The following is a 130,596-nucleotide window of genomic DNA, read 5'->3' as shown; positions in this document are numbered from 1 at the left end:
GCTGGGATAGACTCCAGCCCCCCATGACCCTAGTGAGGATTAAGTGGTGTATAGATAATGGATGGATTCTCTTCTGCTTCATCTTCAAGTATTCATCGTGCTGCAGGTTATGGTGTTTTACAGACTTGCCTTGACTTCAAAATGCTAAACACAGGGAGTAGCTCTAAATCTTCTTCTCCAGATGTTAGATTTTCCTTTTTGCTCATGTGCTCTCTCAATAACATGTACTTTATCTCACCTATGACCTGAACCGAACTGAGAAAAAGTTTTTCAAACATGTTCACCCTTGTTGTGATCTTGGTTTCTGTGTGGAGCTAGCATGCCAATTCAAGGGTAACTGGCAGCTTTACATTCCCTAGCGGCAGGAATTTGAGTCTAGGTCCAGTCCAGTCCAGAATGCACCCAATTCAATGGATCAATCTCTTACCTACATAATCTCTCTTCAGTCAGAGTTATTTTTTCCTCTTTCATCTTACATTTAAACTCTGCTGATATTTTTAGCGACCACATAGCTACACATGTCTGAGTGACATGCTGTGCCTTTATCACTGCGAGGTGTGTGTGTGCCAGATGCAAGTGTCAACACATCCAATTATGCAGACAACCAATGCAGACAGAAGCTACTGTTCGCATCTATTTTGGATTATATCAGAGCCTTCAGGATACTAAGGTCACCAGCAGCATCTAAACAAACCATAATATCAAACGGAGGAAAGTCCTCAGGTGAAAGAGCTCGTCCTTCACTCGTATTTATATGTTTCAGCGTTACAAATGAAGTAAACTGGAATGCCTCTATGTGCACAGTGTAAACACGAGTAAATCTGAAGTTGTCAAAGAAAATACCGCTGACAAAAAGGTGCATTCAGCCCTGATCAAACCTTAATTGATTCGCACAATAGTGGGAAAATTGTGTTGCAACCTCCTCCTTTGTTTGTGCAAATCTGTTGATGGCATTAGTTAAAAATCAGATATGTTTGCAGGAGGACTGAAAAAACTAAAAAGTCTCCTACCACTGCAGCTTTAATGGACTATGAATGGCTGATGTTGCTCGTTTGTTGTCCTATCAAATATATTTTTAGCCAGAAGCTTAAAATATCGATGACCAAAATTGTGAAAATAGAGTCTAATCTGTAATGAACTGCTATGTGGGGGCAGCACAACAAGCTTTAAACACAACACTGACCAACTGATGGAGCTGATGTTTTAGCTAGTCCATTATGCATTCTTCTTCTGGATCTTTAGCTAATAAATGCTCAACTATTTCCACTACTCTCATTGTGTTTTCCTGCTGTTTGGTGCTGAGCAGCTACAGTGGACAAACGGTAAATGTGTCATAAAGTCAGCACAATACACCGAACAACAGTGAAGAGTTGGGGTATAATTCTCTGTAGGTACTGCTAGCAACGCTTTCCACACATGCATTTGACCCATAGGTAATATGAGTATCAATTAGTGTGTGTTTAATATATCTAAATATCTTAAACAACTCAATAAAGACGACACCACAGAACAGAGGATCAAACCCAGCATGCAGGCTCCACACTCATGTCAAACATCCTCAGGAGAAAACTTCACACAATGCAACTCTTGTTTAGACACAAACTTTTTCTTGTTTTTCTTTAAAGTAGACAACTTAGTCGGCGGAGATGAGAAAAAGAATGGGTTGGGGGGGAAGGGGGGAGCGATGGCGAGGGATGTGGAAGGATGAGAAAAAACAGAGGGAGGGAAAAGCGGTGCTGAAACACAACGGGAGCATCCATCCTTTAACCGGTGGGGAGTTATCGCCTAACGACAGAGCTTTTCCAAACGCTTTAAAAAGCACATTTGAAGATGTATTAGTGCATCCCTGGATCCACTTGCTGCCAATAGGGGGCTGCTCGCTGGGCTTTGTGCATGTCTGTGTGTATATGTTTTTTTTTTTTTTTTTGTAGCTCCCTTCAAATTCCCTTAGCGAGCGTTGCTAAGGTGCTTTAGGGATGGGATTAGCTGGAGGCTCATCACACATTCCATAACAGAAAAAAAAAAAAAAAGTATGGAGAGAAAGAGGGAGAGATAGAGAGGAGGAATTAAAGGAAGAACGCAAGGAAGAAAAACGAGGGAAGGACAGTGACAAGACAAAAAAAAATGAAAGAGAAAACTGGAAAAAGGAAGGGAAAGATGTTCGTAAAAAAAGGGACCAAGAAAAGATGAAAAAGTGATGAAATAAATGAAAGAAGGAAGAAAAGTCGAAAGAGAGAATTTAGAAGAAGATGTGGACAACGAAGACGCAAGGAGAGACAGAAGAAGTAAAAAGAAAGGATGCAAGAGTATAAAAAAAGAGCAACATATTAATTTACAGAAAAAAATTATGGAGAGAAAAATGGCTAAAAGAGTAAAATGCTGAGAAAGTAAAGAAGAGAAAGAACGGCGTAGGTTCAAGAGAAGGCAGAGGAAGGGATGAAGAAGGGAAGGAGGTCACTGAGGAGGAAGAAGAGGAAAGAGTAGGAAGAACGAAGGAAGAGGAGGGGAGAAAAGGAGTAAGCTTGCTGACTGTTGCATCAGCCTGTTAACCGAGGGCAATATGAGGAGAATAAGCTGCATAATGAAGCGTGGAGGCAGCTGTAGGAATGTGTCCACGAAGCCACCTTGCTGTAATGTTTGAAATCCATCAGAGAAGCAGTCTGGCAGGTTTGCCATCCTGGTTTACACAACACCGAGATTAAACACATGCAGGCAGATGAAACTGCTAATCTTCAGGATCCTGGTTTCTATTTGGTGTAATGCTTATGCACTGCATTTCCAAGAGATCACCGGTTAATCACGTCTTTATAGCCGCTACCGCTCGCACTAACCAGTTCTTCCAAAAAGGCCTCCGAATTATACAACAAAGTGTGTTATGTGCAGTTGTTTTCTGAGCCGACGGTGGAATCTGCAGGACAAATCAAAATGCTGTTTTAAAGGGTCCATCATCATCTAGCTCATGGTCAGGAACAATCATGGACATGGTTAAAAAAAAACCAACACAGACTGGAAAAGGAGAAGCAAACTACTCCACAGACATACTCCTTCACTCCCAAACAATCACAACACTAACAATTATCTCTAATTTTACAAAACAGGGCAATCGGTACAGCAAATTGGTTTAAAAATTAATGATAGAAACTGTTTAAAAGCATTTATTTGTGCCATTATGAGCAGATCTTTTGGGTGTATGTCTGAGATGAGAGAGAAGAGTATCTGTAAACTTTCTCCTTACGTGCAGCCTGATTTAAAAATCTGTTAGGAACCTTAACTCCTACAATCACCTCTTTTGTAGAGGAAAACCAAAATAAACTGAGAACAAGCTTCGTCAGTACTGGGATAGGTAAAACAGGTAATTGCTAAGATGACGGTGTTGCAGAAATGCACTCTGCATTCCTTCTCTGGGCTAAATAACAAGCATGTTGCCATGTGTTGACCTTCGATTGCAGCTAATCAGTGTTACAGGTGAACACTGCTGAGTGAAGATGCATCATCTCAAATGGTGGAGCGAAAACGAGAAATCTTTTCTGTGCATCCCTGCAACCTCCACCCCATCATCTGTTCTCAAAAGAGAGCAAGCCTTTCTGCAGCACATATAGAAATGCTAACTTTCTGGCTATGAACAAGAGCCTTGTGTAGATTGGGATTATACAGAGTCAGAGTGGAGTAAAGTTCAATGAAGTTGTGAGCAATGAGCAAAAAAATGCACTTTTGTTATATTTGAGTGAGACCAAAACTTAATTTTTGTGGATAATGTCTTAGCTTCAGGTGCTGACCTCATTTGATTTTGTAGCTATGTTTCATGCCAGAAACAAATGAAGCAAAGAAAAACCTAAAAAAACCTGAGTATTTTTTGTGTGTTCTTTAGGCCAGTGCCTTGTCCTTATTTTGCTCAGCTGCACTTTATGCTACATTTAAAGAATTGTTTGTTGCTACAAGCTGCAAAGTTCATTAAAAGTTGAATGAACTATTGTTGTAATTGTGTTTACTTTTAGTTAGCACATACTTTAAACACTTCAAGCTGGAAGCAAATGATGGTTATATAAGAGCAGCTGCATGCTGGTGCAATAAGCTGCAATTTACATATGATCCGACGAATCAACTAATCACAAAAATAATCAGTGACTAGTCGACTATTAAAATAATCGTTTGTGGCAGCCCTACCTTCAAAAAGTTTCTGAGTTTTTAATCATAGTCGATATTAATACTAATGCATTCTGACCAATACACCTGACAGAGAATGATAAGAAATACTATATTAATCAACGGCTTGGAGCCATTTAATCCAAGGCCTGCACATCATGCAGAGCAGCTGCCACACGCCTTTCATGGCCTAATGTACATGTCAAGTCTCACGTTTTACCCGTAAGACTCACATTTCAGTGCCTCTGATCACCACCTGTGATATAAAAACATCACATTTCCACATAGAAATAAAAGTGCGTAAAAAATACGGAGAATGTGTCTGATGGCAGTCAAACTCAGGAGCCACAGTGGGACAGGGCAGACAGAATGACCTAACCATCTCTACATGCATCAAACTGAACAGTTTACTTCACTGGACCACTGGGCCATTCACTGAATATGATGGCAGAAGAGTTTACTTTGGCCTTTTGCCAGTAAAAATACATCTTCAACAATGAAACAAAGCTCATAAACCTGTTTTCTGGTTTCACATATCCTGCTGTTTTAACTTTGTTATTGCTGCACATGGCATTCTGACAAGGGCCTGAGAATAAAAGTACAAAGACAACACCTTTAATATCCAACGTTAAATGTTTCACCTAAAAATATTTAGTTTTTCTCACACGCACATAAAAATGTTTTGATTTCTCTAAAATCCATGGATTTGTCTATTTAGATAAACATGAGTGGGTCACCTGCTTCAGAAAACCGGCCGCTGTACATACAGTCAATATATTTGCAAGTGTGTGCATGTGAACTGGGCGATAGGCTAATACCTGCTGCATAGGTGTGGTCTGTTAGATCTCCTGTTACCCGGCCTTCTACTGCAACCTGAGCCTCCTCTGTTTGGACAAATTGACACAGTGAACTGAGCTGACAGGCAGCCAGATTTCCCTCTCCGTTTATCTCCACCTGTTTGTGTTTACCTGTACTTTCTATCTAATGGTGACGCATACAAATAAAAAAAAAGCTAAGTAGAATTGTAATGATTCTTAATAAATTAAAGCACTGTAGATGCTGGAAAAATATCCAAATTTTAGAATTTTACATTTGTTTTTAATTTCTTTCTTTCCAGGAAAATAAACCTAAACTTTCCATATTTGTTCTGTCATTTCTCCCTCTTTCGCTCACTGTGTTTCTCTTTGCCGTTCTGTCTTTCGTTCTCCCTCCATCCATCCGTTTAGGGTTTCCATGATCTCATTATGTGCCTATGAAAAGGGACAGGTAATGCAATCTGGCATGGCGTGGCATGACTTGTGTGTGTGTGTGTTGATTACCTGAACAGCAGTCAACAGAGTCTCTATTTCACCCACTTATCTCGTCTAGAAATAATCATCTAATCAGACGTGCACACACACACACACACACACCCACACACACAAATATACAATACGTGCATGAGAGCACGGCTTCTCTGCATACAGTGCATGCACATAGCACATGTTGGCATGCAGCTGGATGCATGCACGTGTGTTTATTCCCTGGAGACTAATCACAACCAAGACACGCTGAACCACAGCTTCAAACTTAAAGAACAAGGCTGCTCATGTTGTATATTTCTCTTGCTGTTAAAATCCAATTGAAAGACCAAAAACAACTTGTGATTAATCTTTCTTAGAAGTATTTTTGTTTTTAACTCATCATCTGTGGGTCTGTGTAGGGCCACTGTGTTTATTTCTGAGTTGAGACTAGTGTTGGGAAGTTTTAAGTTTTAAACTGCACATGGACTTCTAAATATATTTGCTTGTTTATGTCACATTAAAAATAAGTTTCTAATAAACAGATTTTCACCACTTATTCTACTGTCACTCCTTTCTCCTCGTATATTAGATGGCGTGGGACATGTGGTAACCCAGAAAATGTAAGAGAAGCTTTAAACGTGCTGTGAAAGGGTCATACTTTAACCCAACTGTGATATTTTCTAGAACCTAACCAAACAACAACTGAAAACAAGTCCTATTGCTCACTTAGGCCTCCTGTTTCCTTATGCAGGTTTTGTGGTTCTTTTCAAAGTGGCAGCCTTCCTAACAACATCACTGGTGAGAAGATTGCTTCAACACTACATAATTCAGAATTCAGCACTGAACAGAAGCATATTTTTTTATCAGACAGGGTTTTTCAGTATCCTCCCAACATAGTCGGGCTACATGCGTGCATCACAGTATGTTTCCAGTATATGAACAAAATACGATAAAATGCTTCCTACTGTACATTGCATGGAAAAAATCACTCAGCGTTTTTTTTGTACATCTGCAGTGAGACCTTGAAGCTTTAACTCACAGACAGAATGGAGACAGATGAACACAATGTTGGGTTTGCTCTTCTTATAGGACTGACTGGCAATAAAAGACAAACCCAACCTCAACCAGAGTCTTAACACGAGACTGTACCGGGCTTAAAGTGAGAGAATCAGCTTTTTAAGGAACCCCATGTGACTGTGTAAGATGGATTACATCTTCACAATAATCTACGATCAACGTGATGTATTTCAGCTGATTGTTGTGTTGAAAGCCTCACATAAAATCACATCCCTCCTTCTTTCTCTTCATTAAAGCACAAAAAAACAGCAAATGATTCATATAGTGTCATTTCCAGCAACTTAAAGACGTGTGTGTTTGTATCTCTCCAGCTCTCTGCTCATGCTTAATTGGCAGGTGCCTATAATATTAAAAATCACATATTGAACTCCGCGACAGCAAGAGAACTGAAAAATAGATCAATCGTGCCGATGGGTGAGAGGGGGGAAAAAAAGCGATGAAAAGAAAAGCAGAGAGAGGGAGGGAGGCTGATCTACTGTAGCTCTGACCGATCTTCTCACACAAAACTCGCCGCACCAAAAAAAAAAAAAAAAAAAAAAAAAAAGCCTCCAAGCCCTCCACGGCCAGGGCATTTTACTGTATCAATCGCCCCCCCACTCCCACGCCCTCTTAGCCACCCACCCCACATGGTTGGACAGCCGATAAGTTGGAGCCGAGGACTAAAAGCTCCCGCAGGGCGAGCGACAATAGGACTCCTACAGTCATGGAAAGGAAAGTGCTCTCTCTCCTCTCTCTCACTTTCTTCCTCGGCAACTCTCTCTCACTCTCCTTCGCTGTAGGGAGACATTATGGAAGTCATTATTCTGGCCCTCCAAGGTGCCACAGAAGCTTCGGGGCTTTGACCTGGCCGTGTGTGTTGTGTCGTGTGTGTGTGAATGTGTGCGTATACATAAGCCCTGCAGGATGTCCTCCAGCCCCACAGAGTGTGAGATGAGGAGAATTAAGAATAATTTTTCCTTAGAGTCCAGACTTTTTTATTTTTTTCCCTACAGAAGAGCAATGTCGTGCATTTAACATTTCCACTGGGTAAATTTTGATATGCACATACACACATATGTACATAACTGCCATGAGGTAGAGTAAAAAGAACAAATAAAGCAAATCTGCACTGTGTAAATCCTTGCTTTAGCTTACAAGAGGTACTATATTGTAAGTGTAAAATAGTCTACCTGCTGAGGGTTTTTTAAATTTCTTATTTTGAAATAATTAGGCATCAAGATTGATCAACGTAACACTGCAGAGTATATAGATCTGGAAATTAATTTACAATGCACTATTAAGAATCATTAGCTTCCTCCTGTGTTTTCAGAGATGCTTCTACGGTACTTGAAGCAGGTTTAAAATATAGTCTCTTCAAATCTGTCTTTTTAAATCAAATGCCAACCCCCATTTAGGTTTGAAAGGTTGGCTCAAAGAAGTTTGTACTTTCTTGGAAGATTATTGTCAGCTTCGACTCAAGGCCCTCTATTGCTGACCCAAAATCATTGGAAGAGGTGTCCAAACGTATTTAAATGTTCATTAGGAATGCATATTTCATAAATACATGCTTTAAGAATGTAATTTAGTGATCTACTCGCAAAGCAAACATCAGAGTCCAACAGCAATGATGCAGAGAGCAGTGAACAGTTTCAACATCCTATATGGTATGTTTAGTCCATCAGGAGGCAAAACCATCAGAGGTTCATTCAGGCGAGGCAGCTGCAGCTCTACGGAAAGCCTTTCCAGATTCATTTCCAGTATAAAGCAGTGTGAAATTAACAGGCAGTATTCACCATTAATCATTCCCTAATACACAGAATTTGATCACGGTGCCATAATTAAAAGGTGAGCAGTTGTACAGAAGACCAACAGATGCCAAGACGAACGATGCACTAACTCTGCACCGGACTGGCTTTGGGTGTAATAAATTTCTCGACAGCACCAATTACAGCCACCTAATCTAAATGTTACAGCCAGATGAGGTTGGCGTCTACTATAGCTACCAAAACGAAGCTGCGTAGCGGGGTGTCTGCGGGGTTTCTGTTTATATGTTTGCCAGAGAGACAGACGCATCCACACGCTGATTTTCACATCTCACCATAAATCACATGGATGGTGGAGGCCTTTCTGTGTTTTTATTATAACCAGGCTAAACCCTAGAAGAACTAATTCATGGAGATGCATATTCTCAGGTCTTGCGATGCAGTACAGCCTAGTTTGCTACTTTCATTCACTATTACGGAAACTCAATTTAAGCCCTTTGGTCGGGATGCCTGCAAAGTCCAGTGGACAGAAACGAACCCTGTTTAAATAAATCAGTCCCTGATGCAGCATATTCCAAAAAAATGTCATCTAATTAACATTTTTCTTGATGTTCCTATTAGAAAATGCTCATCATAAAGTCTTCCTGGTCTAATACACGAGTGATCTTCAGTGCGACTAGACTGCTTAAGTCACGGTCATCATCACTTTTGATCTTTATATTATTGCCGCATTTGTCATGTTAAAGATCATCATCAGAGGTTTCTTTCTGCCTCGATCGGCTCTGCCATTGTCATGATCACCGGCACCTTTATTTTCACCCTCATCATCATCACTGCTGTTGTCGTCACTTTCCTCTTTAAGGCCTTTGATTGTTCTGGACCTCTTGTATCTTTTTATCCAGTGTCTAGAGAGGGCCTTTAGCTTTTAGGCTGAGCGACTGATGGTTAGAGAGAAAAGGGGATAAAAAAAAGAAAAAAAAAGAGAAGGGGGGACGGAAGAAAGAGGGGAATCAGGATGGAGGCTGTAATAGGAGACACGCAGCAGGAGAGCTGTTTACTGTCACTGAAGGAGGAGAAAAGAGAGATGGGGGAGTGAGATGGGGGGAGGCGGACAATGAGAGGGAAAGAGGGAAGATTAGAGGAAGATGAATAGATGAGGGGAAAAGACAGACAGCACAGGTTCTATACAGTGACAGAAAATGTTTCTTTAGGCTTGTACCATCACAGAATCCTACAAAGTCTTCCACGGTACCTCTGTATAGTAACAAAGGACCTTTATGCAATTTCTTTGAAATTGTCCGATTTGGCAGTTTTGTATTCTAACAAAAAAGGAGCGTTTTCAAGCGAGCTGCGAGTCGGCAGTGACCATACTTGATGGAAGATCAGGAAACAGTATTACTGTAAAACATCAACTACTGCGAGTAATCTACTGTACTTTAAGTTGTATACTAAACCACACAAAGTTAAAACTGTGAAGAATGTTAGTCAAAGCATTCAAGGACTGGTTGCACTGTGTATTAATAGTACTGAATATCAACAGGAACACACTGTACACGGATATAGTTATACATTTATTGATGAATGGCCCAAAAATGTATCTGTCAGAATGGTTCTCTTTTTCTGGACCCAAACAGCTCAACTTGTAAATACTAAAAAGAAGTTAATGTGCATGACACTCTCGAAACTTACTGCTGTTGTCAGCAGGCTAACCAAAATAGCTTAGACATCTTGTCCTTTCCTACATCTTTGATCTTCTTCTCAGGGGTCTCAAAGTGTTTCCCAGGCAGAAGAGATACAACCTCTTCATTAAGTTCTGGGCCCCACCTGGTCTATTTGAATATATTCATATAAAGTTGCCCAATTAGCCTCAACTAGTACACAAGGATAAAAATAAGATTGTTCATTTCAGGCTGGGAGTAAATCCTCAGCTGTTGTCTTCAATTACTGATAGAACCAAAAGAACTACACTGTGAACATGTCAAGCCAAAATGTAATTTTTTATGAGCCAAAGTGTCTCATGTGACATACAATTCTGATTGTGACTGCTAAGCCAAATTTAACAAACTAACCTGGTGCTTTTGCTTTATATTTCCAGCACAGTTCAATCGATATGCATTAGACTTACTATAGAAGCATTTTCCTCTGAAAGGCTTACATTTTTATGAAGTGTATCAAGTGTGAGTTTAACGTTCCAGATGTGGGCTTTCTTTGTGGTCTGAAAATGTCCTGTACTGTGAACGGTTCACCTCTAAAGGAGCCGGCAGTAACGGGAAAAGGTAATTCAAAGTTTTAGCTCAATGACAAGTGAGTTTCTATGTAGAAACTGAATAAAGTCTGACTGGCTTGCAGAGCTTGGAGGCTATCTAGCTGGGGGCAGCTACAGGAATAGCAGCGGTAAGTGTCTTCATATTCTTACAGTTTTTATTTTTACACCAAGTTCTGAACTCATTCAAAACACAGAAAAATGGATTTTCACTACAAGGGATCTTATAGTTGCAGCGTAATAGTTTTGAAGTTGAGAGCTCAAGTGAAGATGGTCTATTATTTTTGAGCACAAACTCTTTTCCATGTCCTCCCCTATTTTTAATAACTTCCTCAGGCTTCTTCCAACACCACTGGTGCCACAGCCAGCAAGTTGACAACTGCCAGGAACCAGTCCATTGCTCGACACTGTTCATGATTCGGGACATGAACTGGCACCTGGCTTGTTCGAAGCAGGATATCAGAGGACTGTGTGAGGGTTCTGTAAAGATCCATGACTAACCAAAATCAAAAGTCTTGCTTTGAGAGCCACTGCTCTGACATATACTGTCAAATTTCCATTACATCGAGAGACACACATGTATTCTGCACTATGAGGACACATGGCCAGAAGCCATCTGGCGGGCATCACGCCAATGTGTTAGGCATGATAGGAATGGCATAAAGCATGGCTTACTGTAATCATGTTTTGATGTTTTCAGGTTTGCCCAGACTGCAATAAATACCTGTCACCTGCACCTCTTCCCATATCTACCAACTTGCGGACACATATTTTTGCCCTCTGTTTCTCTGTTGATAATATTTGAAATTAAAATGTTGACCAGTTTCTATTTAGCGTGCCATTAAAATTACATAAGTAATGATGCAGGTGTTCCAAAATAAGCAACCGATGACGAGGTGGACGGAAGACCATTACATGGTTCTTTTCTCCACCAAGTTTGTTTTTATGTCGGGCTAATTATGAGAATACTACAGCTTAAAATAAACACACTTGTTGACTGTGAACTCACTGCAGGCATGACATGATGAATAAATACACTGTGCCTTCTTTTAAGACCTGAGAGAAAAGCTAAAACAAAACAACACTTAGCGCTGATATGCTGATGAACACATTTCCAGTTGTGTATCTGGGATGGGATCATTTGTGTACCAACTCCAAGGAAATGTCTTGTTGCTTCATCTCTCTCTCTCACACACACACACACACACACACACACACACACACACACACACACCGACTGTTTCATCCAGTCGCTGTTGGGAACATTCATAGACTGACACTAATGTATGCTGCTGCTCTGAAGATAGCTGAGCAACAGGGTAGGAGGAAGGAGGGACAGACAGAAAAAGAAAGGGAATTGGAGAGGGTTTTACTGTGCTTTCTAGCAATCAATAACAACACATCCTCCAACAGCAACAGGAGTAGTTACATGTTTAGCACATAGCTGTAGCTGTCTCAGTTAAAATTACTTAAGCTGTGTACATTCAAAGCAGAAAATGCAGCCATTACTGTCAGCATCTTCGTGGTGTATTTGTAGGATCAGCCTCCAGCTAAAAGGATTCCTAAATCACAAGCAAATGCACAGGTCTCAGGAGTTCAGTTTTTCTAATTTTGCACATACAAGTGACACTTACGGTGTCTTTTGGCCATGAATTTCTAAGCAACTGCTGAAGAAGTGTTGCTTTCCTGTAGTTGTAGCAGCAAGGTTAGGATCAGCTTTGATCTTAATCATGTGTTTAATGAGACAGGAAGAACAACAGCACCTGAGAGGGATACAGATTACATATGAGTCTCTGAGAGAATAATTTACAACTTTTCTGAATTGCATCAGGGAGACATTTACGCTTGACTTTTAGATAGGGGTGAGAATTGTTAAAAATTGGGAAAGCTTTGCAATGGGTACATTTTTAAGGAACACATAAAATAATCAATAACCAAACGTGTATTGCTGAAAAGGAATTTATAATGAAGAAAACACGTACACTTGGTCATGATGTCATAAAACTGGGCATGACATCATGCACAATGACTCTGATTCTGACAATGAAATTGTTAAGCTTATATTAAAAAAAAAATCACCATTTGATTCTAATTTATTTTGTAATAGGATGTAAATATGCATAAAAAAACCAACTAAGAATCAATTCTATACTCCTTTTGCCCTTTAAAAAAATGCAAATTTTTTTCGTGTCTCGTTTGGCCAATTTTGTTTAAATGCTCTGAATCCTTTTGACAAAAATACATACAACAAGACACATGTTTTGTTAAAAGAAATTACATTTTCTCCATTTGGTCAAACTTAATCTGTCTTAAATATCCTATCAGACAGGTTGCTAGAACTAAGCTATGAAGAGTGAGCATAGCCATGTTTAACTACTTAGAGCCTTTATCAGTATGATAATACTTTCTAGGTAACCACTTATCCCATTATTATTTATTTAACTAACATGTATATAATAATTGAAATAAATATTACATATATGAAGGTTTTTAAGGGAATGATTAAGGCCTATGTGGTGTACATGGTCAGAATACTTTTATTTTTAATCTTTTATTTTTAAATTACATGGCGTCACACTTGAAGGTGTCCTATTTTGCCAGTAGCAGCTGTCAAAAGTTGTCTCAGGACATTTTGTAATTGGGATGAATAATTAATTCTATGTTTTTGATTATTCTTATATTTGTCTTCTGTATATAGTAGTAAGGGGGTTGGTATTTCTAGAATTGTATCACATTGGGAGCTGACGATGATTCTGTAAATTGTCCCAGAATTTTCAGATGGTGTCCTATTTTACCAATATTTACTAAATGGGGTAATTATTCGTTCCACTAAGAGGCACAAAGCAACGACAAAAAGCACGCAGAAAGATAAATAAAGCTTTGGATGTTGAATGACGTATTGCCAGTGTGTCGATTTATAAGGCTGCAGGTATATGCCAAAATAAGGTATCAGTCAAAGCAGAACTAACATTTGAAAATGATTCATATTAGAAATTAACCTGAACACCCAACCCAAGCTGAAATCTACCAGCAGGTTTCAGCAAGTTCTCATCTATGCCTTTTTCTGCTGCTTTGACTTACGATATGTTTCTCTTTCCAAGACTGACTGCCGGTAGCTGGCTCTTGCTTTTTAGAGTGCAGATATGAGAGTGGTGTTCCCATCTCAGTGGTAACAAGAAAGCAAACAGGCATAACTCCCAAAATGTTTATGAAAAGAAACTCTTGGAAAACTCTGCAGATGCTCTTAAAAAAATTGACAGTGCTGTAGATTAATTAGTGCTTCCTACTCATTCATAGAAACGCCCCTAAAAACACTCCTAACCTCCAAGATCGATTGTTATCAGCAGCCCTGTACTGTACCCAGACCTCACTTGTCCACACAAACACACCCACTGGAGCTCTCGCCTGTCGAGCTCTTCCAGCATTCTTTACCTGCCAGTGGGATCGGCTCCAGCGACTGTCAATTATCCGTAAGCCAATCCCACAAGCGATTGACAAGTCAGTAGAGCCAGGGATCGAGTTCAGTCTCTCGGGGATCTGTGTGTGTGTATGTGTGTGTGAGTCAGTGTGTGTGTTAGTGACTCAGTGTGTGTGTGTGTGTGTGTGGGATCAACCAGTGACACTACTAAGCTCTGACTTCAAGCAGCTCAGGTTGACTAGAAGTCGATGGGGCTGATAAACCGCAAAGTGTGTGTGTGTGTGTGTGTGTGTGTGTGTGTGTGTGTGTGTGACAGAGACCATGGGAACAAATGGACACCGTTAATCCATAAACGACCATCGACACAAACCAACACACAGAAACACACACAGACATGCTGTTAGCCGACATTTAGCATGTGTTTGTTTAATTTTCAGTAATGTCTCTCGCTCATGCTGATTGAACATAATGATTTAAACAATCATACAGCAGCTTAGTGAAAGCTGCAACTGCACTGAGAAATCTGATTACAAACCTGCTGCTTGTATTACAGCATTTTACAGTACGTACAGTCCAACAGCACACTGTGCAAATATTAAACTAAACAAAAAAAATCACTGGTGTCTGTAAAATAAAGAGGATGTCTTGTCAGCTTTACATACTGTCAGTCAAATTAGTGTTTAGCACCAAAACTTGAACAAAGCTTTTCTTACGCTTTATGTGAAGCATCTTAAACTACAACTCTGCTCTCTCTCATGTATTAATTACACCCTCAATCTGTAAGTCAGGTGGATGCACTTCCATTAAAAGTTTGACCCTACCCAGACAGAGGTACAACCAGCTATGGTGTCCTTTTTTCTGTTGAAAACTGTGAAAACAACTAATTAAAATTAAAATTAAATTATATTTGCATTCCAAATGTTATTGGTGGCTTGCAACAATTTTCTCACTAAAATGATGCCAAAACTAAGACAATGTGAACCTGAGGAAAGGTTCGAGGCCGGGTCTTAACCTCATCTTGTGCCTGTGTGCAGGGCGTGGGGTGGTATTAGTGTTCTCAGTTTAAGACTGTAATTATTCCCCCTTTATTGTCCCCATAATACAGAGCCATCCATCAGAAGCCGACTGTGTTCGTGTGTCTTTGACAAAGAACCTGACTGAATGCCGAATCAAAGAGGCAACTTTCAACTCCTATCAGATATCTGCCGGGAGAAGAGGAGGGAGTAAAGCGGAGGGACAGGGAAGGGGGGGATGTCTTTTTTTCTTTTAAGTGAATTTAGTTGCGGATGAGAAGCAGGGTGAGTAACTCTCAGTAACTCTATTGTCGGGGGGAATTTGAAACATGTCATTGTGATTAAAGCAACTCTGCTACCAAAATCTGACTGGAACAGCTGGCACTTGGTCATGTGTAATGGTTTTATACTGGGTACAGAATATTAGTGACATCATCTAACAGAATGTATTTTGAATCTTCGCTTTATTCAGCTGAGGTCTGAGGTTGTATAAAAGGCTTAGCTAACTATTTTACACCGTTACACAACACAGCTTCAATGCATTTTTCATACACACCAGTTTTCAGTTTAACTTTCTCACATGTGGCTCTTTACTCTGCACTCGCGCCTATATTATCGTCAGTTTAGCTTTACATCACATGCATATATGTTCGGTGAACGTTTCTACTGCCGTGGTCAGGGAAAGAGCTCTGCAATAAAGAAGCGGATGACACCAATTGGCTCCATCAGCCCAGCCTGTGCTGATATGTATTCAGAGCCACAATCCTTGAAAACTCCCCGAAGGTTAGAAAACTTCACCAAGTACCACGCTTCCCAGACATGTCCTATTGTCAACAGCTCCACCTTGAGAATAGCAGCTCTCAGAGGCATCCAAGGTTGGAGAGAGAAAAAAAAAAAAAACTGAGCTAGAGAGGCAGAGAGTGGAGAAAAAGAGAGAGATGAGGAATAAAGACCGGAATGAATGCTAACAAAACTGAATACAGTTTTCCAAGGCTGTTCAGATTGGATCAATTCAGCAGTGACTGAGGACTGTGAAGAGAGGTAAACATGCTGGATGATGTGTGTACGTGTGGATGGAGTTTAGCTGTATATATGAGTGTAGGAGTTTGAATTCAGTCAGTGAGGTCTTTGTCTTCAAGTGAATCCAGTTAAATGGAAAGGCGAAGAGAAATATGAATCCTTCGTCCAAACCAATTGATTACATGCAAGGTTAGGTACTGTAACAGTGAAATATTACCTAAGATAGCCAGACTGATGGGCAAACAAGACAAACAATCATATCAAGATTCTCTATTTGTGCGCCCTTGCTCCTTTGCGTCTTTGCTATCTCTTGCACTGGAGTATTTTTATTTTTCTCTCTTGGATCATTGTGGATAACTGAGTGAAATTCCAGTGGTATTCACTGGATGATCTTCTCCTTTGAAGTACCTTAAAAGGAATTCATCAACCCAATTTTATTGATCAGTTGGGTGCTTTTGCAGCACAAAAAAGTCTACAAACCTGAATTTGTTGCCCTTGACTCTACCCTTTATGGCTGCACAAAGCTGTAGCCAAATAAAGGCGGTTACATAGAAAGATTTGAGATATGACTTCTCTTCTTAAAGGCTCTGAATACCAGAGCAGCCTACACCTTTGGCTTGAAGTTCTTACAAATGTCACAGATTCAACTTCCGACAGAAGTTACTCGGTATGTCCCATTTCAGGAACTTGCAGCTGGAGGTTCAGATGTCAAGAGCATGTACAGTACAGCATAAAAGTCTCAATCTTCAGGCTGTTCTAAATGTGTCAAAGAAAATCCTTCTTGTTCAGTTCAGGTTCAATTACATGAACTGGAACTGTCAAAAAGCCAGAAAGCCCTTTTTGTTCACCGCATCTTGTGCACTGTTCACAACTACGTATGCACTTATCAGGCTGGGTGACAGAACGACAGCGATATGTACCAGCGATAGACACTTCATCAATAGCAGGAAGAGAATCGCTGGATGGAACGGTTGCACTTAACCACATGAGAAACAAACCGCCGCGAAAACACATAATGAAAGATGCAAAGTTGAACAAATCTGCAGAGTGCTCCCTTCCTGCCTCATTCTATCCTTGTAATGGAGCCCCTTTGCCCTCCATTGCTCTCCCTGTGGCTTTCATGCAGGTCCGTCGAGGTGCACTAGCATATAACTGCCTGGGTGTCTTGTCACCCTGTCTGTGCCTGCAGACCTCCCCTGGTGGAGGCTGTGGCCGGTGGGGACCAGTGACCATGTCTCATCGTCTAAAAGCACCCACGACCCTGCATCCCACAACACTTTTGCCTAAGTGACCCGGCAGCATGCAAGGCCGAGGGACCTGACGTCAGGGTGCTCGTGAAGCTGGATGCGATCCCAGCGAGCCGATCTGAACCTTAACCTCAGGGCAGTCTGGCAGCTTCACGCTGGTCCCAAGTTTTACGACTCCTATGCTATTTTGTGGCCTACCGCTCCTGGAATTAAACAATATCTTTACACCAAACAATATGCACCAATGTTGTTCCTACAACTGTACGACTTCCAGCAATCCTTTGATAAAGAAATACATCGTAAATAAAATGAATAAATCCTCATAATAATAGGTCGCCGTCATCACCCTCTAATTACCGATACAATGTTCGTTCATTACCAGGCTACTGTAAATGTCTCGTTCTCAAACAACATTTTGAGCATTCACAACCTTGACTCCAACACTGTATGCCAATTATCCAGCATGTAAAATGACACACTTTTTTTTCCCTGTTTGGTGCACTTTGCATTAAGTTAATTGGAAAATAAAAACTATGCATGGTGTTCTCTCTGAAGCACCCTCACTATAATTTTAGGGCTTAGAAGTGCACCGTATGTTAAGTGATTTCAATTCTGATCTTGCAGGAGGAATGCAAAGGAGACTGAAATCTATCTAAAAGGCAATCATCCTCTTGGAAGATGACTTAGTGACATAGAGTTTGGGATCTTTGTCCTGAAAGTTTTAACTATATTTAGCTCAGAAGATGTTTCTTGGCAAACTGTATTCAGTGAACAACTTGCCACAGTGACCTTTAAGACTGTTAAATTCTGTGAAAACCAAAAATCCCGAACAAAGCAAAACATTTCTTCTCCTTATTTTGTGTGTATTTACAAAAAGGAAACTTTTCAAAACCACCAGGTCCTCTTGAACATACTGGAATTGCCGTCTTGCTTTCTTCTTTCTCTGGTTGACCTGGCCTAATTATCCGTGTAATGATATAACCCTGGGGGAAAGGAGATCTGCCTCTGTCTCCCACACACACACACACACACACACACACAAATAAACTACCCCCCTTCCCATTCCCACAGAAGACCAGAAAGCCTTCTGCTGAAAGAAGCGATGGCAGGCAACGAATTTCACCCGCTAATTGGACTCGACCCTGCCTCGTATTCAAAGCGTGGAAACAACCTGGCCATGAGAACAAAGCAGAATATCGTGGAAAAGAAAAGGTACACTCTTTCCAAAACAGAAGTTCATGTGTGCATAACTCTTTTTATATGCCAAGAACCATTTCAAGGGCTGACAATGAAACAACCATATAATTGGGTTGATTCCTTGAAATCAGCATCACAGCAGAGTGTGATAGAATAAACAAAAGTGCTGTTCCTGCCTGCATTCATGCACAACTTGCACTTCTTTGGATGTACAAGCTAATTATTTCCATGACTGCTACCCGCCGGGGGCAAAAAAAAAAAAAGCCTTCCTTTATTTCAGGGTCCTGGGTTTTGTTCTTATTGTTTTTATTCCTATTTTGTAATATTTCTCAATGTCAAACATTGAATTTCTGTCTCCATCTTGAGGTTGGTGGACTGTGCAAACACCAGAGACAGCAATGAGTCCAGGCCTGTTCTATCCCCGACAAACAGTGACAAAAGTTAAATAAACCAAACTAAAGATGAGGAGATTCTGGCTCAGCCTGCTGCTTGTCTCTGTATTCCTAAATTTGAGAAGCTCTCGGTGAAAGTCAAGGCTGCCAGAGGTAGTTACTAAGAAGCCACTTTAAATAAATAAAAGGATGTGCATGCTCTGTCTTTTTTACAACTGTCTGTCTCACTCCAACTTTTGGCCAGAGTGCTTTGAAACCTGCTTTGGACATTCATAGTGACTTTATGATGCTGCACACTCATCCAACGACCCTCGACCTTTCCTGTAGCACCACCTTTATGGAAAACCATCAGCTCTCAACAATATGCAGTATCTTTATCTCTATCATCTAAAAAGCAAACCAAATTTTAACAGCACACTCATGGAAATGAGCCTGTTAATGTGAATAAAGACTGTTTTCCTGTAGCACCATCTCCTGACCAGAGATTCTGATTTTTACCTCCAATAAAAGTAAACTTTAAAGAACATCTAAAACGTCACACTGCTTTAGTTGTACGTAAAACTTTTTTCACTGCCACCTGAAAGATGGACTTGCAACCAGAATTTTAGAACTTTACTTTTGTTTAGAGCTGAAGCTAGTGGTTAAATAATCAACTAACAGGAAAAAAAGGCAACTATTTGAGAATTTATATTTAATGCATAACTGCAATTATAAAAACTATATTGTAAGAGGAAAAAAATGGTAAACTTCTGAGACACAAGGATACCTACTTTATATATTAATATTACTATATACACTGCTACCATCAGGCAAACGTTTCCGGAGCATTAAAGGAAGAACCTCCAGAATGATCAACAGCTTCATCCCACAAGCTGTCAGAATGCTGCTGCTCCAGATATGCAAACACTTCTTTATTTTAATTGCTTAAGTTATTGGATCCTGGAGAAACGCTCTCTCATATTGCCTGTACTACTGTGTATGTACAGCAAAATAACAATAAACTTGATTTGATTTGATAGAAATACCTTTTGATATTAATAATCGAATACTTTGTAACTCAAATACTTTTGTAGTTTTTGTTCAAGCTCATGCAAGATCCTGTACGTAATGCCACATATTTGCAAAAGTCAATATTGTTTTAAAGAATTAGACATTGTGCGACATAGCCATGTAATTAGTCTCACTTTGAAAGCTCATTCTATAGTACAGAATGGTCTGAGTGCACCTCCCTATCATTCTTTATCACTTTGGCGAGGCTAAGAGAAGGATGTGGCTTCAGTGTTTGCTTATAACAGCTATGGGTGGAATTATTTTGGAGAAACATTTGCATGCAGGACGACAAGCACCTAAATCCAAAGCAAAACTTGAAATTCGAACAAGGTAACATGCAGACAGCGGAGGGCAAAGACAAGGCTTTCTGAAATGAGCGGCCAATGGTAGGCTTGTATCCACAGTCTGCATGTTGTGAGACAGACCACAGAATAATTAGCAGCAGAAGTACAGCGTCTTGTCAAAAGAACACACATACATCACAGAAAGCCTGACAGTGCCCATGAATAGAGAAACTCTCATGTGTCTTGGTCCATTTATCTCTGGTATGTTTGACAGTAACTATGGTGACACTATAGCTACGGTTAGCAAATTAAGTTAGTTAAGTAGCTGTGGTTAAAAAAAAAAAAGTCAAGTTCAAGTTACAAGTAAATACTTCTTTGAAAATGTGTGTGGGACCCAATTTAACAGTGAAATGATGTCCTATATTTTAAATGTATAAAACAACTCCCCTGGAGAGAAAAAAGGGCACATTTTCACAAACAAGTGAGTTCTTTGTTTATTTTCTGCACCTTGGTGGTTACTCTCAGCGTGCTGCTGTTTCTCTTTGTGATATGCTTTGAAAATGCTGTTTTTCCCTTTTGAAAGGCTACCACCAGGAAAGCAATCCACACAAACTGAATGATGTATTTTCCGTCCGCGGCCAAGTGAAATTGAGGAAAATACACAGATGTGGCACATTTGTCAAACGGTGACACACGAGAAGCCATTTCAATGACAGTTAAGCAGACACGGAGCCCAAATGATCGTAACTGGTTCTCTAAATATGTGCCGAGCTGCGATTCTCCTCAGATAAAGCGAGGCTACGTCCTGTGTTTATAATTTAACTTTAGTTTCTGACTAGGATACATTGAGAGCAAGATAACTGATCAGCGTTTGCTCCTTTGAGTAAAAGGAAAATTCAAGGCACCACATTCATGAGCACACAAATCTGCATGAATCAAAGCGTTGCAGGCGTCAGACAAACTGTTGCTATCTAATAATGACCCAAATTAATAAAAATGCTGATGCTTTGACTACATATAGTTTCACTTGTTAGATATCTTGTACAAAATTATGTTTGAAGAGTTGGTGACAGCGGCTGCATGGCGGAGCGTCACCGAACTACTGCCTCGGGGAATTTACAATATGTTTAAGGACCACAGCTGTACGACTATTCAAGATCTTATAGCTTTAAAAGGTTTTTTCTACCCAAATCGTACTCGCTAACTAAAAAGTTATGGGTTTAAAGGATTATTACACTCAAAAGTGCACATAGTCCATTTTTTGCCAGTGTCTGTGGACTAGAAAAGCTCGCTTAAGTTGAGTTAATTAAAAACGCTGTCCTAGACACACATTACGCTGAGCTTAAGACATAAACTCCCTTGAACGCACAACTTTTTCTGTATCTTGAAGGTGGGCTATCATAGGGGGGGGAAAAAACTTACTGCCAATGTAATTTAAAGAAAAAAAAAAAGTTGTCCTTAAACAATTTACTATTATTTTACAGATCTAAAAATGAAAAAAAATCGAAATCAATTAGTTCATATCAGCTAAGACAAAAGATTCAGGTTGTTTAAATGTGCAACATAGATAGCTTTTGAAATACAACTACACAATACAAATACAACACAATAAAAAATACACGAATGCTTACAAGTTTCTGAAGAACGGTTAAACGGATATTTAAAAGAAATCCCACACACACCACTGTTGTGAACACTACAATACTGTAGCAAGCTTAATGTTCCCGAGACCATAAGTATTATTCAAACCTAACACTGTTTAGATTAACTTACGTATAGACCAAGGTTGTTGATAGAAATGTAAAATATCCATACAAAAAATAGCTTAGAAATAAAGTTCCTGACACTCCGTTTTGGTTTAGTTTTGGAAAAAGGTTTCAGCATATGTGTCTAAATTTTAATAACAATATTAATGTTACATAATACTTAAATAGCACTTTTTAAGAGTCTCAAAATACTTCATTTTTTGTTAAAAATAAAACATTCAAATGTGACTGGACAGCAACAGCAGGTATGTTCCTGTAAGCTCCCTTAAAAGCACTTGTTACATGTGACTGTTTGACTGACAGAGTAGAATTATTCCACCTAACCGCTGCTCAGCTACGACTGGTTAGATATCACAGGTCAGGAGTAATAAAGGGAGAAAAGGCAACAGAGAGACAACATGTGGACGCCAGAGTGAAATTCGAAAAAACAGAATTTGACTGCTCTCCCTGCCGTGTGAGTGTCTGAGCAGGGACAGAGGACAGGCGATATTTATTGACAACGGCTGCTCCGCTCGATAAGAAGAGGCATAAAATCAATCAACACAAGGGGCTGGAGAGGAAGGAAGGTGGAGAGCAGAAAAAGAGAAGTGGATATGAAAAATAAAGGAGGAGATGGGAAGCTGATGGAGGGATGGAGGGAAGAGACTGAGGAAGATGAAGGGGAAGAAAAAGGAAAAGCAGACTGTGTTCCTCTGTGTTTCAAAACCTCAAAATATAATTCACTTTCAGCTTTGTGATTTAGTTATTGGTGAGAAAAAAAGAAATGTGATGAGTTTGTAGCAGAAAACAGCAGAAAAATGTCAGCTTTTTTGCCGTTGGGCACTTGGACTGCGTTCAGCATTGAAGAGGGGGATGCACGCTAATCAGATTAGTTTGTTTCTGCACTTGTAAGAGACAGTCAGCAGCGTGATGCAGACTGTGTCCCATATTTAGCCTCCGCCAACATGAAACAGGCTATCACCTCTGTTTAGTGGTGGTTCTGGTCTGTTTAAACCACAGGGGCCAGACTGAGGCCAGCTACAATAACTTTCACATTTAAATGCCAGTGTGTACATTGCACTTGTGGCTCCAAAGGGCCCGTAGAGCACTGCTGTGAAGCCGCACAGGAAAAATAGGGAACATAGAACATCAACAACAGTTCCTACTTAATAATAGAGCCTGATCGATACAGACTCTCAGTGGCTAATGCCCATGCAGATATTTTGGGAATTAAAAAATTCTGATAGAGTTATTAACCTATTCTTTACATATACACACACATCCTGCATTTTAGAGTTCTACGAAAAGGGTGAAATGATGGGGTCTCTGTTTAGTAACTTCTCAGCTGTGCTCCACCATCGGAGCCACACTGCTGGACAAACTATGTGATGACAAACAATTTTTAAACTAACCCATGTTGGGTAAATTCTGGAAGAGGTTGATATAGGATGAGTAACCCGACACAGAGAGAAATAAGGTTGTCTGATATCAGGAGAAGTGACACTAACAGAACAGCAGTTCTTGTATGCAATGCCAGCATCAGCAACACCTTCAGTTCTGTGCCCTCCTTCTGTGGGAGCCACATCCAGATTTATGGATGAAAGGGAAACAAAGGTAGTTCGGTGCCTTGGTGCAATCTGGCCTTGAGAGGTTCAGGGAGTGCTGGCCTGTCCTCAGATCTACACGAGGTCAATAATCTATAGAAGATTTGCAGAGTGCACATCTGCTACAAACTTTTACATAAAGGGATCAATCAGAGGAGCAAAAGGGAAAAGTTCAATATCATGTCTAGTATCTTAACTCCAAGAGAGGAAGGCAGTTTTTCCTTCATACACCAAGCACATTTTTCTGTTAAGAAATAAGAAAACTTTTATACCTGTGCACATCAAATAACATATATGCTAATACAGATATAACTGTGATAGGCCAATATCTGGGCCGCATCTTATCAGAGAGCTACAGTATCGAACACCAAAACGGGATAAAACAAGCCTTCGACAAACTCTGACAAAAGGTCTTTCAAAACACGACTTCCCACATGCACACCAAAGACCAGCTGGAAACATTACAAAGCTTCAGTAGAAATCAGCTGGGCTTCTCTTTTTGGGGCTTGAAGATGTTTCACCTCTCATCCAAGAGGCTTCTTCTAAATTCAATAAGCATCTTGGATGAGAGGTGAAGCATCTTCAGGAAGCAACAACAGAAATCCAGTTGATTTTTCCTGAAGCTCTTACCTGGATCACAGGTAATTCTCCAACATACCATGATAAACAAAGCACTGTGATGCTCCAAACAAGCACCAACCTACACATCTCATCCTCCAGATTAACATGCTTGTTTGGTACAGACAACAGGAGAAATAACTCTCAAATATTTTCACACATCTGTCAAAAACTATCCCAATGTGATTTCTTTAGGACACTATTACACACCTTCCCTCTAAAACAAAACCAGAGGGCCTTCTGCAGACCAATCTCACATCACAGACAGTCAACACAACAGGTGACAGAACAACCGCAAACAAACCACTAAATAACCAGCAAACAGAGAGATCTGTTTCAAAGGCTTCGTTTCTGAGTAAACAAACAGCTTTAGTGTTTAACAAGCAGCATAAAAAAAAGAGCTCCGGACATATTAAAGCACAGCAAGGAGTAAAACACCAACAAACAAACAAAAAAACAAACAAACAGATAGCTGATATAAAGACAGAAAGAGTTTTTTTTGACTCACATTTGATGTTCAAGTCCAGTCTTTTCTTTCATGTTGTTGTTGTTGTTGTTGTTGACAGAGGTCCTCGCTGCCAGCTCCAGCCCTGAGCTAATATTGTTAGCAACGCTGGAAACAGCTGAGCGCTCCTGGTAAACAACAACAATTCATTTTTTTAGTATATTTCTTAACTTTCTATTATTTGTTCTGTGGTAAAAAAGTTGAACTGGCTTCAAAATTCACCTCCAAGTTTCCTTCTTCGTCGACGCGTCCGTCCACGGTTTCTTCGTAAAATGTGTTTTTTGGTAAAGTTATACTAATTAAGGTGTGCTACCACCTGGTGCTGCAGTACCCCTTACGGCCGCTATGACTTGGGTTACATTAGGCAGCCGTTACAAGCCAGAGGGGCGCTGTTTCACTCATTTGAGAAAAAGCTGCAAAAATAAATAAACAAATATATCAATAAGAATTAAATACATTTCAAAAATGGTAGAAGGAAAAAAAGGCTGCTAGAAAATTAATTGTTGCATTTTTATTTTTTTATTGCTGGGTTAAATTAACAAGAGCTTGCCTCAATCCAAATATCTGCAACTGTTAACATAAAAAGACATTAATAGCAACACTCTATAGGCAACAATATACCCTATAGGTTCTTACTTACACTGAAATCTGAATAATGTAGAGTGTTTAAATATGTCTCATTTATGTATATATCGCACAGTAAAAGATTTTTTTTTTTTTTTTTACTGAATACCAGTTATCATATATGTCAAGAGTACAATCATGTGGCTTTAAGCATACTTTTGTCATAAAGTGTTGCTTTAAATCAGAAGTTCTTGTTGTATTAATCCTCCTAATCTATAACCCATGAAATCATTTGCAGCAGCGATGGGAGACGAAGAATTCAGCCGTGACCTCGACAGAAAAAAATGTGTGTGCATTCGCGTTATTGTTCATGTGTACTTCAGATGACGCCTACAGCCCCCTCAGCCTTCAGCTAACTAGAAGTCTTTAAAGCTCAGATTGTATTGTATTTGATTGTATTGTGTGTCAGGACATTGACGAGAGCGTGACAAAGACATGACAAGACAAGAGGACAGATGGAATAAAGTTTCTGCACAATTTCCCTTGTTTAGACAAGATGCAGAAAGCTGAAGGTGATGGAGATGTTGAAAGAAGGAGCTAATCACAGTTTCATTTTCTCAAACATCAGGAAAATATAGTTAAAATGTTAAAACCTTCCTCGCTTCCCCTGTTAGCGGGTGTGCGTGTGCGTGTGTGTGTGTGTGTGTGTGCTGGTGTGCACCCATCCTGAAAATATCTCCCTTTAAAAGCCAGGCCGTAATAATGAGAAAGCCCTTTTGTATGGACAAAAGAGAAGCCTACAAAAAAAAGAAAAAAAAAAACACAAAACAATGTGTACTGAGTCATAAACAATCAGTGGCAAATAACAGCAATTTCACAGCTAATTCGTAGATTTCACGTGTGGATGCCTGCATCACCTCCCTCCATTTAATGCTGTGAATAGAGACACACGCTGACATTACAACAAGACCAAACTCTGTGTGGATGTGTGTGTCGGTGTGTGTGTGGTGGGTGGAGGTCTCAGGTCTAATGATTTAAGCCCAGTCTGACTGTCAGACCGACTGCTGAGCGCAGAGATGTGCAGCAACACACACTCTCCTGCTACTACAGGTGTCAAAATGACTTTAGTTCGGAGCTGGTTATTAATTAAGGGGTCGACTGATGTGTCTCTCTCAGGGAAGATATCAATTATTACTGATCAAGGAGATCAGTAGCTGATATTTGTAGCTGAAGCACATGTGCAGTAAAAATGAAAATATGTGCACATGTTTAATTAAAAGAGAAATTTATTCTTCTGTGTTGATTGGATGTTACCTGTGATGCATAACCAATCAGATGCTGCTGTGGACAATACATCACAGAGTGACCACATCAGAGCCAAAGTGGCACATTTTTTAAATCAATTAATTTTTGTAGCAAATCAGTTTTTAAAAAAAGACAAATTGGTAATCAAAATGATGGTGCCTTTCAGTTCTTTAGCTGGTCAACTTAATCAGAGTGCGTAATCAAAAATGTGTTCTCCCTCATTTTAATTGTGTTTTATTAGAATCATCTGTAGCTTTAATTATTGTCTCCAAATGACAGAACTGTTTAGCAGCTGAGTCTGGGTTTAATGGTAGTAACATAAAATATTGTGCAGTCTCTCCAGATAAAGTTGCATCGCCAGGTAGGATAAAACGACAGACTGTAGCCTCTGGATCTGAAAAGTCAACCCCACCCCAATTGTTGGTTTCAAGTCTCCTTCAACACAAAATTCCACACTCAAGGCTTCAAAACGGTTGCTTTTGTAAAGAGAGACAATACAAACAGACCTGAAAATCTATGCAGGCCTCTACACAATCCACTGGTAAAGCAGATAGACTAAAATCCCTAAAAGTGGAGAAAAAAATCATGCACGTGGCGCCTCTGAAACCTCAGAAGAACACGTAAGCTGCAACATCAGGAAGTGAGTCCTTCATCCACAGCAATGATTCTAAAGTTGCAGCTGCAAAAACACACTTGTTCACTTTCTTGTTGATGCTGATGATACCACTGTAATCCGTCTACTAAACTTAACTGAGCACAAAGAGCAAAAACAGCTAGTCTGCCTTGATCTAAAGGTACAAAAAATTGGCGTACCAGCTCCTCCAAAGTTTACTAATTGACACGGTGCATCTCATTTGCTTAATACCCACAAAATCCAAAGTGTAAAAATAATAATTTGGTGTCTTATGGGAGGTTAAACTGTTTCCTGAATGGGACCAGTAACCTCCCAGAGTGTCCCGGTTCCGCATGGATTTGTGCAAGGATTAAACAAATGAGATGAAGCTTGTTAATCGATGAGCATTAGCAGCACTTGTAGGAGGATTTTTTTTAACCTTTGGACAGCTAGTAGTTTCCGCCTGTTTCCAGCCTTTGTGCTCAGGTAAGTTAGTCATCTAGATTAACCCTCAGCAAGAGAGCGGATAAGTGAATTTCCAAAAACTTTTACTTTAATCCTCAATGAAAAAAAAAGAGGACTATGTGCGTAACCACTTTACAGGATTACTGACTATTGAAATATTTTTAACAGTCACCTGTTGCTGAGGAGTTGCTCAGTGCAGGTTCAGACAGATAAGTGTGGTCCCATACATGATGGAAAATTAACTGATATAGCGTCTTTGATTCGAGTTGCATCCGTATTCCCCTGCCAGTCCTAATTCTGTCTTTCATAATGTGGATCTACTCAACAGAGTTGGTATTTTCATACGCTTGGGGGTGTGAATTTGTCTCCGGTCTTTGTCGCAATCTCCGTAAGCACACACCAATGCGCTTCAAGCAATTCAGCCTGGAGCAGTTCAGGATGAAGGAACAGGTGATGGAGAGGTTGTAAAGAACTCGGTCACACCTTAAATTCCACCTCCCACCTTTCTATATATTTTAGAAATCTGCACCAAGTAACACGCCATATAAAAATAAATTTAAAGGTAAGACTTGCGCTGCTTATTTATAGGTGAAGTTTTCGTGGTGTTAGAGTTGACGAAATAGGTGGTAAAACATTAAGACTTTGATCGTTCTGCTCTCATTCTGCAAATGACTGAATGAGTCATTACACTTCAACTTGTGATAAAAGCACTGAAAAAAAGCCAGCTCGGGGAAGGTGGACTATACAATGAAAACGCACTGCCACTTTTCACCATCTACTTTTCTTATGTGCAATTTTTTTTCTCCCCCTCTTCTTCCTCAGATTTCACCTCTGACAGTCTTGCCCTAGATATTTCTCCATCCTTGTCAGACACACAAGCAGGTCTCATCGGCTGCCAGCTGTGGAGGAGAGGACGTGGAGATCAGCGCAGATGAGAAGTGAAAAGGATGAAGGGAAACCAATCGATCCAGAACCTCTATCCTAATCTTGTTGACGTCCTCAGATGGTGCAGACAGCAGCCCTCAAGCAACTTTGGGGAACATATTAAATTTAAAAAATGGCTTTTTTTCTTTTTTTTTTCTTCTCCTTCCTCCTCTAACCATTTCCCAAGTGTCATTCCCAACACAGCTGGTAGTTTAAGACAACACAACATGTGCATGTACAGGTCGGTTCCACACACCAGCTCTGCTCGTGAAACATCCTTTTGATTGCATTTCATCAGCTTCACGTATTCAAAACTCTTCAGGTGCATTTTATTTGTCAACTCAGATCTTTCAAGGCTCCAGACAGGTGTGACACATCAGAAATACTCTACTGCGACCTTGTGGCCAACGCAAGAAGTGCAGCTGCAAATGATTGATTAATAGATGTGAAAAGAAATTGCAGTTTTTTTTAAATATTTCCACTTCTGGCTTTTATTTTCAAGCAAATTTACAGTTGTTTGCCAGTATAGCTACAGAAAGATTGGCAAAAATCCACAAGTAAATCTTGATATGACTCTGTTAAAAACTGTATACAAAAAGACCCCAAAACTGTACATTAATTAACATAACTACATTTATATAGTGTTCCTATATATATATATATTTATATACTGTATCTGAGTGTACAGTGACTTATAGATACCATTGGTTATGAGAAGTATAGATCACTATACAGTAACACATTGTAAAAGAGACAAGATAACATTCTGTTTGAAGGCTGTCAGTTTAGGTGGTTTTGAAAGATCAGGACAGTGAGGACAAGAGTGACCAGTACAGTAAGACTGTAAAATCCACCATTAATGGCTTTGAAAGTTTCTACAGCAGAGTGTCAAATCTCAGACAAGACAAGGTTCAGTGCAGGGGGTGTATCAGAGCATGAGCTAACACCACAGAAATCTCTTTTGTTTCATGTAAAGCTATGCATACATACATGTCCAGTGTTTGTTTTGTCACAATCCAGTTTGGTTTTTTGAAATATTCTTCTACATAAATAAGACACACATCAAATACTGTCTCCAAAAAGTAAAAAAAAAAAAGTAACAAAGCCTCTCATGATGTCTAACATACAGAAAATCACTACAGGTGTTTCTGTGTAATTTATTGATTGATTTCTTCTTTTTTTTCAATTTTAGATCCAAGAGTTTTCTGATAACTTAAAAACTTCTAAGTGCAAATATTCACCTGGTTGTTGATTAAATTCCTGTTTGACATCCAAAGATCTTTGAAATCTCTTAACTCAGAACGAACTGCTAAAGCGATTACGAGGAACATTAATTTACGTTCTGTTGGATCGTCTCAAACACCAGACGGTTCCAACAATAGATTCTTCCCTGTAATGGATGACGTTTGAACGCAACATTAGTACAACTGTAATACTTACTCACTACCACTTGGCGAGTGCTTATAGGCCACATTTGTTGCAGTGGGTCATTCACATGCAAGGCAATATTCCAACTTCACTTTGATTATACTCATTGCATCTCTGAGCCAGTTAGCCCTGTGGTTACGGTATGAATTCACATATACTGGCTTGTTAAAAATTTAAGGACTATCAGCCACCTCTGACATGACAGGTTCCTTGCTGCCCTCAGATAACGTAATATTTTTTTATTTGGGAGGACATTAGTCAACAATAAATTTTGTCTAATTCCTTGAAGGTAGAGTGAGCCATTCTGTTCCAATACAGGTAAATTAAAACGATATCTGCAAGTGGTATTTTCTGCAGTGGATGTTCTTGTGCTTGAAGAGCAGGTGTGAGAAACAGCAGCAACCACTCCTCTCCTCCNCTCTCTCATATTGCCTGTACTACTGTGTATGTACAGCAAAATAACAATAAACTTGATTTGATTTGATAGAAATACCTTTTGATATTAATAATCGAATACTTTGTAACTCAAATACTTTTGTAGTTTTTGTTCAAGCTCATGCAAGATCCTGTACGTAATGCCACATATTTGCAAAAGTCAATATTGTTTTAAAGAATTAGACATTGTGCGACATAGCCATGTAATTAGTCTCACTTTGAAAGCTCATTCTATAGTACAGAATGGTCTGAGTGCACCTCCCTATCATTCTTTATCACTTTGGCGAGGCTAAGAGAAGGATGTGGCTTCAGTGTTTGCTCATAACAGCTATGGGTGGAATTATTTTGGAGAAACATTTGCATGCAGGACGACAAGCATCTAAATCCAAAGCAAAACTTGAAATTCGAACAAGGTAACATGCAGACAGCGGAGGGCAAAGACAAGGCTTTCTGAAATGAGCGGCCAATGGTAGGCTTGTATCCACAGTCTGCATGTTGTGAGACAGACCACAGAATAATTAGCAGCAGAAGTACAGCGTCTTGTCAAAAGAACACACATACATCACAGAAAGCCTGACAGTGCCCATGAATAGAGAAACTCTCATGTGTCTTGGTCCATTTATCTCTGGTATGTTTGACAGTAACTATGGTGACACTATAGCTACGGTTAGCAAATTAAGTTAGTTAAGTAGCTGTGGTTAAAAAAAAAAAAGTCAAGTTCAAGTTACAAGTAAATACTTCTTTGAAAATGTGTGTGGGACCCAATTTAACAGTGAAATGATGTCCTATATTTTAAATGTATAAAACAACTCCCCTGGAGAGAAAAAAGGGCACATTTTCACAAACAAGTGAGTTCTTTGTTTATTTTCTGCACCTTGGTGGTTACTCTCAGCGTGCTGCTGTTTCTCTTTGTGATATGCTTTGAAAATGCTGTTTTTCCCTTTTGAAAGGCTACCACCAGGAAAGCAATCCACACAAACTGAATGATGTATTTTCCATCCGCGGCCAAGTGAAATTGAGGAAAATACACAGATGTGGCACATTTGTCAAACGGTGACACACGAGAAGCCATTTCAATGACAGTTAAGCAGACACGGAGCCCAAATGATCGTAACTGGTTCTCTAAATATGTGCCGAGCTGCGATTCTCCTCAGATAAAGCGAGGCTACGTCCTGTGTTTATAATTTAACATTAGTTTCTGACTAGGTTACATTGAGAGCAAGATAATTGATCAGCGTTTGCTCCTTTGAGTAAAAGGAAAATTCAAGGCACCACATTCATGAGCACACAAATCTGCATAAATCAAAGCGTTGCAGGCGTCAGACAAACTGTTGCTATCTAATAATGACCCAAATTAATAAAAATGCTGATGCTTTGACTACATATAGTTTCACTTGTTAGATATCTTGTACAAAATTATGTTTGAAGAGTTGGTGACAGCGGCTGCATGGCGGAGCGTCACCGAACTACTGCCTCGGGGAATTTACAATATGTTTAAGGACCACAGCTGTACGACTATTCAAGATCTTATAGCTTTAAAAGGTTTTTTCTACCCAAATCGTACTCGCTAACTAAAAAGTTATGGGTTTAAAGGATTATTACACTCAAAAGTGCACATAGTCCATTTTTTGCCAGTGTCTGTGGACTAGAAAAGCTCGCTTAAGTTGAGTTCATTAAAAACGCTGTCCTAGACACACATTACGCTGAGCTTAAGACATAAACTCCCTTGAACGCACAACTTTTTCTGTATCTTGAAGGTGGGCTATCATAGGGGGGGGAAAAAACTTACTGCCAATGTAATTTAAAGAAAAAAAAAAAGTTGTCCTTAAACAATTTACTATTATTTTACAGATCTAAAAATGAAAAAAAATCGAAATCAATTAGTTCATATCAGCTAAGACAAAAGATTCAGGTTGTTTAAATGTGCAACATAGATAGCTTTTGAAATACAACTACACAATACAAATACAACACAATAAAAAATACACGAATGCTTACAAGTTTCTGAAGAACGGTTAAACGGATATTTAAAAGAAATCCCACACACACCACTGTTGTGAACACTACAATACTGTAGCAAGCTTAATGTTCCCGAGACCATAAGTATTATTCAAACCTAACACTGTTTAGATTAACTTACGTATAGACCAAGGTTGTTGATAGAAATGTAAAATATCCATACAAAAAATAGCTTAGAAATAAAGTTCCTGACACTCCGTTTTGGTTTAGTTTTGGAAAAAGGTTTCAGCATATGTGTCTAAATTTTAATAACAATATTAATGTTACATAATACTTAAATAGCACTTTTTAAGAGTCTCAAAATACTTCATTTTTTGTTAAAAATAAAACATTCAAATGTGACTGGACAGCAACAGCAGGTATGTTCCTGTAAGCTCCCTTAAAAGCACTTGTTACATGTGACTGTTTGACTGACAGAGTAGAATTATTCCACCTAACCGCTGCTCAGCTACGACTGGTTAGATATCACAGGTCAGGAGTAATAAAGGGAGAAAAGGCAACAGAGAGACAACATGTGGACGCCAGAGTGAAATTCGAAAAAACAGAATTTGACTGCTCTCCCTGCCGTGTGAGTGTCTGAGCAGGGACAGAGGACAGGCGATATTTATTGACAACGGCTGCTCCGCTCGATAAGAAGAGGCATAAAATCAATCAACACAAGGGGCTGGAGAGGAAGGAAGGTGGAGAGCAGAAAAAGAGAAGTGGATATGAAAAATAAAGGAGGAGATGGGAAGCTGATGGAGGGATGGAGGGAAGAGACTGAGGAAGATGAAGGGGAAGAAAAAGGAAAAGCAGACTGTGTTCCTCTGTGTTTCAAAACCTCAAAATATAATTCACTTTCAGCTTTGTGATTTAGTTATTGGTGAGAAAAAAAGAAATGTGATGAGTTTGTAGCAGAAAACAGCAGAAAAATGTCAGCTTTTTTGCCGTTGGGCACTTGGACTGCGTTCAGCATTGAAGAGGGGGATGCACGCTAATCAGATTAGTTTGTTTCTGCACTTGTAAGAGACAGTCAGCAGCGTGATGCAGACTGTGTCCCATATTTAGCCTCCGCCAACATGAAACAGGCTATCACCTCTGTTTAGTGGTGGTTCTGGTCTGTTTAAACCACAGGGGCCAGACTGAGGCCAGCTACAATAACTTTCACATTTAAATGCCAGTGTGTACATTGCACTTGTGGCTCCAAAGGGCCCGTAGAGCACTGCTGTGAAGCCGCACAGGAAAAATAGGGAACATAGAACATCAACAACAGTTCCTACTTAATAATAGAGCCTGATCGATACAGACTCTCAGTGGCTAATGCCCATGCAGATATTTTGGGAATTAAAAAATTCTGATAGAGTTATTAACCTATTCTTTACATATACACACACATCCTGCATTTTAGAGTTCTACGAAAAGGGTGAAATGATGGGGTCTCTGTTTAGTAACTTCTCAGCTGTGCTCCACCATCGGAGCCACACTGCTGGACAAACTATGTGATGACAAACAATTTTTAAACTAACCCATGTTGGGTAAATTCTGGAAGAGGTTGATATAGGATGAGTAACCCGACACAGAGAGAAATAAGGTTGTCTGATATCAGGAGAAGTGACACTAACAGAACAGCAGTTCTTGTATGCAATGCCAGCATCAGCAACACCTTCAGTTCTGTGCCCTCCTTCTGTGGGAGCCACATCCAGATTTATGGATGAAAGGGAAACAAAGGTAGTTCGGTGCCTTGGTGCAATCTGGCCTTGAGAGGTTCAGGGAGTGCTGGCCTGTCCTCAGATCTACACGAGGTCAATAATCTATAGAAGATTTGCAGAGTGCACATCTGCTACAAACTTTTACATAAAGGGATCAATCAGAGGAGCAAAAGGGAAAAGTTCAATATCATGTCTAGTATCTTAACTCCAAGAGAGGAAGGCAGTTTTTCCTTCATACACCAAGCACATTTTTCTGTTAAGAAATAAGAAAACTTTTATACCTGTGCACATCAAATAACATATATGCTAATACAGATATAACTGTGATAGGCCAATATCTGGGCCGCATCTTATCAGAGAGCTACAGTATCGAACACCAAAACGGGATAAAACAAGCCTTCGACAAACTCTGACAAAAGGTCTTTCAAAACACGACTTCCCACATGCACACCAAAGACCAGCTGGAAACATTACAAAGCTTCAGTAGAAATCAGCTGGGCTTCTCTTTTTGGGGCTTGAAGATGTTTCACCTCTCATCCAAGAGGCTTCTTCTAAATTCAATAAGCATCTTGGATGAGAGGTGAAGCATCTTCAGGAAGCAACAACAGAAATCCAGTTGATTTTTCCTGAAGCTCTTACCTGGATCACAGGTAATTCTCCAACATACCATGATAAACAAAGCACTGTGATGCTCCAAACAAGCACCAACCTACACATCTCATCCTCCAGATTAACATGCTTGTTTGGTACAGACAACAGGAGAAATAACTCTCAAATATTTTCACACATCTGTCAAAAACTATCCCAATGTGATTTCTTTAGGACACTATTACACACCTTCCCTCTAAAACAAAACCAGAGGGCCTTCTGCAGACCAATCTCACATCACAGACAGTCAACACAACAGGTGACAGAACAACCGCAAACAAACCACTAAATAACCAGCAAACAGAGAGATCTGTTTCAAAGGCTTCGTTTCTGAGTAAACAAACAGCTTTAGTGTTTAACAAGCAGCATAAAAAAAAGAGCTCCGGACATATTAAAGCACAGCAAGGAGTAAAACACCAACAAACAAACAAAAAAACAAACAAACAGATAGCTGATATAAAGACAGAAAGAGTTTTTTTTGACTCACATTTGATGTTCAAGTCCAGTCTTTTCTTTCATGTTGTTGTTGTTGTTGTTGTTGACAGAGGTCCTCGCTGCCAGCTCCAGCCCTGAGCTAATATTGTTAGCAACGCTGGAAACAGCTGAGCGCTCCTGGTAAACAACAACAATTCATTTTTTTAGTATATTTCTTAACTTTCTATTATTTGTTCTGTGGTAAAAAAGTTGAACTGGCTTCAAAATTCACCTCCAAGTTTCCTTCTTCGTCGACGCGTCCGTCCACGGTTTCTTCGTAAAATGTGTTTTTTGGTAAAGTTATACTAATTAAGGTGTGCTACCACCTGGTGCTGCAGTACCCCTTACGGCCGCTATGACTTGGGTTACATTAGGCAGCCGTTACAAGCCAGAGGGGCGCTGTTTCACTCATTTGAGAAAAAGCTGCAAAAATAAATAAACAAATATATCAATAAGAATTAAATACATTTCAAAAATGGTAGAAGGAAAAAAAGGCTGCTAGAAAATTAATTGTTGCATTTTTATTTTTTTATTGCTGGGTTAAATTAACAAGAGCTTGCCTCAATCCAAATATCTGCAACTGTTAACATAAAAAGACATTAATAGCAACACTCTATAGGCAACAATATACCCTATAGGTTCTTACTTACACTGAAATCTGAATAATGTAGAGTGTTTAAATATGTCTCATTTATGTATATATCGCACAGTAAAAGATTTTTTTTTTTTTTTTTACTGAATACCAGTTATCATATATGTCAAGAGTACAATCATGTGGCTTTAAGCATACTTTTGTCATAAAGTGTTGCTTTAAATCAGAAGTTCTTGTTGTATTAATCCTCCTAATCTATAACCCATGAAATCATTTGCAGCAGCGATGGGAGACGAAGAATTCAGCCGTGACCTCGACAGAAAAAAATGTGTGTGCATTCGCGTTATTGTTCATGTGTACTTCAGATGACGCCTACAGCCCCCTCAGCCTTCAGCTAACTAGAAGTCTTTAAAGCTCAGATTGTATTGTATTTGATTGTATTGTGTGTCAGGACATTGACGAGAGCGTGACAAAGACATGACAAGACAAGAGGACAGATGGAATAAAGTTTCTGCACAATTTCCCTTGTTTAGACAAGATGCAGAAAGCTGAAGGTGATGGAGATGTTGAAAGAAGGAGCTAATCACAGTTTCATTTTCTCAAACATCAGGAAAATATAGTTAAAATGTTAAAACCTTCCTCGCTTCCCCTGTTAGCGGGTGTGCGTGTGCGTGTGTGTGTGTGTGTGTGTGCTGGTGTGCACCCATCCTGAAAATATCTCCCTTTAAAAGCCAGGCCGTAATAATGAGAAAGCCCTTTTGTATGGACAAAAGAGAAGCCTACAAAAAAAAGAAAAAAAAAAACACAAAACAATGTGTACTGAGTCATAAACAATCAGTGGCAAATAACAGCAATTTCACAGCTAATTCGTAGATTTCACGTGTGGATGCCTGCATCACCTCCCTCCATTTAATGCTGTGAATAGAGACACACGCTGACATTACAACAAGACCAAACTCTGTGTGGATGTGTGTGTCGGTGTGTGTGTGGTGGGTGGAGGTCTCAGGTCTAATGATTTAAGCCCAGTCTGACTGTCAGACCGACTGCTGAGCGCAGAGATGTGCAGCAACACACACTCTCCTGCTACTACAGGTGTCAAAATGACTTTAGTTCGGAGCTGGTTATTAATTAAGGGGTCGACTGATGTGTCTCTCTCAGGGAAGATATCAATTATTACTGATCAAGGAGATCAGTAGCTGATATTTGTAGCTGAAGCACATGTGCAGTAAAAATGAAAATATGTGCACATGTTTAATTAAAAGAGAAATTTATTCTTCTGTGTTGATTGGATGTTACCTGTGATGCATAACCAATCAGATGCTGCTGTGGACAATACATCACAGAGTGACCACATCAGAGCCAAAGTGGCACATTTTTTAAATCAATTAATTTTTGTAGCAAATCAGTTTTTAAAAAAAGACAAATTGGTAATCAAAATGATGGTGCCTTTCAGTTCTTTAGCTGGTCAACTTAATCAGAGTGCGTAATCAAAAATGTGTTCTCCCTCATTTTAATTGTGTTTTATTAGAATCATCTGTAGCTTTAATTATTGTCTCCAAATGACAGAACTGTTTAGCAGCTGAGTCTGGGTTTAATGGTAGTAACATAAAATATTGTGCAGTCTCTCCAGATAAAGTTGCATCGCCAGGTAGGATAAAACGACAGACTGTAGCCTCTGGATCTGAAAAGTCAACCCCACCCCAATTGTTGGTTTCAAGTCTCCTTCAACACAAAATTCCACACTCAAGGCTTCAAAACGGTTGCTTTTGTAAAGAGAGACAATACAAACAGACCTGAAAATCTATGCAGGCCTCTACACAATCCACTGGTAAAGCAGATAGACTAAAATCCCTAAAAGTGGAGAAAAAAATCATGCACGTGGCGCCTCTGAAACCTCAGAAGAACACGTAAGCTGCAACATCAGGAAGTGAGTCCTTCATCCACAGCAATGATTCTAAAGTTGCAGCTGCAAAAACACACTTGTTCACTTTCTTGTTGATGCTGATGATACCACTGTAATCCGTCTACTAAACTTAACTGAGCACAAAGAGCAAAAACAGCTAGTCTGCCTTGATCTAAAGGTACAAAAAATTGGCGTACCAGCTCCTCCAAAGTTTACTAATTGACACGGTGCATCTCATTTGCTTAATACCCACAAAATCCAAAGTGTAAAAATAATAATTTGGTGTCTTATGGGAGGTTAAACTGTTTCCTGAATGGGACCAGTAACCTCCCAGAGTGTCCCGGTTCCGCATGGATTTGTGCAAGGATTAAACAAATGAGATGAAGCTTGTTAATCGATGAGCATTAGCAGCACTTGTAGGAGGATTTTTTTTAACCTTTGGACAGCTAGTAGTTTCCGCCTGTTTCCAGCCTTTGTGCTCAGGTAAGTTAGTCATCTAGATTAACCCTCAGCAAGAGAGCGGATAAGTGAATTTCCAAAAACTTTTACTTTAATCCTCAATGAAAAAAAAAGAGGACTATGTGCGTAACCACTTTACAGGATTACTGACTATTGAAATATTTTTAACAGTCACCTGTTGCTGAGGAGTTGCTCAGTGCAGGTTCAGACAGATAAGTGTGGTCCCATACATGATGGAAAATTAACTGATATAGCGTCTTTGATTCGAGTTGCATCCGTATTCCCCTGCCAGTCCTAATTCTGTCTTTCATAATGTGGATCTACTCAACAGAGTTGGTATTTTCATACGCTTGGGGGTGTGAATTTGTCTCCGGTCTTTGTCGCAATCTCCGTAAGCACACACCAATGCGCTTCAAGCAATTCAGCCTGGAGCAGTTCAGGATGAAGGAACAGGTGATGGAGAGGTTGTAAAGAACTCGGTCACACCTTAAATTCCACCTCCCACCTTTCTATATATTTTAGAAATCTGCACCAAGTAACACGCCATATAAAAATAAATTTAAAGGTAAGACTTGCGCTGCTTATTTATAGGTGAAGTTTTCGTGGTGTTAGAGTTGACGAAATAGGTGGTAAAACATTAAGACTTTGATCGTTCTGCTCTCATTCTGCAAATGACTGAATGAGTCATTACACTTCAACTTGTGATAAAAGCACTGAAAAAAAGCCAGCTCGGGGAAGGTGGACTATACAATGAAAACGCACTGCCACTTTTCACCATCTACTTTTCTTATGTGCAATTTTTTTTCTCCCCCTCTTCTTCCTCAGATTTCACCTCTGACAGTCTTGCCCTAGATATTTCTCCATCCTTGTCAGACACACTAGCAGGTCTCATCGGCTGCCAGCTGTGGAGGAGAGGACGTGGAGATCAGCGCAGATGAGAAGTGAAAAGGATGAAGGGAAACCAATCGATCCAGAACCTCTATCCTAATCTTGTTGACGTCCTCAGATGGTGCAGACAGCAGCCCTCAAGCAACTTTGGGGAACATATTAAATTTAAAAAATGGCTTTTTTTCTTTTTTTTTTCTTCTCCTTCCTCCTCTAACCATTTCCCAAGTGTCATTCCCAACACAGCTGGTAGTTTAAGACAACACAACATGTGCATGTACAGGTCGGTTCCACACACCAGCTCTGCTCGTGAAACATCCTTTTGATTGCATTTCATCAGCTTCACGTATTCAAAACTCTTCAGGTGCATTTTATTTGTCAACTCAGATCTTTCAAGGCTCCAGACAGGTGTGACACATCAGAAATACTCTACTGCGACCTTGTGGCCAACGCAAGAAGTGCAGCTGCAAATGATTGATTAATAGATGTGAAAAGAAATTGCAGTTTTTTTTAAATATTTCCACTTCTGGCTTTTATTTTCAAGCAAATTTACAGTTGTTTGCCAGTATAGCTACAGAAAGATTGGCAAAAATCCACAAGTAAATCTTGATATGACTCTGTTAAAAACTGTATACAAAAAGACCCCAAAACTGTACATTAATTAACATAACTACATTTATATAGTGTTCCTATATATATATATATTTATATACTGTATCTGAGTGTACAGTGACTTATAGATACCATTGGTTATGAGAAGTATAGATCACTATACAGTAACACATTGTAAAAGAGACAAGATAACATTCTGTTTGAAGGCTGTCAGTTTAGGTGGTTTTGAAAGATCAGGACAGTGAGGACAAGAGTGACCAGTACAGTAAGACTGTAAAATCCACCATTAATGGCTTTGAAAGTTTCTACAGCAGAGTGTCAAATCTCAGACAAGACAAGGTTCAGTGCAGGGGGTGTATCAGAGCATGAGCTAACACCACAGAAATCTCTTTTGTTTCATGTAAAGCTATGCATACATACATGTCCAGTGTTTGTTTTGTCACAATCCAGTTTGGTTTTTTGAAATATTCTTCTACATAAATAAGACACACATCAAATACTGTCTCCAAAAAGTAAAAAAAAAAAGTAACAAAGCCTCTCATGATGTCTAACATACAGAAAATCACTACAGGTGTTTCTGTGTAATTTATTGATTGATTTCTTCTTTTTTTTCAATTTTAGATCCAAGAGTTTTCTGATAACTTAAAAACTTCTAAGTGCAAATATTCACCTGGTTGTTGATTAAATTCCTGTTTGACATCCAAAGATCTTTGAAATCTCTTAACTCAGAACGAACTGCTAAAGCGATTACGAGGAACATGTTTACGTTCTGTTGGATCGTCTCAAACACCAGACGGTTCCAACAATAGATTCTTCCCTGTGATGGATGACGTTTGAACGTAACATTAGTACAACTGTAATACTTACTCACTACCACTTGGCGAGTGCTTATAGGCCACATTTGTTGCAGTGGGTCATTCACATGCAAGGCAATATTCCAACTTCACTTTGATTATACTCATTGCATCTCTGAGCCAGTTAGCCCTGTGGTTACGGTATGAATTCACATATACTGGCTTGTTAAAAATTTAAGGACTATCAGCCACCTCTGACATGACAGGTTCCTTGCTGCCCTCAGATAACGTAATATTTTTTTATTTGGGAGGACATTAGTCAACAATAAATTTTGTCTAATTCCTTGAAGGTAGAGTGAGCCATTCTGTTCCAATACAGGTAAATTAAAACGATATCTGCAAGTGGTATTTTCTGCAGTGGATGTTCTTGTGCTTGAAGAGCAGGTGTGAGAAACAGCAGCAACCACTCCTCTCCTCCGTGTTTTCAAGGGGAAATATCAAGCGAGAAAGTCTGTGAAGATTCTCAGTCATCCAGGTCATGATTATTCTGGTAGATTAATCGTAGCAACTGGACTTGCTTGAGTTTGCTAAAGATGTTTCACCTCTCATCTCACCTCTCAAGTCCAGTTGCTACGATTAATCTATCAGAATCAAGCGAGAAACTGATATCAGCATGTCAACATGTAGCATGTCAACAGGTTGCTGCAGGTGCTGATGATTTCTAACTTTTGTTTTGCTTTAGCTATGATAATGAAATGTCCACTTCCACGCCTATGAGGCTCTTTTGGTCCAAGTTCGTGTTGTCGCCTTGGCAATGCTCATTCATGAATTTAAGTGACGACACCTCTGAAGGAGCACTAAAGAAGGGCGTGTTTGAATGGCTAACTCCACCTTCAATGTACTGAATACTGGCACACAGCTTTGGTTGAAAAACATCTCCCTTCAAGAACCTCTATCTGTCAAATCCCAAATTCAGACACAACAGAAGCAGGAACTGAGTCACTGATTACATGTTTTGTAATCTGGTTCACCCAAACAAACAAAAACAAAATGGAAGTAGAAAACCAAGATCTGGAAAAGCAAGTTAAAATGAAAGAAACACACAGAATACATTTTTTAAAAATCCCAGTTTGTGACAACGATCGACTGCAGTTGGTCGATCAAGCAGTGCTGGAGCTCTTCAAGTCTTCTTTGTCTTTAAAATAAAGAGTAACAACAACATCGTACTGTTGTCTTTCCAGTGAGTAAATAGGGATTTTTACACATTGTACCTAAATAAAAACAGTAAAAATAACATTTCAGAGACAGATGCCCTCGGGGGCATATATAAAACATCTGGAATAAAAACAATAAAAAATTATATTAAACATAAGTCATTGAATGTTTTGGTGCAAGTGGTAATTAATTTGTTCATCGACTGTGTATCACTCTTTCTGGACCATATAACCTGTATAAAAGCTAACTTTTACATTCACCTCATCACTAACTCGTCACTCCTCAGTTGTGCATCCATACATCCATCATCTGCAGAGCCTTTGTACCATCAAAGTGTATATTGATAGTCGTAAATTCACCATAAAGCAAGCACAGACAGTTCAGGAGAAACAAAGGTAGATTTCATCAACTAGCACAAGGCACCTAATGTAAAGCAGCTAAAAGTATCTCTAGCAGCAACAAGGCTTTGGTTCATAGAAGTACTATTAGAGGAGTACAAAACGTCACTTCTGCTCTGTCTCACAAAGGATGGATCGATGGATGAATGGAGGGATGGCCGAGAAGATGCAGGAGGGACAGACGAGAGGATGGTGGTGATGATGATGATGATGATGATGAGACAGGTGGAGAGGACTGTCACAGAGGTAGGAAAACTTCCACATCGCTTCAGCAGAGGGAGAAAGAAAGAGAGAGACGGCTAGAAAGGAAGAGAGAGGATAAGTGTTGAAACAGACAAAAGCGAGACACACTTGCACTGTGAAGGCCCTTTTCAAGGTAGCGAATCCCATTAGGCTGTTGCACCGCCATCGTAAGGCTTTTAGGAGCGCGAAGCTATGAGATGCTAAAATCAATCGGATTTGTAAAGTAAAACACCCAATACTCTGCTGCCGTTAAGTGAAAAACAGCTATCTTACTCAGAATGTTCACACTTTCATTTCGATTTTTTAAAATACATCTGTCACTTTTTGAGCATATAATATAAATACATTTGCATTTAAAGAGCCCCGTGCATGTATGTAGTGTTTTCTTCAGGGATATGGGCCCTCCTTTTACTGTAAACAACTTTTTACGGGTCTTTAAAAAGTCTCTCTAAGGTGCGGACTTTAAGGCGAGCTTTAATTCAGTAAAATAATTAAAATGAAAAGAAACTGTTTTGGGGATTTTCCTTTCCTGTTGAAACTTTTGTATCTGTTTATGTATGTAGTTTGTTTTCTTTCTACATATTTGGGTCTTCGTGTCTAGGTCCAATGTGGGATTGAATTAATGCCTTCTGTTTTTGTTTTGTGGATCTCTTAAAAACTGTTTATGTACCTTTAAGACAGAATAACCTTCAGTGTATACTACAGTGATAATTTCTTACTATTCAGGTTAAGCTAATCTCAAAAATTTAAGGCATCAAGTCATTTGGGGCACTTAAAAAAAAAAAGAGATAAATATTGTTGTGTTATGATTATCTCAATAAAATTTCTGTGTTTATTTTTAAAGTGCTTTGATGAACGTGAACACAAGTAAGCTAAAAGAGTCCACAACTGTAAATAAAAGCTGCATTTTCCTGTCTTACCTACTTTAAGATGATAAATACATTCTATATTTTGTTTGTTGTGAACACTCTCCATTTACAGGCCATACATTTTCTCCAACTGGACCCATCAGTTATAACATATTTCCTCTTCTTTGGTAAATGTGGTAAATTCAAGGTGACGTTAAGGCATCAAGAAACAGCTAGGAAGTCTTCACATTGCTATTTCTACTAGATTCTATCGCAAAATAATCAGATAAATAGTTCCAATTCAACAGGTAAAGATGATGAGACAGAAGGAGATGCTGCAAAGATGACAACACACACGCTAACACAACCTTCTAGCTATCAGCGCACAAACACACACATCTATGCCAGCAAACACGCTAGACTACCTTTGATTTTAAAAGTCTAAGTGTCCATGTGCAGCCAAAGTTGGACTTTTTTTCCTTTCTTTTCTGTGATAAAATGAAAAAAAAAAAAAAAGACCAACTCCGACTCACGACACTTAGGCTTTTCTATTCTACTCCACCACTCCTTACAATGTTGTAGGATCTGACCCCAGAGTCCTACGGAGTATTTCTGGACAATATGTTTGCACACAGGCAACACCAGTTAGTCCTACAAAGAGGCAGAACAGACAGAGAAAAAGAAGGAAAAGAAAGATGGAGGGATGGTAGGAGTTGAGGACAAGAAAAAATGCTTGGTCAGAGAAAGCTTGAGCTGGCTTAAGCACTGTTACAGTCTTCATCATCATCAGCATCACACTTCCAGTCACAGCGCATCATGATTATCACCATTACAAAAAATCCTAACATTTAAAGTACACTTCAGCTGCCATCGGAGGCAGACACATGTAAAGGGCCAGTGCACGTATTTTGTTCTAGTTTGAAATCAAAGTTCTTGAGTCTTGTTTGCTTGTTGTGACATCAATACACTGAGCCCTTTGCATGTTGTGGTGGCGAACGAGGACGTGGATCGGAGTGCTTTCCAGAAGCGTCCCACAGAGCCGTACGCCACACTTGGCTGCTGACTTGGGAGCAGTTATAAAGGTCACTTTCAATGTAATCCATTCAACTGAATTCCAAATAGCTGCTATTAGCAACATAGTCCGTTATTTGAATCCAGTTACTTTTGGGCAATTTTACCTTCCACCAATTTATCCAAATCACTTCTTTGTTCAGTTCAACTCCAAATGGATGCCACTGTATGTGGTATCAGAATACAAGGATAGAAAAACTCCAGACCAAAAGGAATACATTAGACTGAGGTCTCAGGCCCCGCCCCGCTGTAAGCGTGTCCCTGCTTTGGCTGGCGGGAGCCATCTGCGAATCGGAGGAGGGGGGTGAAGGTGCAGTAATCTGGCGCTCTTTGCCAGCGTGTGAACATGATTTTCTTGGTAAAGGTTTCAGACCTTCGAGGGTTCGGGATGTTCCTTTGGTTTTCCGAGCCTCGCCGGTGGCTGCTGGCCTTGGGTGGGGCGTGGAGAGACGCCAAGGGGGTGAACTCCGACAGCTGGCCCTTGTAGAGTTTATCAGCATTCTGTATAAGTGTAAAAAAAAGAGGAAAAGAAGACAGAGTGGGAGAGAAGTTAAGAAAGGGAGAAGCAAGAAGTAAAAACAGAGAGGAAAACATGGTACTTGTGGAGTTCTGCAAAAAGGCCCTCAGAAAGCAGGTGGAGGTGACACTGTTGTCCCAACTGGCCAGAATTCAAACATTAGTCACAAACTTTAGATGACTTTTAGTCTTTTAGGTAGGCCCTGTAGCTCTACAAAAAAAAGGGAAATCTTAATGTTTGATCACACTTTGCACACTATTGTGTTTCCAATAGTTGGGGAGAGCACTGTAAAAAGATAATATGAAAACTCTAGTGTGGAGTCAAGTGGAGTTTGTAAAGTATGATGCCAGGAAGTTGATAAGCAATGACATAAACATATAAATATAAAAATATTGGCTGATATATCAACATTTTTTGACTATAAATAAATTGGTATTGGCCCCAAAAATCCAGTACTGATTGGGCTCTATTACAGTATATGGTACAGAGTCATGCTCTTGGAGGTTGGAGGTTCTATGGCAACAATTGGAATCAGAGTTATCATCTCATACTTCTGATTAAGCTGACTGACTTTATGCTAAGATACTAAATAAGTCCTCTGGCTGCTCCACAAGCTAACAAAACCAAATTCCATTTTACAGGGTGACTGACTCTTCTTCAGCTACAGATCAGATGTTTTGGAGTTGACTTGAGATTCTGCTGAAGACAAAACAATTTCCTCTGGCAGTGGCCTGAACCTGGACAAAAGTCTACATTAGCAGATGTGAGTTGTTTTGTATTTCAATACTATCTTTGAATCTAATTGGCCAGCTGTGACAATCATGTCTCATCCATTCTGCTGAGTGACAAGCAACGCAACATAAAACACGAAATAAATCCTTAATACCAGAAGCTTGCTTTAAAGAAACCATGCAAATGTAAACATGAACACAAAACATGCATGAATACCAGTCCCACTGTGAGTAAACAGTCGAAGGTGCCACTAGATGGCACCAAAGCTCCATGTAAGGATTCACCCTCCTGGCAGCAGGTGCCACTTACAAGACAATACCTGGAGAAATCTTGGATCCTCAAACCTTTAAGACCTTCACACGGACACATACACACACTGCAACCCATGTGTTAGTCAAATACAACGTCCCAACGTCGAAACCACACACCGCAGCAAAGTAAACCCGTCATCACACACAGCAGCAGCAGCAGCAGGGTGTTCATTTTACCGTGCTGGAGCCCTCTAGGCTTCTGTGACAGCGACTCCATCTAGTAAGGAGTCAGAACTCTGGAAGGTCAGGGCTCTCTCAAACCCTGTCTTATCCCTAACAGGCTGTGGACACACACGCAAACACACATACACATTAAGGGTCGATCACATAAAATACACACAATCTGACCTTAAAGGGACACAGAAACAAAATGTCATCAAGGCCACACTTCACAATAAATCGAGAAGCACAAGCATGCACTCAGACAAGAAGGTAACTTCATGCAAAAAAAGAAAAGAAAAGAGAAAGAAGGGATCTACACAAAGAGACAGGAGGAAAGGCAGAGGATCACCTCCAGGAGGGCTTGGTTAGAAACTCATTCTGCTGGAGGTCTGAGACAGCATAAAGATGGTGGAAGGCTCGGAGGCAAGGCATCTGCGCTTAGTCTGCCAAGGGGGAGGACCAGAGGTAGGAGCGAGGAAGGAGAGGAGAAGGGAGGAGGAATGAGGAGGTCAAAAGGAGAGTTAAAGCTCTGGAAATCAGTCAGATCTTTCAAAGAACTATTTATAAGTGAAAGCAGAAAGCAAGAGTTCTTGTTCGGCCTCCATAGAGAGGCCACACAACAGGAGAAGTCTTCATGTTAAAACTGCTATGAGTAGAAAGGATTAGAAATATCAGTTTGGGTTTCTTGAGGTTGCTTTTTAGCTCCCCACAAACACAGTTATTTGGGAGGTTATAGGAAAAAGGAGCAGTTTAGGACACAGAGGGAGAAATATGGAAGGTTGTTTGGATCTGGAGGAATCACACACATTCCAAAGGCCACACAGCTGCTTTCTTTGACATCAATTAACCAGTATGATGATAGAGGCGCTGTCCCAAACTATCCATGGTGGTATTTTATGCACATAAAATCACAATTTTTGTTTTTTTTGGTCTGAATCCTGAATCGTAAAGTATTCCTCTACTAATAAATGCCTTCTCACATTTATTATTTCGGAGCCACATGTCACTGTTTACACATCTAATAATATCAGTCTGCAGCCCACAAGTCTGGTCCATTTTTCATCCCTGACTTATCAGCATGCATCAGATAAAACCCAGTTATTCCCGCTTTTATTAAACGCCTCATGCAGGTCTGCTGATGAACTGGTTCAGCTTTTAATTAAAAAAATAATTACAAGTTAATTTTCATGATTAGTCCTGCTCCTGCATAGTCTCAAAGAAGTCAAATTAGTGCACATCTATAAGGAATGCTCTTATTCTCCTGTTTTTTTAGCAAACAATATTGTCTCCACTATCCTTCACTTTTCCCCTTTATTCCTCCTGGACAGCATTTTGCAACGTCTGTTTTTAAAAATGCTACGGAGGTAATGTTTTCTCCCTAGTATCCTGTTGTAAAAAGGGTACATCAAGTGCAAAATACATCTTTGACACGATGCTGATGAGATTTCAATGCATACTTCTGCACTCTAGCATATTTACATTTTGTCTTTACTAATGCAGCACACTTAGAAATCAAGGAGCACTGCACACAGACAGAGACGCTTACTAACTTACATTCAGCAGAGCAGGGACGTAGCCAAACCCAGCATACATCTGCTGACCCACAGTCATCAGTTAGACATGACATATACTGCACTATCGTCAGAGTACTGTTTGCATAAACACTAGGTATTTAGAGGTAAATCTGCTAAATTGATTTAAGGATAACAATAAGCAGGGGGTACTGTTCTACCTGACATTTTTATTAATCCAGAGAAATTTCAATAAAGAAGCTAACTCTACAGAAGGAGAAATGAAGCAGCAGTTCGTAGAATATATTGTCTGTGTTGGAAAGCAAAATTTTAACGGGATGTGTGGTCATCCATCATGTTACATGCTGTCTTCTTTGATAATTATCCCAAAAATACCCTGATTAATTTGAAAAAATGTTTAATTAAGTTGAAAAATTCTACAATTGAGAGTGCAGTTCTATTACTTTTCAAGTAAATGTTCAAGCAAACTATTCCTGTGGAGTGCTCAGTCCACAAAAAATGAGATTTTCTTTTATATTATCATGTTATTAAGTCCAACATAACTCTTTAATTGTATATGTGTGTGTACCCACCTGTATGCGTTCAGTCGTGGTGGGCCACAGCGCCCTCCAGATGACCTTCTTCACCACATCTGGCAGCAGACTGGCTGTTATCAGAAGGATAATACTGAGCCAGGCAGGGCCACTGGACAACATCTGCATGAACACATAGTACATCCTCTGGTAGTTGAGGAAGGGCCTGTGGGATAGGAGAAGATGTAGCAGTAACATCAATAAAAATATTCATTTGTTCAACCTTTATTTATACTCTAAATGTGAATTGAAATCATTTTCAGATGTAGGTGTAGGCACACAAATAAGAAACTCGAATAAGAACATTTAAAGTCAAAATGTTGTGAGAAATCCATCCAACGTTTCATAAAGGTACAAGCATGTTTTGTGAAACCGACCAGATGATTCCGCCCCACAGCAGAGAGAAGACCACAAAGAAGATGAGCGAGCCCCAGATGACAAAATGGTTGATCCAAGTCCAGTAATGAGTATCTAGAGCGAGCTACAAGACAGAGACGAGACCTTTAAAATGCACAACTCACTTTAATTGCATCGCTGAGAATTCTTGCTCAGGTGTTTCTGTTTGTGTAGACGTTGTGCAGACTGCATCTGTGCGTCTGTGAATGTGGTTACCTTGAATGTAACGGTGAAGACCAGCACAGTGAAGACTAGTGTCCCAAATGTCCAGTTTCCAAACATCTGCAGAGGAAAAGTGGTAAAAGCTGCTGTTAGTGACTCATGTCCATCGTGTCAAATCAGTGATTACACAACCAAGGTTTTTACAATTTGTGGTATAATGTCACAGAATTAGCTTGAATCTGAAGAGGTTCTAAGCAGCTGTTTAACTATAAAGTTTGTTTCAAAATAATGCTTATTAAATGCTTAAATATCAAGAATTCACAAATAAATACACTCATGCTTGATAATTTTAGAAAAACCTCACTGAAGTTCTTAAGATGAACACAGAGATAAACTTAAGCACACAAGTTCATTAAGGAATCAATCAATCAAACAGATGGCAGGGTGCTCAGGCAGCAACATTTAGGAGAAGAGTAGATTAAAGGATGACTGATGGATGAAATGTCTCCTGATAACCTACATATACATTATTATACCAATATTTTTACATTTCAGATGAGCACAAAATAGTCGCGTAAACTTAAGAAGACATGAAGCAGAGTTCCTTCAGAACTGGTTTGGAAGGAAACGTTTCAATGTTGGCTTACAACAAAGAGAATGACAGTGATTAACCTTAACACTTTACTGTATTGACATTTTATTATAATATTTGGGATTATTTTCCTAAATCAAAACTATAATAATTTCTTGTCATAACAGTTTCATTTAGCCTCCCGCGCTGGCCTAACTTGACTAACATGCCCCTCTATGACACCCTTAAATGTGATATATGAATAAATGAATCAAAACGAAGAGTCTGAAAAGATCAAATTTAGGTTTTTCTAAATGTTGGGTTATGTGATGCTGACATGATGGCGACAAATGAGATATGACAGTGATGACTTTTAACTTTGACTTTGTTTCACATGATGAAAACACACAGACTACTTTGCCCATTAAATCCCCAAAGACTATGTTTTAACACATTTATTTATAACATCATCTGGTGTGCCCAAGTTGTAAGAAATGTCTTTGATTCTTTAATAGCTCACGTGATCTGTTATTGTCATTTTTTAGCTCTGCAGTGGTAGTTGTATGAAGCAGAAAAAGTATTTTATCAAAGGTTGCTTAAAAATGTATTTAGAAACTTAAAATCTGATTTTTTTTATGTTGATCCATCTACCTTTGAAAGTTGTTGTACCCAGTGTACCCAATGTAAACTCTCCAATATATCTGACTAAATAAACTAAAACATTACTGCCAATTTCCTTGCATCCACCTCTGTTATTTCTTTACAAATAAGCCCATAAAAGTCCTAATGTTTCAGAGAGCAACCACAAATCTGACTACTCGAAAATGAGCCCCATCGACTGTAGACGAATTAGATTAGAAAGATGGATAAATATCTCAAATGTCACATAATGGACAGAGGAGCAGAAATGTTTCTCTGTTTTCATTTATCCCCTGCTTTTAGGAGAAGTCAAAACACACTGGCATCTGCCACACACACAAACAACACACACACAGAATGTGTAACGAAGGTGTGATCACTAACAGCGGGACACATGAGCATGGATCTAGGAGAGGGCGGGTCACTACACAAAAGCCTACAGGTGATGTGTCTAGAACAGGCATTAAGGGCTCGATGTGAGATGAGTGGGGAACGGCAGCGTGTATCAGGTTGTGTGATGGTGACGAAACTGGAAAGTGAAACTAGGGAGAGATGACAGAAAGACAGGGGACAGGCTTACCATCTGTGTGTTGGTTGTCATTAGCTGGGAGGAGGAAAGAGAAGCAAAAAGAAAAAGCAACACAAAGGTAAGAGGATAGGAAGAAGAGGAAGAAGAAGAAGAAGAAGAGGAGGAGGAGGATATGGCCAGAAGAAAATTATAATGAAATAAACAGTTTTGTGGCTGAAGAGAAAAAAATATATATAAATTAGGTGCAAAAATCAAAATAAAGCAATCCAAAACGTTTCTAGGAGAGTAATGCTGCTTAAAAATCAAAGGAAACAAATCGAGAACACAGAGAAAGATGGTAGAAAACCTGCCATGCTGTCATGTCGTTGATGTGATTGGAATAACATCAAGTCTTTACTAAAGTGTTACAACAGCAGCCTGTAAACTTTTGCAGCCTGGTTTTTACAGTCAAATTCAACAGAAATGCACAGGAAGGTGAGAACTAGATATGTGCCAGAACATTACCAACACGTGCTGCACATTTATTTTAAAAACGAACTGCATATGTTTAGAAAAAAAAAAAGTACAGCAGATATGACGTATGATACAGAATAAGCATTTTAAGAAAAATAGTCAGATCATTAAAAAGTGTTGCCTGGTTGATTTATGGTACCTGCCATGCTCACTGAATACAGTAAACCTTTAATGTTAGCTGGTGACACACCCTGACAAATGATCTGCAAGCAACTACTGAAGCCTGCGACACAATAATAAGCTACACATCAGGCTTTAGCCACACTGTTAAATGAGCTACATCATATGACCTTGTTCAAGAAATGGTGGCCTGAATAAATCTATTTCAGATGGAAATCAGGGAGTAATTTGTTTTTTTGTTTAATTTACAAAGCATCACGTAAGATGGAAAAGGTCACAGATAAGTTGTGATCAAGTTTGTTTGGTTCATGCTCGAACTAAACTGAAAACCCAAAAACTAAAAAAAAGATGACAAGCAGCAAATTTTAGATGTGGTCTGCATTTGAATCTAAATATAAATGTACAACCTCTTCCGTTATAAGCTGAGCTACTGAAAAAATGAGGTGCAGGTAATTCTGATTAATACAAGGTTGGGAAAAAAAGCCAGCAATAAAGTGGGTATTTTAATTTGAAAGATGTAGCGTAAATAGATAAATTAAAGACAAGAAAAGATCTGTCTGTCATAGACACACATGGCCGTTACCTGTCCGTTGCTGGTGAAGGTGGTGTTGTCAAACAGAAAGTAAGCACCGAAGAACATCACGATGGCATCATATACACCCAGGATAGTCCAATATATGAAGATGGGCCACCGCAGCAGAGAGTTCTTAGCAATATCTCTGAGAAGATGAACACAAAAACACAGTTAACGTCACAAATGATGACAACCTCACCTTTGAGTGATTGCACATTTATCAATCAATACTATGGTACATTGTCTGCCTTTGGGAGGCTCCTCTACCAGAAATGAACGTAAGAAGATATTTTAATTTGATTGAGTTAGAATTATAATGTAGGCACACAAACACTGAAGTTCTGAATAACCCAAGGTCATTCATTACTCATTGCTTTTGACAGCGATGATGCATTTTTGTGACTTGCACAGTTTCGAAGAAAGGATTCAGCCCGAGGGTAAAAATGCTTTGTCTTATCATGTGACACCTTTACTTCACACTTTGAAAATGCTGAAACCCTGAGCATCAGAACACAAGCAACTTAGATATGGAGGTTTCTGCCCTCCCTGACCTTTTCTAAATTTATTAGATGTCTTCCTTTGTAAAATCAATAGATAATGTCTGTGTCTACACTTTATTAGAGCTAAATTGAGTTTGTGTGTCCCTTTGCTTTTGAAAATACTTCATCTTCTATTACATTGTACACAAAGAGTCCAGTGGAGGGTGTTACAATGTTTAAAATAATCTGAAATTTAAATATTCATTAATACTGTGCTGGTTGGTCGATGTCTCTGGAACGTTCGAACTAAAGTGAAGCCGGCTTATTGTGAAACAGATGGTTCGTTATTATTATCTACTGATTGGATTATTGAAACATCCATCACTGAACAGATGATATTAGAGAGTTGAACTAACTCCATTAAGACTCTGGAGAATCCTAACAAACAGAGTCTGACTGAAGAGGTGTGCATGACAGAGAGAGTGGAGATTTTATGTTCATACATGCTGATACCAACCTATAGAGAGAGGGGTCCTTCTTCAGGATGTCCATATTAATGTGCTGCTCTATTAGACTGTACAGCAGAATGGGCAGCGAGGTAAAGCTGATGTTGTAGAGAGTCAAGTAGGCTGTATCGTACAGTGGCTGGGGTTTAGGATAGAGAGTGTTAGTGGGTTTTTTGTTTTCCTGGTAAATGAATAATTTAAGATTCAAAATGTATTTTGCCTACTTGTTGTGAGAAGCCACAAAAGAACTGGTAGAGGAACTGAGGGAAGATGAAACAGACATTCTGGGAAGAGAAACAAAACAAGTGAGAGGAAAAGCAGACAGCAGGTCCACAGTTGTAGCAGCGAATAAAGCTGTATTAATGTTCCTTTTGTCTCTAAAGCCTGCTGAGATTTATAATTCTGACAGTTTTAGTTCCTTTTTGCTTCTATACAAGAATATATCACTGGAAATAACAAGTAAAGGCACTACTCTTTTTGATCGATGCCTGTTGTAAGCAACAACTAAAGTCAAAAATTTGCTGGTCTACTGAAGCATTTCTTCGCAAAACATGACAGCACAAAACTAAATCAATGGTAAATAAAGCAAATGTTGAGATGCAACACAGGCAGACTACCTTGTAGAAGAAGTACTGCACAAGCTCAGAGATGCGTATGTAGTAATAGTGTCCATGAACGAGCAGCATCTTCTTGAGGTGTTTGAACTTTGGGATGGCGTAGTCGCTGTTCCTCACTGCCTGGCGACCCTCTTTACCCATTATACCTGCAGCCATTAAACACATGAAAATTTTTTTTGCGGGGCCACCGTTTTGTTTTTTACTGTTTAAGCTCTTCTGCTAAATACTGGATTTGAAGTAATGACAACAAGGTGAACAATTTTGTCAGGTTGATCATTTTTTTTATACGTTTCTTTTTTCCAGTTTTAGGATAAAGCAGGAAAACAACCATACCGAACATACTATGGCTCATCTGTCACATGACACCAATCAAACTGGTTTTGCTTGCTTTCAGTGAGGAGCACACTTTATTTATTTATAGGTTAGCTTGTCCTTCACATACAGGAAATTGCGCATAAGAACTGCTGCAGTTCTTTCACTGCCAAGCGAATTAATCAATAAGTTTTGAAACGACACATGCAGAATGCATTAATTTTGATAAAATGTTACATTTGCAACATTAGAATTGGTTAATTTTTCCAATAAACTGCATGTTACACATTGTCACAGGATTGTGGTAAAGTTAAAAAACAGACAATTCTTTCCATCATGGTTTTGCAGATTTTTAAAAGATAACACTCCTTTCAAACCAGACAGCATGTTTTGGGGATGAGAGGGTTAATATAAAGTCATTGTACAGAAATATAGAATGCTAATGTAAAATGTGTTTGTTCTAGAATGCTAACCGATGCCAACATGGGCCTCCAGGATCATGCTGACATCATTGGCTCCATCTCCAATCGCTAGTGTGATCGGATGCTCCTTGGATGCTTTGATCAGCTTGACAATCTAAAAATAATAAAAAACAAAAGATATACCTGATACACAAAGTATTACAAGTGTATGTGCAATTATATTTCAACTGCTCTAAACCTACAATACAGGGGATGTTTTCTGTTTTCCCCTCAGCTCTCTTCATACCTGTGCTTTCTGGAGCGGTGCCATTCGACAGCAGAGCACAGCGCTGCAGTTGCGGCAGATTTCCAGGAAGATCTCTTTATAATTCCCTGAGTTTGAGTCCTCCTGGCCAGGCCTCATCACCGCAGAGAGGGTCGCTCCATCGATGATCAGACCATAGTCGGTACAGTCGCCTGATAAACTGAACAAACACGAGACATAATAAGCCACACAGGACAGCCTTTCACAGCCAAATTGATTTAAACCCTGACATAAATTTGCTGCCTTTTATTTTTTAATTGGCTATTTTAAAGTGTGTTTTTGTAGAACTTGGAATGATTTCCACTGCGAATGTACACCTTTCACTTGAAATGCTGACTGCTTGCCACAATGTTAGCAAGAAAATAATCTTTCACAAATACACACCCAGAGAAGGTGTCTCGGGTCATGCCTCCATGCTGCCGAAGAACTGTCCTGCTCAGGTCAAACAGGACATCGTGAAGGCTCTGCTCCTCTGTACGCTTGGTGGTCAGCTCCAGGATCTGCGTGTTGCGGCGAAACAGCTTGCTGGCGTAGCAGGTTGCAGCTGCCGTCTCCATCTTATCTCCGGTCAGCACCCACACCTTCATACCAGCTTTGTGGAGAGACTCGATGGTGTCTGCTGCTTTTTCCTGGAGCCTATTGAGGAGTAAAGTGGGAAAGCACAGACGAGAGGGGGAGAGAGAGAGGGGTCGAATGTTTTAGTTGCATAAGATAAATGCGCTTGTTTTGCTCTTATTTGACTTTTATTCAGCAGCAACAGAACCATGCAGTGTAACAAAACTCAGATCATTTTCTCTTTGTGCAGGATGAGTTGACTTGGAAGGCCCTACGGGTTAACAATTCCTTTTAAGCCTGCACTATAATTGCCTTAGTGGCACGTGTGCGATTGGAGGGTTGAACTGCTACTTGCCCTCACTCACTTGGGCTCCCTCAGAAGTGGGCCAGCACTTCTCATGGCAGCAGCACACAGAGAATTACTGTAGTGCTCAGAATTGTGTGGGATGCAGAGACTTATACATTCACACACAAAAAATACACAAACTGAAGTGTGTAAGTGTGCTTCATTTGAAATTTGAAACCACTCTGCTTCTGAAACTATAGGGCCATTGAAGGGCTTAAGTGTAGGAATAAATAACTAAAATGATCCCAGCGAGCAATGCAAAGTGTGGCCATGCAACAGCGCTACAAGCTGTGGTCAAAACATTTGATATAAAGGCAGGCTGTTGATATAATTCGCCCATAAAATTGTCCTTTAAAAGAGATCCTCCACCTGTCCTCCACAGCAGTGGCTCCCAGCAGTATCAGGTCTTTCTCGATGAGGTCGTAAGCCTCAGCCAGCCGTTTGTCTCGGTCCTGTAGTGCCAACTTGGCGCTGCTGAGCAGATGGCAAACCTCCTGGTACTGTTCGGGACTTAAAGGGCGATAGGCAACACAAAGTGTTCTCAGACCCTCCTGGAAGACAGGAAGGAATTTACACAAGGTTAGACATACAATACACATACAAGGAAGCAACAATAGAGAAACTATCCACAGTAAACATCTCAAACATTGCTTTGCATGACTCTAAACAAACAGCAAAACAAAGGTATTTGTTTGAGTCAGTTCTCTAAGTGCCTGTAGTGTGTGGGCACAAACTGCCCTTTCTAGTTGAGCCTCACTATTACAACACCCACCACATATCTTTCCATTCCCATTGAAAGCTACAATTTATCTGCAGCTGCAACCTCTGCAAGCGAGCTCCTACTGACCTGGTTTTCACTACAAGTTCCATTCACTTCATGAAGTTCATGCTAATGGTAAACTGAGCTCAAAATATCTCTCTCAAATAGCTTTAATCTGGTGAACTAAACTCAATATTTAGCTCTGCACTTTATGCACATCATGCAATGAGGATTAGCAGTTAACCGCTTGATTATGTACTCTTCCCCTCAAGCTGCCTACGTCTATTAAAGCTGACTATTTCTACCATTTTTTACAAGCATTTTGGACAATCTATTGTGGGTGTGTAAGGATTGCAATATATTGATGAACAGTCCATCAAAACACATCTTGTGGTTGTATGGCTGTCTGTTCAGTGTCCCACATAACAAGAACTGGGCTGAATATAAATTGACATATATGTTAAAACAAAAACAATGAAATGAAACTGCTCAGGGAATTTTCTGTCGATCACAAGTCACAATGGACCTTTTATGGAAAAATACAGCACGAGCATTAGATGGAAGTGGGCCATGCTCCTCTGATTGACTTGCTGTGGTAGTCATGGAAACCGTGGTCATGTACTCTCACTGTGGAAACCACCGAAGTCATATAACCTTTGAAACTTTCGGAAATGTTCCAAGCGAGAAAGACTTCCAGTTAAATGTATGTGTCTATTAGGCAATGAGAAAGATTGTGTGTGTGTGATCTCTCACCACCGCATTGTGCTCCACTCGAGCTCTGACCTGATCCACCTTGCCTGAGATAACCCTGGGGAAGATGGAAGAGTCTGCGCCTTTACAGAACAGATACAGTTCACCTGCTCACACACACACAGAAGCAAAACCAAAAGTCTGTTAGAGGAAAAACCACACAATACATTCACACAAAATGTCGATAAGTATATATACACATCTGCAGTTTTATGTGTGTTACCAGAGTTGGATCTGACAATGACGCTCATCCTCCGTCTGACCGAGTCGAATGTCAAAACCTCTAGCAGCTCAAACCTGAAAGTCCAGAGATACAAATTTTATAGTCAAAAACAATCATCTTTGTTCTAAGTTCATACTCTTGACTGAATGGCTTGTTTACACTATTACGGAGCCATTCCACTTGATGAAATTGTGGCGTGATGTTACAGAAATGCACATGCAACTTAGATCACAGCTTCAAATTCATACTACATAGATGCTAATCAAACTGTGTAAGTATAGCAACATGCTGAAATTCGAAACAGCAAACAAAAACAAGTGAAAGCAGTGATTTTAGAAGAACATAATCCAGTCAAAAGTGTGTGTTAAAGAAAACAACAATAAAAATAAATGATCCCAGAAGGGTTAAAGAAATAATAACATTGTTTTTAGGGGCACACTCACCTCTCAATCTCATCCTCCCTATTTAAGATTTCCATCTGACCGTCCTTGAGTCTCAGATAGGTGAAACCGAGCCTGCGGCACAGATAAATGGGGGGAAATGTGTCAAAAAAAAGATCTGGAAACTAAATTCCTCTGAATGCTCTTGTGCTTGTGTGCAGTCGGTGATTATTGCTAGTGTTGTGTGCGTGCGCCCCACCTCTTCATGCCCTCCACCAGCGCCACTTCGTCCGGAGAAGAGGAGATGTAGAAGGAAGACGACTTGCCCTGGTGGATGCCATGCTTGATCCCGTCCACCGTCTCCTCCTCTTTTACCTGCACCGTGTGGCACAAGCACAGCGCCCGGAAGAACAGCTCCTCGTGCTCCTGCGGTAGACGATCATCACTGTGTTACCCCCAGGTACGATCACATGCATGACAACGTACAGACATTCAAAGTGTGGTGATGCTCACCCTGGCTTTGGGGCCTGGCGATGTGTCAATCATGTCCATACCGGCGGCACCAGGCATCACCTAGCAACAACATTTTATCAGAGTTAACAGGAAAAATGTAGTCTTTGGTGATCAACTGGGCAAACACAGCTGTCTTGTCTGTTTTTTTGTTTTGTCATTTGACATTAACAGTCATGTCATTCTGTCACTTCAGAACAAAGAGCTGCGCAAAATGTCTGCATATGAATAGTTAAACATCCACTGGGTTGTTACCTGTCCGTTACAGATAACATGTGGTACATAAACATGTCCGTCCACACAACACTCTATGAACTCCATGTTGTTCTCTGTCAGAGTCCCCGTCTTGTCTGTAAACACATACTCCACCTGGAAGGAGAGCAGGGTAAGCGTTACTGCAAGGTCCACTCGTTTCATTTACACATAAGTTTTTGAAAACCTGGATTGCAAGGTTGTCATACATTCACCGAGTGTTTACAGGTAATATTCTTATATGAATTTCTGAATCATCTGTCTGTATGAAACAGTAATGTTTGTTTTTACATTAGTATGCTCAGATTAAAGTGTTTTTGTGCTACCTGTCCCAGCTCCTCATTCAGGTCTGATGTGTTGACCACAGCTCTCTCCCCCAGCTCCTCGTCAAACATCTCATCATCCCACATGATGAAGTAGGAGCCCAGGAACTTCTGCATCTCCACAGTGACGTACATCGAGACAGGAATGATGTAGTTGAAAAGAACCATGAAGGCCAAGAAGTCTGTGAATGCCCTGATCAGCTGTGGAGGAAGAGGATGAGAAAGTAAGGCGCTGATAAAGAAATCTTGATTCTACCAAAAATTTAGGGAATGAAATGAGACTCACAACATGTCTCTGCCTCTCAACTTCTGTCCTCTCGTTGTACCAGGGCTCATCTCTGTTTGGGTCGGCCTGCCATGCATATTTCAGCACTGTGTTGATGACAGCTTTGCTGATGAGAATGCACAGGTAGACCACCAGGTAGGCATTCATTGATCTGTAGAGGGAGGCAGCAAGCAGACAGTGAGGCATTAGTTCATAATTATAGTGTTTATAGCAGGGGTGTCGAACTCTGGTCCTCCAGGGCCGCAATCCTATATGTTTAATATGTTTCCTTCTTCCAACACACCTGATTCAAATGATCAGCTCATCATCAAGCTCTGCAGAAGCCTGATAACGATCCTGGTCATTTGAATCAGGTGTGTTGGAAGAAGGAAACATCTAAAACATGCTGTATAGGGGCTCTCAAGGACCAGGATTCGACACCCCTGGTTTATAGCATACAAAGCATTTTTAACTACAGCTGCAACAATAAGTCGATTTATCAATTAGTGGTCACCTATTAAATTAATCGGAAACTATTTTGATAGTCACCTATGCAATTTCAGTCATTTTCAAAGAAAAAGGTCAAAATTCTGTAATTCCAGCTTCTTAAATTTGAATATTTTCAGTTTTTTTTATTTTATTCCTCTTTGACAAAAAACTAAGCATGTTTGGATTACAAGCAAAACAATATATACCAGAACATCATCAAAGGTTTTGGGAAATGCTGATGGACATTTTTCTCCATTTTCACATTTTATACACTAAATAACTAGTCAGTTAGTGAAGAAAATCAATAATAAACATAATTGTGAATGATGAATGATCATGATGAATGAATTGTGAAAATGGGCGCTAACAAAAAAGGGAAAAAAGAGATTTTTTCTACCAATACATTTTTAAATATGTGCTGGATCAACAAACAAAAAAACAAAACAAAACAAAAACAGACTCGACTTGGTGCAAAACAGCAAATATTCACATTTCTCAGTACTCTTTCTCGCACTGGGTTGAGACAAGAACATGAACAGGTGCAAATGACCTAAGTATGAAAGGGATAACAACAATTTGAACCAGTTTGGAAAACTGTCTGTCACATTGTATTAACAATAAACCTATTTCTGATTCACAGGCAGAAAGTAAGTAGAGGTCAGTGAAAATTGCTTCCCAGTTCCACAGATAAAAGGCAGTTTGGAAAGAAACACACAACTTGTCAGAGTAGATAATGGAGAAAAAGGGAAAAAGCTTAGATAAAACATTTACTCTGAGCCAAGTCAATTTTGATAAAAGGAAGACAAATGCAAATCCAATGAGTTAATCAGGCAGACACAGTAACCAAGTGTAAATGTAATCCACCTACAGTCATTTCTACAAGCCATCTGGATACAAGACTCTGTCAATGCCAGATGGAAAGAAAATTGATCTACTCAGTGCAGCGAGCCACAGAGACACACAGACCCTCAGTCAGTGAATAAATGAAGACATGAAAAGTGAACAGATGGATAGAAGGATGGGTAAAAAATATCAATGATTATCTAAGCTAGTGTTAACTGAGAAAAAGGACGCTGCCAAAGACTGCGGAGCTTGCATAAGAATGTCAAACGATGCTACCAGGTTATTTTCAGAAACAATTTGTCATGTGAAAGAAAACGAGAGAGGGAGCTCACTTTTCCACTGCGGATCGCTTCTGAGACTTGGACTGGTAGTTGAGCGCCATCTTGGTTTCCATGCCGGTGTAGATGGCAACAGCTACAGAGAGGGAAAGAGTAGTCTTTTTAAAACTGGCTACAGCATACCAACTTCTATGACACGACGAGAATATGCCATTTGACAATTTGACATCTTTACAAAGTCCAACAGTCTTCTCTGCCATGCAAAAAAGAAGAAGTAGCTGGTAATGTCCAACATTTATTAGTGCATCGAGTATAAATTACCATAAATATATTCAGTGTTCTTGAGTGTGGCTCCTCGGAGCAGCAGGTTCTCCGATCCCAAAGGCCTGCAAACAGGTCGTAGTTAGTAAGGGGCTAAACTGGTCTTTACTGTAACAAAAAATAAAATAAGAAACACTCAGATTCTTTCAGTATGTTAGGGATTCAGATTACCTGGCCACCGGTTCATTGTCCATGTAGACGTTTATACGGCCCACGAATCTGGGGTCGGACAAAAGAGAGGAGAAAAGAAGCGAGATAAGACACGTTTCAGATATTTATTTGGCAGGAAAGCTTTGTTCAAGTCTGTGTGTGGGTGTGTGTGTGTGTGTTGTACTGACTTGTACAGGTCTGGCTGCGGTTGTTCACATTCTATAGTGGCGTGGATAGAGTCCACCTCCTTCTCTGTGTTGTACGCTTTAGTGTCCTGAACTGCATAGTATGTCTGGGTGGGGAGAAGGGAGTGGAAGTAGGAAAGGGTGAGGAAATCAAAAAAAGAGAAAGGGAGGGAGTGTGAGTAAAAAGAGAAGGAATTCAGAAGGAGGTATAGAAGAAGACGTTTGAGGGGAAGGAGGTGAGATGATGATAAAGAGGGGTAGGGAGGAGGGAAGTAGATGAGCCAGAAGGAGATGGATAAATAGATGGATCAATGTATAAGGACATAAAAAACAGAAATCACAGTAAATTGAGATCATTTTACATTTGATACATATAAAATAGATAAATTGGATAAAGCAAACTAACTTTATCCAACATACCTTGTGGCTGCTCTCTCCATCCAGACTGGCTGTCGTAACGAAGCACGTCCCGTCATCTCGAGATGAGGAAAGAAGGATGAGATCACAGGGGAAACTCTCATCTTCTTTCACCAAGACGACATCTCCGACCTGACACAGAAAAACAAGAGATTTTTATTAAATGCTATGTTGAGCAGAGTGATTATTTATCTATTTATTTTAGATTTTATTCATTCTTTTTATTAGGTGTCTGATATATCACAAGAGTAAACAAACATGGATCAGCTTAATACCTCAAAGCAATAAATTTGAATCATATGCATATTTAAATTTATCTCAGGCCACTAATGCTACTATTGTCTATTCGTCTTTGCTTGCTCTGGTTACTCAAACCTCTGCAGTTGTTTGCAGTGCTAACATTTCTTTGGATGAGATACAGTTCAGCCTCTTCAAGGGATGCCATGGCACTTATTGCATTACTTTCTAGTATTATTAATGCAGTTTCTCCTCATGCAGTTTAACTAACAAGCTTATCTTGTGCTTAAACAAATGCAAAGCTTTCAAGTTCAGCCAAACTATAAACATTTATTTTATCTTCTCTGGAAAACAGCAGAGCCCCTTTATCTGTTATTTCAACTCTGTGTTGTTACGTAACGTCCATTAACGTCATAGTTTTTAAAGCTAACGGACATGTGGGCAAACACATGTACACGGAGCTTAATAGTAGAAAAATCCCTCGGCATGAGCGAATAAAACAAATGCACCGATGCTCTGTTGGTGTAATTGGGAGTGGGAGTGATTTATCTAGTGACACACACACTCACACCCACACACATACCCTGAGCTTGCGACTTTGTTTGCGGACCACTTTCCCGTGCTGCACCACATGCACAGGACATTTGTTGACAGCGTTGTCTGCTTTGTGTCTCAACCAATCCTCATAACCCTGAGAGAAAGAAAGAGACAGAGAGCGGGATGGGAAAAGTGATAACGTGTGTGTGTGTGTAGGTGTTGCTGTCGGTGTAGAGTTTCCTGTCAGTGCCCATAAAGCAGCCTGAAGTGAAATTAACTAAAGCGGTCATGAAAACCTTTGTGTCTCACCTGTTTGATGGCGGTGACTGTGATGACAAAGAAGAGTGGCAGTCCGCTGGTGATCGGACTGGTGGGAGTGTCGATGATCAGCTGAAGTGACACGCACACATAAAAATTGACTGACGGAGACAGATTTAGGGCAAGAGAATATATCAAAATGACATACAGCTGCAAAGAGGCAGTAAGTCATATCTGACCTTTATAGGCTTCTACAGGGGGGTAATAAGAAGTCCAGATATATTGATAGACCTTCTGTCCTTTTGCACTCACAAATAAGCAACAGTTCTTTTCATTACTTGGACTGACAGCTACATTCACCAATCCTATAAATTTAACTGCGGGAACAACACACACGTTTATCTAGAAAATTGTCAGGTGACATATTTTCCCATTATGTTGTAACCACTGTCTTTATTCTGTAGCTTTGTCCTGTTTGTTTGCAGCCAAACTGTCTCTAATATACACATAAAATAACTGATAATCCTTGCTGGAAAACTACTGTGTTGGGGCACCTACTAACAAGACTTATGTGATATTAAACTGAATGAAAAACTGTAATGACTGCAGTGCTTCAGACTAATTTTTTCACCTTCCCACAGGCAAAACACATGACTCACTGAACATGTTCTTATCAATAGATGCTACAATTTACCAATGTTCCCTGAACGCCCCACATTGCAGGCTGCGGTGGCTGTTTTGTGTGCTGCTGTGGTCAGACAGGTGTGCGACCAAAAATGACCCTGAAAAGAGTAAACTAGGGCGTTCTAATGTCACATTTGTCCAAGCTGATACTCGTGATTTTTTCTACATGTGCTGTTTTCTATGAGCGAAAAAACAGCAAATGCATGTGTGCTCTGTTTTCAGAAGAAGACCTCATTTTTAAGTGCAACTACAGCAGTGCACTGAAGTTATAGAAGTACTACTTTCCACCACTGTGGTTAATACAGTAGCTGCCGGTTACAGCGACACCAATATATCATGCAATCGCACCAATGTGACCGCATGAAATTTGAACTCGCACACTCTCAAAGAAATGCTTCAGCCTGGAGCCCTAGACTATGACAAATACAGAATATTAGGCAAAATATGCAAACTAATAATTTTTAGGATAGAATCGTGCATCAGTGTAAATCGAAAAATCTTTTACCTGAACCAGAAATATGATGAGAAAGTAGAAGTTGGCGACCCTCCTGAACTGCTCAAACATATTCTTGGGGATGAAGTTCCAAAATGTGTACTGGAAACGTGAGAGTCAAACAATACATTAATTATGAAAAAAAGGAAAATAAAATCCCTCAAAGTGCCACACTCTCATCATTTTCATGTCACATCCAGTGGTAATTCAAAGAGACTTGATGTGACACCACATGAAGCTTATTCTAGTTTGCCCACATATGCAAAAACACAAACAGCAAAAGAGGAAAACAAAGAGACTACCAATGTAAGGTATGCAAATAGTTTCATGCTTTGTATTTTTTGGCAGGCAGCATGTGGAAGTACAATGTTTTGTTTTCTATGACGCACAGGATAATGCTTCTTTGTACAAACACAGGAATCAAATACTAAGAGGATGTGTGATGAACAGACAAACAGTTTCTTTTTAACTGATGTTACTGTGATGATAAATGGATATTCTGATCCAAATATGGGCATATTGTTAACCATAGCCATGGAAAGCATTTTACAAAACTGGAAAGAGTACAGACTGATCAATAAACCATTGTCTAAAGTGGCTAAACATCCATTATATCACTTAGTCTCCCTTTCAAAACTTCACTGAGCTGCCTTTCCAAAACAGCGTCCTCATACCAGGAATAATTTACACGCACAATAAAAAAAACAAGCTTCAATAGAGCTGTAGTGCTAACTGTTCTGTCCTGCTGTGCCCACTTGTTTTATCACTGACGCCCTGCTCGCTTAGTAAACTACACAATACAGATTCTGAATAGGAAAGAATAATGAGTGAGCTCTTACTATATTTTGGCAAGATGTTAATGAATTGTGTCTTTGTGTGAATGCACAGGTGCTTTCACTGACCTTAGACGAGACAATTCTGTTGTCGGGAAATCTTTGTTGTATGAAGGCCTCGGTTCCTGGAGGAGGCTCCTTATGTCCGATGTAAATGGTCCTGCTGTCCACCCAGTTCTCCTCACCAACACACTGCGGGGAAACAACAAAACCACAATCCAGGTTTGAGTATTCTTAAACATACAGGAGTTTGTGTGGGTCAGTTTTCATCCTAATTTTTTATTGCGCTTCACTGTGTGATGTTTTGGATCGACACTTCTACATCAATCTATGACGTCACGATGTGGCTGTATAAACGTATGAGACACACAGAAACAGACATCCACAGAGGATTACAATTAACGAGTAAATTCTCCTCGATGAATGAGGGCTTTTGTTGCCACGGATACACAGACTTGCATGTGACTCAGACTGGAATGCAGAAAGCACACACACAACTCACACACAGTGCCCACACACACACACACACACACAGAATGATGACACACCTGGAATCAACCTGCTGTGTTAAACTCTGACACCTGGAATCTCTGTGTTGATGCTCCTCTTTTGTTCTTTGGCATCTGTCTGTTCTGTTTTTCTTGTCTTCAGGGGAGAAAACACCCTGAAGTACTGAAATCAAACGCTTTACTCTTTTTGTTACATTTTCCTGGAAAGACATCCACGTCTTTCTGTTTTTTCTCAACACATCCAGCACATTTATGACCAGTGTTACTAGGCATAGTATACAGGCCTGTAAAGACTGCTTAATATTAACAGTTAATTGGGTTATAGCAGTTCCATTGTCTCCAGTTTGAGTGCCAATGAATTCTTTATGCAAATCATTCTGAATTCTTTAAAAATGCCCAGACACTGAATGGTCAAATGGTCCCTTTCATTTACAATCTTTGCAGTTTCCCTGTCTTGAGAGCAATTTTAGATGCTCAAAGACCAAATACAAACTCCACTTTTCTTCTTTTCTGTTCCTGTTCACACTCGCTTCCTCAAGCTATCCATTTATTTTTGTTTTTAAAAGACAAGTTTTCATTACACCTTTTGAAACTACTAATTACAACATAACAGGGGTTGGACTACTCTAGACTGAGGAGGCTATTGTATGAAAACAACCAGTTAAACCTGAAAAATGCAAGTCAGACATATGGACTTAAAGTATTTCCTGCAGGACGGGACATGCATGGGAAATGCAAACTCAATTTGGAGAACACACACTAATCAGGCTCGAACTCTTGCAGCGTTTACAAAGTTGGTCAAAACCAAACCTACACAAATTCAAGAGGGGAGATTTTTTTGTGCTGATTTGCTTGTTTTTATTCACATCATGTACTTAAATGTGCTTTGAAATTCAATACATTCATCCACAACAACTAAAGTGACTATTTACTCACAAATTAAGGTTTTGCAAACAAAGCATATCATGCATTTTTAAAATAAGTTGCACTGCTAAAGAATAACCATCTGAGCCCCAAGTAATCTCTGGGCATTTTTGCTTCTGTCAGTATTTTCTACTGCAACGATAAGTCATGCACCTCTTTTTTAAAATGACAATTGAATTTTTTTTTGATCACTAATTTTACAAAAATGGAAAAAATGTGTACAACATTTTTCCAAGTGTCCACATGTGCCAACAATACTGAAATAATGGTCGTTCCACATAGTATAGATGTTTTAGTTTTTAAATTTTTAATTCTATTCTGCTCTACGTAAACACAGCCCGCGGTTCAGTCCAATGCAGCGGAAAAATGCCAGTTTTTTTGTCAGAGTAAAGTCATTTTGATAAACTATCAGATCACACGTCTTTCAAACCTGCCAGTGGGTTTTGGGGGTCAGAGAACTGACCTACTCAAGAGAGGAGAAAAGTTTATATTCACTACACTTTCTGTTAGTATTAAATAGCTGCCTCACTGCCATCAACCTTTATTTCTTCTGCTTGTTATTAGAATGCTCTCTTTACAATACTAGGTAAAAACTAAAATGCACATCGCGATGGTTACCGGCAGCTTCAACCAAATACTTTGAAGTGCGTCTAAAGGGCATTCATGTTGTAGCAGGCAGCAGCCATCTTTAAGCACCTGGTCATTTTGACCGGTACTAACCAGAATCAGGGGGCAGGCTTGGACCAGACAACTGAAATCTAAATACACCTAATCCTCTCTGGGCCTCTCACTCTTTCTGTCTCCCCTCCCACCATCCATCTCTCTCTCTCTCTCTCTTACAGCCATGACACTTTCTCTATACATGTTAAAGCTGTCATCTGCTGAAACCACAACAAAAGGACATGGTGTGCTGTTTAATTTATCTCTACACAGTCTGTCTGCGAACACATACGCGCACATTCACGCACGCTAACAAGAGGTGACAGTAATCTGTGGCCAGTGAATGAGATTGAGTGTCAAGTGGCTGCATGGCCCAGTTTCTTTACTCTCTCTCTCTATTGCTGTAGCACGCCCACCCAGACACACACACACACACACACACACACACAGTAACAAGTTAACACTCTAAGATTACCTTGTTTAGGACGGGGACTATTTATATCTTCTGACCTCTAATTATCCATGTGAAAGCACAGGATTAATATGGAAGCAAAGAAAAGCTGAACAAATATTGCATCCTCTTTGCTGAATATCGCTGTATTAAGACCGCAGATGCCACAAGAGCAGCTGACATTCAGTGTGACTGCAGTCGGTTCAGGTCATGTGCTTCCTATAAACAATCAGTTCTATCCATCACATCGGAGGAGCACCACTAACTCGCTGATATCTGATTTACGGGGAAGGAGGAGATGAAAACCAGATAGCATGAAGAGCTTGCCAACTCTGTCGCCCACACAGTGTAGCTGTTCCTCCTCTCCCACCTGCCTGCTCCGTCTGCTTCGCCTAACACATTTCTTACACACTTCCTGTTGTTGTCTGCTTATGGAAGACAGCCACGTATATATATATGCATACATAGGACTGGATATATTTGAGGCTCAGTACTTTATGTTAAAACAAAGGAATGGTTTCAGTCTCCTGTAGCTGATTATCAAACACACCTTAAAAAGTGAGCACCATTGGAGTTTAATACTCAGTCACTAAAGGCTTTTTATTGGATATCTCACCTTACACATTACAAACATGAAGCTACCTAAATTATAACAAGTTGATCTATTTAAAAGGATTCTTCCTGTTGCTGTGTTGAGGCACAAATGCTGTGCTATGTTAGTTGTGGAGAGTGTAATGTTATTGACATAAAAAAAAGCTTAGAACAATGACATAACTGTATTTGATTTATTTAAGATTCAGTCCTGAGGTGAAGACAACCCATTAAATTCAAATTAAAAGGAATGCCGTGGCGTTTTCTTGGAAATAAACAAGTTGCGTTCAGTCAGTGTTGCAACAGCTTGAAGTCTAACAAAAAAGTGGAATGTGTTTCTGTTCACAATTAATGGCACTAAATGTATATTGTGATAATAACTGACAACATGTTCAGCGTATTTTGTCGTCGTTGGTGCTAGCCTGTTTCCTAGCTTCCAGTCTTTATGTTAACCTCACTGATCACGGTCACAATGAATGTTGTACACAATTTCCATGTAATGAGTTTGTATGGAGATTATGATTATGAATCTGTGTTGACCACTGTTGTTCACAGACAGTGAGTTTGAACAGATGGCCCTAAACGAGAATCGCCGAGCCTCCTCTCTCACTGTCCATTTTGCCCGTAATGCAGCTTTATTGGTTTTCTCACCTCTTTCCTCTCCATCTCTCACCGCAACCTGGATGGCCTCTAAGTCGACAATCTACCTCCTATCGATTATGCTTGGCTTTCATCCGGATTTGAGCTTTTCACATGAAAGCCTGTCTGCGTTTAATCAAATAAAACAACATCTTTACAAAATAAAAGCTTGGCTCATAAAATAAAAGTGCGCTGAATTAGCTCGGGCCTTTAGCTTTTGGATGTAACTAGAGACTTCGGGCTATTCTGGACCTTGATAATCACTTTTAGTGCCGTTTCATGTTTCAGGACGTGGCAGGTTTCAGGGGTGTATTTATAGGTGGAAGGGAAACATTTGTGGTCAGGAAAGAAGGATGGAGAGAGCTCACAGGCTTTGTTTCTGTCTCCCTCACTCAGCACTTGCATCACTTTCCTTAAAGCCACGTTAGTGGAAAGCGACGGGAAACCTTCCGGGATCCTACGTACAGACTAATACATCCCTGCAACATCAAACATGTATGAGAGGAGGCGAACATGGACAACGGGATACAGTGTCACCTCTGTAGACACTGGTCCACGGGACATATTCAGACAAGCCTTGCATGTCCTTTTCTTCTTTCCAATTGTGTGTTTTCATCTACTGTATATCTTTACTACATGGAAAACATGAGGTAAATCCTCCAAAGTTACATTTACTTAACTGCCATTGGGCTCATGTTAGAATTCAGATGTGTTTTGAGAACCGGTATGTGCACACAGGTGCTACGACCAATCTTGTGTGTCCCTTTAGGAAGTGAAACTAACACTACAAACACTATTTTATTATGTATTATATTATTTTTAGTTGACAGTGTAGCAGCTGGGTTTCCTGCCTGTGTCAAAAATAGCTTTATAAAAATGTAATCTAAAGCCCTAATTAACTACATTAAAAAAGTATTTGGCACTGTCCATTGTTTTTGAAACAAATAGGAAGTTTAATGTCAAAAATATTAGGTTTAAGTATGGTCTTTCACTTCTCTCTCTTCTCTCTATGCATTTTGAAGTGTCGTGCCAACTAAAGATGGTTATGGCTGCAAGTCAAAAAAGTATTATCAAACCCCATCCTTCCTTTAGAGAAATTTCCCTTCCACTGACCTTTTTATAGATACTGTCAACTATTTAAACTCCATGGAAAAGATGACTTACTCCCTCCAGCTACAGAGAGACGTGGCTGAAAATAGTGTGTCACAGTGATATGGTTAGTAGACACTGATTGCTAACATTCATCATTATTTTTCTTCTTTGTCTTTCGCTCTGTGAAACAACCGACAAGCCTCAATTACACCATTTAAAAGAAAATGAAAGCATACGAAAATAAATCGGAAAAAAAATTCTCTGATTTATAGCTTTCTCATCCATGAAAAGCAGAGAGGAGAAAAAAAAGAGAGAGCATGTACAATCATACCAAGTGGCAAATCACGACTTAAATCTAATTTAAACATATGCACGACTCCCTCAGGACCTGAACTCAGCATTACAGATCCAGAAACTGAAGCCCCACTGTGACCAGGAACAGAGGACCACATTGTAAACAGGAAGTGCCCGACCCACCCACTCACACAGAGGACACACTTCCTGAGACAAGCACTCCCACCACCCGGACCAACAGTGACACAGAGGAGAGTCAGAATCAGGTACAAGAAAGAAGACATTATGTTTGATGTACAGCACTGGAGGTGTGTGTTTGTGTGGCTGACAGAAGACAGCCAGAGAGGGAACACAGCTGATGTTATTGCCGTCAGTATTAACCGCAAAAAAAAAAAGATGTCATTTTGATCAAAGGAGCGCAGAAAACTTTGAAGAAATCTTTTGAGTTTGATTAGATTAGGCATACTTTAATGTGCTTATGTGTTCAAGGAAGAAATTCATTTCCACAGTCAGGCAAATAAAATGCATCCAGAAAAGTCTATCGTGGCACATGACTTCTAGATTAGCATGACGGAGGCACGCATCACCACGCATGAATATACACAGACTGAACACTCGTGAAAACTATCTTCACAATTCTTTAGTAAATACACGCAATACTAAGAGAAAGTTTTGAAGCACAGTATGTGATTAGAAAGAGCTTTTTATGATGTTAAACACTTAAACAATAGGAAATCTGCAAAATCATTTTAACTGCAAGTCTAAGTGACACAGCCAGCAGCTGGGTTGGAGTGGGCAGACGCTTGGCTAATTAAAGCTCCATCTTATCCCCTCCCACTCTCCATTACCTCCTACTGCGTTCTATTACAGCTGGAGTCATGATTTAGTCATTTACTGAACAAGAGGAAAAAAATGTGTCTGTGTGTCATTTAACAAAACCAAAATGAACCCAGCTTAGTGAACAAAACACCTGTATTGACCAAGCGCCAACCTCTGTGGCTAATTAACCACAGGAATACCAAGAATTGCAGTTTCAGTATGCACTCTATGGTACTGGCATTTGAAATAAAGGCAGCTTTAATTTTACTGTCACGTAGCTCACCATCAATCTAATGTCACAGTTTTTTAAAAGCTATGTTTAAACCTGGGCACACCAAAAGCAGCATGTGATGTTTTGAGATTTTTCCAGTGTGGAGTTTAATTGAAAAAACTGGCTTAGTGTAGACTGAAGTGTCTCTTTCCTCCATATTGTAAACTTATGATTGTATACTCTGTACAAGTGGGATCCCTCCTCTATTTCCTTGTTCCTTTTCCTAATCTGAATCATGGGTCTAAGATTAGAAGGTGCTGTATGTTGTATAGTTTGTCCTTAACGGCAAATTTGCTGGCTTGGTGCGGACGTACCATAATCTATTCACAAACATTTGAATGCAGCAAACAACTCCAACATCAAAACATTGAGTCTCTGCAGTGACATTAGAGTTACTGCTGTATGATGCCTGGCAAGTAAAGATAACATTTACAGGACACAGTGAGCAGCTAAGAGGAAATCACTGCAAAACACACAAACTATTGTCTGTCTGCAGCTTTAAAGGCTGAGTCGCTGTTTCCACTGATGACCAATCCCAAAGTATTTTATCTCCCGCTGCAACAGGCGACACTTAAAATGAGTCTCGACAAAAGCTCCGCGCTACAACCTGCTCTCTGCGATATGGCTGATGGACACACGCACACATATCCCCCACACATCTAAAGTGTGAGTCATATATCAGGTTTGCATGTGCAAATAAATGCGCACATGACACACGAGTGTTTGTTGTCTCGCTGCTGCCGCTGAGCACCAAAGATAAGATGTCTCTTCCCTAAATCACAAGGCATTAAATTAAACCAGAGTGCGCACGTTAGCATGTGTGTGTGTGTGAGGAGTCGTGCACTGTAGAGATACTCACACTAACTAGCAGCCCTTCCATTTACTGTCAGTATTTAGAACAGAGCTACAGAGTGCTTTAGAAGCACATTTTGTGAAGTCTACACTTTCTTCACGGCTTCTCTCAATGGACTCAAAGTTTAAAAAAAGCAGTGGAGCAAGTTGAAAATAGCAGTGAGCATGTACTATCTTGTGTGGAGAGCTTGTGCTGCATGTCAGCTGGTAGGCCTGGGAGGCAATAAAAGGATTAACAGCTGCAGTATGTACAACGCATCACAACGAAATTAATTAAATACAGTGTAAATGATACTGAGGATCAATTTTTTTTGAAATATTTTTATCTTCGCCTACTCTGATTAATGTCCTGTGTGAGACGCTGTGTGTCACCTGAGTCACAGATTTAAGACCAGCTGTGCTCCCCATCTGTCACTGTGGTGTTCAGCCTCTCCCAGGCCATCAGGCCACACCAAATAAGATAATGACAAATCCTCATCATCCACCTTTAAACGGCACCCTTCAACCTTTAGCCATGCCGCTGTTTTCACACTGAGGATAACAGTCAGCAGTGTTTATGTGTTCAGAGCTGAGCTTCTCGCAGCAGTCAAAGTTTAAGTGAAGGGACTGTCTGTCAGCTGTCTGGCTGGTAAAAGCCTCTCACTGAGGAGCTTTTCATAATCATCTGCAGCCAATCAGTCTGTAATCCAAAGTAGTGGAGAATTTATTTTAACTTTGGTGAAACAACATGGATTTGAAATTATGGTGTGTTCTTCATTGTTTGAAAAATGATGCCTGTCTGGATTGTGTAGCTGTCAGAATGCTGACCTGCTGATCCAGAGATGCAAACACTTCTTTATTTAAATTGCTTTAAGTTATTGGATCCTGAAGAAACACTCTCTCATCTTACCTGTAGTACTGTGTATGTACAGCAAAATGACAATAAACGTGATTTGATTTTGATTTGATTGAAAAGCATGCTATAGTCTGTATACTTCAGCATCATATGACTCACTGATTTAAGCTCATCTGTATTCATTACTTGATTTGAACACAAAACTTCATGACACTGGTACTTGAAGTTAGTGTCCTCCAGTTAAGTGTGCAGTTCGCAAGCCTACGTCATTAATTTTCAAACATGACAAGAGCAGAGCCACATCCTCATATGACCCTGCTCCAACCCTGTCCTCACATGGCATCTTCACAAAACAATTACAGATGTGAACAGTGTGAATAGGGAGGGGCGGGGGGAAACTGTTTCCCACCACAAATCCCCAGCAGTGGTACCTGACTTGTTTGTGTCCCTACATGGAAGGAGGTGACCTCTATGCATGTCGCAGCTTAACAGTGGTTCTCCTCTCTAACAGGTAAAAAGATTGGGCTGAGCGATGTATGTCAGAGGAAACCAGCCACAGTTTTTACATTCAGGCAGGATTGAGGAGATAAAAAAATAATCAGTGCTTGTGCTGCTGTTGTGTATGTGGAGGGAACACAGCTGAGCCGAGACAACAGAATACTAATCAGTTAAAACCAAATCAGATTTTAAACTTGATGTGTGTTTCTGTCTCTCTGAGGGATTTAGTGATCTGACCTCTCTAGTCCTCAATGCTTTGTACCCATCTACACACTCACACAAACACACACACCGATGGCCAGATCACATGAGAGCACTGCTGGTATTAATCAGAGTCAGTAGACTTTACGATTCAGCATTTGTACTTAAGCTCTGTGTGTGTGTGTGTGTGTGTGTGTGTGTGAGAGAGAGAGAAAGTGAAACAACAGATTTTATCAGAACTCTACACCTGCATGTCCTTACAACCCCTCGTATCTGGAAGTACAAAGAAAAAGAAGTAAACGCTGGAAGGATGACAAGAGGAAGATTTAAATAAAGTCAGTGCTGTACTTATGACCTAAAAGTGAAAATAGACAAACTCATTGCAGGTATTATTTTTCTTTTCTTTTATTTGAAGTAGTACTTACTAAACTATCACTGCTACTCATATTGATTGCAGTGCTGCTGTTACAGATACAACCAGAGCATAAAAATGGTGGATGGCAAATTTTTGTGATGTTTTATGGGCCAAACAATTAACTAGTCAATCCAGAACTAATTAGCAGATGAACCAATGATGAAAGTATTTGCTGGTTGCCACCCTAATTACAACTATTTTTACATAACATTACGCTGCTGCTGCTACTAATGTGTTTATTTAGCCTGCCTTTACAACCATGACCTCAATCCAGTAAGTTAAGAGCCGTCCAATACAACCTGAGTAAACCGTTTTAATGACCACCTCTGCAAAGTAATAATTAGGGCTTCTATTGACACTCCTCATTAATTAATGTCTGAGTGCATCGCTCAAAGTGACAGGCAGACGTTCCAGGCCTCACTGTGAAATGTCAAGTATGCGTGCTACGTTTCAACGCGATACAACATCATGGTGCAGGTTATAAAGATATCCATTTCTCACAACACATTTTTGTCGCATATTTCCTTTGTCTGATTACCAGAATAAAGAGATAAAAGTAACATGCGGGCTGCAGTGATCAGCTTTGTGATGTACAACTTTAATGCGAGTCAGCTTTTTCCATTTTTCACTTGCTTGGTGTCCCAGATAGTGAGGGAACACACATAATTGGGAGAAAATCACATAGAGAGATTCCTACTTTGCTATTTTGGCCTCTTGATTGACCAGATTTTTGACAAAAGGATCTTTTTTGTTTCTTTTAACAAGTTACTACCCTTGCCCAAAGGAGATTTAGTTAGATCTTGTACAGCACCCATATGATTATTTAAACCTGTGAGAAAAAGTGAGCACACTAATCAAATCTTTGAAAGCTGAAATTTACCACATTATAATATGCAAACATAATGCAAGAAGACAGACAAAGCAAGGAGTTGCAGGAAAAGAATAGGACAGAAAGAGGAATTTTCTGAAATGATGATATCATATCTGAATAATTATCAGGCATCGAGACTAAGTTTTTACACTGCTTGGTGTGCGCAATTTTTTTTACTTAGGTCCACCAGTCGATAATTTAGGACCACCCAAACATTTTCATGCACTGAATAAGACATTTTAAGTGTCATATTTTTTGTTACTTCCCACATGCATTATGTAGATGATTATAAATAGGAATAAAGGTGCCTCCAAAGGTTTTGTACATTTAACAGTTCTTTTTTATAAGGACGATCTGGGACCTAAAGTCTGTAAAAGGTTGCTGTTTTTTGGCTATATTATCAGCAGTGTTCAATTTATTATCATATGTGACTCCTTGCTGTTCTAATTTGCCACTGCCAGGCTCTGAAGCACTGCAGGGAGGAAGGCTGTTCTGCCGGCCACACACCTGTCACAGGATGAGTTTCTTGGAGACACTGTGCTTTTTTTTAAAGTTTCAATTTGGAACCTTGCTGCTCCAACAGCAGAAGCTCTGTTCTCAGTCAGGCTTTGGTCCCACTTTTTGCAATAAATGAAAGCATGATGTTGGCTTTGTCATCATATCTCAATGTTTTCCACAGGTCATGTTATACTGACCTACATATTAACCTACTCTGAGGGATTATATCTAACTGTAGACCTTTTATCTACCGTTATCTATCTCGCTGATAGACACACATAGACAAACCTGCTAAATGTCAGTTGCACCATTGCAACTAAACAAAACGTTAGTCGCATTGGACAGATTTTAGGTTGCATGACTGGAGTGAATTTTTTTGTTTGACTGAAATTAAACCATTTTGTTAGAATGAGAATAATTCTAATCAGCTCTTAATATTTATTATGAAAATGAATTTTAAAAAAGGTGTGAGAAGGAGTTTAGGATCTCTAAAAATGACTAAAACTTAGGACGCATTGTACTAAAACAGAACTAAAATAAAGATGTTGTTTGCAATTATTATAATGATTGCTAATCTAGATTTTTTACTGTAAAGAAATGAAGCCTAAGGGAATGCATCGGAGGGTAAACAGCAGGACCCAAAACTCTCTGGAGAACATCCATCACCAAGATGAAATGAGCTGAAATAGACATTCACCTGTTTCCATTACCTATGTGGGTCAGCGGAGCACCCTCCACCTGTGTGTGCTGATTTGTTTGGTGGTTTTTAAAATTTAAAAAGCGGTGTAACTTTGAAAGCATTACATAAACAATCTCATTCATTATTAATTAGCACCTGTTATGTATGATGATTGAGCACCAAGTTGCCGCATAGCATACTGGATCTGTATTTGTTAAACTCATAATGTTTAAAATGATCACTACAGATTAGTTTTATCGAAACATATAGAAACAGATACATCTATATATGCAGGAATTGCAATGTTTTACACAGGTGGTATTATATTTGTACGTCTACCTGCTAAATTGCTGTTTCCACCCTTTGATGAACTATTGAAAAATTGAGAAAGGGAGGAGAGGAGAGGAGAGGAGAGGAGAGGAGAGGAGAGGAGAGGAAAGGAGAGGAGAGGAGAGGAGGAATGGGTAACCTCCATGCTTCTGTCAGCTATACAGAGAAATTCATTAGCCTGGTTTTTAAAGAGCAGATCTCGGTAGGGAACTGTGATAATACACCTGCTTTACCACAATGCATGCATTACTTGCAGCCCTAGATTTTATAAACCCCTTTGATGACCCAAAACTACAAATATTCAAAGTTTTCCCATGATATCAGAAAATCTCTGGGGAAACATTAATGGCTGCAGCTACTTTAAGCAGTTATTGCACTCAGTGAAGTAGATGCATGATAGTGCAGGGCAGACACAAGGAAGAAGGCAGACCGGCTAATAGACCAGCCACTGTGCGTCTCCTCAGAGCGGGATAGAGAACCATTGTTGTGGATTTCCTGTGGATAAGCACAGTCATTCTTTGGATGGCAAGGGAATAAACTTACACATTGTTCATGCTTGCTTCCTTGTGTCTGCCGTCTGTCAGCATGTGAGAGGGTGGGAGTGGAATTGTACACTTCTAATAGTCACATGACTTGACCTAATGCTGAAATCAGGTCATATGGGAATGTCATAACTGCCTGGTGGCTAGAAAAGACCAACTTGGAAGAGTTTGAGACTGTGACTGCTGTGATCACCTGATTACAGTTGTTACATCAGTGCTGAGGACATCAGTAAATTTGCGAGTAGCCTATTTTTAAAGCTGAGGTGGGCAGTCCCTTAAAGCAGGAAGTTTGTATCTATGCAGTAACTTCCTTCACTTCAGAACGCAGCAGAATGTGCAGCTGTATTCCCCCTTGCTCTCCATCCCTCACCTACACATGCAGCACATATTGTCTTTGAATATCATGAAAACAAATAGACATATCTCAGTACACAGTAACAAACTGCCATATTGGCACATCAGCTAGAAGAACACAGTTAAACATGTCTGTGTTTGTGTAAGCACCCAGGTCACACTAAGTGCCTGCATTGATCTGTGGACACTCATTGGGCTTTAAATAACTCCAGCACTTCCATTCAAAGGCAGCGGGCACTTCTGAGTGGGCAACACCACAAAGCTTTTGCAGCAGTAGCACGCTGCAAAGGGATGAGCTATCATGAAAGTTTGCTGAGGTCAGATCCAGCAAAGCTGACTGGAAAATGTTCATCAAGCCCCAAACACGACAAAACAGGCTTTCAAACATCTGCATGGAATACAACAACCTGAAAGCGATGCAACCCAAAGAAAGATTCTAAATTAATGTATGCTTCTGCACACATCAACAAAAGTATATTGCTTTGTCTTTATATCCGACAATTCAAGCTTATGTCACAGGGCACGTTACTAAGCACATGTTTATGCACGTGGAATGATTTTTTTATGCTTAGTGCTCATGAAATAATGTCTAAGATAAGAGCTTACAGCATCCAGATGTTGCAGAGCCCCAGATCCCAGCATGAGGCAAATAAATGAGCACTGTGAAAGCACAATATGACATAGGATATAAAAATATCATCCAACTGGAGACTGGTGCTCTGTACATCCACATACTTGGGAAATAGAATTATGCACACTTTTTTCTTCGTAGTTGTTTAAGATGGTTGATAACATGACTGTCTGCTAACTATGAAGCTACAGCAAAGAGGCAGTTAGCTTAGCACAAAGACTGGGAGCAGTTATACAGAATCAGCTGTTGTTCTCTCTGTTGAGACACTTTTATTTTCCTCAGTGTGACTGTATCACTAGCTGACAGTCTAGCATGCACGTGTTTCATCTCACACCGATAGAGCTTTCACTTCCTGTTGTAGTGTAATGTTGTCTACTAATCTCTGAGGAGATCAGTGAAAAGCACCTGAATGCTTTTAGAAATCTTCTTGCAATGTGTTTATTTCCCATCTTTGGTTTGTCTCCGTCTTTCTCCATTTCGTTAATGGGAGCACTTCTCGACACTGCCTCTTAATAGTGTTCATTACACTGTTTGGGTTGCTGGTAATCATTCCCACACCCAGACACAAGCCATACCAAGTCCAGTGAAAAACACAGGGATGCATCAAAGTATTATTTTCTTCCTGATGAATCCAACACAGAATGACCCCACGAACTAACTACCGCACCACTGGTTATTAAAGTTCAAATTATAGTTCAAAATATTTCAGCATTTTTGTAAACTTGCCAAAAGCTGTGTTCAGGAGCTGACTTTATGGTATGTCATTAGCTCTCTAGGTTACCTACAATCCACCTAAAACTATGCCACAGTGACGCCAGGCCGAATGAAGAACTGCAAAAACACAGAGGGGAACCGAATATAAGAGAAAGCTGGGAGACAGAGAAATATTTGGGGAAATGAAAGCTTTACCTGAATTAGCCTCTTCATTGTTACTGGCCTTAGCAATCCACTCATTCTCTGTCAGATAGAAACCGTAGCCATGTTGTAGCCTGGGTTATGCTACGAGGAGTTGGACCCAAGTCTGTAATGAGGCCTCACTCTGCCTGATTATTCATGTCTGCCTGACCTTTTTCTATCTATTCCTCTGCTGTCCGACTCCTCCGTAACCGGCCCAGCCTCCTAGTTTGTCTCGCTGGTCCAGGCTCCAGGGACTTTAAAATCAATCACATGATGATCAACTGATAAAAGAACTGCAGTCAAATCCTATTTCAAGTCTCTCTCTAGAGTCGCCCTCTCTTTATTTCCATTCACTCTCGAGTTTGAGGCGACTTCTGAAAAGCTGTAACTCCAGCGTTTCTTAACAGACGAAGACAACAACAGGAATTTTTAGCTGGTTTGTTACTCTTTCTTTCCTCAAGAAGACTAAAATGAAAAAATACAGCTTCCACATTTCATGATTCAAGAAGTTGTGACATCAGCCCAGTCATCTATAAATAACTTACCCTTTTACTGAATCAAGCTGCTCGAACACTAACTTTACAGAATCAATACTGTTCCTGCTGTTTATTTCTGTCGTGACTGCATTTCCGGATAAAAATAAAAACTCATTTATCTTTTTTTAAATGCTGATCTGTCTGTTAGGTTGGTTATCTTTCTAAACTCTGTCCTGATTTTTATCTCTGCAGTCAAGTGCTGTAATCTCTTATTGCATCACTGTTGTTACACAGTTACAGTAGATTATGATGTATTGTACTGTGTCGATATAAATCAGTGTTATGTTATTTAAAGCAATATGGTACATCATCAAGTTTTATTTAATTCTATTCCAACTGGGTCATTTTTTTTCAAGTTTTTGCTGACACTGTTGTGTGAGAGTACCTCATGTTACGTGATACCTCCATGTTGCATTGGCATGGAACTCCACTGATCATCTCCAGCAAAGTCTGTTTACAGTAACTACTGAAAAAGTGGCTCTAGTCTGAGTTTTGTGGCTCCCCTCAGAGTTGCGTAAACTCTTTTAAATTGCCTTTACCACACCTTTGTAGCTGAATCTACATTAGTCACTGCTAGCATAACATTCTCATATCTCCAACTTAATTGTCTTTGGCTGAGACGCACTGTGAGTAAACCAGATACCAGGTCTTGACAAAGAGAAGGATGAACGGAAGTAATAAAAGAAGGGATGGGACAATACAGCTCAGGAAGCAAGAACAGGATACCACAAAAAGTTGAGATCAGTCCAACTTTTGCTGGCATCATCTGAAGTTGCGCTCATCCTCAGTGTTCCTTTAGTCCAGTTCCCAAAACCACACAACCAAATGTCATGAAACCTGGTATAGAGGCAGAGCAAACGCAAACAAAGAACCCAGTAAATCCTGATTCTGATCTTACTTTTTTTAAAAGATGTGAGACAGGGCAATAGACTTGGCAGAGGTCTGTGTTCCCTGAGTGCCCTTCTGTTTTAGTTCAGTTCTTTTCAGGTGAGTTCAGTCCAGTTCAGTGGTGCCTCAGCGCTCTCAGTTCTTTCCTACTCATGGTGTTACATCATCTCATGTCCCTATGAATCCTGCTGCCCTTCCATGTCACCTAGAAAGACAAACACACCCACACACACCAGCTCAATGCGAGTGTGAGAGCTGGCAGTAAAGGAGAAAATTACTATATGGTCAGTTTGTTCTTCATTATCTCCTCGACAACCATGAAATTAACAGTCTTCCTCTCTCTCATTCTCTCTGCTCGCTTGTGCCACCGACTCTATAACTGTGTCTCATCGTCTGAAACAACTTTTTTCTTTTCATTTTGTCTCCCGTCACCTTTTGAATCTTTTTGTCTGATCGTTCACCTCATCTTTTCTTGGACTCTGCCTGTTTAACAGTGTAATACAGACAGGTTTGTAATTGTATGGTCAATTAGATGGATAGCACAACAACATTTTTTCTTTGACAGTTTTTCCTATAAAGGACAAAACACATTCCTAAAATTGTTCACCAACAATTGTGAGTATCACAGCTCAGTGGGGGAATTAAACTCACAGCATAAAGGGTGAAAGGGAACCTAATGGCATCATGTGGCCGTCATGAGACTGGTCACCTGACAGCAGCCAAGCACCACGGTGGAAATGGATTCCTACATGCTACCATCTAACATCTCTGCAAGCTTCTTAGACTTCAAAGACGTTAAAGTTTAGCGATTAAGTGTAGCAGCGCTGTCATGCAAAATTAAAGTTGCCGCAATATGATGATAAAACTGACTCGCCACAGTTTTTTTTTATTGTCTGTGACTGAAGTTGTATACTTGTTTGTTTTACACAGTTACAAACGCATGCCACAGTAACTGACCGTGAAACAATTTGAAATGATTGATTGAATGATGGTAAAGATGCCCTTTGCTTCTGGAGTTGGTAGAACCATGCTGCCTGAGTGGTGCACGCACTTCACTACCAATGTACCAAAGCTATTTTTAAGATGCTGCATAGCTGATCTGTATTTACTGCGTGTGCATCTTTAAACTTCTGAGTGCTTCCTTCTTCAATATACTGTAATATTTCACTCCAGTGCAAGTTAAGGAAAGTGAGGAGTATATGCAGACAATACAAACCCAACAAATGACCACTTACGATAAAGCTAACAGACTTTATCTTCTGCAAAGAAAAGAAATACTGAGGAGTTACGTTCAGAGCATGTTTGGTAGCTTAAGGCTGCTCTTATCCTTGAAGCAATGATCATTGTGTATGCGAGCTGGGGCATCAACACAGCATCATAACCTATTATACTTGTGACTCACTGCAGATTCCTCAATGACGGAAGCCGCTTCTAAGAAAAATAGCATCTCAATTGCTGGAAGAGAATAAGTAATGCAAAGGAAGTACGTCATTTAGACATTTAGCTTTTTCCACAGTTTTCTGCAAAGAGTCATCTGGTCCAATTGTTGAAGCATTTTCCCTCCATGAGATCTGGCCACATGGGAAAACCTTGCTACAGCATTAATGGATTGTAAAGATGCCTGTTGAGATGGACCTGCTCACAGACTTGTGCCTCCTGCTCATCCATTTTGCATATGTGCCAGGTTACAAACAAATGGGATCGCAGCACCAGCAGTAATGATGTCACTTGTGCCTATTGAAACAACTTTTAGCCACCGACTCATCTCCAAACAGCTGCTGAAGCCAATGATTTGTACTTTACAGAGGCACAATTTCCAAAACCTCTTGTGCTGCCTTTGACCTTTGACTCTGCTGAAGACAATTAACAGCATGAAAGCACCTATATTAACAAATCTGGATGAAACAACAACATTTCAGTCTACCTTTGTACCGTAAATCAGTCAAATTTAATGGTGCCCTCTTTTGTTTGTGGCGATTGCGCTCAAATATTAATGTGGCAATTATTTATTCATGTTAAAATGCTACACGTGGCACCTTTGAACGAATTAGTTTGTCATTTGGGCACACTCTGAGTAATGCTGCACTCAGAGAAATAGATTTATCTGACCATGGTTCCATTATTTGCTCTACAGCGTTATACTTCTCCCAGTTTTTGTATAGTTCTCCCCTTTCTACCACCACATTCTCAGAGGCATTTTTGAGAAACACTTTCAACAAAACTCTGCTGCTGTGCAATACTGAGGAGTTTCCGCTGTCAGATGTAGTACTCAAATTACATTTTCAACATTTCCATGTCCATGATATAGATGAACAACTTTTTGATCACAGAGACATAACTGAATAAATATGGTCCATGGCACCAACAAATTAACACATCTCTAGAGCTCTTGTTGCAGTGATGCTCAGTATTATATCACTCGATGCAGTTGCTTTCTGGCAGACTGACAGTCAGCGAGGTTAGAGAGGATCACAGCCATCTACAGTATTCCATAGCAGCTGCCAAAGTGCATTGATAATGCTTGGGCATAATCAATGTTTCGTGCGTATGAGTTGTTCAACTACGGAAACCACTTGAGAACTCAGCAGTTTCGATGTAATGCTGAAAATCCACATGCGATTCACGGTTATGCATCATCTGAGCTTCCAAGCTATAATACTAATGGTTTTTGTATTTTGTCGCTTAGCAACAAACGCACTTCCAGGAAGAGGCAATTGGATGTTTCACAAGTTGTTGCATTACGGCTTTCGACAAAGCTTTGAACCTTAAAAGTGGCTTTGCAAGTGCTCCCTTTAGACGCTGTTGAAAAGCTTTTAACTTTCCCAACCAAAGACTACAAGAGCTCCACATCTTGTAATAGATCTGCTTTTTGTGAGGGGAAAACAATGAAAAGATGAATGCGAACATGGATAAATCTAACAAATGCCTTCTATTTACAACTGTGTACTGCTACAAAATTGTTGTCACTATGTATAAACAGAGGTCTTGATGCTACTGGGATGGCAGCAAATATGCACCGAGATCAAAGCCTGTCTCTTTTCATTCACATGGACAGAAGTCTAAAGAGGCTCGCTACCGAGAGAAGTACGAAATGCTTTCCTGCCCTTACTGCATTTGAAAGGAAAACATAAAATGTGGTTAAGTCTATATACAAAAAAGCGAGGAAACAGTGTTTGAACTTTTCATTGTTTGGTTTCAACTTTTGTTTAACTTTACATTGCAGCAAGACAAGCGATATCCCACTGGACTATCCAGTCGAACAAAAACAGTTGCAGTGGGTAAAGTCATCAAATCCCTCCCACAGATTCAGACTGAACACACGCACAGAGATTCCAAAGCAGAGACAATGCAAATACATACAGAGTATTGTAATGTTGCTCAACCTAAGCTAGAGGTTTGCCTTATGCTGTAACACAAATGTCCAACAGCTCCACAGAGAAAAAACTGCAGAAGAAAAACAGTTTTTCTTCTGAATTATACTATTAAAGCTGGTTGCTGTATAGCTGAATCATGATAAAAATGTTCAGTCAACATCAATATTTGCTAATCATTTTAATCACCTATTCTCCATTAAAATTAACAGAAAAAATGTATATTTTGAATATAACTACCTTACTTTGCAATAAACCCTTTTGGTCTGTTGGTTAAGTAACAAACAATAATCATTTTATAGTTAACATAACGAAAAACACAAAAATAAATGTCGGCTTCACACATATAAGAGTAAACGAATGCCATCACCTTGCTCAACATGAAGTAGAGAAAGTAAGGAAAAACTCGGAGGCGTACAAGGGCGACCTCGGTGAAGTTGCCACGCCATGCTGAGAGGGCAGGCCTGGACCAGAGATCCAGCACTGGCCTCCACCTACGCCCTGACATCAAGGCTATCAGTCCTCGGAGCGGGCTGCCAGGAGGCTTAGGTGAACATGGTGGAGGACACAGAATTTTGTGACCATAAAGGCGAGGGCAGAGGCAACCAGAAGAACCTACAGCGGTGGACTGGTACAACTCAAGGAGGCCTGCATGGAAATCACGGGGTAAGTGGTGGAGTTCAAAGTGACTTCTTTACCAAGGGATATGATAGGCAGATTATGAGGTAGGGAGGGAGCACGCTTGAGGTTTGTTCATGCAACCAAACTTTTCATTTTTACGTTAAATGCTTTTGGTTTGCATCAAAGCATCTAGGTGAAACTATTAATTAATTGATTGGTACATATTGCTGTTGTTTTATCGCCTACGCCTGCCAATCATTAACATCTGAAGCTAAAACAAACCAAGCAAATCGTCCTGACAGGAGGAGTCCATCACAGTAAATTAAAAATGAAGGCAGGATGTCAAACCAAAACCGCTAATGATTACCGGTATGTTATGGATAGATGTTGTAACAACACTAATCTTAATTGAACTAATAGGAAGATGCTGACCAACCAAAAGCAATCAATTTCTGGCAAGTAAGCAAAATGTTCTTCACTTCCTACACAGTTAGAGGTGAGTGTCTGGAGCCAACAGTCTTTTGATGACTGGCTGCTAATGTCTCAAGTGAACAGCGCAAAGAGTGGGGAGAAAAGGGGAGACATTACAGCTAAATGGAAAGAGGGTGATGTCTATAGTGCACCATCAGCATTTGGGAAGAGGGGTGTACACTCTCACTTCACTGTTCTTCCTCTCTTTCCCTCCCTGACATGGGGACCGTGGGGAATGGTGTGTTCCAGCGGAGCGTCGACCAGCTATCATTCCCTCAGACAGGGAGAACATTAAGGTGTACCTGCCCCCCTCAGCACTTTCACTGGCAACCTGGAGCAATGTTATTATGATGACCCAAGTTCAAACAGCAGCTCTCTCCATCTCGGTCTCTCTCTTTGGATAGAGGCCTCTATGCGCCATTAACCCCGGGCTATCAATCATCTGTCTCCCTGTTCAATGGGCTGTAATACACTGTTAATGTTACTGCAACGACACAGATACAAGCCTTTAATGGAGCTCGCACTCTTCAGCAGGTACTGTCCTGGCAGTGTGATGAGGAGCCAAACTGTTTTAAAAAAGTAATGGTAGAGGACTTTTATATCAACGTATGCAACAAATTGGAAAAATAAACAATTAAGAAGCTGTTTTGGATAGTTAAGCTAAGTATTTCTCTGATCTTTTATCCTGTGAGTTCTTTCCTTTGAAATTTTTTTTGAATGAAGCAAGGAAAGATGTCATGCTTCTTTCAAACGTGTTACACAACAACACATAAGCATGTTCAACTGGTGACTATGACTCACAGGTATGAATTCTTTCATTTTAAAGTGATCTAGGCCAAAATAGTCGGGAACTACTGCCTTATACAACAAGTGAACAACAGAAACTTGTGTTGTACAATCACTGCCTGGGAAGTTAGAGCTGCAATTATCACTTATTTCATAATCCGTTCATTCACTGGTTATTTTTAATCATTTCTTTCACCTATTAAATGTGAGAAATTATAATAAAGTGTGACTTTTTAGTCTGGCCAAAGAAAACAAAAGAAAAATCAGCTTACAATGGGACAAAACTGAGAAAAGCAGCAAATAATTTCAGCATATTTGCTTCCACTTATGCAAATTTCCTGTTATGGGTGTTATGTGGCTAAATGAATTTAAATGCATTTGCAGATGAATAATGTCAGCACATGAGGCAGATTTTTTCCCTCATATTTAAGATAATGTAAATCAACAATCTTTGTTGAACAGAATTCGCACATTCTGACATATTTGTGAGATCTATACGTATTAATTGTAATTACTCATTAATTTCTCTCAGCCCAGTTTTTCCTGGAAGCCCAGGGATTCACACAGGTGACAGGCAGCAACCTGTCAAGCAGTGAAACAATCCTAAGACCAAATGGCTTAGTGAGAGCCTGTAAATCCTTTAGGTAAAGAGGTTAACCCTGCATGGTGCACTTTGAGGATTGTGGTCGGTATGGACGAGCAGGTGTTTAATGATTAGCGAGAGGCTGAGCGAAAAACCTGCCGTAGACGGCGTACACATTAGCGTGCTTCTAAAGGTGCTGTACAGCTTCACAACTACGTGGTTGTTCATCAAAAGACCTCAAAGCTCGGCCTTTTCTGACACATCTAGACGCGCTTATGCTGTGCAGTATATCGAGCAGGCAATTAGAAGAATGTCATTTAGACATCCTGTAATTTGAATAGTAGCATCATCAATACAAATCTGAATTCTGCCAGGAGTAGTCATTTTCATGTCTGTCCTAATGAGCTTATTCTGTCTGCCTCGTCCCATAATGCAACACTGCACTTTAGTGTGAACTTCAGTTTAGAGCCACTACAATACAAAAACTAAAACGAGCAAGAAAAAAAGAAAAACAGAACAAACTGTGAGGAAGACAATTTGTTCTGAACTGAAGTGTTACCTTAATTATCATAATAATAATAAAAAGCATTGTGTTTTGCAGGTTTTGGACAGTCTAGCTCCTCTTCATTATCTAACATTTTTTCTACCACACCACTAACTGAGGTTAGTGACAAACCTGCAGCCTGTGATTAAAACACTTGTGCTTTGTGTAGTTGGGATAACATACACATGCACTAAATGTCAGAAGGACCCTCTGGAATCCCCTCAAGCAACCCCCGGTGTCCCTGAACCCCACAGCGAGCAGCTCTGCTCTATAACAGACTCTATAACAAGCTACACAAACGCTCGTCCACATTGTCAGCCAGTCTGCTTATGAATTATTGACAACTAGACAGAGCCAAGGAGTTCATGTGATCTGCTGCCCTCTGCGTCACCTGGCTACTACTGTATTCCACCTCCCTGCTTACTAACCTGCATGAAGTAACAATAACACTATAGAGACAGCAATGTGATCCACCGTTCACATGCTCTGAACGTTTATTCTGCATTGCCTCATATGCACAGATCAGTTAACATTCTTCAGCCTGCTGAGAGAAGGGAAAACATATGTACCAATTAGATAATAACAAGCCAGCTGGAATATAAGCAATGGGTGTTTAGCGATTGGCTCGGATTTGAAAGCAAACTGGATTAAGTAGGTGAAGGTATCGTGAACACCAGTAACCCTTTAATCCACCGAGTGAAGACAGGAAGTGGGAGAGAGGAGAGGCACTGCTAGTCCAGGAACAACATTAGTCAGCAGCAGGGGAATGCTGCCCGTCGGCTTTAACACACCTCCACACACAGACATGAGGTTTGTTTCATTCCAGCTGTTTTCAGTCCAACACATTTGAATTAAAGACAAATGTGTGTAGATAATAACAAAGTAAACTGTGCACCACTGCCTTCCCTGCAATTGATTTATAGATACGACTACCAAGGCCATTATTTTTACTTGTTTACTGATGATGAAGCCGCAATTGAGAGAATCGATGGAAAATCAGAAAATAAATGTCTCTGTCAGAGGAAATGACTTTTCACTAGAATTGAATCAGTCAATCACTGCAGCTCTAATTCAAATATATTGCTTTTGCATTGGACAAGATGCATATTGGTAGATTTGGCTCTACTCCAGCTTGTGCCGCTCATGTTGCATTTGAATTACAAAGCTGCAGTTTTTCTGTAAAATAATCACCCAGGGAGTCATTTAGCAAAATTTATCTATTTTCTGGAGGTATTTCTAGAATGTTCAAAGACTCTTTTGCTCATCTGATTGAAAAAAAATAATAAAATCCATCCACTAGTGTCTTTACTCAGCTTGTATACTGTACTGAGTATAATTCTCTATATTAATTTTTTTTTTATTATTTTATATTTTCAGATGATTTGGTGATTCTGGAAACAACAATCTGGTGTTTTTGAGGATAACCAGGTGTTTAATTCTTAGAAAAACTTATAATTATCTCTGTGAATGTGGGGATAATAAATAAAAGTGGGGCTCGTTCAACCCAAGACATTTTGTTGACACATATATGGACAACAATCAGGGAACCAGTAACGCCTCATGTTCGCTTGACTTCTTTAAAACAGTCGGTACCGTGCTGCAATGTGGTGAATTTGTGACTTCTGTTAGAAATAAAAGTGAAGAGAGCAAATTTCTCTACCTACTGTAGGTGTTTGACAGAAAAATGAAAAAAATAAGTGGCAAACAGAACAAGAGAGAGACTAAATATAGACAAAAACAAGGTTTTCTGCAGTTTTGAAAAAAGCAAAGTCATTAAGATCTTATATATCTATGATAAAAGTACAATATCTCCAGCGTTTGGTAAAGCTGACAGAAAACAGGCTGTACCGACGACGAGAAAACGAGGCTATAAAAGACTTGACAGCATTACTGACAGTATACGTGTTAGGTTTTAAACTTTCTGAGTGAACAGCGAACAAAAGAAGGTTAGTGAGTCAGCACAGTACAGTACAAGTACACTCAGTCTCAGGGCTCTACATGCCACTGTGATTACATTTTGTTCTCATTCAGCCTGGACAAGAGAGACAGCCACAAAAATTACTACTCTGCATGTTACACTTTTCAAAAGAGCTATAGGCTTACATAACATCCTCTGCCTTTCTGCCTGATCTGAGATGGCAGCAACTGAAGAGGCTGGCTTTCAACGCTGCAAACCGATACGGCTAGCAGTGACGGGCAACAAGGCAGCGCAGTTTTCTCATAAACCCATTAAGATCGGATAGTTGTCATTTTTGGGATACCCACTATGCCAGACTTCCCCTCGCTCTTTGCTCCTTAACATCACCGCTCATCTCATAAACAGCACCAGAACCTAATGTCTTTTTAAGGTAGATCACTGGAAATGACTGATAATCTGATATGATAAGTGTGCTTATTTTCCGAGAGACATGATTATTAATGATGCATTTTCTTTAACAAGTGTTCCATTTCAGATTGCTGGACTGCTACCGTATGGGTGGAAACAAACATTTGATAATTTGCTGCATCTGTGTACATGGTATTAAAGACATGGAATAACTTGTAAAGCTGAACACTTCTTGCCTTTTTCCTCATGTCAGCTTTTTCCAGCTCATGGAAACCCTCAATGAAAGACAGCGATGTATAGAAAAGGATGGATGGAAGTTTTATTGGGTGTTTTCACAGTCTGCCTAATTCAGAAAACTGGCTTCACTTTATATAGTTTTGTCACATTTTGAGATGCTGGACAGATTATTATTTACTTTTTTTTTTTCTAATAACAGAACTTTTAAGTAAAGCCGTAATTTACCTTTAGTTTAATTTTACAGAAGTGGTCAGAGGAAGCATCTCCCATCATACCACTGGCTTTCAGTATTGATTGATCCGTCATAAAAGGCACCGTATTGACAAACAGATAAATGTTCCTAACCTTAATCTTAAGCATTCAGCAGTCTCTTTGCATCCGGGTTTTCGCAGCAGCAATGCAATCAATTTAACCCTAACCCATTTGTCTAAAGCAGTTATCCGGGACCAATTACAGCAGCAGACCTCATCAGCATCCCACATCCTACCAGTCGCAAGGCTTTTCTCCGCATGCCTCTCACTACATGGCTCCATTTCACCCTCCACACAGCAGGGATTTCATTTAATCAGCCATTTGCAACAGTTGGGAGGCTCCGTCTAAGCCTCAGCTGAGCACGGAGCTGTGGTATGAACCTCGCCGGCACATGTGAGCAGGGCTCGCTCGGTCTGGATTATTGTCAAACACATTACCGTGGAGCCTAATGCAACCCGCGTCCATATAGACCGGCTGCTCCACTGCTGCCCATCGATTCGACTAGCAGGGAGAAAACAACTGGATTACATAATTCATGTGAGCGGCCGCTCCATTTGCGGTGCTGTTCAGCAGCAGGAGAGGTAGCATAATAAATGAGAGTGAGCGGCAACATGAGCGATAATTGCTGTTTGTCTGCATTTCTTGGCATGTTCTGTCATGAGCAGATATGTAGCCCGGTGCTGCATGATGGTGATGTAACTCCGCCTTTCACTTGTTTAGGAGGCAATCTGATTTGTTGATTGAGAGGTGGTTGTGTGTAAACAGCATCAAAATACTTTCTCTCAGAAAATATAGAGGTTATTTTAAGCCTCTTAATTGAACATTAAGAGGCACTTTTATGAACAAAATTACATTTTTTTTTACTCTCTACATTAAAGTGCATGGCAAAAAAATTATGAAGTAGTCAGTTTATGTCATTTACGGGGCTCTGCACTTCAAACTGCCATTGATTTATGTGGAAATATATTCAAATATCCCAGTAAAATGACATTTTACAAACGTTTTCTGCTCTCCAATGTGGATTCCACAGCAAAAAATGAAAACAGGAGGGGTTTTGGTTGACTTGAGGGGCTCTGCACTTCAAACTAAAAGGTATTTCTATCAGTAAAACTCCCATTTTAGTCTCTATGGGGAATTCCACAGTCAAAAAAATCCTGTAGGCAGGTTTTGTTTTTGTTATTTGATGGGCTTTTCAACAACTATTGTGAAAACAGAGGCACTTATATGAGTAAATTAACTTAAAATACACTTTTAACTCTGGATGATGGATTCCAAAACACACAATATTTAGATTGCTCTTTTCCAGACACTCAAAGATGCTTTTCAAAGCACATAAAAATAAATAAAATATAGCGGTGAAAGGAAAATAAAAGTCAGTAGGGTGTTGTGTCATTTAGAGGGGTTTCTCATTCAGGTATACTTTACATTACCGTGGTTTTAATTTTAGGAATAAAGGCACTTATACACACTTTGGGTACATTTTTGACTCTCCAGGTTTGATCCACAACAATTAAAGCAGATTTTATGCCATTTAAGAGCCTCCACATTACAATCTACCACTGTTTTCTCCATGCATATCAATGAAACTACCTTTTAACTATATTTGCAGCCCTTCATTGTGATTCTTGCTGCAACAAATGTGTGATTTTATGTCATTTAAATGAGCTCTGAACTCCACTTCTCTTCATGTGAGAATCAACTTCACCACAAAACCCTGTGAGAAAATCAAAGTTGGAGGTGTTTTTTTTAAGCGTTTCCCAATCGTTTCTCAATGAGCCTCTTTCCACTCCCTTTCCAGAGTGAAACTTAATCCGGATGAGTAGCTGCTTCGACGGAATTTGAGACCAATAGTGACCAAACAAGAAAAAAAAAAAAAAAGTTCACGCATTTTCTCTTCAATTTAAAGCGCGTCGGTGCCTGCAAGAAAACAGTGAAACCATGTGAGGAGGGGAAAAAATAAAAAATAAACTTACATATCGGCTGATGAGGGTCCGAAGAGTGCTGAAATCCATCCCCATCTTGTTCCTCCTTCCTCTCCGGACACTTCTCCTTGTTTCTGAGCGTGTTTTCCTCTAACGGGCACTTGGCTGGCGGCGCTAGCTTCTCCTTAACTCTCCTCCTTTGTCCATGACTTTCTCTGGGCTCCTCTTCTTCCTGAATTAAGGAGAGCTCGGTGAGACTGAGCCGCCGTGTGAACCTGAACTCACCTACAGGCTCGTACTCGCAGGGGGAGTGTCCGCGTGTCCGTGTTTGACTTCACTTCGGGCTCACTTTGGGGCTCAGACCGGAGTCCTGCTGCTCCTCCACGGCTCGCTGATATCCGCCTCCCCTCGCGCTTCGCTCTCCCCCCCACCACCACCACCACCGCCACCTCCGCCTTCCACTGCGCGTGGACTTAATAATCTTCTTGTCTCGCGCCGCGGCCAAAGGAGATTTGCTTTCATGTACGTCACAGCCAGGTGGTGGCTCGAGGTGAACGCATGCGCGCTCTAGTGTTGCTGGTGGGTAATTGATTGGCTGTTTCTGTTAATTATAGCTTATTGATTTGTTTGCTTGGGACGCGGGCGTTGCGTCGAATGCAAAATGGATGTTGACTTTAGTTTTTTTTTAAAAAGAAAAAAAAAGTTAAAAGTAGACGCCATTTTTGTTTGTTTGTTTGTTTGTTTATATAAGGCAGAGGAGCTGTCCAAGTTTGAGGTACCCCAACACCCCGATGGCGCTGTCCACTCCCAGGGTGCTGAAATAATAAATTATGACTCAACAAGTGTCATACACATCTGCTTTTACCCATGTGTAAGTTCAAATGCTTCATTAGTTAATTATTTTGTTTAGCATCTAGTAGGAAAACCAAGACAACTTTAAATGTTGGAGTTAAGGACCTACTGTGTTATTTATGGTGTAAATTCATACTCATATTTGCATATGAATTAAAACTCAACAACAAATTAAACAAAATACAGCTGTACCTGACTGTAATTACTCGTAATTGTTTTAATTTTAAGATAAGATAACATAGAACTTTATTCATTCTGAAAGGAATTCTTGTGCCAGATATTGCTCAGAAGGAAAAAATGAAGTGAATAATAGAAAATGTAGAAAAGCAAAAATGTTCTTAGTATGATACATTACTAAAATTAAAATAAGCAAACAAAATTAAGGCTGGATTTCAAAAGTAAAAAGTTACACAAGCAATGATTCTGAAGCAGTAAATTAATATTACACATATTAACATAATATTGCACATTGTGATGAAATATTTCACATAAAGTTGGAATATTGTACAAGAAAAAAATATTGCAGCTTGATCATTGACTACTTTAAATATTAAGGCAAGGACATTAAATTATTAATAATTAGGTCAATAAAATGGAATCATTTTGAACAAAACTTGTGACCCCACAAAAATAAACACAACAATGTGATTCCTTGGGTCCCCTAGGCGCAAATTTAGTTTTTATTTACATTTTTATGTGTAGTGCTTTTTTTTTTTCTTGTTCCTTTTGTTCATTAATTCATTCATTTATTCGTTTAGACTGAATTGTCAAAAACGCAACTAAACCGTCCATTCTTGAAATAAAGGGCCAGAAAGACCAAAAAATATATATACATATTCCTTCCTTTCATTATTGAGTCGACATTTTTTAATAAATACAGAAGTAAAGGCGATCAACACAATCAATTCGTAACTGTTGCTGAGGTCAGAAGGGTCAGAACCAAAATCCGCGGTGCTCCGTTTCAGGAGGGAAATATTTTCATTCAAATGTCCATCCGCTGTTTCCTGGAGACGCGTTTCGGCGGGTTCTGTTGAAACACCCGAGTAAAGTTAACCATAATAACAACAACCGTTTCTGATTTTACCTTTCAAAATAAAAAAAGACAGCCGCGGTGTTTTAAGCTATGACGCAGACAAAACAAAAAAAATAGCACAACGCTTACTGTACAGAATATTTTTAGACTCTCAATTCCTCGGGTGGACTGATGGAGACTTTGTTAAAGTTTTACATCAAGGGTGACTTTAAGCATTTTAAATAATTCATTCTTGTATTACTAACAAAACAGCTGCAGGAATGCTATTTGTCATGCAGCTTTATTGAACTTAAAGCTTCTTTCATGTTTGGTCAAAAGTTCTGTCATGCTTTTTTGTTTTTCAAATGTAGATGAGGATTCCTGTGGTTGTTTCAAAAGTCTTAAAGGATGCAAAAGTTAAGAACAAAATATACTGAGAGACACTAAATGGTCTAAATTGGCATTTAAAGGGTATATTTTATTTCGGCTTTTTCTCTTTTATGTGGCTTGGATGGCAGCAACAACACATTCACACACATATTTAGATCGTACAAAAGTTCATATAGAAAAAATATGCCTTTATTTCGCATAGGCAATAGTTAATTTAAATAAAACAAGCAACAAAAGCAAAACCTAGATGTGATCAACCAGTGGTTTGTCAAGAAATAAAATGACTGTAGTTTTAAAAGGTCAAAAGCAGCTATGGTCAAACCACTGATTTAGTAAAACAAGTGGAAGCATTAACAGATAGATAGATAAATTTGATAAAATAGTCAAAACCATTGAAAAAACTACTAATTACAATTATTCTGCATTTACGTTTCTTGTTCATCCCCCTTATTATGTCAACTTTGTTCGGAAATTATTTAGCTTTAACCATCTACTTAAAATCCCATTGTAGACTGAACCTAATGATTGACCTCCTTTGTTTAGTTTGAGTTAGTCCTGTGTAACTGAACTTGCTACTCCTGATAATTCTGCAAAAATTTCACAGAACAAGTTAGAAATTCTATGCTTTTATTTTGAAATAAAAATAGCGCTTGTCTCCTCCTGCGTCCTGCTGGCTTGACTTAGCTTGTCAAAATGGCGTTGTTCGTAGTGGGAGGCTGGAGTTAGTTCATATTATTCAGTCGCAATTAATTAATTATTGGGCAGCCTACGACACGTTTGCCACGGACAACATGGCAACTCTGGATCAGAAATCACCCAACGTCCTTCTCCAGAGCCTCTGCTGCAGAATTACGGGGAAAAGCGAAGGTACATCACTGAACGCTAGCATGCTCCGCGCTAGTGCAATACTTTGCTATTCGAGGGGAAATGTCACACCGAACCCCATTCAAAAAACCGGCTTTTTATGAATGCTCTTCCTATTGTGAGTCATACGTATCTCACACAAAACATAAAAACACCGGGTGAATCCTTAGCGTCGACTGGTTAATTCGGCATATAGATTTATCATCAGGAAGCTATCATTTCATGAATAATTCAACGATTTTCACAGCGTGCGTCTGTTAACCCGATATGTTTTCATGACGAGGTATAGGGGAAAAACGGTTGAAGTTCTACTGAAATAACTCCCGCTTACTCTTTCTGGCATAGCCGAACTGAAAATAGCATATTATTCATTATTTTACCGGTAAACAAGCTCACTCTTATACGCCGCATCACCCGAGGGAGCTAATTAAGAATAGATTTAGTGATTTTGGTAGCTATCACTTTAGCATGTAGCGGGGCTCCCTCCACGTAGCTGTCAGTCGGTTGGTTAGATGCTGCACATCAGCTTCGTGGTGCCTCCACTGTTAATACAGCTGGTTTGATAAAGTGGGTAGCTGTTTATTTCAGCTGTATGTAAGCTTGCTAGCCACTTAGCTCTCACGCTGATCAGGGTAGTGTTTGCATGGCTATTGGATGCTGTGGAGTCCTGGCTAGCTGCAGGCCCCTGCTGGGTACAGACATCTCAGAGGAGGGTTAGCATGTTTGATGAGAGATAGGTGGGAAAATATCAGCCCTGGCATAAACACTTTGCAGTTTGGCAAGAGTGGATCCCTCATGGAGTGTTAGCCACACCAACTGAGTCCCATTATTTACTCTGATCTTCTAAGGAATTATGAATTTACACCTGCATCCTGTGCATATGCAACTTTTTGAAAATGAATATTAAAATGGAAGGAAATGGCAGTATAAATGCACCTGATCCCTACTGCATTGCCTCAAAGTGCTACCCTTTTTCCCATGACCTTTACTCACCACTTGATATTTGTGTTTCCAGCTGAAGTTGCCCACCAGTTCCAGTATGCGGTGCGAGTCATTGGCAGTAACTATGCGCCCACTATTGAACGAGACGAGTTCCTGGTGTCGGAGAAGATCAAGAAAGAATGTAAGTGGACTAATAATAACCCCCGTCCCCTTGTGATGACAGATTTCTAGAGTAGGTTGCAGGACCGCTGTAACACATTTCTCTCAGTGTCTTGCTTGATTTGTGGCATCTGAAGCCGAAGCGACGTCTGTCTCTGTTGCACTCAGGTATTTTTTAATGTGTGCTCCCTGTGTGCGCATTACTTTTTAAGCCGGAGCCACTCCACAAAGAAAACCTTTATTGCACCGTCAAATCCCCCGCAGACTTTTAGAGTAACCAAGGTAGCACCATTAGTGGGAAAACATTGATCCGAGCCATGATGCAGACAATAAAACAAAAATAGCAACGACGCTTACTGTACAGAATATTTATATAATCCCAGTTCCTCGGGTGGACTGATGGGAAGTTTGTTAAAGTTTTTAAAGAGTTCCCATAAAAACGATGACTGGATTTCGGCATTAATTCTTAATGTGGTTAAGTCAGATGTTTAAATAGGTTTACCTTTATTTTATTAAATAATTCATTGCAGTAATACCAACAAAAACAGCTGCAGGAGTTCTATTTGTCATGCAGCTTTACCAAACTGAGAGCTTGTTTCATGCCTTTCTGTTTTTAAATGTGGATTCCTGGGGTTGTTTGGGTTTCAAAAGTTCTTAAAATATGTAAAAAATTAAATGATGACTGTCTCATTAATACAAACACTAGAGGTCTTTTCTTATTTATAGCAAACTCTGCGGTCTGTCGGATTTTCCAGACACAGACACATCTCAGTCCCTCAGCAACTCAGTTTTTCTTACTCTGCAGTTTCAAATCCCAAACACACAGTTCGTAGAAGTTTTTTTTTTTTTTGCCATTATTAAACCTGTTCAGCTCAGGAGCATTTCCAACTTTGAAATCGTTTTAATGAGCAGGGGGACACCCGCGGCTGACAGAGTTTGTGTTGTGATGCTGTTGCAGTGCTGAAGCAGAGGAGAGAAGCAGATGCTGCTCTGTTCTCTGAGCTGCACAGAAAACTTCAGACACAGGTTGGTGTTTGTGTTTCTCTCAGAACTGTATTCTTATCACCACACACACACACACACACATACACACACACTTCTGGCACAACAGTAAAACTATGATGGAGAAATTTTCCCACTTGACTCAAGATACAGCACAGACTAATTTCATTCGGTTCAGATTAAGCTGAAGTATTGCTCATAGTATCATAAATTAGTTTATATATAAATTGATCATATTTTTCTGCAGATTATGATCTTAGTTTGTTTCGAATGTTATGTTTCTCGACTTGTATGTGGATTTTTGTTGTTTTTTTCCCAGGGTGTTTTGAAGCATCGCTGGTCGGTTCTCTACCTGCTGCTGAGCCTTTCTGAAGACCCCCGCAAGCCATCCAGCAGGGTGAGACACACACACACACATATAGTGTCTATTAAGTATATTTGTGAAGAGAAAACTGACTGGAGACTCGCTACCTTCTCCCAGGTTGGAAACTATGGAGCGCTGTTCGCCCAGGCCCTCCCCAGGGACGCCCACTCCACCCCGTTCTACTGCACCCGTCCCCAGAGCCTGGCCCTGGGCTACGGGGAGAGGAGTGCCGGCCTCTCCGCCAGTGTTGGGACCAGCGGGATTTCCAGTCTGGGAGTCTACACACTGAACGGACCCACACCGACGCCACAGTCCCTACTGGCTGGGTGAGTATTTTCATCAGAACTTCTGCACTCTAGTGAAAGAGACAGTTTAGATTTTTTAAAAACATTTTTTCAACATAGCAATAGTTTTAATGGATCTTTACGGAGAGACTTCATAAAGGTCCGAATGCATTTAAGACTCTACTGTGAAACGTTTGCCAAACCGATGCTAAATTAATCAGCATCTCTTCGACAGTGTAAACATTTTCTCTTTACATCTTTAAACCTGATTCATTTGTCAGCTGTGCTTAAGCGCGTTCACCTGGGGAGAGCCACGTTATTAATCTGATGTTCTGAAAAAGCATCGTGCCAGATACAAGAAGCATCAATTAGCAGCAGATAATGAGCCTGCCTCTCAGCCCTGACCTCTTATCACACTGTTTTATGAAGCATCAGAAGGCCATTTAATTCCATTTATCCTCATTAATAATGCAGGACTCCTTCAGTTATAAATGACCATCGAGCTGCCCGGGCTCACCTCTGAGTCACGAAAGGGCAACTACTCACTTCAGAAACAATAGATGTCTGGGAATTAGGTTAGAATTTACACTCTGGACCACACGCACAGCCGTCATTATATAAAGATGTGCACTCAACTGGTCCTTTTAAACTAATTTATTTGCTCTTCCGGCATGTTTTGGGGAGCTGTGATGGTGGAACACCTCTAAATGTTTGCTAATGTGTTGGTATTGATTGGGGAAGCCACTGGTAACTCATACTGTTGTTATATAGTTTTATTACTTTTGCACATTTTATACAAGCTATAATACTTCCTAGAAAAGTAAAGCCTGTTTATTGTAGAGCTTGAGCTTTATGGAAAAACACTTATTCCGTGTTCTAGTTACTTCATGAATATTGGACACAATACGTTAAAGAGACACATGGCAGCCAGTTTTATCTTTTCTAGGATCTTTTAAGTCAAACATATACTTTGAAAGTTTCTCAGCCTCTTTCCAAAAAGGTAATAATATTGGACATGAAAACAATGTGTGTGTCTGATTGGATGGAATACAGTTATCACAAAGGAGGCATTTCAGGACATATTCCACACTGTGTCTTACCCAGGATTTACACCCTGTTGTGTAAATGGTGTTACAAATTCATGCCTCCTTCTGTGACAGTCACACTTCTCCTGGTGTCTCACGCGGCAATGCTATGCCATGCTGTAAATCAGTCAGAATATTTAACTGAAGTTACGTTTAAAATTATATTGGAAATCTAATCGGAATATTTGTCAGAAAAATCACAATTCCACAAATCATTTATCCCTTGTTTGAGTGTAGTTTGCTGCTTCTTCCTCACACCTTGTCAAGCAACTAGTTTCCCTTGTGCCACACATTCTTGATAGCTTTTAATTTGATGAGCTGATTTTGTGTTGTAGATTTCCATCTTTAGCTGATAAGACACACATCTAGCCGAAAAAGTTTAGAAGTATTTAGTTTAGTAGGTTTCAAGGTTCTGTCTGACGGCTCAGTTTGAGAAAATACTCAACCAAATTAACTGTGGAGAAGATGACACAGATTTTACAGCAACCGTAGCCTTTTGAAATTCAAGTGTAGACTCAAATCAGAGCAAAATTGCATGACTGAGGCTTCTGAGATGGTACCAACGCTTTGGCTGTGGTTTGAGAGAATTTTCTGAGCACGAGCATTATTCTGGCCACTAAGTGGTATAATAGCATTCAGTGCTTTCTTCTCTGAAAATTGCCTCTGAAACTGCATTTAAACCATAAATACATATTGTAAAATTCAAACAAGCAAACTGCATGTTATATTCCAACGGCAGCTTTGTAATTTCCAGGCGTTGGTACAAAAACAGTGCACCAACCACATCATATATTAAGAGTAAATGTGTCTGTGTTTCAGTCAACCTCCTCAGTCTGCAGCTGGAGGCGGTCAACCTCTGGGCTCTCGGTTAGCCTGGGCTCTTCCTGTAAGCTCCTCCCCCTCCTCCGCTCTGGCCCCGCCCACTGCTCGGCCACCGCTCGGGCCTCCGGTTCCCGCCACCAGAGTCATCCGTCCTCGACGAGACGGCGATCCGGCCGGTAAGTGATGCATATAAAAACAAAATGAAACAAAGCCTGGATGCGGCGCAGCTTTCAGGCTGAACAAAAATGTCCATCACACCGAAAGAGATGAGTTGTATGTAATGGATTTACTATATAGGTGCTTTTACAATTGATAATAAACAGACTAAGGTAAATGCATAAAATATTGCATTTGCGGTAGTGCACAGCTAGACTCTGAGCATCTTTTTGCTTTCATCCTCATCGTAAAAGCTTTTTTTCTTTGCTTTCATCTGCTTTCATAACAACAGAGCTACAGGCCCACTGTTGTCTAACATCTCTCTTTTGGTTTATTTATCCAAGAAATGCAGAATTACTTTACTTTGTTCATTTTAACTCTGTTTTTGGAGAGCACAAACTGTGCTTCTGATGTGCGCTAAACTCTCTACATTCCCGTCCTGTGCCGGTGCAGGTGAGGTGAGCGAGGCGGCGCTGGTGCGTGACATCCTCTACGTCTTCCAGGGAATTGATGGCAAGTTCATCAAGATGAACGCCCAGGATAACTGCTACAAAATAGACAGCAAGGTACCTGAACCCGCATCGAGCCTCGGAAAGCTTTTAATAGACTAATCAGTTCAGCAGGGTTGCATTTATTACCGAAGAGTCCAGTTCAGGTCATCATCTTGTAATGACTGCTGCAAGGTGAACAGAGAGGAAGTTCAAGGAGGAGAATCTTAATTGTTCACCTCCTCAAAGACCATTTTTTCATATTAGGCAGAGTGGAAGTTATCTGCCACGCATCCAGAGTAGATGTTATGATACCAAGACTGTTGTTGATTGGACTTCAACAGAACGATTCAACAGATCAATATGAAGCTTTTTGGCTCCAAGCCGCATCGACCTCTACGTTTTCTATCTTCTGTCCGTCTTGTCAATTTCTTTTACTTCCCCGCTCCTCCCTCTTTGTCACGTTATCGATGGGAAGGCCGTAGATGGAACTTGTCCTGTGTTCACTCAGTGGCACTAAACATAGACTTGTGGTCAATCTGCTGACACTGGAGCCACAGACATAAATTAGTCAAGGATGGAGATATTTTGGCTTCTTCTTTGGCCACTTAACTTCTCTGTGAAGCTCCACGGATAAAAGGTTTTGTTAAACACATGAAAGTTTAATGCGTCCTTAAATGTAAACTCCCCTCCGGCTGGAAAACCAATCTGTTGCCTGCTATAGAGGGCGCATTATTTAAATTCCGGTAATCCCTGTGACGTAACTGTCAGAGCTTTCCAGATGAGAGACGTTGAAGATGATACTTGCTGAAAGTGTAGTTAAGATTTTAATCAACATACAATTACAATGGCTCTTATTGACAAAGCTAAAGTTGTGTTATGTGGAAAAAAGTTAAAATAATAAAAGTAAATATTAAACTAAACTCTGATTATAGTTGAGAGCATATATTAAAGCAAACACTGAAAAGCCTAGGAAGGTCACCGCCTGGTATCAGAACAGCTTCAGTGCTCCTTGACACTGATTCTACAAGTTCATTTGTCACCTGTCTGTAATTTTTACATGTCAATATGAATTATACCTGTCCTTTTTATCATGTTTACGTGTTGCTATGTGTGCTGTGCCTCACTAGGTGGTGCTGTGCAAGTCCCTCAGGGACACCAGCAGCCGACTGGCCGAACTCGGCTGGCTCCACAACAAAGTCAGGAAGTACACCGACGCCAGGAGTCTCGACCGGGCCTTTGGATTGGTCGGACAGGTGAGCCCACATCTGCCATCTGTATTAACTGCCCTAGCTGGATCTATTTTCTTTCTAATCCTCGACTACTTTGTTGCCACTTGTGTCTCTCCTCAGAGTTTCTGTGCCTCGCTCCACCAGGAGCTGAAGGAGTACTACAGGCTCCTGTCTGTCCTGCACTCACAGGTAAACAGATTAATGCTCACAGAGACCAAAAATGTTCAGAGGTCGATCACATAAAAAGATTTTGGACATGATTGTGCTGCAAACAAACACGTTTCCATTATTGTGAATGTCACAAGAAATGTACCTGTTTTCTGAATTCAAACATCACCCTGAAGGAAACGTGTCATCTCAAGTCTCAGTTATTTCAAATAAAATGAAAGATTTTAGAAAATGTTATGCCTTGAGACAAACCTAGTCAAACCTGTGTGTTTGTGTTGCAGCTGCAGGTGGAGGATGACCAGGGTGTTAACATGTGCACAGAGAGCAGTTTGACTCTCAGGAGACTGCTGGTCTGGATGTACGACCCCAAAGTCCGACTTAAAACGCTGGCCGCCCTCGTCGACTTCTGCCAAGGTAGGCTGGATGTGGACTCGGGCCTGTATCAGGACGGTTAACACTCCATACTGCAGGGGTGTCGAACTCTGGTCCTCGAGGGCCGCAATCCTGCATGTTTTAGATGTTTTCCTCTTCCAACACACCTGATTCAAATGATCAGCTCATCATCAAGCTCTGCAGAAGCCTGATAACGATCCTGATCATTTGAATCAGGTGTGTTGGAAGAGGGACACATCTAAAACTTGCAGGATTGTGGCCCTCGAGGACCGGAGTTCGACACCCCTGCCATACTGGGTGTTGTATTTGAGCATCAGGTGAAAAGTAATGTATCTACGCTGTGTCATTCAGGTCGTAAGGGAGGCGAGCTGGCTTCGGCGGTCCACGCTTACGGGAAAACTGGAGACCCACAGATGAGAGCGCTGGTTCAGCACATCCTCAGCCTGGTGTCCCACCCCATCCTCAACTTCCTCTACAGGTGGATATACGACGGAGAGCTAGAAGATACTTACCACGAGGTACACACTCCTTTCTAATCTTCTCTGTGTGTCTGTTTTTTCTGGAAAATCTTCAGCACAACTCGTCTCACACACTACATAGTTGCGACGATACTCAAAAGCTGTAATTATAATCAGCCGCAATGTAATGCGGTGCATCCAAAGCTTAATGAGTGAGCCGAACGCCGGCCTCCCTGAGGTGCTTTTTTACAAAGGATTTACTGCTCATTTCTGGAAGATTGTTCCCTCCAACTGCTCTGACGTTTGACCCCAATGAGAGAGAACATTACTGAGAGAGGGAGGGAGGGGGAGAGTGACAGAAATAAAGAAAGAGAGGAGAGCTAGGACAGCCTCTTAAATGAGAACTGATGAGAGGAGTGTAATGGAAACCACGGTGATGGATGTGTCTCCTTTACTTCTCCGTGCCCTTTCTCTCTTGCTGTTTCCCCTCACACAAACACTGTTTATGTCTCCGGCATTAACCGTTACTTAGCCGGTTTTAATAGCTGTGTTTAAGAGCACAGAAATGAAGTTATTGCACCTTTCAGGAAGCAGGAGATCACAGACACAGTAGGTTTAAACACATGGAATAAACTACAGCTATAATTATGGCTAACAAAGGCCAAAATGACACAACTGATAAATGGCCAGATTATAATTTATCTGTTTGCATGAGAGGAGAGTTTGTTTATTCTCTGTTAGCACATTTAAACATATGCAGCCTTTTTCTTGTTTATAAATGTGATATTTGCGTGTCTTTGTGGCACATTTTTCATCTTAAAGAAACATGAGCTTTTTAACATATCACGTAAACAAAAGCAGGACCTCCTAGAGTCAGATATTAGTCAGTTACCTGCATCATAATGATATATTACCACGTCATCTTATTACTATTTCATGTTAATTAAAATTTTAAAACTGTTTGCTAACTATTCATCAAACTAGTTGTGTGGTTTTGTGGTTAAAAATGATTTATAATTACAGTGTAACCTTGATTTTAAGCAAATCTGTTCAGCTCAAGTCCACTGTATCAGATAATATCAGTAAATACAGAACTAAAAAATACAGAAGCTAAAATCTAACAGTTACAAAAGGCCAATGATCTCTGTTGGTGTATTAAAGCTGATATTTAAAACACATCCTCGTGGCGTCTATCGAGAAATTCTTTTGGCTTCTTCAGATGCTGCTTCATAGAGATCTCTTCAAAGTGACCCTGACAGTTGGAAATGTATCAGCCGACACAGAGTACACATCCTTCAGCTCTCCCATTAGAAAGCCAGCTGAGGCTACTGTACTGCTCTCTGAACAAAACGGATTACCTAAGTGAATGTGACAAAGGATGAAAACCTCTGTCATGGAGCTATTTGTTCGCTGTTTGACCCTTAACTTCATTCTTGTCATAAGCTACATGAGAGTCCCATTCATTCCGAAGGTGTCTTGCTGTTAGATCGTGTGATGTTAGTCAGGTTTGCAGGAAATAAATCTCTATTTAATTAAAGCGTACTACATACAGAACTATAGTGAAAGTATCTGAAGTTGGTGTGTGTGTGTGTTTGTAGTTCTTTGTAGCATCAGACCCCAACGTGAAGACCGATCGTCTGTGGCATGACAAGTACTCCCTCAGGAAGTCAATGATCCCCTCGTTCATCACCATGGACCAGGCCCGCAAGGTGCACACACCATCCCAGATTTCTTCTCGCAAACAACTTTGTGCTACGACTGCAAAATTGCACTAAGACAACTTGCTATCTTCTCCCTTTAGGTTCTGCTCATCGGTAAATCCATCAACTTCCTGCATCAGGTTTGTCACGACAGGACGCCGCCGGGCAAGATCACACCGGCGTCCAAATCTGCAGACACTCCCAAGGATGGTAAGAGTCTCGGTTTGTCTCTCATGCTGTAATTGTTAATAGGAAAACAGTTTCACAACACTGTAATAGCTGGATTTGTTTTGTTTTGTTCCTCTGTAACACCTCATAATGGGACATTTGATGCAGGGTAGAAATAACATTAAGAAGAAACAAAAGCACACTGAAAGTCAAAAGAGCAATAGTAATAGCATTACTGGCCTTTTACATAGAAATAAAATATTGTTTTGTTTTTCGTCTTTAGCGGTGAGTTTTTTTCCAGTGTTGTTATTGAATCAGGTACACAAATGACATCATTGACTAATAAGACGCCTGTTTTTTTTTTGTTTCGTCCTCGTCATATTGATAGTATGATATTGACGCATGCTAGTGGACTGGCAGTGATCGATGCTCTTACCGCTCACTGGCCTCGTCCTTCTCTTCTTTTGACTGTGGAGAGGAAAGAGGTATACTTAGCCATATTCTATTGATTCAGGCTGTAGGACTTGATCTGACCAGTTTGATCTGGAGCTTTTACTGTACGAGCTGAAGGGCTGGAGAGGATATTTTCATCGCTGACTCTGAGTCCAGTCAGATATTTAGTACTTTGTCGCCTTTTCTTTTCTATTTTTGGTTCAAGTAGTAAATGTGTCTGTTTCCTTTGTTAGTTTTTGAACTAATAAAGAAAAAAGAGAGGAAATTTTATTATAAGATGTAAAAACAATGCATTTAAACCTTGCTTTTTCTGTTTTAAAAAAAAGTGAGTATATACAACAGCTCCAAAATGAAAGCTAAGTAAATGTTTGAATAATTATTTTCATAACCAAGATAAAAACAATGCATTTAAACCTTTTAAACCTTTAAAAAAAAAATGTAGATATATTTTTTAAACATACTTTTATTTTCTTCATCTTTTTTATTTTTTATTCAAAGAGAAATACAAAATGCATATCAAACAAGATCTCGGGTCTTAAGAGGTTAAGCACAGAAATACAGTAAATACAATCACCAATCTACAACTGGTTAATCAGAAGTAGTTTTGTACTGTCACTCTGTGTAATAACGTTGCAGCTTTTATTTGAATACAAATTATTCTTGTAGATGCTGTAAGAACTAAAATATAGAACACAAATATGTATTTTTTTTTCTTTAATCTAAAGGCCTAACAGTAATTAAATGCATTAAACTCCACATTACAAGATAACCAACAACGCGGTTTTTTATCAGTTTTTGAATAATTGCAGCTGAAGAACAACACAGTTTGAGTTAAAATCCCTTCATTTATCTCTGCGCTCTCGCAGCTGCCGAGCTGCTGTCGGACCTGGAGGGAGCGTTTCAGGAGAAGATTGATGCGGCCTACTTTGACACAAGCAAATACCTGCTGGACGTTCTCAACCGCAACTACCTGCTGCTGGAGCACCTTCAGGCCATGAGGAGATACCTGCTGCTGGGCCAGGGAGACTTCATCAGACACCTCATGGACCTGCTAAAGTTAGACACTTTATAGTTATAGCATTTTTTTTGTTACATGTCTGTGTATGTTGGGTGTAAGTGTAGCATTGCAATATTAGATAGAACATTCAGTTCTAAGTTTCCTAATTGTTTCCTCCCAGACCAGAGTTGGCCCGTCCTGCCACCACTTTATACCAACACAACCTGACTGGTATCTTGGAGACGGCAGTCAGAGCCACCAATGCTCAGTTTGACAATGCAGAGATCCTCAAGAGGCTGGATGTACGCCTGCTCGAGGTAGTCTCCATAATGGTTTTCATTTTTTTTTTTTTATATGCATCTTGTACATTTATAATACGGCATAGTCATAGTCATATATCACCACGATATAGTTCCTCTGAAAGTCAAAAAATGTGTGATTCACAGTCTTTTCTTTCTACTTTAACCTCACCGACTTGTCTTTTATGTGCTTCAGGTGTCTCCTGGTGATACAGGCTGGGATGTTTTCAGTCTGGACTACCATGTTGATGGACCTATTGCAACGGTAACACACAGACTGTCTCCGATATGTCGTTTCTTATTGGCTCTTCAAAACAGCTTATGTGCATCTGGAAGCGTGTTAAGGTCCATTTATTGTGTTGTGTTTGCATGTCAGGTGTTTACAAGGGAGTGTATGGGCCACTACCTGCGCGTGTTTAATTTCCTGTGGAGGGCCAAGAGGATGGAGTACACGCTGACTGACATCTGGAAGGGACAGATGTGTAACGCCAAGCTGCTCAAAACCATGCCGGGTACGTAAACAAACGCGCATCGTTTTGCATCGGGAGAATTCCGTTGAAAGGAAATTTGGGGACCAAAAAAAAAAACGGTGTAGACATTGTCCACACTTGTCTTCTATCTGCTTTATGTAAACACAGCCTGCGGTGATGCTCAGTCTCTGAAATCTTCCCAGCTGTGTTGTGCCGAGGAGCACAGAATTTCTTTACACAATGTTTTTTACACAATCTGTTTAGTGCAATCTGTTTTTTTTTTTTTAATGAGACATGTAGAATAAAGTGATTTAGGTGAAATATCATCATTTAAAGCTTGGATTTTGTTAAATTTACTGACAGGCATGGCTGATTTGTTCAAGGATGGTTGAAAAGTTAGTTCTAAAACTGATAAATGGTGTCATTTTGGTGGTTTAGAGGAATAAGTTAGCTCACATCTTTATCAAAATTTCTGCAATCTACAGAAATGCAGCAACAAAATAGGCTCCAAAAGTAGGAAAAGTGCATTTTTATATATATAAATAAACCAACAGTTGACACACGATAGTAATATTAAGCCAATTAACACAAGTTTTAATGGAATAAACATCTGTAATACACTGAATTAAATAATATAATTCAAATCAGGGTATATAAAAAATGAGGCAGTTACATTAAAAGAACCTCTTCAATCATTTTTTATCATATCTTTTTTTTCAGTTGTGCTGTAAAATCTTATTTGTTATTTAACGTTTTGTTATTATTTGTGCTGCGGCCTGCATTAATGTCACCTGTCCTCGTGCGCTTTACCCCCCAGAGCTGTCCGGCGTGCTGCATCAGTGTCACATCCTGGCCTCCGAGATGGTCCACTTCATCCACCAAATGCAGTACTACATCACCTTTGAGGTCAGGCCATTAGCGGGTGCTGCTGCTAACACAGGGCTGTAAAGCATCAGTAAAAAGCAGCAATCACAGAAGGAGGCAATCTGCTGTGTCTGTTAAATGCAACGCTGCATGAGTCTGATTTACCGAAGCAACAGAAGCCTGGAAGTTTGTGTGATTAAGTTTGTTTTAAAAGCTTTAAAAAAAACAAAGGCAAAAGAACGCAAACTTTGAAACTAGTTTTTCTTTTAGGCATAGTCAGAGTATTGAACTGTAGGTATCATTGTTGAGTCAAGTCAGTGAAGTAAAGATTTCTGTGCTCATCTGATAAAATAATTATAAGAATTTAAACAAACAAACGTATCGACTGCGGGCAGGAAGACGCCACCTTGATATCTGAGATGGACAGAGTGGCTTTATGATATCTGATTTTTAATAAAAGTGCAATATCATTCCCTTATACGACTTTGTGGTTGTGTGTAGGTGCTGGAGTGCTCCTGGGACGAGCTGTGGAACAAAGTGCAGCAGGCTCAGGACCTCGACCACATCATCGCCGCCCACGACGTCTTCCTGGACACCATCATCTCAAGATGCCTGCTGGACAATAACAGCAGGGTAACACACGCTGGAGTTCATGTTTTGATAGTAATTCTTCTATCTCCCCTGTTGCACATGCATTTAAATCAACTCTGTTCTGTCTGTCCAGTCCCTTTTGAACCAGCTGAGGGCCATATTTGACCAGATCATTGAGTTTCAGAGCGCCCAGGACTCCCTCTACCGCTCAGCGCTGGAGGAGCTCACCCTCCGCCTGCAGTATGAAGAGAAGAAGCAGCAGAGAGAGGAGGAGGTAAGAGACGATTTCTGGGCTAAATACAGATGGAAAATTAACAACAGGAGCTTGTGTAAATGCGTCTTCTGATTCAGGGTCAGTGGGGAGTGACGGCCGAGCAAGAAGCAGAGGAGAAGAAGAGGATCCAGGAGTTTCAGGAAACCATACCAAAGATGCGCTCCCAGCTCCGCATCCTCACCCACTTCTACCAGGTACCAGCCACCACCATCACCTTCCCACCCCTGGAGCAGATGTCTATGTGTCCTTATCTATGTGTCTGTCTTACCTCTGTCCCCCTTATCCTTCTCTCAGAGCATCGTCCAGCAGTTCTTGGTGTTGCTGATGACCAGTTCGGATGAGAGCCTGCGCTTCCTCAGCTTCAGACTGGACTTCAATGAGCACTACAGGTTTGCCTTTTAAAACTCTAAAACATCCTAAAAAGTCCTCACATAATCGAATAAATTAGTCTCCTACCAGGTTAGACTTTAAAAACCTTCCCCTATATGTGTAAAATCTAGAGGACCATTTAAAACTCTGGTAAATAATCTTTTAATCTGACATAATCTAGAATAAAACTAGATTGAAAACTTCTATCAGGATCTTGCGTCAGCATCACTTACAAAATGAAAAATGAAATTTATTTTGCTCCAAACATATCCAGTGGCTGTCTTCAGTCACTTTGAAGCCTCCCATGATTTGTCGTCATGTGTTTGCTGCTCTGCAAAGTAGCTGTTTTCTCACACATTTGATATCCAGTAGTCAAACTGTGAATTTTGCTGGTGATGCACAATATTTGGGTTTTTGCTGATATCCTGTTTGCCAATATTTCCCTGTTTACTTTGGCCAGTTGCAGATATATGCACATATTTTGTTCCACCTAACTGCAGAGAAAATCTCTCCTGTAGTGGAATTAACATACTGTTATGCCTACAAATATCAACCTGTAGGTGCACACATAATATGTATATATACACTTTCTTTGTAGATGTGCACATTGACTCAGCAAAATAAGAAAACTGTAGTATTTCAGCTACATATAAAACTAAATTTGCTTATATTTATGTAGCATTTTCAAACAAAGCTGAAAACTTTTGGCCAGGGAAGTATTTTCTGCACATTTGTGTTCATTTTGAGCCAATGCCAGTATTTCATTTTAAAGCTGATGGTAAGGATGATGCTGAAATCATCACACATCACTTAATTTTAGCAGTGTGAGCTGGAAAAAACACAAGGTTATTCAGTTTCAGTCGGAGTGTGTGATATTTGTTTGGAACTTCAGCAAGTAAGACTGAAGGATCTGTAGCACACATGTCTGTTCACCACATTTTACACACTGTTGTGTGGTATAAACTACTCTCCAGGACCAGTTTTAATCATCATTAAGTTGTGTACTTTTACAAGTAGTATCTTTCTCTCTTCCTTGCACTTTAACCCTCTGATCCTTCAAACACACAGAGCGGTTTGAAAGGCATGTTGTGTTTAAAAAATTGCCCAAATTACACAATTTATTGGAGCCAGTAGCTGCGAAAACTAAAAGAATCGTCGGAGACCTTGAGCTGTTTGTCTGTGATGCGCTATTCTCTCAGAAAATAGAACCAAATCTAAGCTTGAAACTGTGATATTTCATTAAAATCACTGTATTTGCCATGTCTTATAATTTACCAAAATAGCTTAGTAGCTGTAAAGAGATTCTGTTAAAATCTAAAAATTCTGCAGCCGTGAAGCCACGACTGACTCAGCTTGGATCAGAACAGTCTGTGTTGACACAGAGCAGATAGGAGACAAGTCTGGAAGTATGGTGTTCTCAATTTTTGTAAAATAAATAGGAAAGAAATTCATATTTCATACTGAAAATAAGACATTTTTAATTTCTCACTGCTTGTAGTCATGGTTGTACTGTTTCCTCAGAGGTGCAGGACTTTATATTACAGTGAAAAATGAGCCCACGTTCAGTTAAAAAAATGTGACTGGAGCAAAAATTGCCCACAAACTGCGTGGGGGTTCCAAAGATTTCAAGTAAGCACAGCGTCGGTTAATGAACTGCTACCCACTGGGAGCGTTCCCCTTCGTTAATACACTGTAAATGTCAATGAGAGACTCTTTAGTGCAACACTTTACAGAGAAACCGCTGACATAGTTTTTATGCCCGTCTTTGTTAAACACCATATTGTAACTGACTCTCTTCAGGGCCCGAGAGCCGAGACTTCGAGCCTCACTGGGCGCCACCCGTGGGCGACGAATGTCAAATATCTGACACGGCGGCACTGGCGAACGAATATTTGTCACATTGGAGCACGGGGCGCGACATCACAGAGACTATAGCAGACTTTAAGCGCCTCGCGTCGGGATGATGTCATGCCTTGGAGGAGCGATCCAGCGCTGTTCTGGTACCACGGCAGCAGCGGCGACGGTCGCCAAGTGATGACATCACAGCAGACAGCTCCAACCGAGTCAGCTGAGCGGGATCGCAGAGGAGTAAATGAAACTTTGAGAGCTTGGTGTGGCGAGCAAACCCTGAAACGGAGAGCTTCAGCGAGATTTCTGCAAAATATGAATCCATTGTGGAGGAGTGTGAGGAGGTGAGAAACGCTGCTGTCAGACTGAGCTCCCCCGAGTCACACAGGGCCACCTTACATGGCATGCCTTATTAAAATGAGGAAAAAAAGCAAAACCTTTTTCTTCTCAGTGTGGTTGCCAAATCTAGTCCCAATGTATGTACATAGAGTTTATGCAAAAATGTATGCGTGTTGTTTATGCATCTTTCCACATCGACACCTGTGGCTTTCCATCTTCTCACTAGGGTTCGACCGATATGGGTTTGCTATTGATGTTTGTTTTTTTCAATTTTGTATCTGCAGCAGTTATTAAACTGCAATCAATTTTAGTACAGTTGTTCAAAAATAAAGCCTCTGCTGGAGTTTTGTCCTCATTAAGGTGGAAAAAAAAAATGAAATTTGCGCACTGAAAACTGTACGGACACACAAGGCTAGCCTTTGATATGTACCGGTTTATCGGTCTAACCCTAGTTCTCTGCACTCTCCTACTTACAATCCAGGGTTTTTTTAGTGTGTCAGGTCAACTTGATCACAATCATACAGGGGATGTGGAATTACACAGCACACACTCTCAAACAGTTCTGCATGAGACATGAAGACAAGGAGTTCAGACAAGAAGCCGACTTTATTATTAATTATCAACTTCTTCTTTTTTATTTTAACTAAAACGTTTGCCATCAGGTTCTGAGAGTCAAAGAAAATCTGACTTCAGACCAGTGAGATGACTCCCTAACTGAGACTTAGCCTTCAAGAATGTTACTAAGGATCCACTTAGTTTATATTTGAGTGTCTCTTCCCTTTATTTCCCTGCTTGGTCTGTGCTTTCATGTCTGTACGAGAGATGGATCATGTCAAAGAATACAATCCTCACAACAACCACAACAACCTCACTTCTTTTCACTCCATAAACCACAGGAACTATAAATGCGCAGAGTTTCTTTAGTAAAAATAAAACCATTTAAAAAAAAAAAAAAAAGTGTAAATATTTCTAAGTGAAAGTCCACGTTTAAATAATTATTTGTTATGAACTCGGGCGGTTTATTTTCTGAAAACGAGTATATTCAGACATTATACAGAAGAAAGCAAGCTAGTAGTCTATTTAAGTGAGGTTTGAAGATGATATTAAAGGTGACTTTATTCAGAATTGTAGCATCACTTCAGGATAAAAATAGAACCTTTATTAGTTTTAAAAGCTCAAATGGCAAAGTTTTCTTCCTGTTCTGTTCTGATCACTGTAACTTTTGGATTTGTTCATGTTGAGTGTATTTGGCTCTATACTTGCAGTTGTTCACCTGACCCAAACTATCAATCCACAGCAAAAAGCCTAAAATATTTGCTTATAGATTTAAATCAGAATATAAATGAGGGAATTTCTGAATCCAATTATGACCCAAACCTGAGCAGTGAAGTGTAAGTTCTCATTTGCTTCATAACTTACTTGCTGGATTTGGTTTCATGTAGTTGTCGTAAAAAAGCTCAGATGTTGAGATAAGAAACCAAGTTGTTTGCATTTTAATCAATAAATTATACAATCAGTCTTGACTGTTGTGGGAGCTCCGGTCCCGAGTCAAGGATCAGATGTTTTCAAGACAAAAAAAAAAAGGAAACTAGCAAGCCAGATTTAACATAATTGCTTGTGCATTTTGAAAAGTTACAGCTGGTTTAGTGTTATATGTTCACAGACATTAACAGTGAATCTAATTAGGACCTCGTGCGCCTCCTCTTCCCTCTAATTCCCATTTAACTATACACAATGGTAATATTTCAAGTGAAGTTTTGTTTCTTTTTTTTTAAATTATAAGTTGAGTTTCCTCAAGCAGTGCTGTTCAAATGTTTCATTGGTTCTGCACATTAACAAACTTACAGTATATTTCAGTTTTGTACAATATTCTTCCTCAGCAGCGTTACACAGGGAGTCCACTGGCGGATGTCCTCCAACATCCGCCCTGGAGTCTCTGTGCACTTCCAGCTATTTACATAAATGTGTGGTGCAGTGGTTTCCCTGATTTGATTTTTGACTTTCAGTTTTATTGTCAGCGAAACAAATCGGTGCTGCGTACGGTCTGTAGACCGCTTTACTGCTTTCTGACAATGAGTTCCTTCATATACGTGTGTAAAGAAATGATTGAAATGAAACTGGACCTGGGTCTGCTCTTGTGCTCTGTCTGTTTCTCTGTACTCCACATTGTATAGCACATAATGTATAGAAAATAGGGATACAAACCATCCCGCTTCCTCTTTAATAAAATGTTTTGTTTTTTTTAATGAATGTATGCTCGTGTTGTTTGACTTTTTGCTTCAGTCGTGCTGCTGCACAGATCTGCCTCTGGGTTGCTTGAACCTACTGCCACCTCCTGGCTATGACTTAAACACAATCATTGATCTTGTCAAGGTAAACCTTCCAGAAGAATCTCTGCTTTAATTTCAGCACACACATCACTGCAGGTCTTCTTCTCGTCTGGCCTGGAAAGATTCATCCAAAGCAGCTCTGACTTGTATTTCCAAAGTATATATTCAAAATGCGCTAATCAACATCAGCAGGTGTTGTTTTCCTCTTGCAATCCAATCTCGACGCGTAGAAATCTCGAGGAGTGCCCCTTTAATTGATGTTTCATTTGGCAAATCGTTTCTGAAGACTGAAATAAGAACCAGTCAAGACATACAAAATATGCCTCCTATTAAAAAGCAATTCATACATAACTAAGTAACACTCTGGCTTCACACCAGAAAATGTGAGCAGCCTGTTGTAATTACAGCTAATAGTGCTGCACTCTGTTGTTGTTGTTATGTGAGTGGAATTGGATATCCTGGTATAACCCTGTTTTAGCATCTACAAGGCACAGTTTTTGATATTTAAATAATTGTTGGTTGATGTACTTTTGTGACCTTTAGCCTTTATCACAAGAGACTAAATGCTTTTGTGTCAATCAGTAGTTCTTATTCTGTGGTATTTATGAGAAAGTCTGAGAGAATAACCCTGATAACGACAAGAGAAAGAATCATATTACTTGTGTTTCAGCCCCTTTAAAGTGACCTCCAGTATGTTTTACGATAGATTTCTAGATTTTGCTGATTACCTTTAAGGCCCTAAATGGCCGCTCTCCCAGCTGCATCTCTTACGTTACACACTTTGGACAGAGGTGTTGTCTGTTCCAGGGGCACCGCTGAAAGCAAAAAGGAGATAGAGTTTGCAGTCAGGGCACTGAGGCTCCAGAACAATCTGCTTGAAGAAATCAGGTTGGGTAAGTCAGTGACCTTATTTAAGTTCCATCTTAAAATGCACTTTCATTGGAGAGTCTTTCCTGAACATACTTGAGGTTTTTATCTCCTTTGAACCATCTTTTATTTTTCCAATGCTGTATCCGTTTTTCTCCTCCCGATAGTGTTTTCGACTGGTTTTATTTTGCCGCCTTGTAAAGCCCCTTGTAACTTTTCATGACAGTATATCAACCACATATTATGCTCTCAAAGGTCCACTCACTTTCGAACGCATCCCACAGTCTTCTGCAGCGAATCACATTGGCTCCGTTGTCACCATATGAGTTTAAAAAATAGTTCCTGCTCTTATTTTGCAATTTGTCTGGAGTGTGGCCGAGCTTTATTAAGTAATTTATGAACAAATAAAGGCACAAAAGCCTGAAAAATGATCCTTTTCCCAAAAAAAAGTACCACTATCATACTGCATCATGGTGTGACCATTTAATCAGTTTTGCACATCATCTTTGTGTTACTTACCAAGAACAGTGACACAGGTGAAGACTTTAACTGCGTTTATACTCATTTGTCATTTCAAGAAACCGTAATTAAATGCAATGAAAGGGACTTTGCTGTCACACCCGTATACTAAGCATGTATTTTAAACTGAACTATGCAAAAGGGGAACCACTAGAGGGAGGAGCAGCTTATCTTTTCCAGTGTCCATCCTCTCCACCATCAGACCTACTGTCTCATCGTCCTGACTGATCATTTTAATGTTCGTTGTAGTAACAGCATATGATTTACCTGTCCTGTGCAGTGCAGGTGTGGCCCAAGTTGAGAAATGTTCCTCTTCTCATGCTGTTACCACAAGGCCTCTTTCTACCAGAGGCATTACTTCTGTCTGCTTTCATTTCCTTTCAAAAACCAATTCTTCCAGGGAGTCACTCAAACTGTCGTTAGACTCACTGCAAATGCGCGCACTCTGTATGTCTCCGTGTAAATACCTGTTTACTTGTCCAGAGAGCCATCTCCTCAGGCCGATATAAAAACAGCCTCTCATCTTTGAGGGCTAACACTTTGAGAAAATTGTCAATTTGGGAAGTCGGAGCACTGAGAGGCTGAGTCGGAGCAGACTGACTCGGCGGATCTTTCTTCAGCTAAGTGTATAGAGGTGTTTGTCAGCGCGCTGGTCTACAACATCGAAATGGTTTCTGATCACTCAAGACGTCTCTCCCAGTATTCCCAACGCCCCTCATGTCATTTTTTCTCTCAGCGAAAATAGCTTTGCTCCGCTGACCTTTATATTGAGCAAGACCTCCCTGACAAACTGACCTGCTATCGGTTCATTCTCCATGTGTCAGTGGTCTTGAGAGTTTTTGACAGCCTCGGACATGTTCACTTGCTGTTACTGCAAGCTCCAGCAGCAGCTCCGTTTGACAGAAATGAAAAATACTTCTTTGCACTCTCCGTAGCCATTTTGTTATTGTACTGAAAACCGAACAGTCTAATTCTGCGTTACAGTCTTAATCAATTTAAGTAGATGTTCCATAAACAGCCAAAGCAAACTGATCAAAGTTAAATTTGTGATGCAGATTATTTACTGTTCATGCGTCTCAAACGTGTGTGTGTGAGCTCCCCTGTCCTCTACCTCAGTGTCCTCCTCCAGTGAACCTTCACTAATACCTGGCGAACAGACCCAGCTGCCCCTCACCAGCCCGAGGGCTCACAGTCACACACAGGTGACACTGAATGCTGGGAGTTTAGAAACCTTTGTGAAGTCTGCCCAACATCCATCCATCCATCCATGATCTTAATCCTCACTAGGGTCGCGGGGGGGCTGGAGCCTACAACATCGACAAAAAAAAACTCACATTTTATAGGCATTTTTTAGAGTCAGTTTATTTGAATCAGACATTTTTAAGTTGATGACATGATGAAACAAATGAAAAGGAGGATGACAGTCTTTCACATGAATGACAAAAGCGGCCTTTCTCATTAGCGACAGAAATTTGAAAGTATACATACAGTTAAACCCCAAATCCATGACAAATTTTGATTTATAGTGATTTTTTTATACAACTAAAAAGGTTTCTTCTGGCTGGAGATGTCATAAACAAGTGACAAACATATTTTATTATCAATAATTTTTGACTAATTTTACAATCATTTTAGCAGTTTTGCGAAGAAACTAAATTAGCCATGGCATTTTTTGAAGATTGGAGGGATGACAAGGACAGACTCCCGACTTCAAAGATTGAAAGATCAGTACAGGAAAGTATAGGTTCAGGTTTTGTGTTGTTTTTTTTTTTAGCAATTAGAAGAACAGTTTGCAAATAAACGCCATAGATTGCTGATGAATAATTTTAGACAGGGCGTTTCTAGTGAACCTCTCTTACATAATGTTCCTCTCTTGTCTCATCTATTTCTGTGATTTTTAGTCAGAGGAACCTATTGGTCAAATAGACATAGATTATAAATCAAACAATTAACTGCAAGAAGAGTAAAAACCCAACTCGTTCACTCAACAGCACATGGTGCTGTTAATGTGCCAGCCTTCTTCATTTCATCATCCTTTGTTTGTCTTTCAGCAGTTGTCACATTCTTTAACGTTGCTTGCTGTTACCAGGTGTTGATTGTGAAGATGCTGAAATTTCAAAGCTGTGTTTCAGCTTTCATTTCCCTGTTTGATGGGATTTTCTTGAAACCTGCAGCGAGCAGTTTTCCTCTCCCCCTTCTTGCAATAAGAGTAATTACACAAATGTTGTCGAAGCACGCTTGTGAAGTATGTTACTGCTGTCGATAATGAACACACTAAGTTGGCTATTATATGCTAATCAGGAGGCATCCAGCATTTGTAGAAGGATGTAGCACCTTTCAACCATCTGTTGTGACCCTGCCCAACAATCCACTGAGCTCTGAGTTTCTGCTGCGAAGTACAGTTGTTTGGTAAAGGCTTGGAAAGACATTATGGACTTCAGCTTTAACCTCCAACTCACCAAATAACAACAAATTCTCTACTTGGAACCACTAAAATATCCTGTTTTCAATCCAAATTATGAATGTTTTTAAAGGACACTTGACAGGAAACTTTGAGGCATACGATCAATCATCTAATCTGACTTTTTTGAAATAAAAAATTCATGGCAAAAAAACCCAAATCTTTCCCAAAGATGGTCTTCAAGAGTTTATTACACTAAACTTTTTATGATTCACGCAGGCCCCTGAAAGCATCACAAAAGTTGTTAACCGAAAGCAGGACAGCCAGTTAAACTCGGAGCCGAGTTTTCACGGAACAACAGGAGCATAAAGCCGACATGCGCCCCAGTTCCACAGCCAGCCGCCTTTTTATTCAACTCTGTTTGACCCACGGAAACAAAGCAACAAGACCAACTGTCACATTGTCGCATCCCATCATGCATTAGCCTCGCCACAAAATGCATGAATGCGAGCTTGCGGAATAGTCTGCCAGCCATTCTGCGCTCTCGCTTCTTCCCCATTATATTCTCCGTGAATGCCATTAAAGAAAAAGCTGGTTCATTTCCCCGCGACTGACTCAAGCCCTGATCTTACCGCCGTTCGACCTTCCATCTGTGTTTTAAGGTGAAACGGAGACAAAAAGAAAGAAAGTGTGTCTGTGTGTGTTGTCAAGCCAGGAACAGACAGCTGACATTTAATGGCATTTCTGGCAGCAGGTGTATTTGAGAGAATCTTATCAAAAGGATGAATTCTTGTCTCTCCTTTTCATCTCTATTGTCTCTGATGACTGCCAGCTGGAGCCACCGTTTGGCCTATACATCGTCAACGCAGAAATACAGAAACGCTGTGGCGTGCACACAACACAACAGCTACAACTTCTTTTTTTTTTTTAACTTTCTTCTCCTTGAAGGCCACAATCTGAAAAATCTTGCATTGTGTCCGAGACCTCCACGTCCTTTGTTCGCAGTTTGCTTTAACAAGAGTCTTGAGGATAGATGCACAGAATTAATTGGACATTTGCATTTGTTGGATTTTAATGAGGCTAATTAGGCCAGCAGATCGTACTTAAGTCGGATAGTTTCGCCCGTATACAGAACAAGGTGCGAGTGCGGTAATTGTCGCCTCATCCGACCCAAAACTTTCACCTTTTGAAGTGGTTTCCCAGGTTAGAGTTTCCCTAATTGTGACCGTCTAATTAACTGCAAGCTGCACCAAGGCGCCCAGAATAGCCTTTTGTTGCCATTATTCCTCTGATTATGATGTTTAGTGTTGTGGTCCAAAATTAGACCAAATGAATTTACAAAGCAGATCTCTGTGGTCATTATTTGTAGTCGACACATGACACACATTAATCCTGGTAATTTCCATCTCGTCTAGTTTTTACTTGCAGCTTCTCAGATTTATGAACCTGCTCTTTTTCTTCTAAAAATGGATCAACAGTTTTGATAATTTCAGTAAACTTCTCTCGACACTATCAATGTCAGTCAGATGTTGCATGTGACAAGAAAAAAGATTGCAGCAGACTTTCGTATAAACATGCAGCTTTTTTTTCCTCCTTTCTTTGAAGCCTCCCTGTGAACTAGAAAAGAAAAGGTGCACATGTAAAAAAAATAAAACATATTAAAATCAACACAGTACAAAAATAGTAATTTCATCTCAGTAAGTTTTTCCACTGTTGACAGCTGGGATTATTGTTCCAGCACATTAAGATTCCACAACAAAATATGAAAGAGAAAACAAGGAAACAAAGGGCCAGACGAGAACGGAGGAGGAGGATGGAAAGATAACTCAGAAAGCGAGGGTCGGATCTTTAAAAAAAAGTCCTTCACCTGCACATGTTAATCTGTGTTTGCATCTTATGTTCTTCTTCTGCGTCTCATCTCAGCTGCTTTCTACTTTCAGAAACTTGGGCAGGTGAGCTTACCTCAGCTCAGCTGGATTTCTTGAGGTTGCAGCAGGGTTACTTTCTTCCTTGGCTCGTCTTTGCTCCTTCTCTCTTGCATTACCCGACTCCTCCGCACATCTGCTTCTTGACAGCTTTGCTCTGTAGTTCCCTATTTTGAATTTTAAGCAGGTCTCACACCCATACCATCCACCGGCACTCCTGGCTTCTTTGAGACACTCGTATCTCAGCTGTCTCAGCCACTTCTGTCGCTTAGATAAAGCAGCGAAACCTTGTTTGGTTCTTGTTGTATTTACCAAAAAAATGTGTTAACACTAGAAAAAGGCCAGTACACCTTGAAAACCTGAAGACCAGAATGCAGGGAAGCCATCTTTTTTTTTTTTTAAACTTTTAAAATTAAAACCACAGCATCCATTTTCTTATATCACATTTTTATTTTCGATGACGTCTTCCCCCTCAAATTCCGTTTCATGTGAAAAAGTCAGCACTTGGGAAGGGATCAGGCCTCTTTCTGTGGGTGGTCAACCGTGCAGGCAGGGCCGAGTAGTCAACACGTGGGACAGACAACATGTCGACAGTTCCAGCTGAGTTGCCATCACTCTCTGATCAAATGATTTTCAGTTGTGGATGGTGCTGTAGCTCCTCAGTGTCCACAGGACAGCAGAGCTGCCCATCAACATGCTGTGGAGAGACATGACAGTGCAGTCTTGGCTGGAGGCTGTCTCGTTATGCTCATGGCTCCAGTGCACTGCATCTTCAAGGTTTTTAATGAATTAGGGGCCTTACAGTCAAAAGGAGTTACTTTCTACCAGTAAGAGCACAGTGTGGTGGGTATGTTGCTGTTTTTAGGGCTTTTTCTGACATTCCTTGTCATAAGGTTTCTGCATGAAACGAACCCCACCTGTGATATCACTGGTTAGGATCTGATCAGTCTGAGACATTTGCAGAACAGTTTCTTATCTCCCTTCTGCTGTTGCTGATGAAAAATGAGCAACAACATTGAAAGACTGCAAAGACGTGGCAGATTTCTCTCATTGTTGCACTGATGTAAGCATTCTTTAAAGCTGCAGACGTTGAGCGTTGTGCAGCATTCTGTCTGACTTTTGTTTCTGTTAAAAAGTGACAATCAGAGGAAGATAAAAAAAACCAAAACAAGACTTTTCACCAAGACAAGTCACAGTCGAGGATGTGCTTTGCAACACTGTGCACAGATGAGATGTCAACATGTTGTTGCCTGCCATGTAGTCTCATGTAAAAATGTGTCAAAGCTGCATTAGTAAAAAAAAAATCTATTAGTTTCATGATAAAGCGTGTGAGATGCCTGTTTTTTTGGCCTTAATATTTTCTATTGACCTGCATCCACCATTATGCAGCTTTGTGGTGAATTCAGTCACTTTCAGTCATTCTTTTATGTCATTTTCAGGCATTTATTTGTCTTTGTTTATGCTCCAAAAATACTTTTTTGTGATTAAATACACTGATGCAGATTCCTAACACAAAGCTCTGAATGTTTTCTGCCTTGTTTGGGTGATAATAGCCCTTAAAAAAACAAAAGCATCTCACGACTTTACATCTTTTTTTGTTGTTTTGTGCTGTGGACCAACATAGCAGTGACACTTTTTTGTGAGCCTGCTTTGTTGTCTGATTTCCACAGATTATTAGACATTTTGTTTTTGTTTTTTTTAGTGTTTGATAATTATTATAAATTAATGAGCTAAAAAAAAAAGAAGTTCTATTTGCACACACAACTCCTGCCACCTGTCAGAGCTCAACAGTTGGCCACGCTGCTGTGGCTGCTCTGTGGGTTGGACGTCATTACATTTTTAATTGGCATACTGCTCATAAGGGTGTTTACGACAAGAATTTTTAAAATTATAACCATTAACTATAAATGTTTAGACAAAGACAAATTAATTTGAGTAGCAATATGATATGCATGCAACAAAAAATACATTCTGAAAGCTTTATAAAGAATAAGGGAACATAAATGAAAATGATATATAATTGCAATAAATTCAGAGTTGTACTTCAAGAGAAGACGCCACAAAGTGCTTTGCAGTGTAGAAAAACAACAACCCAAAAAAAGGAAATAAAAGGGAGAGCAACAGATATTAAATCCAGACAACCAACAACGAATGTCCACAGTGGCCACTGATCTGAAGTCTGAAGGGAAAGAGTCCTAAAGTTTTGGAGTTGCAACCTCAAAAGCCTCCTTTTGTCTTGCGCCTGTAGCGAGAAACAGACAACAAACCCTGATCACAGCCCTCAGATTCCTACTTGTGTTTTATCGCTGCAGTGGCTCTTTAATATAGGCTCTACACATAATCAAAAGAATGTGGAACTTGTTTCTGAATTTGATGGGAAGCTATTGTGAAAAAAATCTGAATTGGGGTTACGTGAGACTTGGTCAGAAGCTTAGCAGCAGCATCTTAGGTCACTTGCAAGCGGTTCAGGGATGTATTACTGAGACAGCTGAAGTAATCATCCCCATCTCAGCTATGGACACAATAGGCGTGAATTTAGCGCTGTTCCTCAGCTGGTAGACACAGGAGCAAAGCAAACAATTTACATGGTCAAGATTAAATGTCTGGCCCATACAGAGACACAATGATTACAGAGAGTAGGTTTAACAGAGGGACATAAAGAGCCAAAACTTCAAACAACCTTTGCCAACTGGGCCAGAAATGAGAATTTCTGTGTTGTCAGTGTATAACTGTAGAAAATGATCTTTTATAGAGTTGAGGTAATTCAGCAGAACAGACAGTTTTGAAACATTTAAAGCTTATTGTGTAATTGAATATCTTCTGCACAACAATAATTGACAATGCAAACAGCAGTGGGACAGGGACAAAAAATTGGGGAACACCACATTTAGTTGATGAGGCATAATTATGAACAATAAGAGATGTGGAAAACCTTGATTCTTATATTCCTATGTTTACTTTTAATTTACTATTTAAACGATGTTTCAGTTATCCAATTTGTGGCACCTCTTTCAATTCATCTAATTATTGATTTATTAAGGGCTAGAGGTATTTGGCACACTCCAGACTCCCCACACGTCATGTACAGCACCTTTGAGAAAGCCTCCCTTCAATCTTCATGCTGTTCCCGTCATGTCTTTTTCTATCTCTGGATTCGTACTACCAGTCCATACTGTGTGACATTTTCATGGCCATTTTATGCTAGCGGTTTATCAACCTTGTGCATGTGCTCGCGCGGTTTCGCTGTTTAAATATTCCAGAGTAAAGTGCACGAGGCAAATCATCTTCTGAACTCTCCAGGTGTAATACCTTCAAAAAGGTCATGAGGACGGTTTGAGGAGGGAGCATCGGCGATGGCAGCATAATGTAAATCCGACCTCTTTCTGTAGACATAAGTCTCCGTGTCTGTGCGACATACTGCACAATAAAGCAAAGAATATAGAATTTGTATTCACAACACACTCAACAACCTTCAGCATCTGTTTCAAGAAGCAGGCTATCTAAATAATTCAGTCAACATGCAACAATAGCTTGTATAAGGGATGTTTTGCAAGTATTATGGCCTTTTGATCGATGGTTTACTAAGGTCAATTAGCCAGCTTGTGTGCAAGGTTAAGGAGTGTCTAAAATGGTAAGCATGAATATATATTTCATGAAACTCACATACATGCTGCCAATCTGCACATGGAGTTAAATGGCTGTTGAGATTTCTTACAGTGGACCAAAGTGCTGGATGAACAGTCAGCTGATGGGCATTGCCACCCTTAGACGCCGTTAAGCTGCAGTGATTCCGGTTATTGAGTGTGACATTTGTGCATCACAATCTGTAGCTGCTTTAAAGATATTTATTCAGCTTAGATGGTCAAACGGATTGATGGACACATTAAAGGACGAGCAAGGAATCGTTTATTAGCACACTTGTATTCATACGCATGCACAAGAGTTCCACCGTCAGTCATGAGGCCTGATGGGAGAAGCTGTCGGCAGACTGGAAATGCCACCGTCTCCTCTATTGACAGACAGCAAAAACAGAGGGAGAGCCAGATCGACAGACAGAGGGACGTGGGAGGAAACGGGTGGGTTAGTTTGTTTAGGTTTGTTTGTGTTGTTAATGTTTGGTTGGAAATACTGCAGCATTTTCATATTTTAGGTAATGAAAACAAGACAGTATGTTCCTCCTCCTCTGTCTAGTCCAGGCTAGTCTGTGTATACAGCAGATTATACGCTGTATGTACACATACTACACAGAAATAGGCATTCTCCGCATGGTATTCTGGGAATAAGCACATGCATTAATTTGCTTAGTAATTAGTCTCCTCAGGAAGGTATTTAACCTACGTATCGTTCAGCTGCTAATTATCATACAAGTTAAAATGAAGGAAAACTAGCTGTGCATTGTTTTGTAGGCATATAAGGAGAATAAATCAAAGCATTTGCACATTTGTCTCCAGTGCACAACACATTATTGTCTAAGCTTCGAGGCAAACAGACCTCATTTCAATGAACCATGTAAAACATACAGAACTGTTCAGATCCTTTAATTAAGTCCTGGATGAAATCCTATTGAAGTAAATAAGTATTAGCAGCAAAATGTAGTTAAAGTATTAAAGTAAAAGCAATGGTTTGTTTTTTTCTGTCTGATTTATTATTACATGTGCCATCATTTAATTATTAACAGTGAAGCAGCAACGTGTCAGCAGCATGTTACTGTCCTGTTTATACAGATTTATAGGGGCAGCAGGTAAATCAGAAAGGTTGTATCATGATAAATGAGAGAGGAAAGAAGAAAAGTTCTGAAACAAAAATCTGTGTTGTTTTTTTTAGTTTTGTGACCTTTTCTCTAATCCTTGTTTTTGGGTGAGATTTTGGATTATTTGAATCGAGATAAAAGGATGTGAGAAGTTCTGAGGGAGAAACCACTGTTCAGGGGAGATGTTGACAAGTCACAAGCATCTGTAATGTGAGCTTGATGACATGCTGGTGTTTGTAAGAAACCAAAACTACTGGGTTGAACAATGTTTTTAAAGCTTGTTGTATTATCCAGTGTAACTAAGGATGTCAGATAAATGTGGTGGAGCAGACAGTAAAAATGAAATGTAGTGGAGTGGGACAAGAAAATAGTAGAAAATGAAAGTACTTCTCAAAAGTGTACTTACATACAGTGTCTGAGTGCATGTACCACTGATATTTGTTTTACAAATTGATGGCGTAACTGTCCAGTATTTATTTATTACCAAACTAACTACAACCTCATCACCTCAGTTGTATTTTGTAAGGTAAGATGGAGACATAACTTTGCTTGCTAAACATCTACAATCCCATCAGCGTGATTTTCCTATTTATAGCACATTCATATCTCATGGTTGTAGCTGCGGTTTCCAGCAGCTAAGTTGGAGGAACGCCAGTCTCCTCATTGTGATTTAAAGTTGGCAAAATTTGGCATTTCTTTTTTGGATTATTTTTAAGCTTTTAGCAGAATGACATGCAGCAAATGGTCTCCAGCTGGGACTCAAACCATAAATCTCACCGCTCAGGACATTTGCACCCATGTGGTATTCACCCTAATCACTCAGCTATCAGGTCACCCTGGCAGAAATGTGTGATTCTGACAGCTGTAATGTCTCTCACTAGTGAAAATCATTATAGAAGTGTAGCCAAATGGCGTCAAATCTACCATTTTTGGCACTTACCTTTAATGAACATTAACAATAGCATTTAAAGCAGTCGGTTCAGCTGATGTAAAAGGAGCTATAGCTTTTTTTCTGCTCCAAACATGGCAGAAGTGGTGAATTTAGGCTGCTATAGTGCACGGATAGGCCCAAAGTGTGGCTGTGCACTCTTGTTAAGGTGAAAAGCAGCTGAAGTTGCAAAATGTTCCAGGAGCATGTTTTTTTGTTAAACTTGGTCAATGTCTCTTCACATCCTGGAAACGATTAATAAATCAAGTTAAAATCCGTTACATATGGCCTGTATAAACATAAGATGACATAAGATGCACACGTTGCATTAGTTTCACCTAAATCTGCCACATCTTGCACCGCAACACAAAGCAAGAAAAGAAAGACAGGAGTAGAAAGAGATCAAACCTGAGTCAACGTCTGCACGGCTTTTGCACGCTGGTGGCAACCGCGGCAGTCAAAAGGCCCGAAAAGTGACGCTGTGGTTGCTCTTTTTGTGTTGGACAGGTAATTATCTGGTTTGTTTTGTTGTGTGGGGTGAGGTTATGGGTTACGGTGACACTGCTCTCCACAAAGACTCTCTCTCGCTTGTGGATTAGTCCTCCAGATGCACTCGGGCAGCGAACGTTGGTGTGTGTTAGAAGGAGATCTGAAGTTTTTCAAAGCACTCAAGAGATGTTTACTTGTAAGCTTTGTCCTATCTTTTTACTTGTTTTTCATAAATTATAAAATCATGACGTGATGACCTGAAAAGTGTTGCTTATTATGAAACAAGAGAGTTGCAGCAGTACTTTGTTAGTCTAAGCAACAAACCTCTCAACTTTCAAGAGCTGTAAAGAGTCAGATCCATCCAGAGAAGTTCCCAATTTTTAGATATGGCGAACTCAAGGGAGGTTAGAACATTGTGAACTCGATTGTGTGGGCCTGGTCTGACATGAATACTTGCGCCGTTTTGTTGTAGTGTTAAATGAAGTTGTACACAGTCCAGCTCGTTTTGCTTCAAAATCAGGCAGCACAAAAAAGCAATAGTAAAGGAAAGTAAATGCCGCTGACTGTCTCCATTGGCTTCATGCGTGGACGAGACAGTGATTTGTAGACTGCTGAGGTCGTTTGAAGACAAAATTTGATGAATGCGCCCGTTAATTCATCGCCTCTTATTTGATAGCGGTCTGACACACATCGAAGCTCTAAATCATCTTGGTCTTGACAGCAGCTTAAGTGAGAGGTTAGAAAAATGTCAACCAGAGCAGCTTAACAAAGTTCGTTTCTTTTTTTTTTCCCCCTCCCTACAATTCAGAGTAATTGCCGTAACAGCTGCCGGCACACACCTGGACAATTACCCGCTGCGAATGGCTGAGTTGCGGTTGCACCCACGGGTGAAATTGCTGGAAGCCCAGGCCCAGACGTGTATCACGCCACGATCAACTGACAAAAGTGTCTGACTCATCAGGCTAAAAAGCTTTTTGCTAAAAAAAGGAGTTATTGTGTGAATAAGTAACTGCTCAAAAGGAGGACAAAGCAGCTTTTATTTGAAAGAAAGCAGCCTTTTCTAGATGTTGTGTGTAAGTAAAAAAAAAAAAATCTATCGATTTTCCATTTGAACATCTGGACCTCCTCTGCATGTGACACACACTCGCATGCGCACACACCAATCAAATGTTCTGCTCCATTGCCAGTTGCCAAGGTCACCAAAGCTGCACACCTACAGCTGCCTAACAGCAAAGAAAAACACTTTATTTTTCTTGCTGTTTGTGCTGCAGCCGGGCATTGATCTCTCTGTCTGGCTGACTCTCTTCATTCTCTGCTCCAGTCCATTTTTCCCTTTCCGCACCCGCAAAGAGGGTAGACAGAAATAAAGCGGCCTATTCTCAGAAATCTCCAAAAGGAGCTGCTCTCCCTCTCCCCCCCTTCTCTCAAACCATGGAGCTGTGACATCAAAGCCACTCTCTAAAAATGGGGGGATAAAAAAGCGCTCGATACGGCTCCTACCTGGCATAGCGGAGTTGTTTTGTGAATGAACCAACGTGCTGAGTTACCTGTTGGTCCTTTTGACCTGCTTCTATCTTGTTCTTCTTTTTCCACTCACACGGTGAACGGTGCATGGGCCTCTATTTATAATGGAACAAAAACCAATAAAAGCGCGAACCGTTCCCAGATGTTTCTCTGCAGTTGTTCTTTAGGGATGCAACAGCGAGATCCGGTTTCTATTGTTTCAGCCTTCGGAAGCTGTAAATGCCTTTTTGTACTCATTAAACTGGAGTTGTGACAGCACCATGAAAATTGCTCAGGTTTTTATTGGACCATGAGTTGCGAAGTCATATCTGTTCCTCCTTCTGCACCAAACCAGACACATGATACAGATAGATAATATAATTAAAGAAAAATGGTGTCCTAATTATTCAAACTGTTGTAACTCCGCAGCAGTGGCGTATTTTAATTCTATACCTTGTCTCAGCTGCAGTTCACTTTTTACATTTTTTGTTGCCGCTCATGTACACAAGTTTTGTGCACGTACATTAAAGTGAAGGGAGGTGGAAGCCGTTTGTCTTCCTGCTGCTCACGTGACATGTAGTTAATCTGAATGTTGCGAGGGGAGAACCTTTAAATGCTGCTTACTTTCCCCAACAGATTCATGTCAATACTTCCACTGAGCCATAAAGGAAGCAGGACCCCATTGATTGCATTTCGACAGCGAAGCATTTGCATCTCGTCTCGTTGTGCAACACAGAACATACGTTCAGATCAATTATTGCTTGCTAAATGAGCATTAGCATAAGCTGCCGCAATTCTATTAGAACTCGCTAATAGGAAATCAGCATCCTCCCTCAGACAGAGCCAATCAGTTGTATTCTTAAACGAGTTAAAAGAGACAAATGAACCAAAATTACGGGAAAAACACCGCATGTGCTTCCAGTGTGCCTGCACGTTGTCGGCCTCTAATGAACAATGCTATAAAACGGGCCCGTGCTTGAACCTAATCGCTGACCCCTGGTCTTTCAGCCTCCTGCGTTCTGCTACAATTACAGCTCCGTCTCAACTAACCACAGACGCTCAGCCGGACCTCTGACATTTAACTGACAAAGGTGTTGGGCTTGTGGAAAATGATGGTTGTTAAATGATGCTAAAAACAGAAATATTAAAGCAGCGTATTCAATCTTCACCATTCTTATCTGGACACACAAATGGAACACGATGTTTGGGGTATATTTTTGTAATCTGCATTATTATAGATGTCAATTATATTTTTAATGAGGTTTTCTTACCTCTGGAACATTTCTGTTTTTGCTCTCATTATCACGGTCTTTCGGAAATTCATTTGGCTGTGTAATATGTTGGAATATTCATAAACTCCTGGAAAGACATGCAAATCAAAGCAGTCCATCAGTCATACATACAAAGATGAATATACACATTTTCCACATGTTATAAATTAAGCAGACTGTGAATGAGATACACTAAGGACTTCAGCACTCTGACTAGAGTTTGTTTGAGCCTCTTATTAGTGAGTTAACAGCTGATGAGGCAGCTCAATAATGGAAGATTTGAATATCCCAAATTATAATAGGATATTGGTGTGTGTTTGTCAGATGAGAGCCAGCCAGGGAAATCAAATTCAAATGAAATGCAATATTTATGAATTCTGATATTGAAGGCTTCTTTCTAACTTCAATATTAAACCTGCTGAGGTGCCCTTCAAAATCTTGTAATAATCCGCTCCTCCTTCTCTCTCTCTCTCTTCTCTCCATCTGTCTGTCTAATAATATTACTTACATAGAACTATCTAAACTCGAGTAGTTTAAAGAGAAATGTCCTCCTTTTTCCGGCTGTTTGTGCAAAAACATGTTAAGCTCGGCACTTCCAGCATGAAAGGAGAGGATCACCTGCCGGCTAACCTGACAAAACTTTACCACAAAGCAGCTTAACATCACACAGCAGATACACATGCCTGGTAGATCACTGTTAAGTACCGCCACTGTTTTTATGGAGGACAGAACAAGTGTCACTGTTGTAAAGTTAAAAAAAACACTTTTGAGCTTCATGTGTAGGATGTTATTGTACCAGGTAATAGTGTGGAGTCACATCTAAGCCATTTCAATACAGGAAGGGATCATTTTTGTAGAGAAAGCATGCACATATCTAACTTTAGTACACATAGATGAGTTTTTCGGGGTTTACCAATATTACAGTCAGAAGGTTGACTTTGCTGAATTTGCAGCTACACAACTTTGTAGCTCATTCAGTTCAACTTATGATGAAATTTAAACTCTAAATGTGCATTTTATCTGTAAAGCTCCACTATAAATTAGACCGATTTATAACAGATTAATGCAGTGAATCGTACTCCATACTATGGGTGTCTTTTTGTTTTAACAAGGTTGAATAATAGTGCATTAAATGTAATTAGGATTATGTAATCAGATTGCAAAAATCTTATAACCAATAAACCCAGATTGCATTAACAGACATGTGCAATTAGATTATGAAGGATTACCTGAATTTATGGAGGATTTTGCTCTTGTGATGCCAGCAAAGCATTTATTCAAAATGTTCATCATCTATTTGCAATGTAAATAAAAGTAAATTAAAACAGTATCGTCCATAAATCATCATTAAAAGTTCAGTAGTAGGAGTACATATCTTGAGATATCGATGCGGCCTTGATTTAAGGACAGCAGCAACTAAAACTTAAACAGTGAGACAGCATCCCACATGTTACAGAATAAACACGGCGCATCTGTAGTTTGTGTCAGCACTGTTTTTGTGAGGGTAATTGGATTTGACCCACTGTGAATGCTAAATATGCAAAATGCATTTATTTGCATTGGAAACACTGTGTAATGCTTAAAGAGAGAAAAGGACATTTGGGGGAAATTATGTTGGTGTGTCTGTTTAATAAGGTGCACTATTTTTAATGTGTGATTTTCTGTAATCGATCCATAAACCAGCAGTATTTTTATTATTACAAAAGTTGCCATGTAATTTGTATTTAGTAATCTGAACCATCCATGTGTCTGAGAATCTAACAGTCTTCCCATTTTCTTAATTGGATTAAAAGATTTGGTTCAATTTAGGCACAACAAGCACTTGGTGAGGAATCAACAGTGTCAGGTACATTTTAACATTGTCATTTTTAGACATTTGAATACATTCTGTTTTTTAGTGGTGAGAATAGAGTCTGACTAGTCATGGTTTATGGATAATCCAAAAAGGTTTGAGGAAATACCTGTTAAATGTTAAACTAGGGAAGTTACAATCCAGGGTTAAACCTGGGATAATGCTGTAGTACCCAAAAAATCCCTAAAATTCTCTGTCTTACCAGTGATTCTTGATTCTTCTGAGCCGATCTGGTGTATTTTTCTGACCGCTCTGAGGTGTGAAAGGAAGCTTTGCCTCGGTCGAATGCAATATTTACAAAGGGGTCTTCTCAGCTCATAAACCTAAAAAGGAATAAAATCTCTCAGGACATTTTGAGATAGAGATTTCTTGTGTGTCATCAGCTCACGAGAGCCTAAATCTGCCGTCACGTTTGGAGCAGACTGGTGCTCTGAATCTGTGCGGCGGTCAAGCTCAACACGATGCTGCTCAACGGAGATGATAAGTGACGCAAAGGCTTGAAGTGGACGTGATTACTGTGAAAACCTCCCCATGACTCATTGCTTTGTGAGCGAGTGTTTCTGTGCCAGCGACAGCATGGTTGGGGTGTGTGGAGAAATCTAAATCTTGGGGATTGGATGGGTAAATACAAGCGTTTGTGAGGCAGCATGAAGCAGCTCTGTGCTATAATATACTCTGCATGTGCAAAATACTGGGTACATCTTCCTAATATAAAGATAATGTCGCAGTTTTAGTTACATCCCCTGCAGCACTGCGTGTGATGTGTTGTAGAGGAGTGTTGATGTCACCTCATCCGGAATCACATTTACCTTTAAAAGGTTGTATTTAATGTGTAAAAAGAGATGCAGAATTTAAATCAGACTCCTTGCTGTGGGCTCCATATGGAATAATAATTTTTATTGTCTATCTCTGTCTGTTCTGCCCGTTTCTCTCTGTTTTTCTCAGTCCACTGCTTCTCATTTGCATGACAGTTGAGAACAATATTGCCAAAGCGGCGAGACAAAGGCTCTCTCTGTCTTTAATTTTGTTCTCTTTTCTCTCTTTCAGAGCCTCTCAGATAATGAAATGTTTCTCAGTCGTCAAAGTGTGTCAGAAACATTGTTTTCCAATCTCTGTCCAGTAATAAGCCAGCAACAGGTTTGATCACATGCTCTCAACAATACAGAGCAGTGATGTTGTGTTTTACAGCACTGAGTAAATTTACTGGGCTGCTCATTGCAAAAAAAAGCCACTAAAATTATGAACCAACTCTGCAGCTCTATGAAGCATTTGGCTTATTTTAGCTCATTTGGTTGTTTTGGTTTTAAAGCACATTTGCTGCTTTAGTTCACATGTATTATGTCAAGTTGGTAAACTCCAAAAATAACATAATTAAGCTTTAAATGATTTGTAGTTTTTATAATTATTTGAAGAATTAAATATTGAGAAAAATCAAAAAGGAGCAAAGTAATAAAATCCAGGGGAAAAAAGCCAAATTTGTTTTTTTAAAGGCCGTGATACCAAATATTTTGGAGCGCTGATCTGTGCTGGAGGTATTTCTGCCATTGAATTGTCACACGTGTGCGAGCGAGTGAGCTAAAAGCCCACTATCATACTGTCACCTTCTAAAGTTGTACTGGCTAATGTGCAAACAAACAGTTGTCTTTTCACACACAACAACATTAGCATGAAAACCTTTTAGCTGATAAATGCACCGCCATGTTCACCTGTTAATGTGACTGAGCAGGTTGCGAACAGTGGCTTTTTAAAGCTTTTTAATAGAAAACAGCTGCCTGCTGTGCTCAAAAAATAGGGCTATGAAAGTAAATAAACATTAAAGCTGCAGGCCATAAAACCAAAACAATGAGCTGAGAGATGCTTAAAAGCTCTGGAGAACTTCAGAGCTGGGTGACCGTTCCATTTGTCACTACAAGCAACACATTTCACCTCATGTATGACAATTTGATCCCTTGGTACGAACAAAATTGTTGGCGCAGCTTTAATTTTAGAATATTAAAAGCATCAAAGATGGCTGCCAAGTGTAATCAAACAGGTAAACACATTTGAAAGAAATTCCCACAGCAACCAGCCTCAAACTGATCTGTA

At 39.9% G+C, this 130,596-nt stretch overlaps 2 protein-coding genes across 3 annotated transcripts; one reads left to right on the top strand and one right to left on the bottom strand.

Moving 5' to 3' along the window:
• Positions 1–41,404: 41,404 nt before the first annotated feature.
• On the bottom strand, positions 41,405–91,057 carry atp11a (ATPase phospholipid transporting 11A). Of its 2 annotated transcripts, XM_008281048.1 has the most exons (31): positions 90,685–91,057; positions 64,313–64,435; positions 63,423–63,512; positions 62,285–62,365; positions 62,022–62,129; positions 61,205–61,333; positions 60,788–60,891; positions 60,621–60,668; positions 60,450–60,514; positions 60,183–60,264; positions 58,540–58,690; positions 58,257–58,454; positions 57,934–58,047; positions 57,682–57,741; positions 57,428–57,594; positions 57,232–57,303; positions 56,789–56,862; positions 56,569–56,672; positions 55,425–55,606; positions 54,539–54,790; positions 54,137–54,314; positions 53,902–54,004; positions 53,117–53,262; positions 52,724–52,783; positions 52,511–52,638; positions 51,524–51,659; positions 48,623–48,688; positions 48,388–48,491; positions 48,011–48,176; positions 45,922–46,025; positions 44,600–44,685 (listed from the first exon to the last, which is right to left on the bottom strand). In XM_008281048.1, the coding sequence occupies exons 1-30, from the start codon at positions 90,727–90,729 to the stop codon at positions 45,936–45,938; spliced, it is 3,426 nt and encodes a 1,141-aa protein (XP_008279270.1). In that variant the 5' UTR covers positions 90,730–91,057; the 3' UTR covers positions 44,600–44,685; positions 45,922–45,935. The 2 variants fall into 2 exon arrangements, with proteins under 2 accessions (XP_008279269.1, XP_008279270.1); XM_008281047.1 differs by lacking the exon at positions 45,922–46,025 and having other exon boundaries at positions 41,405–44,685.
• A 2,552-nt stretch (positions 91,058–93,609) lies between these two features.
• tubgcp3 (tubulin gamma complex component 3) lies at positions 93,610–111,930 on the top strand. Its single transcript, XM_008281046.1, has 23 exons — positions 93,610–93,754; positions 94,767–94,874; positions 95,811–95,878; positions 96,174–96,251; positions 96,336–96,544; positions 98,407–98,585; positions 99,019–99,131; positions 100,184–100,309; positions 100,406–100,474; positions 100,735–100,867; positions 101,198–101,364; positions 102,903–103,013; positions 103,106–103,214; positions 104,492–104,681; positions 104,804–104,939; positions 105,118–105,186; positions 105,298–105,433; positions 106,209–106,297; positions 106,757–106,888; positions 106,980–107,120; positions 107,198–107,314; positions 107,415–107,509; positions 109,290–111,930. The coding sequence occupies exons 1-23, from the start codon at positions 93,679–93,681 to the stop codon at positions 109,354–109,356; spliced, it is 2,718 nt and encodes a 905-aa protein (XP_008279268.1). The 5' UTR covers positions 93,610–93,678; the 3' UTR covers positions 109,357–111,930.
• Positions 111,931–130,596: the final 18,666 nt, after the last annotated feature.

This window comes from Stegastes partitus, unplaced genomic scaffold (genome assembly GCF_000690725.1).
Source record: "Stegastes partitus isolate 25-593 unplaced genomic scaffold, Stegastes_partitus-1.0.2 Scaffold220, whole genome shotgun sequence".
NCBI lineage: Eukaryota > Metazoa > Chordata > Actinopteri > Pomacentridae > Stegastes > Stegastes partitus.
This window is presented reverse-complemented; position numbering and strand designations above follow the sequence as displayed.

Coding starts and splice junctions, on each gene's coding strand:
- atp11a (XM_008281047.1), bottom strand. CDS start 90,729: ATGGGGATGGATTTCAGCACTCTTCGGACCCTCATCAGCCGATAT. Junction 60,669..60,787: donor CCGCAGCCAGACCTGTACAA/GTCAGTACAACA, acceptor GTCCGACCCCAG/ATTCGTGGGCCGTATAAACG. Junction 58,691..60,182: donor AAGCGATCCGCAGTGGAAAA/GTGAGCTCCCTC, acceptor CTCCCTCTACAG/ATCAATGAATGCCTACCTGG.
- tubgcp3 (XM_008281046.1), top strand. CDS start 93,679: ATGGCAACTCTGGATCAGAAATCACCCAACGTCCTTCTCCAGAGCCTC. Junction 99,132..100,183: donor GCTACAAAATAGACAGCAAG/GTACCTGAACCC, acceptor GTGCCTCACTAG/GTGGTGCTGTGCAAGTCCCT. Junction 100,475..100,734: donor TGTCTGTCCTGCACTCACAG/GTAAACAGATTA, acceptor TTTGTGTTGCAG/CTGCAGGTGGAGGATGACCA.